Source organism: Mus musculus, chromosome 18 (genome assembly GCF_000001635.26).
Source record: "Mus musculus strain C57BL/6J chromosome 18, GRCm38.p6 C57BL/6J".
Classification (NCBI taxonomy): Eukaryota; Metazoa; Chordata; class Mammalia; order Rodentia; family Muridae; genus Mus; species Mus musculus.
The window spans coordinates 17478079-17622257 of record NC_000084.6 but is presented as its reverse complement, the minus strand read 5'-3'; the positions used below and the strand labels follow the sequence as shown (position 1 = coordinate 17622257).

General features: G+C 37.4%; 2 long non-coding RNA genes across 3 annotated transcripts; both read left to right on the top strand.

Moving 5' to 3' along the window:
* Positions 1-41267: 41267 nt before the first annotated feature.
* Positions 41268-53512, top strand: 4930545E07Rik (RIKEN cDNA 4930545E07 gene). Its single transcript, NR_045374.1, has 3 exons — positions 41268-41408; positions 51457-51757; positions 53093-53512. It is a non-coding gene; the product is annotated as an RIKEN cDNA 4930545E07 gene (long non-coding RNA).
* Positions 53513-88328: 34816 nt separating this feature from the next.
* Gm31018 lies at positions 88329-143291 on the top strand. 2 transcript variants are annotated; one of them, XR_386094.2, is made up of 3 exons: positions 88329-88654; positions 128310-128530; positions 143077-143291. It is a non-coding gene; the product is annotated as a predicted gene, 31018 (long non-coding RNA). The 2 variants fall into 2 exon arrangements; XR_877204.1 differs by lacking the exons at positions 128310-128530; positions 143077-143291 and adding exons at positions 91494-91696; positions 101571-101673.
* The last annotated feature ends 888 nt before the right edge of the window (positions 143292-144179 follow it).

Genomic DNA, 144179 nt, shown 5'->3' with positions numbered 1-144179 from the left:
TTGGAAGAAATTAGAGTACATTAGAATGATTTTGTGTGATGTCTTTTATGAGGTATGCAATGAGCTACCTTTCTCTACTCACTATTAGACACTGGTAATCTAACATTTGTCTCTTGAAAGACCCATTTCATTGACTACACATGAAACTCTTCTTTTTGAGTCTAAAGTTCCATTGTTAGCTGTGTCAGTTGTTTCCTATCTATTTGCCACTTTTGAAGAACTGCAAGACCCCTGAAAGTGAGCTCTGTGACAGCTTCACATACGAATCTATTTTACTGTTGAGCATATCTGTGGCTGTGAAAATTCTTCTTAACATTGTCCATCTTAGGAGTCATCAGTCTTCCTCACATGAGAAAGAACCGGAAACATCTTTGGGCTAATAGGTTTTTGTTTCTGTCTAAAGCATCTGTGTGTTAAACATAGAAATAACTCATGAGTAACACGAATGCATCTCCAACAGCTGACGAACCCAAAGTCCTTCTTCACTCTGGGAATAACAAATCATAAAATTCTAGGTCATAGATATTTTTCTTATCCTTTGACTTTTCAACAAATTCTATGTATGTTAATTTTTTACACATAGAAAATTAAACTCAATAGTCCAATGGCTTTGTCACACTGACACAGAAACACATCTCTAAAGAAAATCATTATTTCTGTATTGTAGGATAATACATTTTTAATAAAGTAGTATAGACGATTTTCAAATCTGGTATCTATTCTTGATATCCGTCCCTCAAAGGAAATTGCATTAAAGCAGTGAATTTTGGGGTTAGGCTTTCTCTGCCACTGTGGATGCTGACTCATGTATTGCTGCAGAGTGAAGCATATGAAAATTAGGATTAGAAAGAATGGCTTTTCTATTTCTCACTTTACCACTAGAAATAATCAATTCCTTCTAATTGCTACCATTCTTTCTACGTAATAGTACATCTCCAGACATCTCACCTGCTTTATAGAAGAATATTTGGAACCAATCCTTCGTAATGGTGCCATTCAGATTCCTGAAGGACTTTAGTTACTCTTTGGAATATCCCAAAATATTCATGTTTACCCCTAATTAGAAATTGTGTAGTTAAAAAATGCTCTTCTAATTTCTTGGGAAGAATGAGGGTTTTTTTTTAACATAAATTAGTAAATCTCAGTGATATGTAATATAGATACATTGTGTGTGTGTGTGTGTGTGTATGGTTTTGTATATGTATATATTATACAGTATATATTGTATAATAAGAAACCAAGAAGTACAGAGTCAGGATCTTATTCTAAACATATTGCTTAAAGATTAAGACATACTTAATGTTCTATTATACACTCCTTATTACTTATCTTCATAGTTTGTGTTCAACCTGTATCATATTAGTGCACAAATAAGAAAGAAGAAAAAGAAATATTTGTACTAAGTATATCTATTCTTTTTAATCTGAAGGATAATAGTTTGTGTGGAAGTATCACTGACATATTTTTCTTATGTCTTTTGAGTCACGTATGACCCTTAAGGTTGGTTCCATTCACAAATGAATATTGTAAGGTCTTAATACAGAAAATGAAACTTTGTACTTGACTAATGTTTACTTCAATAAAGACATAAAAAGTAGATATTTATACGCAAATGATACTATATTCCATATTGTGAAAATAAAAATATAAATCATAGGACTTAACTTTTAGCTTTCAGATATAAATAATTGCCAGGTAAAAAATTTTAACTATGCTTATAATATCTGTGTGATAGAAATATTTCATGAACTGTGATAGAGAAATTGGAGCACTCTCTAACCAACAGACCTTGAACATAAACTGCATAACTATTGTCTTCTAAGGATTAGTCATTCATAATTATATTAGTAGCGAGAACTTTAATCTTTTATTGTGTTTGCTTCTCAACCTAATTATTTGAGTAACATGAAAAATATACAGAGAGGAGAGCCTATAAGCCATTATAAGATAAATGAAAGAACATTTGGACAATGTTTTAAATTTAAGCATATTTAGTGAAATTATAACCCACAAATTTTACTATTGTTCCATTTAAGACAAAGGATAGTCATTAAAATGATATTTTGTCATTGGACTCTTTTCAGGAAAACAAAATAATATTCATTAATTCTTGTCAATTCTTGAAACAAGTTTTTGTCTTGAGAAGAAAGCAGTGAAGCTGAGTTTGTAGTATAATGTTCAGTTTTGCAGAGATCAGACGTCATTCCAACACTAGACTGCTGAAAAGAGCAACCCCCAGGAAAACAGGAATAAATCATCCTAGCAGCATAAGTACAATTTTTGACTTATGTTACATTCAATCATCTTATGTTCCTTCCTAATGTTTTGTTTTAATTTTGTAGAAAAGAATGGTAATTCTTTTTTACAAAAATATGAATATAAAACATTGTATATTTTTTGCAGTAATGTGTTCTTCAAATACTATTTTTTAAGTGACAGTTAATTCACATTGAAAACACTGTTCTGTGTTCTTTTCCAAAAATTGATGCACCAAGACTTTTCCAGAGCCATTGACAATCTGTTGACTAAACTAATCCATCAAGGATTCTGGAGCCACCTCACTTGTTTCTTATTTAAAATCAGCATCTGTATCTTTCAAGCAGTATGACACAAAGCATGATATAACATAATGTTACACTAAGTGCTTACACAATGAATATAGCAAGATACTTAATAGTCACACTGTAGGAAAAAGTAGGACCCAACATCATTTCCTCCTTGTAAAATTATAACCTGCCTACTATTACATCAAACAAATGAACAATAGTATTTCAATTTGAACTAAAAAGAGTTTGATGCCCAAGTGTGTATTTAATTACTACATTTTAATCATTTGAATCCTCAGAAATTTGGATTTTTCTTATTTGAAAGTGACAGTAATTCAAAATTTTAACTGATACCACTTTATAATGTGAAGAATTTTTATATATAACTCTAGGCAAACTGTAAAGTCAAACAATTAGGCTTATAAACTTCACAGCAACCAGTTTCCCCTCTCATTTACAGAGGTATTTTCTACTACTCTGCCCCAAGACCTCAAAATCCAGTAGCTATATGCAAACATTAACTTTGTGGCCAGTTACAATACTTAAAACGCAACAAAAATCACATCAAAGTAGCTAACGGGTCATCTGATGGAGCACAAAGAATTTCTTAGTTTTGTTTCTTGTCTTTGTGATAAAACACCATGATGAATGCAACTCAGAGGAAACAGGGTTTGTTGACAGTTCAAGGGTACAGTCTATCCTGTCAGGGAAGTTAAATGTAAATACATCTTACGGAAATAGTGGTCTACTGTCTATAAATACACTTTGAGTTTAAAGCCTGTCTTCTCTTTGGGAGAGTGTTGTGACCTCTTAACTAAGGCTGTTCCGCTTTAGTCATATCACAATATGTTTTCATAAATAACAGTAAATATGTCTCAGTTGATCGTTGTGCTGAAGAGATAGCTTAGAGGTGAAGAGAACTTTCTGCTCTTCCAGAGGACCCTGTTTTTTTTCCCAGCACTTGCAGAACATCTCACAACAGTCTGTAAACTCGAGTTTCAGGGGATGCCATGTTCTTTTTTGGCCTCCATAGGCACCAGGCAAACCTATAGCATCTATGAGTAAAAATATGTGTAAATATTCATATATATATATATATATATATATATATATATATAAAATATGTCATTAAAAATGTTGAGCATGATGGTACACACCTATAACCCTAGCACTTTGTTTGGAAGGCAGTAAAATCAAGTGGTTAAGGATAATAGCTGCTTCTTTGTAGCTCTCACTTTCCTCCATCAAATGTGACATGGAATCAATCCATTCTTCACTGTGAGACAAAGAAGAGACAAGCTATCAGTGTTACAATTCAGGTTGACTTGAGTTTCTCTTCATATATATGGCTGGACTGGAATTCATGCTTATTTTCCTGCTTCAGATCCAAGAGTACTAGGAACACAGTATGAGCAACCAAACCAAGGACACTTGATATGTCCATCACTTATTCCTAATCCAGTCATCCTGTGGTATCTAAGAGGAATCATGATTTCATGAATTCCATGGTTGTGAAAGGTATAGATGTTCAAGTCACTTGTGTACACGGTAACCCAATTTGTATCTAATCTATGTTCATCTCTCCACAGACTTTAGTTTTTATTTCATTTGTTCCTTTGTAGGCTTGTTTGTTTGTTAACTTTTGAGTGGTTTTTCAATCTTTACCACAGGCTGGACTGGAACTCACTTCAGTCCTCCTGCCTCAGCTGTCCACATACTGGCAAAGACCACCTTTTACAGCTATATATATACTTTAAATCACCTCTAGTTTATTTATAATACATAACAGTGTGCATATGCTCTGTACTCATCTTGTACAGCCTAGGAAATGATAAGTACAGAAGTTTGCATACATTTGCAACAGGTATAATTGCTTCCAAATATTTAAATTCACTTTTCTGAATATGAAGCTGTAAAACCACCAATTAAAAAGTGCATTCTATATCAAAGCCTAGTTGAGAATACACTCCCTAAAATAAATAATGACATAATGACATAAGAGTATGTTGAGGTTTTCGGAGGGGAAACCAGGAAAGGGGATGACATTGGAAATGTAAATGAAGAAAATATCTAATAAAAAAGAAAAAAAGAGTATATTGAGATGATCAGGATAGAGAGAAAGGGCAGGTATATTTAATTTCTGTCTGTGGTCTTTGTAAAAGGCAATTGCAGGAGAAAACACAGGAGAAACTTTTCATATAATTATGTGTTGTTGCGAACACTAATGCACTGATAGGAAAAGAAAAAACTATGTATTTATTACATATTACTTATTGCTAAACAATAAGTATTTTGTATCATGAATATTACCTCAATTTCAGACTCAGTGGATAAAACTCCCAATGAAATGTATCAAGATATCAAATCTCATAAAAAAGTACTTTGGATATTTAAATTGTATTTTCCTTTTTTACTATTTCTAGTGTGTGTGTGTGTCTGTGTGCATGTGTGTGTGTGTCTGTGTGTGTGTGTGTGTGTCTGTGTTGACAGAAAGAGAGAGAGAGAGTATGCACACCACTCAAAGTGTGGAAATTGCTGGAGTTGGTCCTCTCATGACATCATGAAAATTCCATGTTTCATATCATCAGGTTTGGTGGCAAGGACCTTTACCTAATGAACGAGCTCACTGACCTCACCATTATTTTTTCCTACATGAAGTATTCATGCAATTCTTGGGGGAAACAAAGCTATTTTCCTTATGTTCTTGGGAAAGCTTCTAGCAATCTTGGTCCTGTGTTTTCATATTTATAAAGAAAACATTATGACTTTCAACCCAAACACTGGAGAAAATATGCATTTAAAAAGTTTATCTTCTGATGAGCATTATGCAAAAATATCTGATCTTGACCTGCTGTACCCACCTTAATGAACTAGCTTGTAAACACAAAATATTCATAAGCACCTTTCCCTGAATTTATGATATAAGTCATTTCTGGCATTCCCAGTCTTTCAAATAATCAGGATTTCTTGATGTCGATTTTTTTTTTTTAGTGTTCTAAATGACAGTGGCAGTTTCTAAGCTTCCTTCTTCATAACATTTAAACAACATCATCTTTGAAAGTGACCTTTCTTGCACAATTGCCACATTTTTCAATCTGTTAGTAGAGAATTCAAAGATACAGCAAAATCACACAGAACCCCTCTATACTCCAGGCACTCTGCTATGAGTTGAATTTAAAAAATGAGGCAAGGTCATTGCCACCTCACTGAATTCATATCAGTATATAATTGCAATGAACTGTGATAAATGTCATGATCAAAGCACTAGTGCTCAGAAAGGGATGTCAGAAGTCTGATGGGAGAAGTGCTGTCTTCATAAACAGCATTGTTAGTTGCTACTAGGAGGACTCTTAAATGTGAAATATTTATCTTATTTCTTTTCCATTCTTGCTGCCTTCCCATTTATCCATTTCTCATGCCAATTAGGGTCCTACTTTCACCTAACAGCTTTTTCTTTACTTCTCGTCCTTTTTCTCCCTGTCTTTATTGTGATCAAATGAGTTTTTTTTTTTTTTCAGAGCTGATTAAAGGAACATGAATGAGATGCTATTTACATAAACGTGGGCACCATATCAGGGACTATATCACTGAAGAAAATACCTTTTCCACTTTCAGAAGCTACCGCCTATTGCCTCAGTGAAGGGCAGAGACTAGTACACCTACTCTCTCTAAACACAGCTGTGCTGAGTTCTGTGCAACAGCCTCGTTATGCCAGAGAACAGAATTTTATGATTCTCCACCCTGTCTTCCAGCTCTTACATTCTTTCTGCCTTTTTATTTTCAATGATATTTTCTGAGCCTTGGAGGGGTGAAAAAAATGTGATTAGTTCGTTTTTATGGAAAAAGTAGCTTTATTTTTTTATATGGTGTTGACCTTATTAAGAAAATTAAATTTCAATTTAAAGAATTGATAATTATCCTATTTATCAGTCAAGAACTTGGAGTTTTAAATACAACTGAGAAATCTCAGTAAGTTCCCTGTGTTGGCTGTGTTCTCAACCCCTTCACAGCTTCTGGGAAGTGGATATGAGATGAAGCAGATCTCTTCACTTGGTGGCCTGACCCATACCAGGCTGCTGTTAGAGCTGTTCTATTTTGCTCCTATTTTTGTGGGTTGAAGATAACCTATAAAAAAAACAGGAGCTGTTCCTTTCAGCAGATTCCTTTCAAATCTCTCCTACATGTGTTGTTCCCTTTCTTTGAATACTGACTAGGTACCATGACCTCTCAAGTCCTTTATCATGATGACTAATCTGGTCATCTGCCCTCAGTTCTGATGTGTAATTTCTGCAAGACATTAACCTTCTGAGTCCTGCCCAAATTCCTTGGATCACAACTGACAGGGAGTAAGAAAACAGGAAACGTGTTCCCAGCTTCAGGAGGGAGCACATCTGTACTCAGAAGCCTAGAAAGTAGGTATTAGACTGTGGAAACAGAAGAAAGTTTGGTAATGGTGAGGAAATGAAGCTGCAGTGCTCACAAAATTAAACAACAGATATCTGTACAAAATAATTTAATTTGCATAAGGATGCAGGTCTTCTGACATGTACAACAGCAATGTAATTAAGGTCACTGAAGTTTGAATAAGATGATTTGGAAAGTGTCACAATATAGATATTATTTTCTCTCATTTGCACATAGAAAAAACCATTCCCAGGTTAGTAACATATTATTAAAACCTTTTTCATTTTATTTATTTATTTTTATTTTACCTTCCTCTGTGACACATAATCCCCTTAGCTACTTAAAGGTTTAATGCTTAGAGACAGGTGTTACTATGCCTCTACTTGCATTTATAATATAATATCACAGTGAACAACTTTACTTTGCTATTTGTATGGGCACTTAGCTCTGAGGATAAGCACTCTGTGTATTACTTTTCTCTAAATATTTATGGCTTATTGTCCTTGTACAGTAACAGATGTCTCTGCACACACACGCCCTACCCTATTCACCATGGTTATTTTGATCTTTCATTACCCATCATATATTTTCTCAACAGCTAGATCAATCCACTCAGTTTCTATTCCTTGTGTTCAATGTATAATTTATCTACTAAATCTGCAATTGCTTATTTGATTGCTAGTATAGGTGAGATATTCTACTAGTGTTGAGGACTCATAGAAGCCCAGTACCTCTGGAACATTTATTTAACAGACAAGGAAGACAGTGACCAGATGAACGTCATTAAATAACAGCATGTGTGAAGAGTGCTCTAACGTCTCTCACTGCTGGCTAAAAAGAGAAGTGACCGTGTACTTACATTTTATGTAAAGGTTCCTAATTAGGGAATAAAATTTTAACTTCCCATTTAATAGCAACCAACTTTTGGATTTATTGAGTGCATCTGCATAACCTGAGCTACATTCTGATTGTAAAGTCCAGCTTACTAGCCTGAGCCTTTGTAAAGGCAAGTTCATGTTTTACACTCATTTAAATGTCTCATTATTAGTACAAGATGGACATGAATGAACTATTAAATTAAAATGGAGCAATTATTTCATGGCTTCAAAAAAACTTAGATTCTTATAAAATTATATTTTCTAGTACTTAACAAAATTCTGAGCTACTTTAGTTTTGTTTTAACTGGAATAAGATAGTAGAAAATACCACTTCAACATATGATGCTCAAAATTAAGTATTTTTAAGAAGTTGAAATGTGTTAAATGCCCATAAAGAATCAAAGTTCTTAGTTATAACAGTGTCCTCTAACATCTTCAGGCAGCTTTACAGGACATGGAAGCTAAGTTCTACCATTGAGAATTAATTTAAGAATTTCCACTTAACTGGTTTATTTCCTTGTTTGCTAGTTGATTTATTTCTCAGGTACTGCCACAGATTCCATATCCCATTTAGAAGAGATTTGTCCTCTGAATTTGTCAATCATCTATGTTTTCATTGCTAATTAAATGGAGCAATGTTTAAGGAGAGATCCTTAGACAAAATGGAAACCAATTTAGAGTGAAACCTAATCAAAGCCTTTCCACGAGAAGTTGCTTTATTGCTATTACAATTACTTTCTATTTCAGAGTCTCTTATTTTAAAAGAATCGTAGGGACTTTATTATGTTTAGTCAATTTTCTAAATAGTTGTGCTGAAATTTAAAACTAAAACAGCCAATGAGTAATAAGAATAGGAAGCCTCCTAGTTTCAGTCAACCTTATTCACATATGTAGTAGAAAACTGACACTGGAAAATTTTTCTAAAACTTTCCCAGACCCCCTTCAACTACTATACCCATTCTTTGTCTCTTAGACTCTCTCTCTCTTTCTCTCTCTCTCTGTCTCTCTCTGTCTCTCTCTCTCCACCCTCTCTCTCTGACTCTCTCTCTGTCTCTCCCTCTCCTCCCCCCTTCTCCCCTCCCTCTCCCTGTCTCTGTTTGTCTATCCTCACACTATCTCAGTAATATTCCTACTCCCGTCTCCTCTTATTCCTGTGAGTTCATAAGTATCTTCAGTTGTCATCTACATACAGTTAAGTCCTATCTCTTTATTGCTCTTCTGTTTGCTTCTTGGAAGTTTAATCTTCTAGGATCTCTTTTCTGTTCTTCCAAAGTAGACTTATAGTCTAATTTTACTTTTATCCTCAAATCAGCATTTTGTCACTGTGATTAATATCAACTCTGTCTCTCTCTTTTCTTCATCAACACAGTCTATGCTATACTACAGTCTAGGAATGGGACTTTTGCCAGATCCCTGTTCATCACATTCTCCACCCATAGGCCAGATAATAGTATCCTTCACTCCTAATTGAAAATGGTCAACAGTTTTCCAGTCTTCTCAGATAAATTACCTCTTACTCTTTTACCATTCCCTTACTGCTATTTAAATTTGCTCTTCAACTTTCCAGCCAAATTTGCATAATCTCCAATTCTTTGTCCATGTGCATCTTGTGCTCCTAACCTTGTAAACGGGGGACGTAACTCTGGGTTCTCCAAATACTCTGTAACTTCCTTTGATGAAATTTACACAAAATCTATGAGATATACCCAATTATTTCATTAACTTCCTTAAATTATAGATTCTGCACTTCAAAGGAATGGAGAAAAAAGGCTGTTTCTAATCACTGTTGTGTCTTCACACACCACAGGGTGCTCAGCACTTGGTATTCACTCAATAACTACCTACTGAGTAAATGAATGATTGAATGATCCTTCTCTTTCTTCTGAGCAGTTAACTTAATTTGCATGAACATTAGAATACAGCCCAAAGTGAGAAGTGATTCAAAACAGGCAAGGTACCGGACAAAGAGGCTGTGGCTGGGGGGCATTGAGCCACTCTGAACTGAAAAGCACTGAACTTCCTTTCTCCAAAGACAATGGACCCAAGGCTCTCCCTTTGCAATTAGAGTAGTCTGGTAAGTGGAGTAAGTGGAATCAAAGTGAAATTTGTCATCAGAAAACCTTTAGTAATATATATACATTTACAGGCATGATGCTAAGTGTTTATATGTATAACATATTCAGATTTTGCAATCAATTTTTAATGTTGACAGTTCATAGATGGGGAATGGCAACTCATGGAATCAGCAACTAGTAAGTGTTCTATTGCTACCTTCCTGATTATTCAGTCAGCCCAGCTCTCTCTCTCTCTCTCTCTCTCTCTCTCTCTCTCTCTCTCTCTCTCTCTCTTTCTCTCTCTCTTTCTCTCTCTCTCTCTCTCTCTCTCTCTCTCTCTCTGTGTGTGTGTGTGTCAAGCACACGCATGCTTGATACCTTAGTCTCTTCACAGGACTCCCTCCAGGGAACAAAAACTGAGTGGCTTGGCTGACTTTCTTATTGTCTGTATTCCTTAAGATAGAGTTGTCCCTTTCCCTGCACTGAAAGGAGAAAGTAAGACAAACTGGAATCAAGATCTATTTCTTATTAAAAATTTTAATATTAGGCTGAGATATTCTCTCTTCAGTTAAGCTCAAATGTATGGAAAGAAGAGAAAAGAAGGTGGGAGGGTTATAGGATTTATTTCATCAGCTCTTTAATTTCTCATGAAAATAACTGAAGTACAAAAATATTCAATCCCAGCCGGGCGTGGTGGCGCACGCCTTTAATCCCAGCACTCAGGAGGCAGAAGCAGGTGGATTTCTGAGTTCGAGGCCAGCCTGGTCTACAAAGTGAGTTCAAGGACAGCCAGGGCTATAGAGAAACCCTGTCTCGAAAAAAAAAAAAAAAGTTCAATCCCTCACAACTATAAGTAAGAAATCCATGGCAGCAATGAGCCTGAAACCTGTATGTGATAACTAAAAAAGGGTTAAAGTCATTGAGATTTTAAAAGTAAATTTAGATGAAGAAATGTAATGATTGACACCCAGCCTAGTTTGTTTCTCATCATGAATTGCTTTCATATACATTGAAAACTTTAAAATAAATACATCAGATTAGCCAAGTATTATAGCATTGGTTTTTCCCAATCTGAGGCTCCTGTTAGAATTTTTTTTAATGCTGAGAGAAACCAGAATGAATCTTACTGTGAATAATCTCAATGTTAAATTAGAGTCTCAGAATATTGAAGAGAATGCCCTGTTGTCTTTTTTTATATTTACTAATATCTAATCTATATTTGTTTCTGGGTTTAGAAATATTCATGCTTATATATGAAAGTAAAATAAAGCACCCTTAAATACTTTAAGGTTGCTCCATGACATTCTATGAAAAAATTAGTAGACTGTTCTTACCTTTATATTTGATAACAACACTGATTCACATGATTGTCATTATAATCTTATTAGTAAAAAATTTTTCTTACCTCATCTCTGGTTGCCATGAATTTTCTAAGTATTGTCATTCCCCATGCAATTACTCTAGACACAACCACTGTGACAGATGAAGGAAAGCTGAGGAAGAAAATGGACCAGATATTAAACACATAAATTTGTTTCCCATCTGTATCAATTCTAGTAAAATTATTTAACCATAGCTTGAAGGAATTTAAAGCTACGAGCTTCTATTGTGAAGAGGTCCTTTCATTTCCAAATACAGACTGTTCTTAATCTTGTCTAGCGAGAAGGTGCAGCTTGACATTTTGCAGAAAGCCCAGCATTATTCATTCTAAACACATTCATGGTGTCCTTCCTGAAATTTGTTTAGAATTTCAAATGCCAAGGAGATAAAGAAAAGAGACCCAAGATCTGCTTCCCAGTTCATATTGGAGACACAAAACACAGCTCTCTCCTCAAAAAAGAACAAGAGATAGTTCTCTCTGATGTAAATATGAACAACCATAACACAGAAGAATAGGTTTAGGCTGTGCTCAATAACACTTCCCAATGCTAAAGTAATTAGATGGACTTTTACAACCACAGAACAATAATGTGATGAATGGAGACATTTACCAAAATACTGGAGGAAGCATCAGATAGATGGATTAGAGCCAATGAAGGAAATCTCATAGGTCTCAGACACTATCTGATGACATTTGTTACCTTCAGGGTTGTCTGAAGTTGGTGCTCTGATAAGTTAATTTTCTCTAAAGGTTTGACCTGAGAGTTGAAAGGATGTTAGGTCATATAATCAGGTGAGTATGTGGCTATCAAGAGGATTAACAGCAACCTAAACTAATTTGTCTTTGTTTCTGGAACACTCCAGATTCTGTCATCATTAAGTTCTATCAGTCAATCAAGCTTCTGAATATTTAGCAGAGGTGTGTTGTGGTGTGTGTGTGTGTGTGTGTGTGTGTGTGTGTGTGTGTGTGTGTGTGTGTATGTGAGAGACAGAGAGACAGAGTATGTGTATGAGAGAGTATGTGTGAGAGAGCATGAATGTGTGTGAGAAACCATGTGAATCAGTGTGTGAGAGAGAATATATTTGTGCAGGTGTGTGTTTTTGAGAGAGAGAAACAGAGAGACAGAGACAGAGTTTTCCTGGGAACATCAGTTTCCACACTCTGAATGTCCAACTATAATGTTGACAAGGGCATTGTAGGGTGTCATATGATATCCTACTTTACTCTTGAAGTAAACATCAGAAGACACTGGAGGAAACAAGAGAAGCTGTGTTCAATGTATAGGAAAGTAAGTTGGTGAAAAGACAGGATGTTAGGAAGGAAAGCAGATACTAAACAATATGAATCTGTGTGAAGCTTCCTGCTAGAACGGATATAGTGCCATTTGTCTGACAAATCCAGGGGCATAATAAATAGTGACTCTCTTGAGAAGTACATTTCAGACAACTCAAATGGAACTTCTTTTGACTCTTTCTTGATAGCAATGGGTGGAACTACATCAAAGAATGTATGGTAAGAAAGGGCTCCAGATTGGGGTCTCTGAGGTTTGTTTACAAAATCTTGGACTGAGCATTGCATTGTTTTAGTTCCTAGTAATTAGCAAGAAACCTAGGAAGTGTTAGATATTCAATAAATTTTTACATTAAAATATTACTTCAAGAAAGGATATATTTTTCCCCTTTAACCAGCCTTAACTGAACACATAGACATAGGTGACTATCTTCTCTTTCAATGGCATTTGAAAGGAGTACAGTGAACAGATTTGAACATGGTATGACAATTTCTCTGGGGCAGCAGACTGTATTTTGCTTTCTGATTATTCCTAAATTCCCAGTTAATTCAAAATACAGGATTCAGGTGTTAATGGCATTTTTAGAAGAAAAGCATTCTGTGTACTGTCTCTATTTCATCACAAGCTAAATTTAGACCTTGACTTCTTTCTCCCGTCTTCCAAATACTTTGATATTTCCCTAGGGCCAAGTATAAATTAACATTCATAAAAGTAGCTTTGTACAAAATCAGAGAGGAATAAAATATTAATTTTGGTAGAAAAGAGACAACTTTCATCTAAAATGAAAAATAATCATTGCTTCTTTAAATCCTTTTGAGAAGTTGTTTATACATTTATTAGTAGTTAGATTTGTTATGGAATTATCAGAAAGGGACAATGACACTATGCGAACAATCAGATTCTTGACCTGTGAGGAAATTATATCAAGAGAAATGGAAAAATGAGTACCAACTCCTATCATTAGTGTGGCTCTAAGGCTGTGTCAATTTACACACTGTGTTTCTGCATCTGTCACTGTCCCTATTTAGCATCAGCCAGCTTTAATTCCCTGTACTTAAGACGTGTGTCATCAGTTCTGATCTAGTGGCTGTTTTCAAAATACAATTATTCCAACATAGGTGGAATTTTGAAACAATTTGAACAGAAGACAAGTTTCATGTTGGCTTATGTATGACTCCATGAGAAGTATTGGTTGGCCTAGAAATCAGTGTGCAACTAAACAGAGCCACATACAAAATGCAGATACATCCCAAACATCTGCCAGGAAGCTTGGTCCTCTATGTCTTAAGAACCACACTCATCGTGGTATATAGAAAATGTCCTAAAAGGTGCCTATGTCTACATCCTTGAAATCTTTGAATACACTATGCCATATGATGAGAGGATTTGTAGCTGTAATTGAGGTTACTAATTACTGACCTAAGCAAGATTGATCCTTAATTATCCAAGCAGACCAATATAATCACATGACCCTATTAAGGCAGAGAACTTGGTCTATTAATAGTAAGAGAGAAATGTGTGTCAGAAGACAGAATTAAAAATAATTTCAAGTGTTTAGAGGGTTTGATGCATAGTTTGTTCCCAAGATAAAGGAGTTATATGCAAAGACTAGAGCAAAGTCTATAGAGCTATGATCAGACTTTCTTTGAAAGCCTGCAAAAGCACAAGAGGTTCTACCTGTGTTTCTCAAGTACTGAATTATCTACTAATTCAATGAGCTTAGGAGTGGGTTCATTCTTTCCTAGAAATGGATAGCCACACCTTCACATTTACTAGGGTAGAAAGCCAGCTAAGCCACCAGTGACCAGGAATCTGGTTCAGGCTAACTGTCAAGCCTATTATAATTTTTTTTAGCACAGCAAAATTAAAATAGTTGAATATGACTCATCTGAAATAAATTTGAACAAGAACTATTTCATATATTTTTTGTTTGGGCAGTTTTTCATGTGCTTAATAATGTATTTCGGGAATGTACTCTAAATTGAAGCACAAAATTCATTTGCTTCATATACAAGTTTCCACTCATAGCCTGGGATAATCATATACAATATGATAAAGTGCCTTTAGTTCCATTATAATTTATCTTATAAGGTGAAGGGCAGAATTTATTATTTGCAATATAATGTCTGAACTTGAATTTTTATCGTTTCAAGCATTCAAAATCTTAAATTTTAGATTGTGGATATGTGATGGTATATCCTCTTACCTTTGGTGTTGAAAGTCACCTTGTCTTATTTCACAGTAACTCAAGTGCTTTTATCCTATCTACTGTCACAGTTCCACTCTAAAATGCCAAGTTGTCACTTATTTAAATTTACTTATATATCCCTTAAAATTTCAACACATAAACTTTTCCCTCCATTAAAAATATTTTTATTTTACATTTTATGTATGCAGCAGTAGTATATTAAAGCCACTCTATGCTCCTGGCAGGTGCACACACCTCCTCTGCACCTGCCCAAGAGCTCTAGATCCATAAATGGAAGATACACACATGCAAGCTTATTTTTAATATGCCCAAAGAAGCTCAATGGCTGGACGCTTCCAAACCTCTCCAAAGCTAACACACTCTCCCCTCCAATATTACTTACTAAAGCTATATTTTATCTTTCCTGTGCATGGACCTTCTGGGCAGCTCTTCATTTTAGTTTTTTCTCCCTCATGCACTTTCTGGGCATCGTCTGTCCTAAGCGCTTCTCATGGTGGACCCTACTCTTTCTCCTCTGCATTTCTTGACCGGGAATTCTAAAAGTCCTGCCTCTGTCTCCTTACTCAACCATTGGCTGCTGGCTACTTTATTTCCAATCATAGACAACTGGGGCAGGCTTTCTTTAGCCTAGATGCAGGACACGGCAAACAGGTTTTTGGGTAACATAATTAGCATGAGAACACAAGCCACTACACATGTATTAGTATTTTATTTGATATATTATGTATATTAGTTAATGTGCACCATGGGTGAGTAGTGCCCACAGAGACCAGAAGAGGGAATTAGAGATAAAGAGAGATGAACTGCCAGGTGAGTAAAGGGAATTAAACCCATAAGCTCTGCAAGAGGAATAAATGCATTTAACCACTGATTCATCTCCCAAGACTTCTTCCAAGTTTCCAAGTGTCATTCTTTATTGTGTTTGTTATTGATGCCATTTTAAACTTGATGCTTAAATTAATTTTCTAGAAACCTCATGGCTTACCATCACATCTCTTCAAAACATGTTTTAGCTCTCTTTCTCTTCCTACCTTCTGCTCTCTCGCTCTCTCTCTCTCTCTCTCTCTCTCTCTCTCTCTCTCTCTGTCCCTTCTTTTTACTCTACCCATTCTTTCTTTATCTTTCTCACACAGATATATAGATGTATGCATTGTTACATTTCTTGTCACTCTGACAAAAGCAACTTAAGAGAGGAAGGGTTTATTTTACTCACAGATTGAAAATATAGTCCATTATGGAAAAGAATTATGGCTTCATGATGACAAAATTCTGCAGCTGGAAGAAGGAAACAGATAGGAAATGATGTGGTCGTTAAGGTTCACCCGCAGTAACTGACTTCACTCAGTAAAGCATTATCTTGTAAAGTTGCAATAATCTTCCAAGACAACAGTACTAGGGAGGGATCAAGAGTTCACATATAAGAACTGTCTTAATTAGGATATTATTTCTGTGAAGGGACACTGTGACCAAGGCAACTCTTATAAAGAACAACATTTAAATGGGGCTGGCCTATAGTTTCAGTGGTTCAGTTTAGTATCCTCATGGCAGTATGAGGCAGACATGGTGCTAGAGAATCAGAGAGTTCAACGTCTTGATCAGATGGCAGCCAGGAGAAGACTGTTAGCAGGTATCTAGAAGGGGGTACTTTCTTCCACACTGGACAGAGCTTGAATATATATATGTGTGTGTATGTATGTATGTATGTATGTATGTATATGTATGTGTATATATATATATATATGTATAAAACCTCAAAGACCCACCTCTACAGTGACACATTTCCTTTAACAAGGCTACACCTCCTCTAATAAGACTATATATCCCCTAATAGTATCTCTTCCCATGGGTCAAGAATATTCAAACAACTATATTCTACTCCCTACCACTCATAACCTTTTTCAAACATGGTAGTCTATCAAGGCCATACCTAGCCATAATATAATGCAAAATATATTTATTCCAACTTCAAAAGTTTCCATAGTCTATTACAGTTTCAACAATGTTAAAAAAATCCAAAGTTCCAAGTCTTTTATGAGATTCATGCAATCTCTTAACTGTAATCCCCTATAAAATCAAAATTAAAAAGCAGATTACATACTCTCAACATTTCAAGATATACACCATCATTCAAAAACACCATAGGGAGGAAGCACTGGTCAAAACAAGACCAAAAATCAGCTGGGCAAACTCCAAACTCTGCATCTCCATATCTGATCTCCAACTCCTTTCAGCTTTGTTGACTACAACACACTTGTTTTTCTTGGGCTTGTTCTACTCCCTGTTAGCAGTTTTCCTTGCAAGTATCCCATACCTCTGGCATTACTAACATCTTGGGGTCTGCAATGCAACTTCAACTTTACAGTTTCTTTTCCAGTGTCTGCAATCCACACATGATCTTCTGGGCTTCTCCAAAAGGATTTGGTCACTTCTCCAGCTCTGCCCTCTGTAGCACTCTAGGCTTGGACTGACTCTACTCCATTGTTGCTGCTCTTATTGATGATTATCCCATGATACTGGCATCTCGAATTTGCGGGATATTCTTCTGCAAGGAGGCTTCACCAATAGCCTCTCATAGGCTGTCTTCATGATATCAAATGTAACCTTCTTTGCATGACCATTTCAGTCCTGGGGTCACCATCTGTAACAGGGACAAGACCTTCACCAATGACCTTTCCTGCTGTCTCACAGCATCCAGCCTCAACTGCTGTCCATGATCCCTCCATGCCTTCAAAACCAATATAACCTGAGGCATGCTTACATATATTATCAAGTCTGGCTGCCAGCAGAAATTCTACCTCTGGAACACAGCTGCTTTGTGTTCTCAAAAAAACATTTTCCAGAAGATTTCACCTCAATGATACTGGTCTCTTAATCTTAGCTCCGGCTAACCAGCATTAACTCTCCCAGTAATGCCTTCTACTCTTGACTCTAAAGCCAGAGTCATATGTACAAAGCTGTCAAGTTCTGCAGCTTTCTAGGGCTGGAACATTGCTCCCTTGTTCTATTTCATCCTTCACTGTCTAGGTTTTGCTGTCCTAGATCTTGCTCTATAAACTCACCTTAAGCTCAGAGATCTGCATACCTGTCTCTTGAATTTTGGCGTTAAAAGCATGGCCCACCATACTTTGGACCTTGGCAGATGCCATTCAGCAAAACCACAGTGGGGAAGTGTGTTCCCTGGAGATGGGCCACCATCATGGTCAGCTGCGATGGCTGAGCTGTGGTGTGGCATAACCCAATAGACCTCATTACAGGACTGCTTCTTGCTAATGACGTGCTCCCTCAAGTATATCATTGTAATATTCCTCGTTTACTAGGCTTGGTATGAGTGGACACCAAGAGACCCTTACTGCCTGTCACTTGGTATATTTACTTCCTGGGTGACAGGCAACTCTGTTGGTCAAGGTTCTTGCAGACCAATGTGAAGATGAAAAGTCTTGAGATAATGCTGTCTAGATGAATTAGTGACTTTGTGGAATTTCTGACTTGATTTAAGCAATTTTAAGAAGTAAGCTTGATTTAAATAATTTTGGTCAGTTAGGGTAGTTCTTAGAAAATATAAAATTAGAAAATCAGGAGAGTTGATTGAAAAGTTGAAAGTTATAATCAGGAATAAAGTGTGCCCCTTTCTGATAGAAAGGCAAAAGCCACTTGAGTTAAAGAAGATGGTACAAGTGAGCATTCATGATTTACAAACACAAAATTGTAGTGGCAAGAAGAATAGACTTAGCACAAGCTAATGTTCAAAGTAAGCATGCGCTCTAGGTTGAGCCTAACTTCCTTCATTTTGTGATGTACGGGTGAGGTAACAGGTTTTGGTGTACACCAGGAAATAATAAGGTTATAATAAAGAGCAAATACTTCTATTGTGATTATAAGAACAGAAAACAGATGATTAGCCTGCTTAGCTGATCAGAACGTCAAAAATAATACATAAGAAAGATGACTTGCTCATAAGTACAGGTAGTTAGTTGTCAACCAAGCATACAGAGAAACTTGCTACTATAGATGTGAGCTGTTTAAACTTTGTTAATTAATAACTAATAATTACTGTGTTGAAGTCACAATGAGTTTCTGGAAAGAAAGATATATGAGACTTCTTTAGTTAGATGTAAGGTTCATATAAGAAATATGTAATCAATATACTATTGTAGTTTTATTTAATGATTTTAATCTGTTTTTGAAGAGTATGTTTCTGTGATGATTGTCTCTGTAAAATGTGTAACTTGTGTCTATGAAGTAATTTTCTTCCTAATAGAAAAACTTTGGCCAAGGGGTTAAGAAAAGAAATAAATTGCTGGAGCTTCTCTATGCTTCAACCATTAGCTGTGTGTGAGTGTTTTATTTTGCCCATTTCTCTTCTTTAACTACTGGCTGCCATAGGCAGCAGCCCCTGTAGGTATCTGGATACACCTCTCTCTAAGTGCTGACCCCCCATTTGCTGCCTACTCCTTTGGTGTCAAAGCTAGTCTTTGGCAGGACCTAAGCTTTTCTCTTCTTAGAACTTCCTCTGTACCAGACTAGCTCTGAACTCAGAGATGTGCTTGTCTCTGTCTACTGGAATTAAAGTTGTGTAACACCATGCCTGGACCTAATTATTTTTTTATTTAACTTTTCACAAGATCTTTATGTTCTGGACTGTAGTTTACCCCAAATATAGTCAAGATGACAACCAAGAATAGCCATCACAGTCCATCCTCTGTCAATTTGACACAATTATATCTCCTTTTGTCCAAATGAAAACAAATATCTAGATATAACAATCCTTTGTTCAATTGCAAACACATAAACAATAAGCTTAACTAGGTGGGATCTTTTCCTGAGGACACCAGCTCTGTAATCTCTTTATCTCCTTAAACCCAGGATTCAGCTCCATTCTTCTTCCTAGTGCCCCTTTATTACTTGAACCATATGTTTGTGCTTTTTCCTTTCTAAGCTTGCTATGCTTGATCAAACTGCACTTCATGAGAGTAAATCAGAGGACAAGGCCTATGTGGGATTTTTGTGAGACATCCTTTGTTAATATAATTAATCTGAATCTCTTCACATTAGCCTCAAGCAGGTTCTTCAGAAAAGGGCAAAACCCAGCTTCATTCTTCACAAAAAGACTACAAGATGATCTATAAGCAGCATAATAAAATTCCTCTCCTTTGAAATCTCTTGAGCCAGGCTGCCAGAGTTCAAATCACCCTCAGAATCTATGCTTTTCAAATTCCTACTAGGATAGCACATTAAGCCAAACTTAAAGTGTTCCTTTGCATTCCAAATCTAAAGTCCCCAAATTCACATTTCTCCTAATAAAAACATGTCAGTACTATCATAGCAATATCCCAGTTCCTGGTACCAACTTCTATCTTAGGGTTTTTTGATATGAAGAGACACCAGAACCAAGGCAACTCTTAAAAAGGCAATCATTTAATTAGGACTGGCTTACAGTTTCATAGATTCAGTCCATTATCATTATACCATGAAACATGTCAGTATCCAGACGGACATGGTGTTGGAGGAGCCAAGAGTTCTACATCTTGATTGGAAGGCAGCCAGGAGAAGACAGACTTCGGCAGGTATCCAGGAGGAGGTTCACTCCTCCACACTGGGCAGAGATTGAGCCTATATATGAAGCCTCAATGTACTGCTTCCACAGTGACACACTTCTACTAATAAGGCTACACCTTCTCCAATAACACACCTCCAATATATAACTCTTAATATAGCCACTTACCATGGGGCAAACACATTCAAACCACTACATGAACCTATGGGGGCATTTTCCATTCAAACTACAGGTAATTTATCTATAATCCCTCACTCTGATGTATCTATTTCAAGTTGCAAGTATTGCTTATTATACTTGCGGGATAGGTCTGTTGGTAATCAGATGTTGCAGAATAGTAAGTTAAAAAGTAGTTTGCTCCGTATTATTGGTATTCCCTTTAAAATAGCTTTATTCTGTACTTCCCCTAAAAACAATGTTATTATCTTTCACATAGTAGACCAGTGATGTATTTCTACATATTTATAGACTTAAATACCTCTTTTCATGATTCCTTATGGTGTCTGCATACCGACTCTATTTGCTGTACTACATATTTTAATTTAATTGCATTTATATCATGCCTACCTCTCCTCCCTTCTCCAATTCTTCTCATGATTATCTCATGATTATCAATCTATCAATCTATTATCTCTCTCTCACCTATATATCTATCCATCATTTTAAAAACAGACATAAATTCAGCCTGCTGAGATTAAAAGGACTTTTGTGGATGAATCTACCAGTGGTATAAATAATAACACTAAACCTTTATTATAGTTTAAAGCTTAGGCTTTTGCTAAGACAAACTCATCTACCAGACTACGAAGTGCCACGAAGTGAGTTCTGTACGTTTTTCTGCTCTACTCTTGTTTGTGTCAATTACTTTCCATCTCTGCTCTCTGAATCTCCTGCATCTACTTTCCTCTTCCTGGGTCATTTTTCTCTACCTCAAACTTCTACCCCCTATTTTCTGCCCACCTATTAGCTGTCAGATATTTATTACTACCTATCAAAGGTGAGACAACCTCTGATACATATTTAGACTGCCTTTAGGTAGGGGAAGAAGAACAAATATTTACAAAATAGAAAACCAGGTGATGGGACATAGAAATGACAATACCAAAAGCCTGCCAATAACTAGTTTTTGGACAGTACAGAATTAATAATTGAAAATACGGGGACATACTTTCACACAGTGTGAAAAAAATGTTATCCCAACAGCTGACTCCATTTGACATAGCTGGTATGTACACGTACTTATGGCTAAAAACTTAGAATTGGATGACCTTGTAGGAGCTCATTTCTGGAAAGAATGAAGTCTCCTTTCTCAGAAGGTGTCAGTTTTCTGTTGTTCCTCATCTACAGTTGGTGACTTGTGGGATTCCTCCACCCATGTTGGGATATTATCTGCTATTGTCATGGACAGGTTTTGTTTAGGTAACCATATTTTTGAGATATCATGGATATAGTTTCACTGATATTTTAGAGATCCTTTCTTATAGAAACATAGTTGCTTTCTGGCTCTAACAAAATTTCTGCTTCCTCTTCTACAATGTTTCTGTGTTGTGGATATTAAGTTTGTATTATAAATATATGAATATGTGATTGGATATCCCATGGACAGTTTTTTATGCATTTGACAAGTATAAATTTCTGTGATGCTTCCTGTTCTCTTCAAAAGTTCCTTTGATGAAGGGTAAGCATTATATTTACCTCTGGATATAAAGATGAGTATTTACAATGTAGATGGGAGTTAAATTGGTTTAAGAAAACAGTACTAAGACTAAGTAACTCTCTAAGACATATAATCTCATCACCCACAAGTTCTTGTCTAGTTTTATAATACCAGTCACAGTTTCTCCCCTATTCATTTCATCTTCAGTACTATTAAATGTTTCTCCTAGAAATAGTAGCAACTTCTGTACCCTTTGGCATATTTTGAGATGCTGGGCATCTTTGTGGTTCATAGGCTTTATAGCTATGTAAAGCTACTGATTTCTTTTCTCCCTTGGTATCTTGTACAGTACCTTCAGATACTAGGAAAGCTGTTTTTTAGAAAGGAGGTTTCTACATCACATTTTAATTGTCCATTTGTCCACATATGTAACATTAAATCAAATATGTTTCTATACAATAAGATGTGGTTGTTTCAATATGCTTGGCCCAAGGAGAGGCAGGGAGAAGGTGTGGCCTTGTTAGAGTAGGTATGGCCTTTTTAGAAGAAGTGTGTCATTGTGGGCAAGGACTGTAAAAACCCTCATCATAGTTGCCTGCAAGTCAGTCTTCTCTTAACAGCCTTCAGATGAAGATGTTGAACTCCCAGTTCCTCCTGCAATATGCCTGCCTAGATGCTGCCATGCTCCCACTACCTTGATGATAATGAACTAAAACTCTGAACCTGTAAGCCTGACCCAATTAAAAGTTGTCCTAATAAGAGTTGGCTCGCTTCCTTCCGCTCCACTCGAGCCCGGGGGTACCTTGCCAGCGGAATCGCCTGACACCCGCAAAGGGCCCACACAGGATTCCCCACGGGATCCTAAGACCTCTGGTGAGTGGAACACAGCGCCGGCCCCAATCCAATCGCGCGGAACCTGAGACTGTGGTAAATAGGGAAGCAGACTACCCTGGCCTGACCTGGGGCACAAGTCCCTTTTACTCCACTCGAGCACCAGGGTACCTTGCCAGCGGAGTCGCCTGACACCCGCAAGGGCCCACACAGGATTCCACACAGGATCCTAAGACCTCTAGTGAGTGGAACACAACTTCTGCCAGGAGGCCGGTTAAAACACCAGATATCTGGGTACCTTCCCTGCAAAAAGAGAGCTTGCCTGCAGAGAATACTCAGCCCACTGAAACTAAGGAGAGAGCTACCCTCCCAGGTCTGCTTATAGAGGCTAACAGAGTCACCTGAAGAACAAGCTCTTAACAGAGACAACTATAACAGCTAGCTTCAGAGATTACCAGATGGCGAAAGGCAAACATAAGAATCCTACTAACAGAAATCAAGACCACTCACCATCATCACAACGCAGCACTCCCACCCCACCTAGTCCTGGGCATCCCAACACAACCGAAAATCTAGACCCAGATTTAAAAACATTTCTCATGATGATGATAGAGGACATAAAGAAGGACTTTCATAAGTCACTTAAAGAATTATAGGAGAGCACTGCTAAAGAGTTACAGGCCCTTAAAGAAAAGCAGGAAAACAAAGCCAAACAGGTAGAAGTCATTAAAGAAAAACAGGAAAACACATCCAAACAGGTGATGGAAATGAACAAAACCATACTAGAACTAAAAAGGGAAGTAGACACAATATAGAAAACCCAAAGTGAGACAACACTGGAGATAGAAAACCTAGGAAAGTGATCTGGAACCATAGATGTGAGCATCAGCAACAGAATACAAGAAATGGAAGAGAGAATCTCAGGTGCAGAAGATTCCATAGAGAACATTGACACAACAGTCAAAGAAAATAGAAAATGCAAAAGGATCCTAACTCAAAACATCCAGGAAATCCAGGACACAATGAGAAGACCAAACCTACGGATAATAGGAAATGATGAGAATGAAGATTTTCAACTTAAAGGGCCAGCAAATATCTTCAAAAAAATAATAGAAGAAAACTTCCCAAACATAAAGAGAGATGCCCATGATCATACAAGAAGCCTACAGAACTGCAAATAGACTGGACCAGAAAAGAAATTCCTCCCGACACATAATAATCAGAACAACAAATGCACTAAATAAAGATAGAATATTAAAAGCAGTAAGGGAGAAAGGTCAAGTAACATATAAAGGAAGGCCTATCAGAATTACACCAGACTTTTCACCAGAGACTATGAAAGCCAGAAGAGCCTGGACAGATGTTATACAGACACTAAGAGAACACAAATGCCAGCCCAGGGTACTATACCCGGCCAAACTCTCAATTACCATAGATGGAGAAACCAAAGTATTCCACGACAAAACCAAATTCACACATTATCTTTCCACGAATCCAGCCCTTCAAAGGATAATAACAGAAAAGAAGCAATACAAGGACGGAAATCACGTCCTAGAACAAGCAAGAAAGTAATCCCTCAACAAACCAAAAAGAAGACAGCCACAAGAACAGAATGCCAACTCTAACAACAAAAATGAAAGGAAGCAACAATTACTTTTCCTTAATATCTCTTAATATCAATGGACTCAATTCCCCAATAAAAAGACATAGACTAACAGACTGGCTACACAAACAGGACCCAACATTCTGCTGCTTACAGGAAACCCATTTCAGGGAAAAAGACAGACACTAACTCAGAGTGAAAGGCTGGAAAACAATTTTCCAAGCAAATGGTCTGAAGAAACAAGCTGGAGTAGCCATTCTAATATCGGATAAAATCGACTTCCAACCCAAAGTTATCAAAAAAGACAAGGAGGGACACTTCATACTCATCAAAGGTAAAATCCTCCAAGAGGAACTCTCAATTCTGAATATCTACGCTCCAAATGCAAGGGCAGCCACATTAATTAAAGAAACTTTAGTAAAGCTCAAAGCACACATTGCACCTCACACAATAATAGTGGGAGACTTCAACACACCACTTTCATCAATGGACAGATCGTGGAAACAGAAACTAAACAGGGACACAGTGAAACTAACAGAAGTTATGAAACAAATGGACCTGACAGATATCTACAGAACATTTTATCCTAAAACAAAAGGATATACCTTCTTCTCAGCACGTCACGGGACCTTCTCCAAAATTGACCATATAATTGGTCACAAAACAGGCCTCAACAGATACAAAAATATTGAAATTGTCCCATGTATCCTATCAGACCACCATGGCCTAAGACTGATCTTCAATAACAACATAAATAGTGGAAAGCCAACATTCACATGGAAACTGAACAACACTCTTCTCAATGATACCTTAGTCAAGGAAGGAATAAAGAAAGAAATTAAAGACTTTTTAGAATTTAATGAAAATGAAACCACAACGTACCCAAACCTATGGGACACAATGAAAGCATTTCTAAGAGGGAAACTCATACCTCTGAGTGCCTCCAAGAAGAAACGGGAGAGAGCACATACTAACAGCTTGACAACACATCTAAAAGCTCTAGAAAAAAAGGAAGCAAATTCACCCAAGAGGAGTAGACAGCAGGAAATAATCAAACTCAGGGGTGAAATCAACCAAGTGGAAACAAGAAGAACTATTCAAAAATTAACCAAAGGAGGAGTTGGTTCTTTGAGAAAATCAACAAGCTAGATAAACCCTTAGCTAGAATCACTAGAGGGCACAGGGACAAAATCCTAATTAACAAAATCAGAAATGAAAAGGGAGACATAACAACAGATCCCGAAGAAATCCAAAACACCATCAGATCCTTCTACAAAAGGCTATACTCAACAAAACTGGAAAACCTGGATGAAATGGACAAATTTCTGGACAGATACCAGGTACCAAAGTTGAATTATGATCAAGTTGACCATCTAAACAATCGCATATCCCCTAAAGAAATAGAAGCAGTTATTAATATTTTCCCAGCCAAAAATACCCCAGGACCAGATGGGTTTAGTGCAGAGTTCTATCAGACCTTCAAAGAAGATCTAATTCCAGTTCTGCACAAACTATTTCACAAAATAGAAGTAGAAGGTACTCTACCCAACTCATTTTATGAAGCCACTATTACTCTGATACCTAAACCACAGAAAGATCCAACAAAGATAGAGGACTTCAGACCAATTTCTCTTATGAATATTGATGCAAAAATCCTCAATAAAATTCTTGCTAACCGAGTCCAAGAACACATTAAAGCAATCATCCATCCTGACCAAGTAGGTTTTATTCCAGAAATGCAGGGATGGTTTAATATACGAAAATCCATCAATGTAATCCATTATATAAACAAACTCAAAGACAAAAACCACATGATCATCTCGTTAGATGCAGAAAAAGCATTTGACAAGATCCAACACCCATTCATGCTAAAAGTTTTGGAAAGATCAGGAATTCAAGGCCCATACCTAAACATGATAAAAGCAATCTACAGCAAACCAGTAGCCAACATCATAGTAAATGGAGAGAAGCTGGAAGCAATCCCACTAAAATCAGGGACTAGACAAGGCTGCCCACTTTCTCCCTACCTTTTCCACATAGTACTTGAAGTATTAGCCAGAGCAATTCGACAACAAAAGGAGATCAAGGGGATACAAATTAGAAAGAAGGAAGTAAAAAATATCACTTTTTGCAGATGATATGATAGTATATATAAGTGACCCTAAAAATTCCACCAGAGAACTCCTAAACCTGATAAACAGCTTCGGTGAAGTAGCTGGATATAAAATAAACTCAAACAAGTCAATGGCCTTTCTCTACACAAAGAATAAACAGGCTGAGAAAGAAATTAGGGAAACAACACCCTTCTCAATAGTCACAAATAATATAAAATATCTCGGCGTGACTCTAACTAAGGAAGTGAAAGATCTGTATGATAAAAACTTCAAGTCTCTGAAGAAAGAAATTAAAGATCTCAGAAGATGGAAAGATCTCCCATGCTCATGGATTGGCAGGATCAACATTGTAAAAATGGCTATCTTGCCAAAACAATCTACAGATTCAATGCAATCCCCATCAAAATTCCAACTCAATTCTTCAACGAATTAGAAGGAGAAATTTGCAAATTCATCTGGAATAACAAAAAACCTAGGACAGCAAAAACTCTTCTCAAGGATAAAAGAACCTCTGGTGGAATCACCATGCCTGACCTAAAGCTTTACTACAGAGCAATTGTGATAAAAACTGCATGGTACTTGTATAGAGACAGAAAAGTAGACCAATGGAATAGAATTGAAGACCCAGAAATGAACCCACACACCTATGGTCACTTGATCTTCGACAAGGGAGCTAAAACAATCCAGTGGAAGAAAGACAGCATTTTCAACAATTGGTGCTGGCACAACTGGTTGTTATCATGTAGAAGAATGTGAATCGATCCATACTTATCTCCTTGTACTAAGGTCAAATCTAAGTGAATCAAGGAACTTCACATAAAACCAGAGACACTGAAACTTATAGAGGAGAAAGTGGGGAAAAGCCTTGAAGATATGGGCACAGGGGAAAAATTCCTGAACAGAACAGCAATGGCTTGTGCTGTAAGATCGAGAATTGACAAATGGGACCTAATGAAACTCCAAAGTTTCTGCAAGGCAAAAGACACCGTCAATAAGACAAAAAGGCCACCAACAGATTGGGAAAGGATCTTTACCTATCCTAAATCAGATAGGGGACTAATATCCAACATATATAAAGAACTCAAGAAGGTGGACTTCAGAAAATCAAATAACCCATTAAAAAATGGGGCTCAGAACTGAACAAAGAATTCTCACCCGAGGAATACCGAATGGCAGAGAAGCACCTGAAAAAATGTTCAACATCCTTAATCATCAGGAAAATGCAAATCAAAACAACCCTGAGATTCCACCTCACACCAGTCAGAATGGCTAAGATCAAAAATTCAGGTGACAGCAGATGCTGGCGTGGATGTGGAGAAAGAGGAATACTCCTCCATTGTTGGTGGGATTGCGGGCTTGTACAACCACTCTGGAAATCAGTCTGGCGGTTCCTCAGAAAATTGGACATAGTACTACCAGAGGATCCAGCAATACCTCTCCTGGGCATATATCCAGAAGATGCCCCAACTGGTAAGAAGGACACATGCTCCACTATGTTCATAGCAGCCTTATTTATAATAGCCAGAAGCTAGAAAGAACCCAGATGCCCCTCAACAGAGGAATGGATACAGAAAATATGGTATATCTACACAATGGAGTACTACTCAGCTATTAAAAAGAATGAATTTATGAAATTCCTATCCAAATGGATGGACCTGGAGGGCATCATCCTGAGTGATGTAACACATTCACAAAGGAACTCACACAATATGTACTCACTGATAAGTGGATATTAGCCCAAAACCTAGGATACCCAAGATATAAGATACAATTTCCTAAACACATGAAACTCAAGAAAAATGAAGACTGAAGTGCGGACACTATGCCCCTCCTTAGAAGTGGGAACAAAACACCCATGGAAGGAGTTACAGAGACAAAGTTTGGAGCTGAGATGAAAGGATGGACCATGTAGAGACTGCCATATCCAGGGATCCACCCCATAATCAGCATCCAAACGCTGACATCATTGCATACACTAGCAAGATTTTATCGAAAGGACCCAGATGTAGCTGTCTCTTGTGAGACTATGCCGGGGCCTAGCAAACACAGAAGTGGATGCTCACAGTCAGCTAATGGATGGATCACAGGGATCCCAATGGAGAAGCTAGGGAGAGTACCCAAGGAGCTAAAGGGATCTGCAACCCTATAGGTGGAACAACATTATGAACTAACCAGTACCCCGGAGCTCTTAACTCTAGCTGCATATGTATCAAAAATGGCCTAGTCGGCCATCACTGGAAAGAGAGGCCCATTGTACAGGCAAACTTTATATGCCCCAGTACAGGGGAACGCCAGGGCCAAAAAGGGGGAGTGGGTGGGTAGGGGAGTGGGGGTGGGTGGGTATGGGGGACTTTTGGTATAGCATTGGAAATGTAAATGAGCTAAATACCTAATAAAAATGGAAAAAAATAAAAGAAAATATCTAAATAAAAAAAAAAAAAGAGTTGGCTCAGTGGGTAAGCACACTGACTGCTCTTCCACAGGTCCTGAGTTCAATTCCCATCAACCACATCGTGACTTACCACCACCCGCAATGAAATCTGTCTTCCTCTTCTGGTGTATCTGAACTCAGCTACAGTGTACATATTACATATAATAATAAATAAATCTTTGGGCCTGAGTGAGCAGGAAAGAAGGGAGCAGGGCGGGGGAGGGGGTAATAGGGGACATTCAGTACAGCATTTGAAATGTAAATGAATACAAGTCACTTCCAGTCTGTGCCAGCACCCAGTCACCTAGGGCATGGAGTCAGCAGACACCTCCACAGGATCACTGGTGAGTGGAACACAACATCTGTTTCTATCTAATCGTGTGGGACCTGAGACAGCAGAAGGGAAGCAGAAAAACAGCTTGACCAGGGGTACAAGTCCCTTCCGGTTGGCACCAGCACCAGGTCACCTTGGTCATGGAATTGGTGAACACCCCCACATCCCCAGAGGACTCTCCACGCGATCTTAGGATCACTGACCAGACAGCTTTATGTCCTCAGAGGAGACACCACTTCTAGGCACTGTAAAATGCTCAGGATCTTAGGACAATGGGATCCCAGGATAACAGGAGCTGGGTCACACCAGTATTTCAGGTTCTCAGAGGAAGCTTGACTGCCAAAAACTCTGACACACCCAGAATCTCAGGCTCACAGGAGTCGACAATCAAAGGATCACAGAGAAAGCTGGACTCTGAGTGGTCCTGAATCAACTGGGATTATGGGAAGGACAGGCTCGAATCAGATATATTGTGGGAAGCAAGCACTTGAAATAATCAGATGGCAGGAGGCAAGCATAAGAACAGAAGCAACAGAAAACAAGTTTACTTGGCATCATCAGAACCAACCTCTCCCACTTTAGCAAGTCCTGGATACACCATCACACCAGAAAAACAAGACATGGATCTAAAGTCACTTCTCATGATGCTGTTGGAGGAAAACACAGGATGCTGTTGGAGGAAAACACAGGTAAACAGCTAGAAGCCTTTAAGAGGGAAACACAAAAATTCCTGAGAAAGTTACAGGAAAACACAACAAAACAGGTGATGGAATTGAATAAAACCATCCAGGATCTAAAATTGGAAGTAGAAACAATAAAGAAAACCCAAAGGGAGACAACTTTGGAGCTAGAAAACCTAGGAAAGAAATCAGGAATCATAGACTCAAGCATCAGCAACAAAATACAAGAGATGGAAGAGAGAATCTCAGGTGCCGAAGATTCCATAGAGAAGATGGACACAACAATCAAAGAAAATGCAAAATTCAAAAATAACCTAACTCAAAACATCCAGGAAATCCAGGACACAATGAGAAGACAAAACCTACGAATATAGGAGTAGATGAGAATGAAGATTTTCAAATTAAGGGCCAGGAAATATCTTCAACAAAATTATAGAAGAAAACTTCCCAAACCTAAAGAAAGAGATGCCCATGAACATACAAGAAAACTACAGAACTTCAAATAGACTGGACCAGAAAAGAAATTCCTCCTGACACATAATAATCAGAACAACAAATGTACTAAATAAAGACAGAATATTAAAAGCGGTAGGGAAAAGGTCAAGTAACATATAAAGGCAAGCCTGTTAGAATTACTCCAACTTCTCACCAGAGACTATGAAAGCCAGAAGATCCTGGACAGATGTTATAGAGACACTAAGAGAACACAAATGCCAGCCCAGGCTACTATACCCAGCAAAACTCTCAATTACCATAGATGGAGTAACCAAAGTATTCCATGACAAAACCAAATTGACACAATATCTTTCCACTAATCCAGTCCTTCAATGGATAATAACGGGAAAACACCATTACAAGGACTGAAACTACGCTTTAGAAATAGCAAGAAAGTAATCCTTCAACAAACCTAAAAGAAGACAGCCACAAGAACAGAATTCTAACTCTATAACAAAAATGACAGGAAGCAACAATTACTTTTCCTTAATATCTCTTAATATCAATGGACTCAATTCCCCAATAAAAAGACATAGACAAACAGACTGGCTACACAAACAGGACCCAACATTTTGCTGCTTACAAGAAACCCATCTAAGGGAAAAAGACAGACACTACCTCAGAGTGAAAGGCTGGAAAACAATTTTCCAAGCAAAGGGTCTGAAGAAACAAGCTGGAGTAGCCATTCTAATATCTAATAAAATCGAGCTCCAAGCCAAAGTTATCCAAAAAGACAAGGAGGGGCACTTCATACTGATCAAAGGTAAAACCTTCCAAGATTATCTATCAATTCTGAATATCTATGCTCCAAATGCAAGGGCAGCCACATTCATTTAAGAAATTTAGTAAAGCTCTAAGTACAAATTGCACCTCACACAATAATAGTGGAAGACTTCAACACCCCACTATCATCAATGGACAGATCCTGGGAAGCAGAAACTAAACAAAGACACAGTGAAACTAACAAAAGTTATGAAACAAATGGATTTAACAGATATCTACAGAACATTTTATCCTAAAACAAAAGGATATACCTTCTTCTCAACACCTCTTAGTACCTTCTCCAAAATTGACCATATATTGGTCACAGAACAGGCCTTAACATATACAAAAAAATTGAAATTATCCCATGCATCCTATCAGATCACCATGGACTAAGGCTGATCTTCAACAAAAACATAAATATTACAAAGCCAACATTCATGTGGAAACTGAACAACACACTCCTCAATGGTACCTTGGTTAAGGAAGAAATAAAAAAAGAAATTAAAGACTTTTTAATTAAAGACATTTTAATGAAAATGAAGCCACAACATATCCAAACTTATGGGACACAATGAAAACAGTCCTAAGAGGAAAACTCACAGCTCTGAGTACCTCCAAAAAGAAACTAGAAAGAGCACACACTAGCAGTTTGACAACACACCTAAAGGCTCTAGAACAAAAGGAAGCACATTCAGCAGAGGAGTAGAGAACAGGAAATAATCAAACTCAGGGGCAAAATCAACCAAGCAGAAACAAAAAGAACTATTCAAAGATTCAACTAAACCAGAAGCCTGTTCTTTGAGAAAATCTACAATATAGATAAACCCTTAGCCAGACTCACTAGAGGGCACAGGGACAGCATCCTAATTAACAAAATCAGAAATGAAAAGGGAAACATAACAACAGATCCTGAGGAAATCCAAAACACCATCAGATCTTTCTACAAAAGGCTATGCTCAACAAAACTGGAAAACCTGGACGAAATAGACAAATTTCTAGACAGAAACCTGGTACCAAAGTTAAATCAGGATAAGATTAATGACATAAACAGTCCTATATCCCCTAAAGAAATAGAAGCAGTCATTAATAGTCTCCCAACCAAAAGAAGCCCAGGACCAGATGTGTTTAGTGCAGAGTTCTAATTCCAGTTCTTCTCAAACTATTCCAAAAAATAAAACCAGAAGGTACTCTGCCCAATTCATTTGTGAAGCCCCAGTTACTCTGATATCTAAACCACAGAAAGACCCAACAAAGATAGAGAACTTCAGACCAATTTCCCTTATGAATATTGATGCAAAAATACTCAATAAAATTCTTACAAACGGAATCCAAGAACATATTAAGATGATCATCCATCATGACCAAGTAGGCTTCATCCCAAGGATGCAGGCATGGTTTAGTATATGGAAATCCATCAATGTAATCCACTATATAAACAAGCTCAAAGACAAAAACAACATGATCATCTCCTTAGATGCTGAGAAAGCATTTGACAAAATCCAACACGCATTCGTGATAAAAGTCTCAGAAAGATCAGGAATTCAAGGCTCATAAGTAAACATAATAAAAAGCAATCTACAGCAAACTAGTAGCCAATATCAAAGTAAATGGAGAGAAGCTGGAAGCAATCCCACTAAAATCAGGGACTAGGTTGCCCACTTTAGTACTTGAAGTCCTAGCCAGAGCAATTCGACAACAAAAGAAAGTTAAGGGGATACAAATTAGAAAGGAAGAAGTCAAAATATCACTATTTGCAGATGATATGATAGTATATATAAGTGACCGTAAAAATTCCACCAGAGAACTCCTAAACCTGATAAACAGCTTCAGTGCAGTAGCTGGATGTAAAATTAACTCAAAACAAATCAGTGGCCTTTCTCTACACAAAGGATAAACAGGCTGAGAAAGAAATTAGGGAAACAACACCCTTCACAATAGTCACAAATAATATAAAATACCTTGGTGTGACTCTAAGGAATTGAAAGATCTCTATGATAAGAAGTTCAAGTCTCTGAAGAAAGAAATCAAAATAGATCTCAGAACATGGATTGGCAGGATCAATATAGTGAAAATGGCTGTCTTGCCAAAAGCCATCTACAGATTCAATGCAATCCCCATCAAAATTCCAACTGAATTGTTCACTGAGTTAGAAAGGGCAATTTGCAAATTCATTTGGAATAAAAAGAAAAAACCTAGGATAGCAAAATCTATTCTCCATGATAAAAGAATCTCTGGTGGAATCACCATGCCTGACCTAAAGCTTTGCTACAGAGCAATTGTGATAAAAACTGCATAGTACTGGTATAGCGACAGAGAGGTAGACCAATGGAATAGAATTGAAGGCCCAGAAACGAACCCACACACCTATGGTCACTTGATGTTTGACAAGGGAGCTAAAACCATCCAGTGGAAAACAGGCAACATTTTCAACAAATGGTGCTGGCACAACTGGTGGTTAACATGTAGAAGAATGCGAATTGATCCATTGTTATCTCCTTGTACTAAGGTCAAGTCTAAGTGGATCAAGGAACTCCACATAAAACCAGAGACACTGAAACTTATAGAGGAGAAAGTGGGGAAAGCCTCGAAGATATGGGCACAGGGAAAAAAATTCCTGAATAGAACAGCAATGTTATATAAAATCGAGAATTGACAAAAGGGACCTCATAAAATTTCAAAGCTTCTGTAAGGCAAAAGACACTGTCAATAAGACAAAAAGGCCACCAACAGATTGGGAAAGGATCTTTACCAATCCTAAATCAGATAGGGGACTAATATCATATATATATATATATATATATATATATATATATATATATATATATATATATATATATATATAACTCAAGAAGATGGACTCCAGAAAACCAAATAACCCCCCATTAAAAAATGGGACACAGAGCTAAACAAAGAATTCTCAACTGAGGAATACCGAAGGGCTGAGAAGCACCTGAAAAAATGTTCAACATCCTAAATCATCAGGGAAATGCAAATCAAAACAACCCTGAAATTCCACCTCACACCAGTCAGAATGGCTAAGATCAAAAATTCATGTGACAGTACATGCTGGCGAGGATGTGGAGAAAGAGAAACACCCCTCCATTGCTGGTTTGATTGCAAGCTGGTACAACCACTCTGGAAATCAGTCTCGTGGTTCCTCAGAAAAATGGACATAGTACTACCAGAGGATACAGCAATACCTCTCCTGGGCATAAATCCAGAAGATGCTCCAACTGGTAATAAGGACACATGCGCCACTATGTTCATAGCAGCATTATTTATAATAGCAGAAGCTGGAAAGAACCCAGATATCCCTCAAGAGAGGAATGGATACAGAAAATGTGGTACATATACACAATGGAGTACTACTCAGCTATTAAAAACAATGAATTTATGAAATTCCTAGTCAAATTGATGGACCTGGAGGGTATCATCCTGAGTGAGGTAACCCAATCACAAAGAACTCACATGATATGCACTCACTGATAAATGGATTTTAGCCCAGAAATTTAGAATACCCAAGATACAACTTCAAAACACGTGAAACTTAAGAAGAAGGAAGAGCAAAGTGTGGATAATTTGTTCCATCTTAGTATTGGGAACAAAACACCCATGAAAGAAGTTACAGAGACAAAGTTTGGAGCTGAGACTAAAGGATGGGTCATCCAGACACTGTCTCACCCGGGATTCCATCCCATAATCAGCCACCAAATGCAGACACTATTGCATACGCCAGCAAGATTTTGCTGAAAGGCCCCTGATATAGCTGTCTCTTGTGAGGCTACACCAGTGCCTGGCAAACACAGAAGTGGATGCTCACAGTCAGCTATTGGATGGAACACAGGGCCCTCAATGGAGGAGCTAGAGAAAATATTGCTGTTGTTCCACCTATAGGGGTCTGCAACCCTATAGGTGGAACAACAATATGAACTAACCAGTACCCCCAGAGCTCCTGTCTCTAGCTGCATTTTTAGCAGAAGATGGCCTAGTTGGCCATCATTGGGAAGAGAGGCCACTTGATCTTGCAAACTTTACATGCCCCAGGACAGGGGAAACACCAGGGCCAAGAAGTGGGAGTGGGGGTGGGAGGAGAGTATAGGGGACTTTCAGGATAGCATTTAAAATGTAAATGAAGTAAATACCTAATAAAAAATTAGAGGAAAAAAAGAAATGTAAATGAAGAAAATATCTAACAAAAAATGAAATGAAAAAAAAACATTAAAAAAAATGAATTCAACTCCCAACCACCACCATTTGTACACTTACAGTGTACTCACATACATAAAGTAAATAAATAAATCTTTTCTTTAAAAAAAAGAGTTGCTGTGGCTATGATGTCTGTTCATACCAATAAAACCCTAACACTTATCAGATAAAGATGTTTGCTGTGAAACCATACAACCTGAGTTTGATTGCCAGGACCTACGTTTTGGAAGGAGAAAAATGACTTCTACAATTGTTCTCTGTCTTCCTTGCATGGATTGCTGTTTATGTGTACCCACCTCTACATATGTGTGTACCACATGTAAAGAAATATGTTTTTATGTCTATTATTTGAAAAAGAGGAAAGATATCTCTTCCATTTTTATTGTATCCATCAGCAATCATACCTAGTATGCAACACACAACAGATATCTCTGTTAAAGTGCTTTGAATTAAAACACAAGGAATGACTGGAAGCAGTAAGTGATAAGCCATCATATTGTTGCCCCAATATTGTCATAACATGTATAGAAAAGCATGTAAACTTCTATATTACTAGAGATCACTAAGGTCAAAATTACACCAGTTTTCTTGCATATTTTATAATTTTGTCACTCGAATATTCTCTCCACCTAGTAACATTGATGCATGTCTTTATGCTGTAGAGGAATGCAATTATTGTGGTTCAGAAAATTTATAATTACAAACATTATTATTTCTTTAGGTCAAAACAAAGGTATAATATTTTCTAGAGCTTCGTTATGTTATTGGTGAATGTTATTTAAAGACAAAATTAGCTCCCTAATTTTGCTTAGTAGCAAAGGTGGCAGGATGCTAATGAAGTCTACTTCAGTTTATGGACAATCTAGGCAGGATAGCTTACTCAACCTGCAAATTATTTGCAAATGTATGAAATGTTTATAGCTGCAGTTGAAATACCATATTAAGATGTTTCTGGGGTCACATTAAAATGACTGAGTGGTTTTAAAACTTTGTCCTTGTAGTTTCTTGCAGGAAAGAAAAGTCAGATAAACAGTTTGGCATTTTGCAATTGTGTATGTGTGAGATGGCAAATATTTTTATTTATATTTGAGTACATTTTCATATTTGCCTGTATCTCTGTGTTTGGGGGGAGAGCTGCATGTATGTGTGAGGTGTGTGTGTGTGTGTGTGTGTGTGTGTGTGTGTGTGTGTGTGTGGTTTTGTGTGTGTGTGTACAAGTGTGTGTGTGTGCATGTGTGTGCAAGTGTATGTGTGTATGTATACATGGGGGAAGGGGGATGCACGTGTGTGTCGGTGCATGTGTGTTACAGATGACAATTTGCAGAAACTGGTTCTTGCCTTCCACTATGTGGTTGGCAAAGATAAAACCCAGGTCCTCGGCTGAGCAGCAGTTTACCTTTACCTACTGTGCCTTCTTGCCAGCTCTGCCAAAAACCTGACTAGATTTAGAATCATCTGTTGGTGAGAGTGCTTTCAGATTCTTGATTGAGGAGAGACTACTGCCGTGACTGTGGGTGCTGGGGTTTCTGAACTAACACAGAAGGTCACAGTAGTATGAGCTTTCCCCTTGCTCTGCTCCCTTACTGCAGAACGGCATAATAAACTGTCTCACACTCACGCAGCTCTCCCTTCTCTGATATGATGAACTGTATGCCCTCAAACTGTGAGTCAAAATAAACCCTTCTTTCCTTTATATTGCCTGTGTATGATTTTTAATTACAGCAATGAAAAAAGTAACGAATACAGCACCTCCGGCTTCCTATAGTATATATTAACTGAAATTTCAAAATGTTTTCCATGAGTAGAACAGATTACCTAATCATTTGGTTTTCAGACACAAATTGAGACTACTGTGAGACAAGAGTTCTCCTAAGAAGAAAGTCTTTCTATCTTCAAATAATTTGTCATTAAATTAATAGAGGATAGAACAAAAATCTAAAGCAAACATTCAGGAAAGGACAGAGCATGTTGCCAGCCACAATCCCCAAGTGAGAAAAAGGATCTTGGGCTTAAGAGACAGGAATCCTAGAGAACACTGTGTAACGAGATCTCTTTGCTCAGACAAAACCCTCAAAGCCAGTGGCAGATGATGTGGGCAATTGTTTACTGGGAACCTAAATGAGTCAGTTAGCTTACTGTGCATACACAAAAACACGACTGATAAAAATTTCAGTTATTGCAGACACTGACTAGCACTGAGTCAGAACAAAGGGGGAAAGAGAAGGCTTCTGTGTTCCTGTTCCTTGTTAAAGATGGTCTGGGCCACAGGAAATGGTTTGCTGACCTTGGAGTATAGAAAAACTTATGAAACCTTTAAGGGATATAACTGCCAGAACAATTAATATACACATGAAATAGATAGTTCAATCTTAATACCCATGCAGTATACATGTAAAATATCAAGGGATTTAAGTGTAAGTATACAAAACTCAAGACTTAATAATATTTGTACTCATTTTGGCCCATTTTCAGGGAGCCAAAAATTGAGAATTTTGTAAAGCAAGTGTTAAAACCTGAGAAGAAAGAGCCAATATTCTGAAATAGTTTATAGCCCTCTACATATCCAATCTAATCTATCAGTCTATTATATCTGTCTGCCTGTCTGTCTGTCTGTCTGTCTGTCTATATTTTGCAACAGAAATATAGACACACAGGTGGTACCAGAAAACCTTTCTATGATTCCTGAGGCAGACCCCATTATTCTGTTTCATATAATGGCCTTGTGCAGTAAATGTGGACCATCATACTGCACAGATGGAAGAGAGAGTTAGAGGGCTATTGAACATGTGAATTTTCCCAGTGTGTCACAATTACAGAAACATCTGTGCTAAATATTTTCAAGCTGATCCACTATAAAAATTGGCAATGTTCAATAGCTCTCAGTGTCTTCCCTGCCCTGTTGGGAATGCAGTCTAATGATTGCTTTTGGGACTACAGCATAAGGCCTGTACCTATGCTGATTGCTTACTGCTTAAAGTAGCCTCATTTGCATTATGTTGTTTTAAATGTTCTTTCTGTATGCCACCTCTTTTCTTTGTTGGTTGCAAATACAAACTGAAAGGAAAATCAAACCATTTACTGCACTTGTCATTGAAATGTCTTTTAGGGCTTGCATAATGGAATGGCCTGGGCCGGGGCAAGGAAAGAAGAGCAATAAGGTCTCTTGAAAGTAATTGTAGGCTGTGCTGTCTGCTAATTCTGATTATACTGAAAGCACTAGCTGGCTGCATCTACATTTGCTCATGCATGGGTTATTTCACGGTAGGCATTTACTAAGCCAAGCAAAATTCATAATATTGTTTTTATTTATATGGCTTTTACCTACAGAACCCTTGCAGTTCTACATAGCTTCTTGTACTCCTTGTAAACCTTCATATGCAGAGGAATTGACATTGGTTCTTGTAAGATGATCCTGATCTTGCAGAGTTGAGATGAGAACTAAGTTCCTGCACTACTTCCTTCTTGCAGGTGTTGCCCATGTCACTACATGAACAATCACACTTGAGTAGCAAACATCAAAGCTTGGAGAATGTAAGGTAAAAATACAAAAGTTCACACTTTTCCATGATAGAAAATTTCTATATCCTATTAAAATAGTTGAAAATACATAGGTTCCTGTGTATGCACACCAATGTTCAACTCAGCATAAACAATAAAGCTAACTTTAAGCTTATTTTATGAAATCTACTTCTTGGTTTACAGTGAAATGCATTCTACTGGAATGAACTGAATAGAGCTCTACTCCATTTTGACTACTATATTTCAATTTACTTTGCCTCAGCATTCACCGTGTGGGAGTTTTTTCCAGATGTCTCTGAGAGACTTGAACCATCTTAATTTTGAATGCAGGTGGAACCTCTAAATTCTTTGACAAAACTCTTTAAGTAACCAAGTATGGATCATCATCACCACCACCACCACTTCTATCACCGTCACCATTATCATCATCATCATTGGAAATGTCTTCAGGGTTCATTGAAGGAGGGCAAATTGAACGCACCTATTCAAGAAGAGCATGTATACAAAAAGCTAGCTTGGCCAGTTAATGAACTATGGCTGACACAAGATCAGTAACTCCTCTCAGATCCCAATAGGCCCTAGAGGCTTATGTGCTTCTCTACACATAAGCAATAAAAGCATAAAATGAATATTTCTTGTCATTCTGTCAGCAAGAAGCTTTCCCTCATTCCATTTTAACCAATTTCCTTTTATTAATGTATATTCAGAAGCAGATGTGAGCTTTCTGAATTTTTAAAATATTTTCTAGTGCCTCAGTGATACTTTCTTTTTCTTTTTTGTAAAATCTGAAGCCATGATGTACACAACAGGCTACAAGCCCTTGCTTTCAGTCCCAGTTGCTCCATGAGTGAATCCCTGTCAATTTCAATGAACTCTTTAATAATTTGCCATCTAGAGGCCCTTGGTCTTACAAAGATTATATGCCCCAGTACAGGGGAATGCCAGGGCCAGGAAGTGGGTGGGTTGGAGAGCAGGGTGGGGGGAGGATATAGGGGACCTTCGGGATAGAATTTGAAATGTAAATGAAGAAAATATTTATTAAAAATTGTTTAAAATTTAAAAAAATATTTGCCATCTATTAGTTTATTTTTTAGCAGTTGTTTGTAAATATTTTTTTTTATGCATGCCTTTAATCCCAGCACTTGGGAGGCAGAGGCAGGCGGATTTCTGAGTTCGAGGCCAGCCTGGTCTACAAAGTGAGTTCCAGGACAGCCAGGGCTATACAGAGAAACCCTGTCTAAAAAAACCAAAAAAAAAAAAAAATTCAATTTATCTCTTTTTATTTTTTTTAAATTAGGTATTTTCCTCATTTACATTTTCAATGCTATCCCAAAGGTCCCCCATACCCACCCCCCAATCCCCTACCCACCCACTCCCCCTTTTTGGCCCTGGCGTTACCCTGTACTGGGGCATATAAAGTTTGCAAGTCCAATGGGCCTCTCTTTGCAGTGATGGCCGACTAGGCCATCTTTTGATACATATGCAGCTAAAGACAAGAGCTCCCGGGTACTGGTTAGTTCATATTGTTGTTCCACCTATAGTTGTTGCAGTTCCCTTTAGCTCCTTGGGTAATTTCTCTAGCTCCTACATTAGGGGCCATGTGACCCATCCAATAGCTGACTGTGATCATCCACTTCTGTGTTTGCTAGGCCCCGGCATAGTCTCACAAGAGAGAGCTATATCTGGGTCCTTTCAGCGAAATCTTGCTAGTGTATGTAATGGTGTCAGCATTTGGAAGCTGATTATGGGATGGATCCCTGCATATGGCAATCACTAGATGGTCCATCCTTTCGTCACAGCTCCAAATTTTGTCTCTGTAACTCCTTCTATGGGTGTTTTGTTCCCATTTCTAAGAAAGGGTAAAGTGTCCACACTTTGGTCTTCATTCTTCTTGAATTTCATGCGTTTGGCAAGTTGTATCTTATATCTTGGGTTTCCTAAGTTTCTGGGCTAATATCCACTTATCAGTGAGTACATATTGTGCGAGTTCCTTTGTGATTGGGTTACTTCACTCAGGATGATACCCCCCAGGTCCATCCATTTGCCTAGGAATTTCATAAATTCATTTTTTAATGTGAAATAAAACGAAAAACTACCTGAGAAATTTAAGCTTCAGTGTCCATTTTCAATGTAGTGTGACTTTTATTTATTCAGGAAACATTATATCTATATTAGATATATAGAATTTGACTCATCACATATGAGTTGGCACATAAAGGATGCACAGGCTTGTATAGGTATTAAGGAGAACTAAGAGCATTCCTTTGGAATAGGAATGCAAAGAAGCAAATATCCCGGCAACTGTAGAACCTCTTAAGAGGAAGAAAAGCCCTGGTGAATGGCAATGGAGAGATGTTAAGATGGTGGGATGTGAGACAGAGCTTGAGAAGTGGAGATGTATTTCATGGTCATGGGATTAGTGACACTCATTAGAGTGAGAGTGTTCTACCCATATGGTAAGTTTGGCAGAATGATGTGTTATAAAGACTAGGAAGCTGAGAGTTTGAAAAGAACTTTGAAATGTGATGCTTGTATGGGTTTAAAAGTGATGAAAGGTGATTTTAACAGAATAAATATTAAAGCAACAGACAGCAAATGTGAGAGCAGGAGCAAGAGAAAATGACAGTAAGAGCGAAAGAAGAGAGAGGTATGCAGAGAATGCTAGGTAACTGACAAGACGTCTCATACTTTAGTTTCCAGGTCAGGTGACTAAAAGTAAAGTGACAGGCCTAAAAACATGGTGAAGTTAGGAGAAGAATGGGTCTCTGGTGATGGTAAATAAATGCTCACAACTGTGGAATTAGAAAAACCCATTTAGAAAAAAAAACTAAATTCAAATTAAATAAAACATGTAGGGCATTCACTTACAGAAGATAGGCATATACAAAGATATATAGGTTGGAACAAAGGTATATGGTGAAATTGGAGACAGGAGAAAACTTCACTAGTAGGAGATGTTTGCAAAGAACACATAAACTGAGAATTGAGACTGCTGTATAGACTTGAGCCTGATCCAGATTATTGGATCCATGTTCCTGTGGTTACTTTATCTAGATTTTTTTTTCACTGTCATCTCCTCCTGTCCCTTGCCATCAACCATAGGATATACTGTAGAATGTAAGGGCAGTGAGCTGTGCACAGGCAGCCTGGTCCCCTGTCAAGTGCAGGCTTTGAACCCCAGAGACCCAGTACTTTTTGCCTGAAAGAAACAGCAGGTGTTCGGCCTTACCCCTTGGGGCCCTGGCTCTTGTCACAACTACAGCCTCCGTCCCTCTGCAGAGAGGTGTGTGGCCTTGAGTCATGTAGGGTAACACCCCAAGCTCCTGGTATTCTGTCTGGACTCCACCCCCAAGTTACCTGGCAATAGCCAGGTAGGCCTGGCTCACTATAAAAGAGGCTGCTTGACCACTCCTTACTCTCTTACTCTTACGCCTGCTTCTCTCACTTGCCTCTTGCCTCCTTGTTCCCCCTTCTCTCTACATTCCCTTTCTCTTCTCTTCACATGGCCATGTCTGGCCTCTGCTTCTCTACTCTCTCCCTTGCTCTGCCTTTCTACAATAAACACCTTAAAACCATGGACTGTCTCTTCTCATTGGGATCCACTGGGCTGAAGCAATGGAGGAGGTCTTCTAACCTTCAGGAGGCCTCTCAGTGCCTCCAGCCAGGGTTTCTGTCAACCCCAGCTAGAGCTCTCTCCTATTGCCTTTTTCCCCTTGGCCCTGGGCTAGAGCCACCCTCCTTTCTCAGCTCTTTTGCGACATCCAGCAGCTTCTGGGGTGTCTGAGAGCCTGAGAATCCACCAGTCTTGGCCTCTGTGCAGGGACCTCAGACTGCACCTCCCCACCCCCAAAGCAGGGTTCTCACAGCCCAACACAAGCCCTAAGGCACATAGGGTCCGCGCAGTCAGACTTCCCACATCCCGCTTCACCAAGTTGCCTGAACCCTGGGCCGGACTCCGGACCCCGTATTTTGAACGACATAGAATGAAAAGAATTACACAATTGTGAAGTACAACGTTATGTTCCAACTTCAAAAAGTGACTAAATCATCATTTCAAAATAAAACAAATGCACTGAACTGCAATGAACTATTTCCTAAGATTTATTCACTAAAGAGAAAGCTTCATAATAAAAAGAACATCTAAATTCTTGTCGTATAAAACGTACGTCATCAACAAATTTAATCCCCTTTGATGATGCAAATTTTAGGAGACATAGGTGGTTTTATTCCCATGTTATACTCAGGAAAAATGAAGAATTTATGAAGCTTAAGTATCACAGCTCTTACATGGAAAGACCAGACTCCCAAAAACATCTTCCTTATGCCTCTAGTCTAATGTTTACTTTTTTCCCCCACACAGTGAGATTAGGGCTTTCACTTTGAAACAACCAATGGAGAATAACTCTGAGTTCTAATGTTGACTGTGCAAGAAACAGTGGTATCCATTTTTATAACTTACATGTGTGTGAGTGTTTATGCATGTGAGTGAATGAAGACACACTTGTGTCATGCATGGCATAATGTGGAGGTCAGAGGGTAGTCTGCAGGCTCAGTCCTGTGCATTCTACCTATGGTTTGCTATTTTATGCCGTAGAATAGCTGGCCCACGAGCTTCTGCAGAGTCTCCAGTCCTTGCATCCTTACTCATGTATACCACTGCATGCAGCTCTGTGGGGGTTCAGGGGATAGGACATTAGGTCTTGATATTTTTGTGGTAGATAAATTCTATTCTGTCCCAGCAGCAGCACTTTAAACAACAGAGTGTGGAAAAAAAAAAAAAAAACAAAACAAATGAGTTACATTATTGCCACAACTGGACAAGGGCAGAATGCTAATCAGATGCAAGTTTGTGATTCTTCTATTTGAAAATAAATGTAATAAGCAGTCCCTAATACAGAACAGCTTAATGGTAAATTGGGATCTAAACCCCGGGAGGTATCAATACTACCAAGCAGGCAAAAATGCCCTTGTCCAGAACACATATAACTACTATAAAGAAATACTATTCCCAATTAGAGAGAACCCCATGGAAAGGTTACTTGCTTTTTTGTTAAAGGTTTTCTTGGAAGGAGATAATATTTTGAACTAATCAGCTCTATTGAAATAATGCTAATTTTAGTCATTATTTTCACTTAAAATAGCTATACTTAGTATGTTTTATAGGTATAAGGAGAGATGAGGTATATGCATTATTTGGTACAGCATGTGATTTGAATCCTAAGTTTCTACTCTATGGACAAGTACTAAAAAGCCAAACGATCAAACAACAAAAAACAAAAAACAAAGAAAGAAGAAGAAGAAGCCAAGTGAACAAAAAAAAAAAAAAAATGTTTCTTCTATTTAAGCTATTTATCCTCATTATGCTGATCAGTAATAGAAAGCTGACTAATGTAGGGTGCCAGCATGTAACCCTTGTTTTCCACTCTGTATTCATCAGGACTTGGTAATGCATGAGTGTGAAGAACTGATTCTGTCAGCCTCAGTGACTGAGGATAGTGAATTGAAAATCATTTAAAATAAGAGACAGAGAGGAAGTAACAGAGAAAGTTCCAAGTTTGTCTTAATGAAGTTAACAATGAGTTACAGAAACAAAATGAGGGTTTTTTTCAGGATCTCCTTCTATATAAGAAGAGAGACTTCAGAATAGAAATGAGTTCTTTCCTAAAACAGCAACCACACATGAAAATTTATAGCCAAGGGGCCGGTTGTTTGATCAGTGTGTTGGAAAATTGTTAATGGATAACTTTGGATAAACAATCTGAAAGTATTCTTGCTAAGCAGACTATGGTAGTCAAATGCTTATAGAGAGGGATGGTAGGATGTGAAAAACGAAGACACTAAACAAAGGGTAAGGATTTCTGTGGCCTGACAGGGTATTTGCTAAGTTTGGGCAATGAAAAATCGATCATAGCAGCCCAAGGTCAAGATCTACTTGAGAGAAGGGCTGTGTGTGAATTCACCTTTCTCAGAGTAGAACACTCAAGAAAATTCAACACCTGTTGGTAAGAGAACATAGCAGTCTGATCAATGCAGTGAGCATGTGTCAAGGGACAGGACAGAGGAGATGTGCGGCACATGAATTTAGAAGGGTAATAGGGAGATGGACAAGTTCAGTTTCAGGAATTGAGTTTGAGGCTACAACACTGATGTAAGGAAGAGTACATAGACAATATGTTACACATTTGATTTCGAGAACACTGTAAAACCATGGACTGTTTACATATTAGGATCAGATAAATTTCTTTTGATCACTACTACACTAAGTGAATCACAAATTCTGGGCAAAAATTTTTTATTTATAAATGATTAAGTGAAATGGACACAGGTAGTTCCTAAATCATTGCATATCTCATATTCAAATTATTGTTTAAATCTAGGATAAGAATCTGGTAAGAATTCCTATATATTGTCTTTGTCAATAATATTCTAAATTAGTTTTTAATCATTCTTTTGAGGGAAATCCTATATTATGTTTATCATATTATACTATAGTATTGATATTATTAACACCATACTAATTATTATTAATAAATTAAATATTATTAATAGTATTAACATATTAATATCAGTATAGTATATATATCCTATATTATGTATATTACATATAGTATGTTACTAGTAGTAGTATCATGTCATTAAAATATGCAGTGCTAACCTATCATTAAACTTTCTGGAATTAATCAGATAAGCAAATTACAATTTTTGATTTTTGAAATTGTTTATTTTTTAAAAAAATATATAATGTTTATCCTTCTTTCATATATTACATATTAACCACATTTCCTTCTCCTCACATCTCCCTTCCAACCTCCCAATTCACTCCTCTGCTTACCTTCAGAAAAGAGCAAGCCTCCAGGCATATCAACCAAACATAGCATAACAAGTTGCCATAAAACTAGACACTTCCTCTCATATCAAGGCTAACCCAGTAGAAGAAAAAGGATCTGAAAAACAGGAAAAAGAGTCAAAGACAGCCCTTGATCCTTCTGTAGGAGTTTCACAAGACCACCAAGCAGCATCACAACCATAAAAGGATTTAGACTCCCTGATTATCAGTCTAGACTCTATTAGTGAGCCCCTATGAGCCCTGATAAATAAATATGAGCCTTATTCTTGGGGTGTCCCAGACCTGTCTGGTTTCTAAAATTCTTCTACACCTTCTACCCAGAATTCCTCAAGCTCTGTCTAATGTTTGCTTGTGGGTCTATACATCTGATGATGATTATAACAATATCATTAGGAAAATTTTTTTTGATTTTTTTTCTCCATTATTGTTTGGTTCTATCCTAGGTCTCTGGGCAATCCAGCCACTGATTTCTTGAAAACCAGGGATGAAAGCAGCTTAAAGTCAGGGATGGTGGTAGCTCTAGATGTTCTTTATTTGTACAGGGTTGGTTTAACTATCTTGAGTTTTTGTTTTTTCATATGAAGTTGAGCATTTTTCTCTTAAAGTGTATAAAAAATTGTTTTGAAATTTTGATGGAAATTTCATTGAGTCATGGTAAGATGTCCATTTTTACTATAATAAGCCTACCAATCATGAGCATAGGAGATCTTTCTATCTTCTGATATCTTCTTCAATTTCTTTTACAGGCTTGAAGTCTTTGTCATACAAGTCTTTTACTTGCTTAGATAATCTAAGATTTTTTTATATTATTTGAAGCTATGGTGAAGGTCCTTCTTTCCCTGATTTCTTTCTGAGGATGTATGCCATTTGCATATACAAGGCTTACTGATTTTTCTTGTATTAAGTCACTTTGCTGAAAGTATTTACCATTTGTAGGAGTCCCATAGGTCAAACTATCTCATATCATCTGCAATTAGTGATACTTTGACTTCTTCCTTTTCAATTTTTATGAACTTTATCTCCTTCAGTTGTCTTATTGCTGCCACAAGAACATCAATTCCTATATAGAGTAGATATGTGTGGGAAGCCGCTCCCACATTCGCCGTCACAAGATGGCGCTGACAGCTGTGTTCTAAGTGGTAAACAAATAATCTGCGCATGTGCCAAGGGTATTTCTCCACCCCATGTACTCTGCCTTCCCCGTGGCAACAACTCGGTCATGGGCTGCAGCCAATCAGGGAGTGATACGTCCTAGGTGAAGGATAACTCTCCTAAATAGGGACGGGGTTTCGCTTTCGTTTTTGGGGTTTGAGTTTTGCACTCTTGCTCCTGAAGATGTAAGCAATAAAGTTTTGCCGCAGAAGATTCTGGTTTGTTGTGTCTTTCCTGGCCGGTCGTGAGAACGCGTGTAAGAGATATGGAGAGAGTAGACAGCCTTGTCTTGTTCCTGATTTTAATGGAATTGCATTGAGATTTTCTTCATTTAATTTGATGTTTGCTATAGGATTGCTATAAATTTCCTTTATTATGTTTAGGTACATTTCTTGTATCCCTGATCTTTCCAAGACTTTATCATGAGCGTGTTGGATTTTGTCAAAGGCTTATTTTTTCTATATATTTTTTTTTCATTTTTATTGGATATTTTATTTATTTACATTTCAAATGTTATCCCCTTTCCCGGTTTCACCCCAAGAAACCCCCTAACCAATTCCCCATCCTCCTGCTTCTATAAGGGCGTTACCCCACCCACAATCCACTCCTGCCTCTCCACGCTGGCATTCCCCTATACTGGGGCATCGAGTTTTCACAGGACCAAGAGTCTCTCCTCCCATTTATGCTCATCAAGTCCTTCCTCTGCTACATATTCAGCTGGAGCCATAGAACCCTTATTGTGTTCTCTTTGGTGGGTGATTTAGTTCCTGGGAGCTCTAGGGGTTCTTGTTGGTTGATATTGTTGTTCTTCCTATAGGGTTGCAAACCTCTTCAGCTCCTTCAATCCTTTCTCTAACCCCTCCATTGGGGATACTGTGCTCATTCCAATGGTTGGCTATGAGCATACACCTCTGTATTTGTCAGGTTCTGGCAGAGCATCTCAGGAGAAAACTTTATCAGGATCATGTCAACAAGCACTTCTTGGCATCCACAGTAGTGTCTGGGTTTGGTGACTGTATAAGGGATGGATAGATCACTGATCTCTCATCCAGGGACCTTGATTTCAATTCCTAGCAATTGGTTTTTCAACTTCTAATGAGATGATTATGTGAATTTCTTTATTCAGTTTGTTTATAAAGTGGTTTATATTGATATATTTGTTGTTGTTGTTGTTGTTGTTGTTGTTGTTGTTGTTGTTGAGCCATCCATGCATGCTTGGGAAGAAGTCTACCTGATCATGGTGGATTATCTTTTTGATGTGTTCTCAAATTGAGTTTGCATATATTTTATTGAATATTTTTGCATTAATATTCATGAGGGAAATTGGTCCCTAATTCTCTTTCTTTGTTGCTTTGAGTGCTTTCTATCCTTTTGGTACCTGGCTGACCATATCGTCATGAAATTAATTTGGCAATGTTGCTTTTGTTTCCATTTTTTAGAATGATTTGAAGAGTATTGATATTAGTGCTTCTTTGAATGTCTGATAGAATTCTGCCTAAAACTGCCTGGCCCTTGGCTCAGGCAGTTCTTGCAAGCAGAGCAATACTGTGAGAAGCTGAGAGAAGCCAAATTGAATCAGTCAGTATGGAGAGGTGTCAGCCAGACTTTAGATAGAACTAGAAAGAGTGAGCTTATACAACAGTAAGCCTCTGAGACACCAATGACTTCAAGCATATAAAATTACTTGTACAGGTATGTTTAATTCCTTTTGATCTAGAACTTTAAAGTATCCTATTAGACACCTTCAATTTCTTTATGAAGGCATTTAGTACTATGAGCTTCCCTCTTAGTATTGCTTTTATTGTGTTCCATAAGTTTGGATACATTGTGCATTTTCTTTAAATTCTAGGAAGTCTCAATTTCTTTATTTCTGCCTTGACCCAGTAGTCACTATGTAGAGAGTAGTTCAGTTTCCAAATGTTTGTAGGTATTTTGCTGTTTCTGTTTTTGAAATCAACTTTATTCTGTGGTGGTCTCATGGGATAGAGGGGGTAATTTCAATTTTCTTGTGGGATCAAGTATGTGGTCAATTTTGGAGACAGTTCCATGAGGGGCTAAGATGATGGCATATTTTTTTGTTGTTGTTGTTTGGGTGAAAAGTTCTGTAGAATTCTGTTAGGTCTATTTGCTAGATAACATCTGCTAGCTCCATTATTTCTCTGTTTTTGTCTGGATGACCAGTTCATTCATGAGAGTGGGGTATTGAAGTCTCCCACCATTGATGTGTGATATTTTATTTGTGATTTAAGCCTTAATAATGTTTTACAAAATGTTTATAGTATTTATAAATATGAATTTTTAATGCTTACAATTGCTGATGCTTTTGCACTAAGAACTGACATTTCATCTTGATGGATTTTTCCTTAGATGAGAATGAAATGTCTTTTCCCATCTCTTTTGACTAATTTTCATTTCAAGTCTATTTTGTTAGATATTAGAATATATAGCAGCTAGCTCTTTGGGTTTATTAGCTTGGAAAGTCTTTTACCAACTCTATATTCTAAGGCAATGTCTGTCTTTGGTGCTGATGTGTATTTCTTGTATGCAGCAGAAGGACAGATGATGTTTCTGCATTTAATCTGCTAGCCTGTATCATTTTATTATGGAATTCAGTCCGTTTATTGCTGAGAAATATCAATGACCAATGATTGTTAATTCCTATCATTTTGATGTTGGTTCTGATGTGTGTGTGTGTGTGTGTGTGTGTGTGTGTGTGTGTGTGGTTTCACTATTTTGGTTTGGCTAGTGTGAAATTATTTATTTCCTGTGTTTTCATGGGTGTAGTTAATCTCTTTGTGTTGGAGTTTTCCTTCTACTACACACACACACACACACACACACACACACACACACACACACATACATCAGTTAATTTTTGACAAGTCGTGTCTAGTTCAAAGACTGGGCACTCTTAAACCTTACCCTGCTACCCCAGCCCAACCGGAAGTTGCCAGTGGCCAGTTACCTAAATTCGTACATGGCTGCTTGGCTTTCTGTTCTGCAGCTTTTATATCCCATCCTTCTCCCTGGAGTCGTGACAATTGTCTCTTCCCTTCTCCCAGTTCCTTGCCCAAAGAAATCTAAAGGTTCTGCCCCTCTCTTTTCCCCAAGCTATTGGCTGTTTGCTCTTTATTGATCAAAAGCCAATTGTGGACAAGGATTTGGATATGAAGATTCCCAATTAATTCAAAATATTAGAACCAATCCCCAACATTTATTTCAGGAATTTTTTAGATTTAATAACTTCTGTGACTGATGTGTATATTTCTTCTATTGTATATTCACTGCTTAAGATTGTCTAATCCATCCCTTATATTCTGTTGGTCATGCTTGCACTTGTAGTTTCCATTCACTTTCCTAGATTTTCCATTTCCAGAATTCCCTCAGTTTATGTTTTCTTTATTTCTTCTATTTCTATTCTCAGGTGTTTGAACAATTTTGTTAATTTTCTTCAACTGTTTGGGTTTTTGTTGTTGTTGTTGTTTAGTTTTTTTTTTTTTTTTTTGGCTTTTTAAAGGCATTTATTCACTTCTTCTAATGGTGTTTTTCTGGATTTTTTTAAGGGATTTATTAATTTCCTTTTTAAGGATTTCTGTGATCTTAATAAAGTTGATTTTGAGTTCATTTTCTTGTGCTTCAGCTGTGTTTGGATATTCAGTGCTTACTGTACTAAAATGGCTGAGCTCTGATGGTGACATATTGCCCTGACTGTTGTTGACCATGTTCTTACAGTTGTTCCTGGGTATCTGGATTTGGGTGATTATAGGTCTAGGTGCAGACTTCTGAGTCTTTCTCTTTTGGGTTGATTTTTTTTCTTGTTTTTGTTTCCCCTCTTGGTCTCTCTCTCTCTCTCTCTCTCTCTCTCTCTCTCTCTCTCTGTCTCTGGCCTGGATGTCTGGGAGCCTGTGAATATGGTAATATTCAAATATGGTAATATGAATATCATTTATAGTCTTTCATTGTATATGAATAATAAGACAAAATAAACAACTATGGTTGACATCGTTTCAAGAAGCAAACTAGAGAAGAAGCTTTGCCAAAGAATATTCAAATAGAGACTCAGTCTTCTCTTTCATAAGACAAACTTCAGGAGAAGTTCATCAGTAAATGTCCAAGAAATAACTTCATATTTCTTCAAATTGACTCTACAAGCTACGTTAGCAAGGGATCCTCTTTAGCAATTACACTTTGAAAACTTAGATTCTTTCATGCATTTCTAGAGTGAAAGCTAGATCTGTTTGAAGAAAAATGTAGTTACTTTCTATGCTCTTAAAGGCCAAGCACACATGTTATTAAACACAGCAGAATGATCAATATTACTTTATTATTAATTTATTATTACATGTGAAGATTTTTAAGCAGGTTCTTAAATCTAGTATATTTAAGGTATTGTCATTGGCCATTTTATATAAGTGAATGTAGATGGCTTATTCTGTACTAAGTTATAAAGTTGATATGGGGTGCTCTCCTGAATTAAAATATTAATTATTGACACAATTTTCCAGGTATATTGTGCCCTTTCTTCTTTGTTAAAAAATAAATTTCTCAAGCCTACACCATTTCTTCCTGTTCAATGAACATTTGCTTCCACGTCAGCTAATCTCAAGATCTCATCCTGAGAAGAAATGTAAAATATCCTTGATGGAAAGCACTTTAGGACAGAACATAGCCAAATTCAAAATAAAAATAAATATACAAGCTCATCTATCAGTACCCCAGTGACACTAATGGCTCAATTCATGTCAGTATTGATTCCCACAAATGTATGCTGTTAAGAGGTATAACCACTTCGAAGTCTAGGGACAGGTAGGTACAAATGCCTGTAGTCTTAGTGAATAAGAGAAATGTCTATAAAAGAGAAAGAATATAATTATTTCCAGAGCTGTTCTCCAATCCCTAGTGAGCAGCCATCTTTTAGTACCTGTCTACAAGTTTGCGTGTGTGTTTTTTTTTTTTTATTCCAACTGTTACAACTGCCAACTTGTCAAATGAGGCAGCTTTTGCTTCCTCATGGCAACAGATTTGTGCCCTAAGTGATGGGATTTCCATATTGACAACTGGAAAGTGTCCCAAATAACTGCAAGAAGCACCTGGAGTTTAATTTCACATCTTAACATCCAGAAGGAAGGTTTTTTCTTTCTTCTCCTCACATGTTAAAGCAAAGTTATTTATATACCTCACAACTGATGGTGTGATGACAGCCCAAGCTAAGCAGAGAAGATTTGAAAGATTCAATAAACTCAGCTTCCCTGGAAATGGTAAACTAATATCTTTCAGAAGATTTGAATGATTTGCCTAAAATAACTAGGAATTTTAAAGCATACTTGCATTTAAAATAATGATAAGATAATAGCCTCTCATCATCTTCACAACCAAAATGGTAAGGATGGAATAATTTTACATGAAAGACCTGAAGCTTTCCTTGTCAACGTGTAAGTAAATGCCAGAGAACAGGTGAAAAAATACATACTTTGTGAACAGAAATAGGCATTTTTGAACAAAAGAGGCAGAACTGTATCTTGCTCCCTAATGGAAATTCTTTATCACTAAAAATAGCACACTGGAAACTGACAAAGTGGTGAGTGTTTGAGTAAGCCTGAATGATAGATAGTGACCTGAGACCTAGATAGGCTGTGAGCATTATTCAAAATCATGGGCACTGGCAGTCTTTGTCAAGATAATATTAAATCTTTAGTTGCCTTATTCGTGGTGTGTGTGTGTGTGTGTGTGTGTGTGTGTGTTTGTCTGTGTGTGTGTATGCTGTGAAGTCATAATTTTGAGGAGTTTGATTTTCCTTGCTTTACTACATCATTCATAATCGTGTTTTTCTTCTAATGACACAGACTTCTCTTGGGATTCTGCATTTATTTCTTCTAAACCTAGAAATTAACAAAACTGCAATGGGCTTTCAAAACCTCGAAATTAATTCTTTCTTACCCAATTCCTATATATACCATGAACCATCATTTTCCAACTTCCTTTAAAAGAAAGTTAAATGCACATATTTGCCATGTAACAACCTTTATTCAATTTGTTTACTCACAATTTGGTTGGCTTTATGGACAACACTGTGTTTTGTTGTGTTTCTCAGTTTGAAAGATCAAAGGTTAACCTACAACTGTTTTTGATTACTTGATGCAGACTGAAGATCTCACTGGAAAGTTCAACAAACTAGATTGACCTATCCCATTTTTGCAAAATGAAAGTCAATGGCCTCCTCCTTCATTTTTGCCTGAACCTGGAGCTCCTGTGATGGAAATCCACAGGCTACATGTTGGGGCTGTATGACTGAGATGCTTTGGGCCCAGAACTCATGCTCAATGACATCTTAGTTGCTGGATGAAGAAAACAAAGAATAACAAAAAAGAATGTCAATTCTGCAAAACACAGAGGAATGACTGAAGGAAAAGAAAATCAAAATCTTATTTTCTTTTAAGTTATTTTGAAATATGGAGAGTCATGGCTTTTCATCAATCCTGTGAGTTTAACAATATTACTCCACTGTGTCAAATAGTCAATTTTGCTTCTGATTTTCTTTTATTAATAAAGGAAGGAAAGCTGAATTAAGCATGATCTCTGTTGTTCCCCTGTTCCATGCTCTATATATCAGTTCAACTTATCTGTTCACATACTGCATCATAGCGAAAGACAATTTTTAGACATTCATCATTCTTATCAGCAGCTGGGCTTTTCTTTCAGAGATTCAAGTCTACTTGATATCTGCTCCTTGAGACAAAACTATCACCTACTGCACTACTTATTATACAGCTTCAGCTCCAGATATCTAACAAGGGGTGACTGGTGCATTTGACTGGCACTTGTTGGAAGAGTTAACAAGTTAGCTACTAGATAAGTGGATAGTAGAGACCCAGCAAAGTTTCTCAACTACCTTCCATGCACTGGGAATTCCTTCATGCAAGGTATCACCCCACCACACATAACAGTGGGGCTGAGGTTTATGAGTTGTGCCTTTACCTAGATGACTTTTGATACCTAGCAAAACTGTCACATTCATGATCACTGTGCCAAACTTTACTCTGCACTATTCACTTCCCTTTTCCCCATCAAAATCACTACTTTGATTATCTCCACCACTAAACAAGAAAAGGACTATTATAAGCACGCAAGCATTCTCCAATAAGTTACAATACTAACTAGTTATAAATTTCAAACATTTGAATGTTTTAAAATAGGGATTATATAATACCTTAAGTAGGTTTAGTCAAACTGAACTCTGCTGTATCTAGAGAACTTTATTTTCTGAGTATCTTCACAATCCTGTACTAAACTATGTGTGTGTGCGCTAAAGATAGAGTGCGAGATACCTACGCACCTTGGATGAGTGAAGTTTAAGTATATACCTTAATATGTTATTTAGCTTCTTCATGCAAATAAATATGTTTCTACTAGGCACCACAGGTCAGCAAATAAAAGGCTCACAGCCAGTAACAGATTTCTTCTTTTGGATTTGTTGGCCTGTGAGATTCCATAGAACTCTAAATTTTATAGGAATGTTTTTTAGTTACTCTCTAGAACTGACATCATGTGCCTGAATAAGAGAACAGGGAGAAAGCAAACTTCTTCAGACATGAAAAGCTCCATTCTTACTGGTTATCTTCCATATGTGGTGGGAGTTGCTTTGCAAGCTACCACTGATGATAAAGTGATCATCAGTCTTTTCCAGCTGTCAAACATGAGCTACAATAATAATTGTCCAGGAAAGACATGTCCATTTGATGGAATAATGGTATGAACATCTTGAGAGTAATCAAGCACTTTCTGACTGGATTTAAGTTCAATTGCACAAGCCTAAGTTCATGTTTAGCATTACAGTTGGGCAATGAGCCTATGAACAGACAAGTGATTGGCTGTAGGGGAAAACCTATTATTTTTGCTCTGCTCACCAGACACAGTATTAAACTGACTCTTAATGGCTTTATTTTATCTGTAGATTACTGCATTTGTCAACCCTCATCATAGAAAGTTCTTTTTGGAGTACATTATGATTAACAAAGAGATCCCCTGACCCTGATACAACTGGTCAAGTTGCAGAATATTCAGTCAGTCCTAAATGGGCATCTCTAACATATCATTCACATTACAAGGCTCATGGATCATTGAGGAAAAGGGAAAGGACAGCCTTTATTGCCAGAGGTGGTGAAAGAGTACAATGAAGCATTGTCCTCTGTATACAATGGGGAGCTGTAAATGTAAACTCATAGTTGTTATGACAGCATGCACTCAACCTCTGTAAACAGAAGCTAAACAAATTTCTAACATGGACTGCTAAAGTGAGAGTGATATACTGGTGCTGACAAATGACAGCTTATGAACAAGGGCAAGTCATTTTCCTGTAAGATTGTTGCTACTGGGAAGTCAGCCAAAATACTCTAGAGGAGGACCATACATGCAAAAAATTAATGAGGACCACAAATTGTAGTTGATGATGTTATATAAAGAAAAAACATAACATATGGAAGAAAGGGGTGAATCTGGGAAGAGGATGTACATACAATCCAAACACATTGCATGACATTCTCAAAGAACTAGTAAATAAAGACTTGTCTCATTTCTTTGTGCATTTAAAAACTACTTGATGCTCTAAAACCAATACTTTTAAGACTATTTATACAACTATACAATAGAAGACATTTAAGGCTACAGTACTTATAGGACTTATATATGATATAAGTGATATTTATGGTGTGGTAGTGTTTACACAGAGTTAATGCTAATTCAACACCTTCTAAAAAGATAAGAAAAGAGGCTAATGGGTTTTTTTAAGGTATTCTTGGAATAGTTGTTTGCAACTATAGGTGGAGAGCTCTGAAGCCTGTTTTGTCCTAAAAATCATAGTTGTGGTCACAGAGCACTTTAGCTGGAAGGCAATGACAACATTAAAGTGGGTCATTCTACAAATCTAGTATTCACACCTCTGTACAACCAAAGCTTTATTAGCTGAGATAAGTTTCTGAAAATTGAATCAATATTTTTTCCAAAAATAAAGAAACCTAGACTGGACAGATGACTCAGTGATCAAGAATGCTTTGCCTTCATGCAGGGAACACAGACTCTTTTCCCATCATACACACCAGGTTGTTAGCAGCAAACAACCACTTGAACTTCAGTTCCAGAACATCTGACACCCTTTTCTGACCTAAAAAGGCACCTGTATGTTTATGGGATACATAACTTCCTCTGTGTCTTTGGATTGTAGCTTGATTACCATTTACTTAACATCTAATATTCACTTTAAAGTGAGTACATACCCTATTTATCTTTCTGGGTATGGATTACCTTGATTAGAAAGAATTTCTCTAGTTGGATCCATTTGCCTACAATTTTCATGATGTCATTATTTTTAAAAGCTGAGTAATGAGCCGGGTGTGGTGGCGCACGCCTGTAATCCCAGGACTCAGGAGGCAGAGGCAGACGGATTTCTGATTTTGAGGCCAGCCTGGTCCACAAAGTGAGTTTCAGGACAGCCATGGCTATACAGAGAAACCCTGTCTTGAAAAGCAAGCAAGCAAGCAAACAAACAAACAAACAAACAAACAAAAAAAGCTGAGTAACAATCCATTCAGAAAATATACCACATTCTCTGTTGGGGCTGGAGGGAGCCTAGGCGGGTTGAGAAATAATGGAACCAAGACAACTAGTCTGCTTAAGGTTCACATGTTTAATGAAGGACAGGCTTTATAAAGGAGCCAATTCATCTTTGGAGCCTGGAACCAGCTGCAGGTGATGGCGTGCTCAGATAGGGCGTAGTCTCCAGAATAGCTCTGGAGCCTCTCAGCAGGTAGCAGTATCTTGAAGAGGAAATAGTGGCAGTGGCTCAACAATAGAGTGATCTAGGGAGGAAGGCTCCACCCTAGGTAATCTCCTTAGTGGCAGCAAGGTCAAGTTCTGGCTGAGCCTGCTTCAGGCTTATGGGAGGCTACAATTACAATTCTCTTTATTCTTCTGTTGAAGGTTTTATAGGTTCTTTCCTGCTTCTGGCATTACTAATAAGTTTACAATTAACATAGTTTGAGTTGGTGTCATTGTGGTAGGATGGAAAGTCTCATAAGTGTATCTCTAAGAGTTGTTAACATAGTTGGGTCTTGAGGTAGTTTGTTCCCCAATTTTCTGAAGAACTGCCATGTTGCTTTCCATAATGGCTGTATGGGTTTGCACTCCCTCCAGCAGTGGGGGACTTTACCCCTTTCTCCACATCCTTGACAGCATGAGATGACATTGTGCCACTGATTGATCATGGCCATTCTGACAGATAGAAGATGGATTCTCAAAATAGTTTTAACTTACATTTCCCTGGTGGCCAAAGTTAGTAACTTTTTTTTTTTTTTTTTTGTGTTTCTTAGCCACTTGGAATGCCTCTATTGAGAACTCTCTGTTTAGATCTGTACCTTATTTCTAAATTTGATCATTTGATTTTGATATCTAGTATCTTATGTTCTTTACATATTTTGGATATTAGACCTCTATTAAATGTGGCATTTATAAAAATCTTTTTCAATTCTGTAGTGTGTCACTTTGTACAATTGATGCTGTACTTTAACTTATAGATGCTTTTTACTTTTATGGAGTCACATTTATTAATTGTCTAAAATACTGGTATTCTGTTCAGAAAATTTTCTATTGTGCCAATGGATTCAAAGCTATACCCCACTTTATCTTCTATGAAATTCAATGTACCTGGTTTTGTTTGTTTGCTGAGGTCTTTGATTCATGTGGCCCTGAATTTTGTGCAGGGAGATAGATATGGATCAGTGTGTACTTGTCTACATGCTGACATCCAGTCTGAGCAGCACCATTTGTTGAAGATGTTCTGGTTTTGCCAATGTATATTACTGTCTGCTTTATCAAAAATGAAGTGTGTATATGTTTGTAGGTAGGTCTGTGTCTTTAATTCAGTTCCATTGATCATTGTGCCTGTTTTATGACAATATCTTTTATTACTAAATATCTTTTATTATATACTCTGTAATACAACTTGAAATCAGAGATGTGATGCCTCCAGCATTTCTTTTAGTGGTTAGAATTATTTCAGCTGTCCTGGGTTGTTTGTTTTTTCCATATGAAGTTGAATATTGTCCTCTCATGGTCAGCAAAGAATTATGTTGAAATTTTGATGGTGATTTTATTGAACATGTAGATTGCTTTTGGTACGATATGAGTTTATGCTGTAATAAACCTACTGATAAAAAAAGCATAATAAATCTTTTGATATTCTGATACCTTCCTCAATTTCTTTCTTCAAAGACTTGAAATTTTTATAATAAAAGTCTTTCATTTGCTTGGTTGGTGTTACCCCAAGATATTTTGTATTATTGGTTGCTATTGTGAAAGATATTGTTTCCATGATTCCTTTCGGAGTTCATTTGCCATTTGCATACAGGAGCATTACTGATTTTCTTTTAAGTTAATCTTGTATCTAGCCACTTTTCTGAAAGGGTCATCATTTATAGGAGTTCTTGGGTTCAATTATTAGTGTCACTTATTTATATTATCATAGACTCTTAAAATAACATTATTTGTCTTCTTCATTTCCCGCTTGTGTCCCCTTGATCTTCAGTTGTCTTATTATCTAGCTAAAATTTCAAGTTCTCTATTGAATAGATATATAGAGAGTGAACAACCTTACTTTGTTTCTGATTTTAGTATAATTCATGTACTTTCTTTCTAGCTAATTTAAGGCCAGCTATAAGATTGCTGTAAATTGCCCTTATTATGTTTAGGTATGACTCTTGTATCCCCTAATCAATCCAGGAATTTTGTGATGAAGTAGGGTTAAATTTTGTCAAAGGCATTTTTTTTGACATCTAATGAGATGATCATGTGGTTTGTTTCAGTTCATTTATACGATGGATTACATTTACCAATTTTCACATGTGTAAAACAAATTTTCATTCATTAAATTGATGTCTAAAATAATTGACTACTTAGAAAATTATTTCATCTGGACAATTACTTTCTAGTTATTACTTTTTGTTTTGTTATTAATGTTTAGCGGGCATACCCCAAATTAATAAAAGAAAAACTGTTATTGGGAATATTCCTTCCTATGTTAAAATTAAAAAATGTAATTATGGTTAAAACAATGTGGCAGCTAAATGTACTGCAGAGAATTTATGTGAAAAACAGACTATAATTTTTTATTTTTATTTGTTGATTAATAAAATTCAAAGTATTTTTAATTTGTGAAAAATTGGCAAACCCATCGGGCTTTACATTTTTAGGCAATGCTTAAAGTTTTTTCAAGAGACTTCACTATTTTTGAGGAAAGCATATTACTAAAGTAAACAATTAAGCAAACTTTGCATAATGTCTTTTTTTTGACAGATCACTATGTATATGAGCATAGAAAATGGCATTCCAGTAGAAAGATTTATAGACCTCAGTCTAATTTCAAATGTAAAAATATATTTTGGTCCTTTGTGGCTTTCCTTTATACACCATATATCAGTTTGGCTAATATAGAATATGATCTTATAACACAGTTTAGAAAGCAATGCTATATAAATTCTGGACAAATAGGCAAAGTACAGACTAAGTAAAAAGATTTTTAAGTAATTATGTAGGGGGTAATGGTTTGTTATTTCTTTAACCAGTGTATTATATTAAATTGGATTACATAAGGCTATGTCTAGGCAAATATGTAATATACTTGAAGTATATCCATCACCCATTCTACATTAAGTTCCAATTTCTTACTCTTTATCCATTACTCAGCTATTTTTAGTAGACATTTTATTTTCTATTTTCTTCTCATCTGCACATATATAATTTTGTATGTTGATGTAAATTCTGAGACTCACAAATGATTGAATGAATATTATATTTATCTTCCTGTGACTAGCTTAACTCCAAATGTTCAGTTGCATACTAATAGGGACAGTAGAATCACATCATGAGAGAGTATACAGTCTGCGTTAACTAGTGCAAAAGCCAATACTTAAGGTTTAGAAGCAGCTTAAGTGGCTATTGAAAGTAGACTATGTAAAGAATGTGTGTGTGTGTGTGTGTGTGTGTGTGTGTATATATATATATATATATATATATATATATATATATATACCCACCCAATGGAGCACTTGAAGTGATCAAAGGAAATTCTCCTACTTCCAACTCACAGATAAACCAGGAGAACATGATGCAAAGTAAAATAGAGACAGAAGTCAAATTCTGTATGAGCTCATTTATTTGTGAAATCCTAAAATGTTGAACTCACATAGTGGCATAGTGGTTCCAGGAAGTGAAGAAAATTGGTAGTGTTAGTCAAAAGATACCAAGTCAACTTCTCAGGTGAGTTCTGAGGATCTATAATCAATATGGAGTGTGAGAGATATGGCCATGAATTTGACTCTCGTATCTATTATACAATCTATATACATACATATGTACATGAAATATATGTGATATGTATTATAGATATGTATTATATACTATATATAAAAACATATCATTACATTGCATCCCTTGAAAATCTACAATACTTTCACATCCATTATATATTTGGAAAATAAGATGGAGAATAATGGGGAAAGGTGACTTAGCACATCCTATTATGCCATGAATATAACCAAACATACAGCATGTCAGGACAGAGAAATCACAACACTGCGAGATAGTCAGTCACATCAATCAGATGCATTTGGCCAGGTTTAAAGCTTTTTAGAATATGAATGTCTCTATGCACACCACAACTCCGAAGTCAGGTCCATTTCCTCATAATCATTGTTTATGTAGAATGCCAGGCATACTTTGTACAGTTCACATGGTAAAGTCATTTCCATGAAAAGATCCCTTTTCTTAGTGGATAGCCGCATACATTTAAATCTCAAATTTGAACTATTTGAAATCTTCAGATGATTTCATTGTGATTGATGGTACCTTTAATCTCCTAATCACAGTTAGATGGTGCACACAGCATGACAAGGCACTCAGGACACTTGCTTATGCTGCCTTGGCTTGTTGTAAAAGTGTCCTCATAGGAGTTGAACAGTTCCTGTTCCTTTTCGCTTCCTCTACCTTGTTCAGGATAAACATACCACATCCCGCTCGAGTTTTTCTTATTCTGGTTCATTCTTAAATCAATTTTTGTCTAAAAAAAATCTTGTAGCCAATTTACTCTATTTTTTTATTCTCACCTTTATTTAACTAAACATAATAATTAAAAACTGTTGAATGACAGGGCCAGGTTTGAAAAGATGGAAAATTTTAGTTCTTATGTTTCTGGAGCTATAACTAATAAGAAATAGCATTTTATGGGTTTTAGAAACTAAAATATTATTTGGAATTACTACTTATATGGCAGATATTATATAAAACCATAATCTGCTATCTGTCCCTTAGAGATTAACTTGATATAATGGTAACTGCGAGACTAGAATGTACCCTTCTGGTTTCCATCTGCACCCTGGAGCTAACCCTGTGCCACAACTACCCACCCCAATCCTGCCTGGAGAGAGCTGGTCTCCCAGAAATACTAACACACCTAAGATCACAGGTGAGAACACCAGTGCTGTCCATATATGGAGCTCAAATGGAAACCTGCCTAGAGCCCACAGGACCCAGGAACCAAGGAGCAGCTGGGGACATGATCCTTCCAGTTTCCATCTGTGTGCTAGAGCTGACACTGTGCCACAACTATCCATACCTCAACTTCACCTGAAGAGAGATGGTCTTCCAAGAGTGCTGAAACATCTAAGACCGCAGGCTCACAGGGTTACAAGAGGGACTAGCTCCAGTCTGAGAGAGCAAAGCCAGTTAACACCAGAGATAAACAGATATTAAGAGGCAAGCACAAGAACATAAGCAATGGAAACGAAAGCTACTTGGCAATATCAGAACCCAGTTCTCCCATCAAAGCAAGCTCTGAATACCCAAATGCACCTGAAAAACAAGATTCTGATTTAAAATCATATCTCATGTGGATGACAGAGGACTTTAAGAAGGACATTAATAACTCCCTTAAAGACATACAGGAGAACACAGGTAAACAGGTAAAAAGCCCTTAAAGATGAAACATATAAGTCCCTTAAAGAAAAACAAGAAAACAGGTGAAGGAATTGAAGAAAACCAACCATGATCTAAAAATGGAAGTAGAAACAATAAAGAAATCACAAAGGGAGACAACTTTGGAGAGAGAAAACCTAGGAAAGAGGTCAGGAGTTATACATGCATGCATCACCAACAGAATAAAAGAGATAGAAGAGAGAATCTCAAGCATAGAAGATATCATAGAAAACAGTGACAGAACAGTAAAAAAAAAAAAAAAATACAAAATGTAAAAAGCTCCTAACCCAAAACATCCAGGAAATACAGGGCACAATGAAAGGAGCAAACTAAGGATAATAGGTATAATAGACAGTGAAGATTCCGAACTCAAAGGCAGTAAATATCTTCAACAAAATTATAGCAGAAAATTTCTCTAACCCAAAGAAAGAGGTGAGCATAAACATATAAGAAGCCTACAAACCTCCAAATAATTTGGACCAGAAAAGAAATTTTCCTGTCATATAATAATCAAAACACCAATTGCACAAAACAAAGAAAGAATATTAAAAGCAGTAAGGGAAAAAGGTCAAATAACATATAAAGGCAGACCTATCAGAATTATACCAGACTTCTCAACAGAGAAGCAGATATTCTCTAAAAGCAGAATATCCTGGGCAGATGTCATACAGACCCCAAAAGAACAAAAATGCCAGCCCAGGCTACTATACCCAGGAAAACTCTCAATTAACATAAATGGAGAAACCAAGGTATTACATGACAAAAACAAATTTACACAATATCTTTCCACAAATCCAGCCCTATAAAGGATAATAGAAAACTACACCCTAGAAAAAGCAAGAAAGAGACCTTTTAACAAATACAAAAGAGGGTAGCCACACAAACTTAATTCTACTTGTAACAACAAAAATAACAGGAATCAACAATCCCTGGTACTTAATATCAATTAACATCAATGAACTCAATTTGCCAATAAAAAAACCTATACTAACAGACTGGATGCATAAACAGGACTCAGGGTTTTGCTACTTACAGGAAACACACCTCAGTAAAAAAGACATAGTAAAAGGCTAGAGAAAATTCAATGGGAAACTACAACAGCCTAATCCAAGCAGGATGACAAAGGACGCAAACCCATCAGGAATGAAGGTATGGGTCAATCCTCCAGGAAAAGAGCCAAGACTTGCTGAGGTGCTGGCTGAAGGAGAAGGAAATACAGAATGGGTAGTAGAGGAAGGTAGTTATAAATACCAATTAAGGCCACGTAACCAGTTGCAGAAACGAGGATTATAAAGTAATATGAATGCCCATTGTAAATTTACTAATGCGTTTGCGATTGTACGAGGGATAGTTATATCATGTTAGGCGTATTTACAACCTTGTTATTGTTTCATGTGAACATGAGATATTATTTGTGTCAAGTTGACAAGGGGTGGATTGTAGTGGCTATCCCTGGTTGTCAACTTGACAATATTTGGAATGAACTACAATCCGGAATTGGAAGGCTCACCAGTGACCCTTATCTGGAGGCTTGGAGATCCTTATCTGGATCTTGGTTTGAAGATCTTGAGCCATAGTGGCTATGGATTCCAGAAGATTGAATCTCCGAATTTAAGGAACACACCTTTAATCTGGGCTACGCCTTTCATCTGGGATTAAAGGTGTGGTGGACCAAGGACACAGAGAAACCAGTCGGCAGCCCAATTCCCAACAATTGTTCAGTCGCAGCTGTGAATGGAAGTCCAAGGATCTAGCAGTTACTCAGTCTCACGCAGCAAGCAGGCGAAGGAGCAAGAGCTAGAGCTAGACTCCCTTCTTCCAGTGTCCTTATATTGTCTCCAGCAGAAGGTGTAGCCCAGATTAAAGGTGTGTTCCTTAAACTCGGAGATTCAATCTTCTGGAATCCATAGCCACTATGGATCAAGATCTTCAAACCAAGGTCCAGATAAGGATCTCCAAGCCTCCAGATAAGGGTCACTGGTGAGCCTTCCAATTCCGGATTGTAGTTCATTCCAAATATTGTCAAGTTGACAACCAGGAATAGCCACTACAATCCACCCCTTGTCAACTTGACACAAATAATATCTCATGTTCACATGAAACAATAACAAGGTTGTAAATATGCCTAACATGATATAACTATCCCTCGTACAATCGCAAACGCATTAGTAAATTTACAATGGGCATTCATATTACTTTATAATCCTTGTTTCTGCAACTGGTTACGTGGCCTTAATTGGTATTTATAACTACCTTCCTCTACTACCCATTCTGTATTTCCTTCTCCTTCAGCCAGCACCTCAGCAGGTCTTGGCTCTTTTCCTGGAGGATTGACCCATACCTTCAAGCAAATGTTCCCAAGAAACAAGCTGGAATTGCCATTTTAATATCAAATAAAATCAACTTTCAACCAAAAGTTATCAAAAAAGATGAGAAAGGACATTTTATACTCCTCAAAGAAAAATCCTACTCTCAATTCTGAACATCTATGCCCCAAATGCTAGGGTACACATGTTCATAAAAGAAACTTTACTAAAGCTCAAAGCACACATTGCACCTCACACAATAATAGTGGGAGACTTCAACACCCTACTCTCATCAATGGACTGATCATGGAAACTGACACTAAACAGAGACACAGTGAAACTAACAGAAGTTATGAACCAAATAGATTTAACAGATATCTGTAGAACATTTCATGCTAAAACAAAAGAACATACCTTCTTCTCAGCACCTCATGGTACCTTCTGCAAAGTTGATCATATAATAGGACACAAAACAAGCCTCAACAGATACAAGAAGATTGAAATAATCCCATGATTCCTATCAAATCACCATGGATTAAGACTGGTTTTCAGTTACAAAAGAATCAATAGAAATCCCACATACACATGGAAGTTTAACAACTCTCTACTCAGTGATAATTTGGTTAGGAAAGAAATAAAGAAAGAAATTAAAGATTTTTAGAATTTATTGAAAATGAGTGCACATCATACACAAAATTATGGAACACAATGAAAGCAGTGGTAAGAGGAAAACTCATAGCTCTGAGAGCCTCCACAAAGAAATTGGAGAAAGCATATATTAGCTGCTTAACAGCATCTGAAAGCTCTAGAACAAAAGAAGCAAATATACCCAAGAGGAGCAGACAGTAGGAAATATTCAAACTCAGGGCCGAAATCAACCAAGTGTAAATAAAGAGAACCATACAAAGAATCAACAAAACCAGGAGCTGGTTCTTTGAGAAAATCAACAAAATAGATAAATCCTTAACTAGACTAACCAGAGGGCACAAAGACAGGATCCAAATTAACAAAATCAGAAATGACAAGTGAGACATAAGCAGAGAAACTGAAGAAATTAAAAATATTATCAGGCTCTATCACAAAAGCCTATACTCAACAAAACTTGGAAATCTGGATGAAATGGATAATTTTCTGGACAGATACAAGGATCAGAGAAACCATCTAAACAGTCTCACAACTGCTAAAGAAATAGAAGCAGTCATTCAAATCTCCCAGTCAAAAAAAGCCCAGGAGCAGAGGGCTTTAGTGTAGACTTCTCTCAGACCTTCAAAGAAGACAAAATATCAATACTTTCAAAGTATCCCACAAAATGGAAACAGAAGGAGCACTGCCTAATTCCTTCTATGAAGCCACAATTGCTCTGATACTAAAACTGCACAATGACCCAAGAAAGAAAGAGAACTTTAGATCAATTTGCTTATGAATATTGATGCAAAAATACTCAATAAAAATCCCCACAAACTGAATCAGAGATCAATCAAAATGATCACCATGATCAAGAAAGCTTCATACCAGGGATGCAAGGATGTTTCAATATACAGAATTCCTTCAATGTAATCCACTATATAAACAAATTCAAAGAAAAAACACTTCGTGTTTTTCTCATTAGATGCTGAAAAATTGTTTGACAAAATTCAATAGCCCTTCATGGTATAAGTCTTGGAAAGAACAGGAATTCAAGGCCCATATATAGACATAATAAAAGTAACATATAGCAGACAAGTAGCCAACATCAAAACAAATGGAGAGAAACTTGTAGCAATGCCACTAAAGTCAGTGACTAAACAAGTCTGCCTACTCTCTCCTTATATATTCATTATAGTACTCAAAATTTTTGCCAGAGCAATTAAACAACAAAAGGAGGTCAAAGGGATACAAATTGGACAAGAAGAAATCAAAATATCACTACTTGCAGATGATATAATAGTATACTTAAATGGCCTCAAAATTCCACCAGAGAACTCCTTTCAGCTGATAAACAACTTAAGCAAAGTGGCTGGATTTAAAATTAACAAATCAGTTGCCTTTCTCTACTCAAACAATAGTAGGACTGGGAAAGAAATTAGGGAAAACAACACATTTTACAATAATCACAAATAATCTAAAATATCTTTGTGCGAGTCTAACCAAGCAGTGAAAGATCCATGACAAAAACTTCAAGTCTTTGAAGAAAGAAATTGATGAAGACTTCAGAAGATCAGAAGAATTCCCGTGCTCATGGATTGGCAGTGTAACATAGTAAAAATGGCCATTTTACCAAAAGCAATCTACATATTCAATCCAATTCCCTTCAAAATTCCAACTCAACTCTTCACAGACATAGAAAGAACAATTCTCACATTCATTTACAACAACAAAAGACCCAGGATAGCAAACACTATTCTCAACAATAACAGAACTTCTGGGGCAATCACTATCCCTGACCTCAAACTCTACTACAGAGAAATAGTTTTTAAAACACCATGGTATTCATACAGAGACAGGCATGTAGATCAATGAAATAGTATTGAAGACTCGGAAATAAACCCATACATATATGGTCACTTGATCTTTTACAAATAATATAAAACTGTCTAATAGAAAAAAAGATAGCATATTCAACAAATAGAGCTGGCTGAAGTGGTAGTTGGCATGTAGAAGAATGCAAATTTATCCATTCATATCTCCTTATACAAAACTCAAGTCCAAGTGGATCAAAGACATCCACACAAAACCAATTACACTGAATCTATCAGAAGAAAAATTGGGAAAGAACCTGGAACACATGGGCACAGGGGGAAATTTCATGAACAGAATCCCAGTGGCTTATTCTCTAAGATCAAGAATCTACAAATGGGACCTCAGAAAATTGCAAAGTTTCTGTAATGCAAAGGACACTGTCAATAGGACAAAACGGCAACCAACACTACATCTGATACAGTGCTAATATCCAAAATATATAAAGAACTCAAGAAGTTAAACTCCAGAGAACCAAATAACCCTATTAAAACATGGTAAACAGAGCTAAACAAAGACTTCTCAACTGAGAAATACCAAATGGCTGAGAAGCACCTAAGGAAATGTTCAACACCCTGATACATCAGGGAAATGCAAATCAAAACAACCCTGAGATTCCATCTCACACCAGTCAGAATGGCTAAGGTCAAAAACTCAGGTGACAGCAGATATTGGCAAGGATGTGGAGAAAGAGGAACACTCCTCCATTGTTACTAGGATTGCAAGCTAGTATAACCACTGTGGAAATCAGTCTGTCGATTCCTCAGAAAATTTGGCATATACCACTCCTGGGGGCATATACCCAAAAGATGGTCCAACACATAATCAGGACACATGTTCCACTATGTTAATAGTAGCCTTATTTAAAATAGCCAGAAGCAGGAAACAAGCCAGATGTCCTTCAACAGAGGAATGCATACAGAAAATGTGGTACATTTACACAATGGTGTACTATTCAGCTACTAAAACAATGACTTCATGAAATTCTTAGGCAAATGAATGGAACCAGAAAATATCATTCTAAGCGAGGTAACACAGTCACAAAAGAACACACCTGCTGTGTACTCACTGATAAGTGGATATTAGGAAAAAAGCTTGGAATACCCATGATATAACTCACAGACAATATGAAATTCAAGAACTTCAATATGAAATTCAAATCTGCTCAAGTACAGATCCAGAACAGTACAGAGTTGAGTTCCTAGAGCATTTGGTAAACTATTGTGGGTTTCTTTTTTTCTGTTGCCAAAACTGCTTTTCCACTAATTCATGCCTTTCAAGCATTTTAAATATGACAATATTTATAAATGTGTGGTTTGAAGGAATTGTTTAAATTCTTTTTTCTAATTTTCTTTCTTCAGGATAGATTATTTCAACAAGTAATTTGTAGTGATGTCTGTGTTCCAATTTTGGAGTGTAGTAGCTGTGTTAAAAAAGGAGTAATAAAAGCTGGGCGTAGTGGTTCACGCCTTTAATCCCAGCATTCGGGAGGCAGAGGCAGGTGGATTTCTGAGTTCGAAGACAGCCTGGTCTACAGAGTGAGTTCCAGGACAGCCAGGGCTACACAGAGAAACCCTGTCTCGAAAAACCAAAAAAAAAAAAAAAAAAAAGTAATAACCATTTGGTCTTATTGAAGACACAGGGAATTTGCTGTTGTGTTTTTTCTTTGGTGATAAATAAAATACATAATAAAAAGAAAGAAAGAAAGAAAGAAAGAAAGAAAGAAAGAAAGAAAGAAAGAAAGAAAGAAAGGAAAGGAAAGGAAAGGAAAGGAAAGGAAAGGAAAGGAAAGAAAAGAAAAGAAAAGAAAAGAAAAGAAAAGAAAAGAAAAGAAAAGAAAAGAAAAGAAACTCAAGAAGGAAGAGGAACATGTGGATGCTTCAGTCCTTAAAAGTGGGAACAAAATAATCATGGGAGGTAGAGAATGGGAGAGACTTGAGAGGAGAAGAGGAGGGTAATGGGAAAGGGGGGCAGGGTCAGGTATGGGAGGAGATACGGGAGATGTACAGAGGGTCAGGAATTTGAACAGAGGTGTGTAGCAATGGGGGATGGGAAACTAGTGGTAGCAATCAGAAAGTCCCAGATACCAGAAAAGCAAGAGCCTCCCAGGACCCAGTGATAATACATTAGCTGAAATACCCAACAAAGGGAAGAAAGAACCTGTAGAGACCATATCCAGAGGTTAGGCATGGCCTCAGTTGAAGGATGCATCTCAAAAATTTTAATCCAGAATTTCTCAGGTTGAAAGGAGATACAGGAACAAAGAGTGGAGCAGACACTGAAGGAAAGGCCATCCAGAGATGGCCCCACCTGGGGATCCATCCCATATGTAGCTCCCAAACCCAATTATGACTTCTGATGCCAAGAAATGCTTGCTTACAGGATGTCTCCTGAGAGGCTCTTCCAGAACCTTACTGACATAGATACTTGCAGAAAACATTGGACTGAACATGGGGACCCTAATGGAGGAGCTGAAGGGGTTTGCAACCCTAAAGGAAGACCTGCAATATCAACCAACCAGAATCTCACTCCCCACCCCCAGAGCTCCTAAGGATTAAACTACCAAACAAAAAATGCACATGGAGGGACCCATGACTCTAGCTGCATATGTAGCAGAGGATGGTCTTATATGGTATCAAAGGGATGGTACTGTGAAGGCTTGGTGCTCCAGCCTAAAGGAATGCCAGGGTGGTAATGCAGGAGGGATGGGTGGGGTGCACCCTTATAGAATCAGAGAGAGAGACAGTCAGAATATGGGGTTTTCAAAGGGGAAACCTTGAAGGCAGATAACATTTGAAATATAATGAAATAAAACACACACACCCAAAAAGACTCGAATATATCTGAATTTAGATCTCTATTTCCATGAGGGACAAATGATTTACATACTCAGATCTTCTAGCAGTCTATAGGTTACCATCGCAGTTACATCCCACTTTCAAATTAGACACTCCTTTACCAAACTGACGTATCAGTTCTGCAACAGGAAGTTAAAGAGAAATTCATATTAGTTTTCAATTAGCACTTATATAATCACATCTCGAAGGATGTAAAGCACTTTCCCTATGTTTTCTCATACAATTCATTTAAACGTTGAACTGTGGCACAGGAGAAACTTGAGCGCAGAGGGTGCCGCTTAAGTGGCCTTGACGCAGAAGCCCCATGTGTTCCTATCATGAACTTGTATTATCTTTTTTTTTCTTTACATGAGATTGCCGTGCTCTAACTACCACTCTAACTACCCCGTGTAATCTCCACAAAGGTGTATGGGATTTAGAGTTTCACACACAGAGTTCGAAGACAAAAATAAGGAATTGTTTATTTCTTTTTTTCAACCAAAAACTCTGTCAAAGGGACTTGGCTAATTGAAAACTATGTTTCAGGGGGAAGGGCCTTAAAAGAAATAAGTACTTAAATAATAGAGATTTGGCTTTTGTAACAGTTTTTTAAATTAGTTAGGAAAAATAATATCACTAAGTGAATCAAACTGAAAGATTCTAAATTGTACTTTTATACCAATAATCCTGGAAGAAGTTGATTTGATTATATATTTTATAATGTTTAAGTTTTCTAAATTGTAATTTTAATCCAAATTTTCAAAGTTTCTTAAGCCTTGATTTGTATACATTTAAGTAGCTATCTGTTTACACCTATTTAAGATTATAGGTCATTTTTCCAACCCTGTTCTCTATTACCCACTTTGAATAATTGTTTCCCTGGCCTCTAACTCCCTTTAGAATGTCAGTTGAATGATATTTTTGTTATAAACCATTATACGTATTGTTCCTATTAGGCAATTGACCCATTAAATTTCAAAGGTGATGCAATTCAATCCTGGATAAAATATTTGTTTTCATATAATCTCATTGAGAGGCCTCTGGAGACTTCTGAATGATAAAATCTGTGTGAGCACTGATTTAATAATCATAAGAGCTACCAAGACACAACACAGGAACTAGCAGACAATGCACCATTATAATTACAAACACATTCATAATCCTTTAGAGTTTACAAAATGCTTTCTCAAATTTGATGCATGATCTCTTTAATGTAAGAGGCAGACAGCACTGTAGACAGACAACACATTTAAGTGCCAGAAAATAAGATAATTAGAGAAATGCTTACAAATAGGAGTTAATAAAAATATACTTTGTATTTTATTAACTTCTTAGACTCGCTGTTCTTTTGTCATTTATGTCTTAAGTTTTAATTTCATATTAAGTTAAAATTACTTTTATTTTAGTACAGTTATTTATAAGGGCATAATTATAATATATTAACATATGAAGGGATAAAATAATTCAAATATTTTCTTTTACTGTTTTTGCTTTTAAATAAACAGCTTTGAATGAAAAGAAAAGTTCTCAGTTTTGCAATGTGCTGTAGCAGGTTCAATTATATCTAAGGAGAAATTGTAGCTTTAATTGTCTCTGCTCAAGGTCTCTAAGTAGTCAAATGTCCCATAAATTCAAAGGAATGCCAATATGAAGGAAAGAAGGAATGAATGAACAATCAAAGACATCTATAGGAACACTGATAGCTATCTTCTCTCTAAAATGGAAAATTCATTAATGGCTGCCCCTCTTCGATTTCCCTCATTTTATTACCTACCCCACCCATTACACTCCTACCATACCAACCACTCCAGAATTGTTTCTGCCACCATAAGGTGATACTGATGATTGGAATTAGGAAATAAATATCATATGCTAGGTGATATGTCCATTCAGTTGGCCTATGGAATGTTTCAAAGTGAAAAAAAGAAGTAATTTCTGTGCCAAGATAGTTTGTACTTATCAGTAAAATTGACTCTTATTCAGAGTACTTAGAGGAAAAGGTACTTCCTGAAAGATTTGGCTTACTCACTACAAATTTCTTTTATTGTTGTTGTTTTGGGTTTTGTTTCTTTTATTGTTGTTGTTTTGGGTTTTGTTTCTCTGCTTGGTGTTTAGTGTTTGTTTTTTGTCTATTTGGTTTGGTTTGGTTTGGTTTCGTTTGGTTGTCTGGGCCTCATCCATGTTTTATTTCATCATAAGGTTGCTTTTCTATATTGTACATAGTTACTGAGTGGTCAGTGTTTAATTTTACATACTAGCTTGTATTGTATTGTTTTGTTTCTGTATGTATGCAATCATGTGAGTATCCTAAAGGCATGCTGTGAATAGTTGTTGTTTTTCTGAATAATTTAAAGTCTCTATTATCTCTATCATTTTTATAAACAGGAAGGAAGGAAAAAGTAAAAGAAAGAAAGAAAGAAAGAAAGAAAGAAAGAAAGAAAGAAAGAAAGAAAGAAAGAACAGAGGGAGGAAGGGATGGAGGCAGGGAGGCAGGGAAGGAAGGAAGGAGGGAGGGAGGGAGGGAGGGAGGGAGGGAGGGAGAAACTTCCACATACTTCAGGCTTTAGATCACAAAAATATTATCACCTCTCAAGTTCATGTGTCAGCAATACAAGGTGGGTTGGTTTCTCAAGTCCAGTTGTCACTGGGTTGACATCAACACAATAGCAGGGAACATTCTTTATTGGGGGCTCTAGCAAAGAAGCTATTTCATTGTTATTCAAGGTGCTTATGAGTCATGACCCAGGTTTCTATGATTGAGTCTGCAGGCTCTTCCTGAAGGCAAGTAATGAGGCCATCCTCTGTCCTAGAGAATTCCTCCTAGTTTCCATATAAAGTTGCTCAGAAATATAGCAAGCTCTTTCAAATCCCTTCCACCCTTAGAGTTTCCTTGACTTCAACTTTAGTGTCTTTGTACTGGTGTATCTCCTCTACTTTTGTTGGACCAAATAACAAGTGATTAAGTGGAGTCTACCCAGATAACCCAAGACACCTATGTTAAAGTATGTGACCTAATTTGAATATGTGAAACTCCTTTAAATGTTGTATACCATAACCTTAAGATTCCATTGATTATTATGTGGGTATATTTAGAGGGGGGTTATACCACCAGAATATATTCCACATTACAAGTCCATCATTTTGAGATACCACAAAATTAAGGAATGTATTTTTAAAATAGAGATTTTTTATTTTTACTTCGCAATTACTGGTGGTATTATCTTCTGATATGATGCTATTTACTTCAATCTAGTTTCCAGAAATTAGATCATTAGGCCGTTGAAGGGAACTTAGTCTCCTCTGTTTTATATAATAATTTACAACAAATTTATAGCAACTGATTATTGTACAACAGTTTTCTCCTTGATGAAAATATTCTGTATTCCAGAAGCTCCTTATGACAGAAGGTTAACAGCTCAAAACTGATTCAGGAAGTCATCAAATTGAGCAGATTCACTAGGCTCCTCCCACTTAAGAGTAAACAATAAAGACTGCTAACCTACAAAAAGGAATCTCAGACTTTCGAATGTGCAAAGAAGACTCATAGATAATATCTGCTGTCTGGAAGGGGCAGAAACTATGAGCTTCTTACAAAATATTGGAGTCACTTGGAAAGGACACTTTTCAGCCTGTTGAACTCTCTCCTGCAGGCTATACAATGTGCCCCCGGTTCCCAAATTTTGTGCGCCGTCATGTATGCTGAAGTAGGCTTCAGTAATCCAGCTGCCTTTGTGTGGTTCCACGTTCCTGCACACTGGGCAGGGAAGGATGGAGTGGAACCATGTTCTGAGTTCTACTCCTTCTCATGGAGGGGGTGTAAGCAGTCTCTTTCTGCGGTAAGGCTCTCTTAGAGAATATCCAGTGAAAAAGTTCTCTTAGACGATTTTCAGTGAACCAGCATGTGTGCTTTGAAGCGAACAAGGTCTATATAAACATTGGAGAGTAGAAAGGAGTTTCATGATAAATGTAAATCATTGGCTGAAGCTTAGCATCCTGGGAATGTCTCATCTGCATGGAGAGGTACCCAGGAATTCCAGGTGCTTGCTGAGCAGTTTCTTGGCTGGAGAGATGAAGTTGAGTTTATAATTTTGCAAAGGACTGTATTGTATTCCTCAGGTAGAAGACGTGTTGGATAGGTTCCCCAAATCAGGCAGAGAAATAGAAGCCTTGCTAAGAAAAGGGGGTCCTCCATTTTGCCTCAAGCTCAGGAAAGTGGTCCAGATGTGATAAAATACAATCTAAGTAGCAGAGTCCAACATCTTTGTGTAATTTCTACTACTTTAGATAATCCCTCACTCATATTCCTGAATGTAATGCCAATAAAACTCATTGGCTATTCAAGTTGTACATTGGTAGTGTCTATCCATTGGTCTATCATGAGCTCTCAATCTGGGAACGGCCTGTCTCTCCTAAGTTATTAAACAGGCCTTTGGCAATGCACTTGATTTTGTGGCCATGGTAGGCCATGTGATATTTCCTCTTCAAACAAATGAGGTTTAACCAGGTACTCAGTTATCTTTTACTACACAAATGTAGTCTTCTGAATTTTACCCCCTAAACCTGTCATCACAAGAGTATTTAACATGAGTGCGAATGTAAAATAAAAATATTAATTGTTGGTTGCATAGGTATTATAAACTAATGACATGATGGTAGCTAAAATCCAGAAGAAAACTTAGCTTGAGTAATAAAATTTCTACTTCTTCTTCAAGTGCTGTTTTCTTGAATGCAGACTGTTTTATTCATCAGTTATAACTTTTTATCCCTTATACTAGTTCATCCCTTCACTAGAGCCCTGGAGGAGTTTAGAGGCATCCTAAACTCTTGACTACCCAAAAGTCCATCATGGCCTCAAAACAAAGATAAATTTTTTTAAAAAAATAACAAATCATGTTGTTTTTATCACTTTCAGTATTCTTGTTTATTAATTGTTATGAGAAAAAGAAGTTATAAATCTGTTTATTCTACCTGATATCAGAACCTGAATCACTTGAAAACAAAAAGAGGATTTTTTAAAAATCATATTCCCCAAAGGCATGTGTAGCTTTGCACATATAAAAATGACCAAGAGAACCTGACAGCTTCTGGAACAGGCGGAAGCACAGAGGCGCTGAGGCAGCACCCTTTGTGGGCCGGGGACAGCCAGCCACCGTCCGGACCGGAGGACAGGTGCCCGCCCGGCTGGGGAGGTGGCCTAAGCCACAGCAGCAGCGGTCACCATCTTGGTCCGAGACCCGCCGAACTTAGGAAATTAGTCTGAACAGGTGAGAGGGTGCGCCAGAGAACCTGACAGCTTCTGGAACAGGCAGAAGCACAGAGGCGCTGAGGCAGCACCCTGTGTGGGCCGGGGACAGCCGGCCACCTTCCGGACCGGAGGACAGGTGCCCACCCGGCTGGGGAGGCGGCCTAAGCCACAGCAGCAGCGGTCGCCATCTTGGTCCCGGGACTCCAAGGAACTTAGGAATTTAGTCTGCTTAGGTGAGAGTCTGTACCACCTGGGAACTGCCAAAGCAACACAGTGTCTGAGAAAGGTCCTGTTTTGGGCCTTCTTCTTCGGCCAGGAGGAGGTCCAAATACAAGATATCTGCGCACCTTCCCTGTAAGAGAGCTTGCCAGCAGAGAGTGCTCTGAGCTCTGAAACTCAGAGGAGAGAATCTGTCTCCCAGGTCTGCTGATAGACGGTAACAGAATCACCAGAAGAACAATCTCTAAACAGAGTCAACTATAACTACTAACTCCAGAGATTACCAGATGGCGAAAGGTAAACGGAGGAATCTTACTAACAGGAACCAAGACCACTCACCATCACCAGAACCCAGCACACCCACTTCGCCCAGTCCAGGGAACCCCAACACACCTGAGAACCTAGACCTAGATTTAAAAGCATATCTCATGATGATAGTAGAGGACATCAAGAAGGACTTTAATAAATCACTTAAAGAAATACAGGAGAACACTGCTAAAGAGTTACAAGTCCTTAAAGAAAAACAGGAAAACACAATCAAACAGGTAGAAGTCCTTACAGAAAAAGAGGAAAAAACATACAAACAGGTGATGGAAATGAACAAAACCATACTAGACCTAAAAAGGGAAGTAGACACAATAAAGAAAACTCAAAGCGAGGCAACACTAGAGATAGAAACCCTAGGAAAGAAATCTGGAACCATAGATTTGAGCATCAGCAACAGAATACAAGAGATGGAAGAGAGAATCTCAGGTGCAGAAGATTCCATAGAGAACATCGGCACAACAATCAAAGAAAATGGAAAATGCAAAAAGATCCTAACTCAAAATATCCAGGAAATCCAGGACACAATAAGAAGACCAAACGTACGGATAATAGGAGTGGATGAGAATGAAGATTTTCAACTCAAAGGTCCAGCAAACATCTTCAACAAAATTATTGAAGAAAACTTCCCAAATCTAAAGAATGAGATGCATATGAACATACAAGACGCCTACAGAACTCCAAATAGACTGGACCAGAAAAGAAATTCCTCCCGACACATAATAATCAGAACATCAAATGCACTAAATAAAGATAGAATACTAAAAGCAGTAAGGGAAAAAGGTCAAGTAACATATAAAGGCAAGCCTATCAGAATTACACCAGATTTTTCACCAGAGACTATGAAAGCCAGAAGAGCCTGGACAGATGTTATACAGACACTAAGAGAACACAAACTGCAGCCCAGGCTACTATACCCAGCCAAACTCTCAATTATCATAGAGGGAGAAACCAAAGTATTCCACGACAAAACCAAATTCACGCATTATCTCTCCACGAATCCAGCCCTTCAAAGGATAATAACAGAAAAAAACCAATACAAGAACGGGAACAACGCCCTAGAAAAAACAAGAAGGTAATCCCTCAACAAACCTAAAAGAAGACAGCCACAAGAACAGAATGCCACCTTTAACAACTAAAATAACAGGAAGCAACAATTACTTTTCCTTAATATCTCTTAACATCAATGGTCTCAACTCGCCAATAAAAAGACATAGACTAACAAACTGGCTACACAAACAAGACCCAACATTTTGCTGCTTACAGGAAACTCATCTCAGAGAAAAAGATAGACACTACCTCAGAATGAAAGGCTGGAAAACAATTTTCCAAGCAAATGGTATGAAGAAACAAGCAGGAGTAGCCATCCTAATATCTGATAAGATTGACTTCCAACCCAAAGTCATCAAAAAAGACAAGGAGGGACACTTCATTCTCATCAAAGGTAAAATCCTCCAAGAGGAACTCTCAATTCTGAATATCTATGCTCCAAATACAAGAGCAGCCACATTCACTAAAGAAACTTTAGTAAAGCTCAAAGCACACATTGCACCTCACACAATAATAGTGGGAGACTTCAACACACCACTTTCACCAATGGACAGATCATGGAAACAGAAACTAAACAGGGACACACTGAAACTAACAGAAGTGATGAAACAAATGGATCTGACAGATATCTACAGAACATTTTATCCTAAAACAAAAGGATATACCTTCTTCTCAGCACCTCATGGTACCTTCTCCAAAATTGACCACATAATAGGTCACAAATCAGGCCTCAACAGATTCAAAAATATTGAAATTGTCCCATGTATCCTATCAGATCACCATGCACTAAGGCTGATCTTCAATAATAAAATAAATAACAGAAAGCCAACATTCACATGGAAACTGAACAACACTCTTCTCAATGATACCTTGGTCAAGGAAGGAATAAAGAAAGAAATTAAAGACTTTTTAGAGTTTAATGAAAATGAAGCCACAACGTACCCAAACCTTTGGGACACAATGAAAGCATTTCTAAGAGGGAAACTCATAGCTATGAGTGCCTTCAAGAAAAAACGGGAGAGAGCACATACTAGCAGCTTGACAACACATCTAAAAGCTCTAGAAAAAAAGGAAGCAAATTCACCCAAGAGGAGTAGACGGCAGGAAATAATCAAACTCAGGGGTGAAATCAACCAAGTGGAAACAAGAAGAACTATTCAAAGAATTAACCAAACGAGGAGTTGGTTCTTTGAGAAAATCAACAAGATAGATAAACCCTTAGCTAGACTCACTAAAGGGCACAGGGACAAAATCCTAATTAACAAAATCAGAAATGAAAAGGGAGACATAACAACAGATCCTGAAGAAATCCAAAACACCATCAGATCCTTCTACAAAAGGCTATACTCAACAAAACTGGAAAACCTGGACGAAATGGACAAATTTCTGGACAGATACCAGGTACCAAAGTTGAATCAGGATCAAGTTGACGTTCTAAACAGTCCCATATCCCCTAAAGAAATAGAAGCAGTTATTAATAGTCTCCCAGCCAAAAAAAGCCCAGGACCAGACGGGTTTAGTGCAGAGTTCTATCAGACCTTCAAAGAAGATCTAACTCCAGTTCTGCACAAACTTTTTCACAAGATAGAAGTAGAAGGTATTCTACCCAACTCATTTTATGAAGCCACTATTACTCTGATACCTAAACCACAGAAAGATCCAACAAAGATAGATTACTTCAGACCAATTTCTCTTATGAACATCGATGCAAAAATTCTTAATAAAATTCTCGCTAACCGAATCCAAGAACACATTAAAGCAATCATCCATCCTGACCAAGTAGGTTTTATTCCAGGGATGCAGGGATGGTTTAATATACGAAAATCCATCAATGTAATCCATTATATAAACAAACTCAAAGACAAAAACCACATGATCATCTCGTTAGATGCAGAAAAAGCATTTGACAAGATCCAACACCCATTCATGATAAAAGTTCTGGAAAGATCAGGAATTCAAGGCCAATACCTAAACATGATAAAAGCAATCTACAGAAAACCAGTAGCCAACATCAAAGTAAATGGACAGAAGCTGGAAGCAATCCCACTAAAATCAGGGACTAGACAAGGCTGCCCACTTTCTCCCTACCTTTTCAACATAGTACTTGAAGTATTAGCCAGAGCAATTCGACAACAAAAGGAGATCAAGGGGATACAAATTGGAAAAGAGGAAGTCAAAATATCACTTTTTGCAGATGATATGATAGTATATATAAGTGACCCTATAAATTCCAACAGAGAACTCCTAAACCTGATAAACAGCTTCGGTGAAGTAGCTGGATATAAAATTAACTCAAACAAGTCAATGGCCTTTCTCTACACAAAGAATAAACAGGCTGAGAAAGAAATTAGGGAAACAACACCCTTCTCAATAGCCACAAATAATATAAAATATCTCGGCGTGACTCTAACGAAGGAAGTGAAAGATCTGTATGATAAAAACTTCAAGTCCCTGAAGAAAGAAATTAAAGAAGATCTCAGAAGATGGAAAGATCTCCCATGCTCATGGATTGGCAGGACCAACATTGTAAAAATGGCTATCTTGCCAAAAGCAATCTACAGATTCAATGCAATCCCCATTAAAATTCCAACTCAATTCTTCAACGAATTAGAAGGAGCAATTTGCAAATTCATCTGGAATAACAAAAAACCGAGGATAGCAAAAACTCTTCTCAAGGATAAAAGAACCTCTGGTGGAATCACCATGCCTGACCTAAAGCTTTACTACAGAGCAATTGTGATAAAAACTGCATGGTACTGGTATAGAGACAGACAAGTGGACCAATGGAATAGAATTGAAGACCCAGAAATGAACCCACACACCTATGGTCACTTGATCTTCGACAAGGGAGCCAAAACCATCCAGTGGAAGAAAGACAGCATTTTCAACAATTGGTGCTGGCACAACTGGTTGTTATCATGTAGAAGAATGCGAATCGATCCATACTTATCTCCTTGTACTAAGGTCAAATCTAAGTGGATCAAGGAACTTCACATAAAACCAGAGACACTGAAACTTATAGAGGAGAAAGTGGGGAAAAGCCTTGAAGATATGGGCACAGGGGAAAAATTCCTGAACAGAACAGCAATGGCTTGTGCTGTAAGATCGAGAATTGACAAATGGGACCTAATGAAACTCCAAAGTTTCTGCAAGGCAAAAGACACTGTCTATAAGACAAAAAGACCACCAACAGACTAGGAAAGGATCTTTACCTATCCTAAATCAGATAGGGGACTAATATCCAACATATATAAAGAACTCAAGAAGGTGGACCTCAGAAAATCAAATAACCCCCTTAAAAAATGGGGCTCAGAACTGAACAAAGAATTCTCACCTGAGGAATACCGAATGGCAGAGAAGCACCTGAAAAAATGTTCAACATCCTTAATCATCAGGGAAATGCAAATCAAAACAACCCTGAGATTCCACCTCACACCAGTGAGAATGGCTAAGATCAAAAATTCAGGTGACAGCAGATGCTGGCGAGGATGTGGAGAAAGAGGAACACTCCTCCATTGTTGGTGGGATTGCAGGCTTGTACAACCACTCTGGAAATCAGTCTGGCGGTTCCTCAGAAAATTGGACATAGTACTACCGGAGGATCCAGCAATACCTCTCCTGGGCATATATCCAGAAGAAGCCCCAACTGGTAAGAAGGACACATGCTCCACTATGTTCATAGCAGCCTTATTTATAATAGCCAGAAACTGGAAAGAACCCAGATGCCCCTCAACAGAGGAATGGATACAGAAAATGTGGTACATCTACACAATGGAGTACTACTCAGCTATTAAAAAGAATGAATTTATGAAATTCCTAGCCAAATGGATGGACCTGGAGAGCATCATCCTGAGTGAGGTAACACAATCACAAAGGAACTCACCCAATATGTACTCACTGATAAGTGGATACTAGCCCAAAACCTAGGATACCCACGATATAAGATACAATTTCCTAAACACATGAAACTCAAGAAAAATGAAGACTGAAGTGTGGACACTATGCCCCTCCTTAGAAGTGGGAACAAAACACCCATGGAAGGAGTTACAGAAACAAAGTATGGAGCTGAGATGAAAGGATGGACCATGTAGAGACTGCCATATCCAGGGATCCACCCCATAATCAGCTTCCAAATGCTGACACCATTGCATACACTAGCAAGATTTTACTGAAAGGACCCAGATGTAGCTGTCTCTTGTGAGACTATGCCGGGGCCTAGCAAACACAGAAGTGGATGCTCACAGTCAGCTAATGGATGGATCACAGGGCTCCCAATGGAGGAGCTAGAGAAAGTACCCAAGGAGCTAAAGGGATCTTCAACCCTATAGGTGGAACAACATTATGAACTAACCAGTACCCCTGAGCTCTTGACTCTAGCTGCATATGTATCAAAAGATGGCCTAGTCGGCCATCACTGGAAAGAGAGGCCCATTGGACACGCAGACTTTGTGTGCCCCGGTACAGGGGAACGCCAGGGCCAAAGGGGGGGAGTGGGTGGGTAGGGGAGTGGGGGTGGGTGGGTAAGGGGGACTTTTGGTATAGCATTGGAAATGTAAATGAGCTAAATACCTAATAAAAAATGGAAAAATAAAATAAAAAAATAAAAATGACCATGTATGCTTGGAGACTTGGAAGCAAGAGGATACCTAATATTTTGTTCAGCTTTAGACCAAAGAAGGAATAAAAGAAATAGGCTACACCCAGTGGATTGAATTTCAATAATCTCTTTCAATTTCCTCTCCTCACAGTACCCAAGTATATGCATCCAGGATACCTTTATACCTTCTTCTAAGGTAGGAACAGATCAAGAAGGGCTATGATGGCCAAGATGAAGGCCTACCTAGGAACCACAGGGCTGGGGGTAGTGAAAACTTTCAGGAAGTATTTGCCTTATGGTTTGCTAACTATTACTTTTAGAATTGGTCATTATATTTAATGTTAATCTCAATAAAACATTGTGTATACCCACTGTTTCTATCCTCCCAAGAGACCAAGTATTTCACTCTTGTAGAGGAATTTTAATCCATTAACATGGCTGCTCTGGCAATGGATCCAAAGACCTTCTAGGTCTATGTAATCTGCCTAGAATGCAGACATGAACTCAATAACCTAACAATGAAGGTAATTTTAGGTTATTGGAGGAAGGAGCCATGTTTAAAAGTAATGTCTCATTGCAAGGAAGATAAACTTATGGATCAGGGAAAAAATTGACAAATTGAGTCAGAGATAGGGTACAAACAACTCTCTTAAGAACAGAGAGAAAGTTTGCTAGACCAAGGGGCCTTGCTTCCCAATGATGGCCGAATAGGCCTTCTTCTGCTACATATGCAGCTAGAGACACAAGCTCTGGAGGTACTGATTAGTTCATATTGTTTTTCCACCTATAGGGTTGCAGACCCCTTCAGCTCTTGGGTACTTTCTCTAGCTCTTACATTGGGGGCCCTGTGTTCCATCCTATAGATGACTGTGATCATCCACTTCTGTATTTGTCAGACACTGGCAAAGCCTCACACGAGAAAGCTATATCAGAGGCCTTTCAGCAAAATCTTGCTGGCATATACAATAGTGTCTGCGTTTGGTGGCTGATTATGGAATGGACCCCAGGGTGGGGCAGTATCTGGATGGTCCATCCTTTCGTCTTAGCTCCAAACTTTGTCTCTGCAACTCCTCCCATGGATATTTTGTTCCCTATTCTAGGGAGGAATGAAGTATCCACTTGTTTCTCTTCCTTCTTGATTTTCTTGTGTTTTGGAAGTTGTATCTTGAGTATTCTAGGCTTCTGGGCTAATATCCACTTATCAGTGAGTGCATATCAAGTGACTTCTTTTGTGATTGGGTTACCTCACTCAGGATGTGAGTGGGTAGGGGAGCAGGGTTGGGGGAGGGTATAGGGGATTTTGGGATAGCATTTGAAATGTAAAGGAAGAAAATATCTAATAAAAACATTAAAAAAAAAGAACAGAGAGGAAGGAGAAGCTACTTGAGAGCAGCAAATAGGAGAAAAGGGGTATGACAGTTTCAGCAGGACAGTTTTACAAAGACAGGTGGCAAAGAAAAGAAATGATGACACACAGGTGAAGATAGACAGAATCAGAGAATGAGCAGGAGCCAGAAGATTCTAACATATTGCCAAAGTTAGTATAAGGCCAGGCAGATCAATTCAGTGAGAAGCTGAGAGAAGCCAAACAACCTTGAATCAAACAACCTTGAGGATTAGATTATATGGAGACTAGCAGCTTCCAGCCTTAGGGCTAGAGATATTTAGAACAGAGAAAGAAATGCTCTGGGCTCAGCCCAAGCTACATGTTTACACAGCTTGGGTATAGCTATCATTTTATTCCTACACCTGAGGATATAAAGATGAAATTTACAGATTTATATCTGAACCTACCTGTAGTACTAAGACTCCTATGCCTTCGCCTATATCTCCAGAAACTCTTTTCATTTCCTTCAACAATTCTTGTAACTTATTTTTTTGTTTTGTTTTGTTACTTTGAATTCAGGCTGGATTTTATATGTGGCAAAGACCTTATGGTGTTTTATGATATTATTTTAAATTTAGTATATTGAAGATACAAATTTATAACACCTTTTAAGACACTTAAGGCCATTGGAAAGTACTACTCAATTTATAAAATTCATCTTAAACCAAAATTCCATTTTCTTCCTGTCCTGTATTTGTACATGATATTCTAAAACTGATCTATGGTTCAAATCGAAAAGACAATGTTCCTTTTGGGTATAATTAGAAAGATAATTAAACAATTCAAATATTCCAAGCAGAATTAAACAAAATATTTCAGATTCACCATCATATTTTGATTTTATAATAAAATATTCTTATTTTTTAAATTTTTTATAAATCTCAAAAATTACCTTTGTATGTGGTTCAGTTTAAACCCATGTAAATCTTCATATACTAATGTTCATGAATTTAGCAAGATTTTAATTATGTCAAATTACTCTATTTTAACTTGTCTCTTACTTGAACATGCCAATTCTACTTAACTGTACATTTACAAAAACAAAATTATGATCAGATTCCATCACAAAGAAAGCAATTATCATAATTTAATTGTTTCTTTAAATTCTGTCTGTATTTTATTGAAATAAGACTTTTAGAATACATAAAAGCGCACCCAAGAAGAGTATGTATATCTACAATAATTAAGCATGCAAATAAAATTTCTTCTGGTCACGATCCAGCATCATGACTTAACAAATCTCGTTCAATTATCACCACTCAAAATTAAGTCAGATATCTTCCCTAGGATTTTTGGAGTGTTGTCTGTCATCATCATCTTCCTGAGTGGATTCCTGCTAAGAACCTTGATTAGACAGACATGTCTCTATTTAGAAATGGTGTGTCAGGATTCTATAGTGCTACTGTGATGCCAGAAATACACACTCCATTTGACTAAAAATTTCATAAATTCATTGTTTTTAATAACTGAGTAGTACTCTGTTGTGTAAATGTACCATATTTTATGTATCCATTCCTCTATTGAGGGACATCTGGGTTCTTTACAGCTCCTGGCTATTATTAATAAGGCTGCAATGAACATAGTAGAGCATGTGTCCTTATTACATGTTGAAGCACCTTCTAAAAACTAGAAAATATCGTCCTTAGTGAGGTAACCCAATCAGAAAAGAACACACATGGTTTGCACTCACTGATAAGTGGATATTAGCCCAGAAGCTCAGAATACTCAAGATACAGTTCACAAACGACATGAAACTCAAGAAGAAGGAAGACCAAAGTGTGGATATTTTGATCCCTCTTAGAAAGGGGAACAAAATACCCATGGAAGGAGTTACAGAGACAAAGTGTAGAACAGAGACTAAAGGAATAACCATCCAGAGACTGTCCCACCTGGGGATCCATCCCATAAACAATCACCAAACCCAGACAATTTTGTGGATGCTAACAAGTGCTTGCTGACTGAAGCCTGTTATAGCTGTCTCCTGAGAGGCTCCACCAGTGCCTGACAAATACAGAAGTGGATGCTTGCAGCCTAAAATTGGACTGAGCACAGGGTCTCCAATGAAGGAGCTGGAGAAAGGACCCAAGGAGCTTAAGGGTTTTGCAGCCCCATAGAGGGAACAATATAAACTAACCAGCACCCCTAGAGCTCCCAGGGACTAAACTACCAACCAAAGAAAACACATGGTGGGACTCATGGCTCCAGCTGCATATGTAGCAAAGGATGATCTAGTTGGTCATCAATGGGAGGAGAGGCCCTTGATCCTGGGAAGGTTCTATGCCCCAGTAAATGGGAATGCCAGGGCCAGGAAGCAGGAGTGGGTGGGTTGGTGAGCAAGGGGAAGGGAGATAGAGGGTTTTTGGAGGGCAAACCAGAAAAGGTGATGATATTTGAAGTGTAAATAAAGAAGATATCTAATAAAAAATGTTGGTTAAAAAAAAAGAAAGAAAGAAATATACACTCTATATAACCCTATACTCACACATCAAATCTGTAGGAGCTTAGTGTGGAGAACAGCTAGAATTCAGTTTTATCTTTGTATCTCTTAAAATACACATATTAAAAACTAAAACAGTCAAATATCTGTGTTGGTTAGTTTTAGTCTACTTGATAAAAGTCATATGAGAAAAAAAAATAATCTCCACTGACACAAAGACTCCATCAGGTTGGCTTGTAGGCAAGTCTGTGGGGGGTCTTTCTGCAGTTGATGCCATCTCTGGGCACATGGTCATAGATGGGTCATAAAGCAGATTGGTAAGTCTTTAGGAAAAAGCTAGTAAGAGGAATCCAGCCAATGTCTCCAGGTCAGCCCCTACCTCCTTGTTCCATTTTGAGTGTTGGGTTTGGCTTCCCCTGGTGATGGGTTGTGACCTATAAGCTAAATAAATTCTTCCTTCCACAAGTTGCTTTTTTCATACTGTTTACTATATCAACAGAAAGCAAATGAAGGCAATACCTTCTGACTTATACAGAATATTTGATTTGTTGGAATCCTTTATTCTTTCCATTGGGCAGCTTTCTAGAATCACAAAATGGTTGTAGATACTACCATTTAAAGTGTCTTCTACAGAGAACATTATGGATAATTAGCAGAAGCCTCACAACTGATTTTTTTCTAAAATAATAAGATTTTAACCCTATATATGTACTATGTGGTTCATATTTCAATTTAGATGTTTTTAGTGCCTCAGATAGAACGAATCCAAAACCTAAACTCCATATCTTCCTCTGCTCCCTGCAAGGTTGACAATTCAATGAGTATCACTTGTTTTCATGATATGCTGCAGAAAGAAAACTAATAGTTTAGTATATCCCTCCAAATACTACTATATTCTCCATCTTCCATCCATATTCATACTTAAAGCATTCCTTGCCAATGATAAGTATAGTTTATATCTTTCATTATATTACACAATCATATTTCAGCTTCAACCACTGAAATTTCATTTTACAGATTAATAGTAGAAAATAGCTATTAAAGTGTATATGCAGAGGCTAGAGCAACTGCTCAGTTGTTAAAACCATATACTCTTTTGGTAGAAAACTCAAATATATTTCCCAGCATTCTTGTTATCAGCTCACAACTGCCTGTCATTTCAGGGTATCCAAGGCCCTCTTCTAGCCTCTATAGTTTTCTGCACACATATGCATACATACATACATACATACATACATACATACATACACACACACACAAACACACACACACACAAATACACACGTGGAAAGAAGATTGCCAAATAAATAAGTGTGTTTTGGAGTCTATTTTTTTCCAGGTTAGAACTTGAGTGACTCATGTTGTTCAATTTGCCTTACATGACAATAATACAATAGAAGCTTGAAAAGTTCTTAGCAATGTACACTTACTTCTCACAGCTCTTGTAACCAAATAGTATATGAAAAAAAAAAAAAACTAAGGTTGGCCTTCTGAGGGGAAGAGACATCCCTGTGTCCAAAAAAAAAAAAAAAATATATATATATATATATATATATACACATATACATACACATATACATACACATATACATACACATATACATGCACATATACATACACATACACATACACATACACATACACATACATATACATATATACACATATACACATATATACATACACACATATATATACATATATACATACATATATGTGTATATATATATATATATATATAAAACAATGGATACCATAGAAGAACTTTTCTATGGAGAACATTGTTCTAATTCACAAACTAATTAAATTCTATTTCTTTTAGAGAGTTATATTGTGGGGTAGTGTGTTTCTAAATAAGGCTAAAGGACATGAACTAATCAATTACATATATAGCCATGTTCCTACGCTGAAAACCTGCGAGAGAAGACATTCAGAAGAAAGACACGAATATCCTCCCCATCAACTATCAGAATGTCAACTTTTTACACATCCACAAATGTGTCTTTAACAGGCATGTGGTTGAAGCAAATGGCTAAAGAAGAAATACAAAACTTTCTCTATATATTGATCAAAGACTGCACCATGGCAAAAGGACTGTAGGAAGAAGGAAATAATGAATGGACCATGGGAAAAAAGAGTTTGCCAAATCAATAAAGACTGGGGACTCAACATCCTTCAAAACAAATAAAGAAACAACAAACCTGACATTATTGTTATTTTCAAACTGTAGCGAACTTTGATTCAACATTCTCCTCAGGCAGGCAAATTAAAAAAACTGTTCTATAATAAAAAGCCAATGCAACCCAAGGCCTGGGTCCTCTTTCCCAAGTAAGGGACAGATTAATCTATTACACAGATGTACAGCACTTTTATTTATGTTCCAGATTTCAAATCATCGCTTTCTATAAATGGTATGATGACCAACTGAGTTTACTGGATTAGAAATTTCATTTGGCATAACTGTCAACACATCTGCTTTCCTTTACCAGTTTCTGTTTCCCAACCTCTTTGGAATGCAAGAAACTTTTTCGATTGATTGTTAGACTCATATAACCATCAACAATACCATTACCTTAAAGCATATTTCAGACTAACAATGGGGACAAGAGAAAAAATAGAGACAAAGAAGTATTCAGAGAACAGATAATTGAAAGATCTTCAAATTTTTAAATGATCATAAATATATTTTTAGGAAGCCCCAAAATAAATTAAAAATAATCAAATAATAATGTATGATATTCTCAAAGAATTCATTAAAATATTACAATTTATTTTTATAGTGGTAAATTCCAACCAGAGATCAATACAGACAGTCATTTTCAATGTAATAATTGAAAAGCTAAAGATTAAGGAAGAGAAAGTAAATGTAAGTTAAGAAAAATAAAGGAAATCAATGAAATACAAATATCTCATATATGTGTTTCTGGTTCTGGGTTGCCTTACTCAGGTTGATCTTTTCTAGGCCCCCTCATTTGTCTGCAAATTCCATAATGTCATTTTTTAAAGAGCTTAGAAATACTCTATTAGATAAAGGCACCACATTTTCTTTAACCATTCTTCTGTTGAGGGAGAGCTAGGTTGTTTCCAGATTCTGGTTATGAATAAAACTACAGTTATTGGTAACAGGACCTCTGAAACCTGTGACATAACATAGGGGTGACCTGCACACATGTTGCCAAGGCAACAGCCACCATATTCTGAGAATCCACGTGGCTCACCTCGCACCTTTATTTGTGACTACATCACTATCCATATATAAAGAAAGGTCCCCGTGATCTATCATATCTCTCTCTCTCTCTCTCTCTCTCTCTCTCTCTCTCTCTCTCTCTCTCTCTCTCCTCTCTCTCTCCCTCTCTCCCTCCCTCCCTCCCTCCCTCTCTCCCTCCCTCCCTCCCTCTCTCTCTCTCTCTCTCTCTCTCCTCTCTTCTCCTTCTTCTCTCTCTCTCCTCCCTCCCCTCGCTCCTCTCTCCCTCCCTGCCCCCCCTCCCCTTCTCTCTCTAAATAAACCTCACATGGAACTTTTTGGCCTGGTGTGGTCCTTCTGAAGCCGTGTGACAATCAAGATCACAACATTGATGCTGAAGAGAGCTATGAAGTCCAGGCGGCCGTCGCCACTCTGCTCAACAATGAAGTCATTGCTGCCACCAGAGAATGACACCATCACCACCTGCAATCACTGCTACACCATCTGGACTCCATCCGCTGGCACCTGCTGTCATCCATCACATGGATTTCCCTGCTGCCGCAGATCATTTCTGCTGCTTCGACACTCACAGACTTCTACCACGTGAGCTGTGCCACCTGACCTACCACTACCTATGGCCACACCAATTACATGGTTCCACACTTCCTGCTACCCAACTGCAGAAGCCTGCAAACACACACAGTTGGTGGGAGGAACCCTATATGCCTACATGTTAGGACATAGACCCTTGGGTGACTTCCCTTCTCTAAAACAGTTCATAAATCCTTTGAGCTTTTGCAGCTGGCTGAAAACTCCTGGTACCAAGTTGAATTGCACTCTGGCAATTTCTAGGAAACTGTAACCACAGCCTCTAGTTATTCACCTGAGGACCTGAATTTCAGTTTGGCATACTGACTCATTGCTGAGCCCTTCTCAGGATGCTGGTATGAAAAGTTCAGTGACAACCCTATCACCCAATGGGTGCTAAATTGTCTTCGAATGTACCTCCAGGCACCCCACTGGGATGTCTCTTGGAAAATCTCAAATCTCTGAAATTAACACCTGATTTGAGGTCCTCAAAACTGATACACCTCTGCAATAAAGTCTGGATTCAATACCCTTTAGATAATAATTCCAAATGTCCAGCCAATGACACCCTAGATCCAATAGTTTTAAGAGATCTCCATACATACTGCCAGCAGTCATGTAAATGGAAAGAGGTTCCATATATTTAAGCATTCATCTATCTTCACTCTCAACCTTCTATCTGTTCCTTCTGTTTCCCAACCCAACTTCTCTTAGCCATGAAACTTACACACTCTCCACTAGATGATGCTACAACACATGATCCTGCCAATGAGCCACCTCCCCTCCACCACAGACATGCCTCCATGCTGCAGAAAACCCAAACTGCCTCAGTTTCTCCTTCTCAGGCCTGCATTGGTGCTGACCTTTACCTTTCCCACCATTCATTCTAAAGCCACAGCCAGACCCCCAAGTTCTTCTGCAGGAAAACCTGACTCAGCATCAGTCCTTCCTCTAAGCGAAGTGGCTGCTGTTGATGGTCTGGTCAGTGTACATGTTTCTTTTTCACTGAGTGAACTTTCTCAAATAGAAAACAGGCTTGGTTCCTATACTTCTAACTCCTCCAGCTTTATCAAGAAATTCTACTACGTCACTCAGTCTTATAGCTTGACTTTCCATGATGTTCTTATGATTCTACTAATAATTGAATTCCTGATGAATGCAGGTGAGTTTACAAGAGGCAAAAATGTATGCAGACAAAATTCACCAAACAGATGGAACACATCCAATCGTATCTGAGGCAGTGCCTGACCAGGAACTCTGGTGGAATTCCACAGGTGCTATCTTAGCCAGAGACAGGTTTATTACATGCCTTCTGGCCAGCCTAAGAAAGGCAGCCTTAAAGCCAGTAAATTTTGAAAAACTTTAAGAGGTTGTCCAGGACAAACAGGAGAACACATCTAATTTTCAGAACACCTCACAAAGGCTTTATTGTAATACACTAATCTGGACTCTGAAAACCCAGAAGGTAAGCAACTTCTGATGATCTACTTTTTACCCAGAGCTACCCTGACATAAAAGATAAACTTAGGAATTTGGAGAGGGGGTCCCTAACTCCACAGGCTGAAGTCTTGGTGCGGGTCTGTGGTGATTGGTTGAGGCGTGGTTGTGGCTTGAGTGGATAAAAATGCTTGTACCCCGAGAGGTGGTGGATTTGAAGAGAGAAGCTGCCTGAGTAAACTGCTTTAAGGAGAACCGGTGGTTGCGTTTTCCTTGCTGGTCGAGTTGGACGCAACAACTAATATCAATGATAATCATTTTACCATGTACAAAATACAGGAAGTTATTCCCTTTACCTGACTATATTCCTTTCTGTTCACCAACTCTGCCTTGGCACTCTTCTCATCCTCAGACTGATGAGAAGACTGATAACTGTATTTCCATGAAATCCACATGAATAGACTTTTAATAAGAGGAGATCATCAGGTATCTAACTAATTTTATTTAACATAATTTGTCATTCAGCTTTGTCTACATTGTCAAACAAAGAGGACTTCAGCATCTCTGTGTTCCAACGTACTCTCTGCATGGGTGCTTATCTCATTTTCACTTATCCATCATGAATACTTCTGCAATAAACATAGAAGGGCAAATATCTTTTCAATATGATCTCATTCCCTTTGAGTACATACCCATGAGTAGGATTGCTAGATATCAATCATGGTATTTCTATTTGTAATTTTCTGAGGAGGTGCAATTTTGTTTTCAATAAGAGCCATGCTAATTTACATTATCGCAATAGTGTGTAAGTGTTCTCTTTGCTTCATACCCTGGACTATATAATTTTGTGTTCTTGGTAATAGCTATTCTCGTTGGAATGAGGTAATACCTCGTTATGGTATTTATTTTGCATTTCCCTGGTGATTAGTAATGTTGAGCATTAATTCTTATGCCCATGGGCATGCCTTACTTGAAAAATGTCTATGCTGGGTTTTGGCTTAATTCAATTAGATTATTATCATTTGCTACTGAGTAATATGTCTTCATTATAGATTATGCATATTAGCTCATATTAGATCTACATTTTGCATATATTTTTAAATGCTCTAGTTTTTCTTATTCCTTTATTGGTATGTTTCTCTGCTGTATAGAGAATTTTCAGTTTAATGTTATCTCATTTGTTTATTTTTTTTTTATTTATTTTTTATGCTGCTATGATCTAATCTAAATTATCCAGGCATGTCTTCCAGAATTTTCTCCATGTTTTTTTCTTGTATTTTCACATCCTCACATCTTAGTCAATTTTAGCTCATCATTACAGCTATTGAGATAAGGCTTTTGGTTACTATTGTGTCAACATATACAAAGGGAAGTTACTTGTAAGAGGAATGACTTGCTTTTCCTTGTGGCTTCAAAGGGAATGACTTCATCAAGGAAAAGAAGGCATGCCAGAGTTAGCAACAGCAGGATCCTGTGTTGTAAGAGACAGGAAGCAGAGAGTGTCTGCTGGAATTGAAGCTGAATCAAACCCTCAGAGAAGCCCATCCATCTTCTAGTGCCTTACTGGCACCAGCCATGTTTTAGAGTGAGCTGGGTACTAAATGGTGATGTTATGACCCTGTGAGTACATTTCATATTCAAATCACGATTTATTTGGCCCCAAATGCCCATGACTATGACATAATATAAAATAAATTTAGTCCATCTTAATAAATTCCCACATTTATGGTCTTAAGAGATTTTAAAAGTGTTAAGTCACTCTTGAGAATAAAAACATACTCTTAGTTGTGGGTTATTATAAAAAATCAAGAAAATGTTATATTTCTAATATGTAATAATACAAAGTAAATATTAGGAATGGGGGGATAACAATAAATACTGTTTACCAGAATGACAAAATACAGTTTCTAGAATGGCACCTCTTCAGCATTCCCTTTTTAAAGAAATAGATTTCAAATAAGTTAGTAGTTTTTATTGCCTCAGATCCGTATTTGACCAAAATATGACCAAAACCCAGCAGAGAACTTCAATAATAATGAATAACTCTTTCCTACAGTGTTTCCATTTGAATGCTTGTGACCTTTCTCTTAGCCAGCTCCACTCTGTCCCTGAAGCTTTCCTCACAGACATTCAAAGTTCCTGCCATGTCCATTATCCTATAGACTCTGATACAGCTGGGGAAACATAGCTTGCTTAAGGGGCCCCTACATGTACATAAAGCCTGCTACATCACATTGTTTTACTGGCTTTTTACTGGTACCAAAGAACAGGCCTCCAGTGCTACATTATGTGCGCACCTTGCAGGCAAGCAAAACTGGCATGAAGTAAATAATATGAAAGTTCCCGTGCCTTCTTAAGAAATAGCTGAGTTCACTAAGCCACTGAGTAATTGCTCTTCATGATTGTCAACTTGACTATATCTAGAATTAACTAAAACCCAAGCAACTGGGTATACCTGTGAGAAATTTTATTAATTGAAGTGAGAAAACACATCTTTTATGTGGCTATTTTGAAGTGGGGAGAACTGCCTTTAATCTGGGCCACACCTTTTGGTGGTAGCCTATATGAAGGACACGGAAGAAGGAATCTTTTGTTCTTTGTCTGCTTGCCCGAGTTCATTTCACCAGCTAAGGTAAACAGACTTTGAACTGATTTCCATTTGTAGAATGTCACTGTCAGCCACTCAAATAAATCATATATATTTTATTTACTTTATTGCTTTATTGAATATATATTGAACACACATACACTTATTTCATAAGTTATGATCTTTATGAAACCTTGACTAATGCACTCAGCTGACAGAGGACTTTAAGTGGATGGGGTAAACCTGGAATGATGATTTTGTGGCCTGTCTTGATCTAAAATGGAAGCCCACCAGCTTCTACTTTTTAATAGTATTTTTCAAATGTATTCATAATTTTACTTCCTGGGACACTGCCTAAGAACTATTCTTACCCTCAAGACAATTGTCTATATTCAAGTTCAGATTATGCTGTTTCTCTTTAATAGCCATAATCTCTATTATAAAGACTGACTCTATTTTTCTGCAGAAGTGATTTGCCCACAATATTAAACATGTTTATAGACCATTACTGAATAGTACCTTTTAAAAATCCTTCTGTCCTGATTATGCCTCAAATACTCACAGCACATTTGAATAAAGATGCCAATAATCAACATGCCAAAACCAAAGTGTCTTTTGCTTTCATACAATTATTTTTCCTAAATAGATTTTAAGTTATTTTTTAACTTAAATTATTCAAGTCCATATTCTGTCCTGAATATGACTTGAACTGCCAGTTCGCAGTAGAATCCTGTTTCCATCTGAGAACCAATGACCACAGTTCTCAGTGTTCACATCTTATTGGCATGCATGAATTTCATACTCCCACTTTGATTGACTTTTAAGCTGTACTTGCAACCATCAGTAGCTTATATAGGTTGCATCTCCAAACTTGTTAACATATTTATCTCAGACGCATGCTACAGGACTTTTATTCATCTGGGCAAGTTTATCACAGGAAGGACTTAACTCAAGCACTGTTTTCCAATCTGGCCCATGGTTTCAAGGCAGCTCCACTCATTTCATCAAGGCAGAAAAGTCAGAGTAGAGCAAATGGTGGAAGATAAGAATCGAATACCTTTCCTTCAGTCTTTGCTCCATACGTTGTGTCCATATTTGCTCCTATGAGTATTTTGTTCCACTTTCTAAGAAGGACCGATGCACCCACACTTTGATCTTCCTTCTTCTTGAGCTTCATGTGATCTGTGACTTGTATCTTGGGTATTTTGAACTTTTGGGCTAATATCCACTTATCAGTGAGTGAATACCAAGTATGTTCTTTTGAGATGGGGTTACCTCACTCAGAATGATATTTTCTCGTTCCATCCATTTGCCTAAGATTTCATGAAGTCCCACCTGGAAATCCATCCCATATACAGTCCGTAAAACCAGACACTACTGTGGATATCAAGAAGTGCATGTTGACAGGAACCTGATATAGCTGTCTCCCGAGAGGCTCTGCCAGAGCCTGACAAATACAAGGCAGATGCTCACAGCTTACCATTGGATTGAACACAGGGTCCCCAATGGGGTCCCCAAGGGAGGAGTTAGAGAAAGGACTTACAGAGCTGAAGGGGTTTGCAACACATATGAAGAACAATAACATCAACCAACCAGATGATCCCCATCCCCGAACTCCCAGGGACTAAACCACCAACCAATGAGTACACATGGCAGGACCCATTGCTCAAGCTGAAATATATAGCAGAGGATGGCCTAGTGGGGCATCAATGGGAGGAGAGGCCTTTGATCCAGTGAAGGCTTAATGGCCAGTGTAGGGGAATTCGAGGCCAGGGAAGCAGGAGTGGGTGGGTGGGTGCGGGGAAAACCCTCATAGAAGCAGGGGGAAGGGGCAAGGAATAGGAGGTTTTGGGGGGACTGGGAAAGGGGAAACCACTTGAAATGAAAATAAAGAAAATATGCAAGGGAAAAAAAGTAAAAAAAAAAAAAAAAAGACAGCGAGCGAGAGAGAAGCAGATTAAAGAACAGGACAGAACCAGAAGGTTAAAATCTTTAGAGCTCTTCTTATTAGTGACTTCCATTTGATGACAAGACCTCAATACTTAAAGCGCCCAGAGCCCTCAAAACAGCACCATGAGCTGAAGACTCACTGCTTGAACCAAGACTCTGCAGGAGAAACTTCAGACTGAAGTGCTCACAGGGATTTCGGTTCCTGCTTCTATGTGTATCTCATCAATTAAAGAGATTATATTGTATCCCATATACCATGTTAACTTTGGAAAGTGTCAGTAGACACTATACATGTGGATTCATTTTGTAGAACTCATCTGTGTTCTACTGCCCAGTGTGTCTGCATCTAATCTGATACCATTCTACTTTTGCTATTACATCAATTTTGAAATCAGATTCTGTGATGCTTTTACCTTGATGCCTTCTTACTACTGCTTTGACTATTTGTTGGGCTTTCATGCAAAACTTAGGAAATATTTTTTATCTCTCTGAAGAAAAATATTGGTATTGTGGTGGATCTGTAGACTTATTTAATTTAATGTAGTCATTTAAAAATTACTTTTTCTAATCAATGAACATAGGATACATCACAATTTATTTTTATTACCTTCCTATTTCTTCAGTAAATAACTTAAATTTTATCATAGAGATTATTCAACTCTTTGGTTAAATTTGTTTCTGGATATTTAATTCATTTTTACTGTTACAAATAAGATTTAGTCTAGAGTTATTGATCAAATAGATTATTATCAACATGTGGAAACATTTCTACATTGATTTTATACCTTGCACCTTTACTAAATTCATATATTAGTTCTTACCATCTTTAATGACATCTTTAGTGTTTTCTATGAAGGTCACCATGTATATATAAACACAGGAAATATTTCTCCCTCTGTAGTTTGGCTACCTTTTTTTCCCCTTTACCTTTCTCTGACCATGATTTCTAGAACTGTGTTGAAAAACATTCTGAAAGTAGACATCATCAAAGCTTTCTGCATTGTTTTGTTTGGTATGATGTTAGGTGTGAGTTTGTCATATTTGACCTGTATTAGGATAGTTATTAGGATGTTTATTTTTATCTGTTAACTTAGTACATACTGCAATGACCTTGGGAAAAAATTTTCATTGAGAGATTATCTAGATCAAGTTGGTTGTGTGTGTAGGGTAATATTAGGACCTTAGTAATTGATATGGGTAAACCAAGCCCTTTGTGGGTGGCACCATTCCCTAGACAATGGTGCCACCAGTATACCACTATACCAGTATAGAGCTAGTGCTGAACAGAAGTAGTTATGCAAACATTCATTATCTCACTTTTCTTTACTATGCATGTTAGATGACTAATTGACACAGGTTTCTAGCTATACTTCCATGAAATGATGTGTTACAAACTGAAAGTATTACCCAAATAAGCCCCTTATCTAATAAACTGTTTTCTGTCAAGGCTCTTTATCAGACAAATGGTAATACAATTTGAACATATAGCTTTATTCTATTTCTCACTGAGTTTTTAAATTATGAAAACAACTACAATTTCTACTTTTTGTTTTCAAACCTTAGTTTAATGATGTTTATTTGCTAGGAAACATTTTCTATAACTGCTTATTTACAAGTCAAACCATTTAGAATAGTAGACAATTTATTTTCATACTAATTAAATAGATATAGTTCATTCATTCAGGTTATATTGATGACCTTTTTCCAGAAATAAACCTGAGACTTGTTTTGCTGCTCAGATCATCATGGTTGAAAAGCTTAGCTAATCTGATATGGCTGTCCCTTGAGAACCTCTGCCAGAGCCTGAACAATATAGATGTGGATGCTCTCAGCCAACCATCAGACTGAGCCCAGGAACCCCAATGAAGGAGTTAGGGGAAGAACTGAAGAAACTGAAGGAATTTGCAACCCCATAGGAAGAAAAACAATATCAACTAACAAGACCACCCAGAGCTCCTAGGAACTAAACCACCAACCAAAGAGTACACATGGAGGGACCCATGTCTCCAGCTCTTTATGTAGCAGAAGATTGCCTTATCTGACATCAATGGGAGGAGAGGCCCTTGGTCTTATGGAGACTTGAGGCCCCACTGTAGGTGAATGCTAAAGTGGTGAAGCAGGAGTGGGTGGTTGAGTGGGTGGGTAGGGGAACTTCCTCATAAAAGCATCAGGGAAGGAGGATGGCATAGGGAGTTTGCAGAGGGAAAACTGGAGGGGGATAACATTTGAAATGTAAATAAATAATATAATCAATAAACAGAACAATAAAGATAAAAAAAAATCTTGTCTCATAACATCTTAGTTAAGGTTTCTATTGCTGTCATAAAAACCATGACCAAAAGCAACTTGGAGAAAATAGGGTTTATTTCACCTGAAAAGTCTACATCACAGTCCATCATTTAAGCGAGTCAGGTCAGTAACTTAAGGCAGGAACCTGGGACCAGAAACTTATGTCATTCCTTTCTCAGCCTGCTTTTGTGTACATCCAGGACCATCTGCACTGGAGTGTCAGCATCTACAAAGATCTAGGCTTTTCCACATGAACCACTAATTAAGAACTGCTCCCCACCCATAAGTTTATCAATAGATCTATCGTATGGAGACTTTGCTCAGTTGTGATTTCTTCTTCACAAATTACTCTAGCTTTTGCTAAATTGAAAGAGATTTCAACACATACACAGGATAGGCAGAGAGAGAGAGAGAAGGCAGAAAAAGACAGACAGACAGAGACAGGGACACACAGGCAGAGAGTAACATAGACAAAGAGAGACATAAACACAAAAACAGATAAAAACAGGGACAGTGAGTGACTAAATGTCCTGAATATGAAAAAACAGATAACAAACACAGTTTAAATACTTCCTGCTGACATTCGATAGACTTGTGCCTTCATGTCACTGTACATTTATTCTAATTGATCACATGCGAGCTTCTGCTTTATATCCAATCTGACGTATTTCTCTACAAATCAATCTTATTTGGATTTATTTATATGTCTGTGTATGTGCCCACCAGGCTGTATGTGTTCCATATGCATACTGGTGCACAGAAGGCATGAAAGTGGTGCTGGACCCATCCAGTGTATTTGTAGACTGGAGTTACATGTTACCCACTGTGGGTGCTGAGAACTGAACCTGGGTCCTCTGAAAAACAGCTTTTAACTCTGAGCCATCTACCTTTCCATCTCTTAGCACTTTTTTAAAAATGAAGATTTGCTAATAACCCATAGACAAATTGCATCAAATAATGGACAAGATAGGAATAAAAAATTAAAAAATAAATATATAGAATTCAGAAATATTTTTTTAGGAATCAAGCTTATGGTTTATACTTGATATGACTCAATATTCAAACAGATTCAATAACTAATGCTTTTTATCTTTTATTTAAATTTCACTCTCTGTTGTTTTCATATTGTAAAAACAGTTTAGGATCATGGATACAAAATACAAGGTCTAAGCTGTATTCTTATTTATCATGAATTAGCTGTATCAAGTATCTTAATTTTCTAGGCTTTAGTTTTTCCAGCTGAAAATATCTATAATAACATTTATGTTTATTTAAGCATTAGAAACAAATACAAGTAGCAGGAGTCTACTAAGTAGTCCATGTTATGACTCCTGATTCGTTTAAAGTGAATGTGTCATTTTGTTGTGGAATAAGACTTTTTAACACTGAATTCATTTTCCATGGTTAAACCAAAATAATATGTGGGCAATAGGCCTTCAAAACTCATTCATACTACTGCTCTGATATGCAGACTTCAAGATGTTACTCTATTTTGACTATGGCTAATATAATCCTGCTTGCTATTTCAGGAAATGTCAAAATTGATCCAGACAGTAGACAAAATATTCCCAGGTGGGGTCATCTCTTAAGCATTTGCTCTTTTGTGGAACACAAACTTTAACTTTCTCTTCTGTGCCTCACAGGATCCATCTCTTAAACTGCATTGCTAGTTTCTCCTTCCTGTTCAACTATGAAATGAAAGTTCTCCCCAATCCATGAAACTAAGTATATTTTCTTCTCATGAGAAAGACATACCTTCTTAGTGTTTCTTTCACTCAGCTTTATAACTATCTACTATGCTCCTTCTATCTGTTCCCATTACTAGACAACAGATCAGTTATATTTTACTTAAACTTCTTCCTATATATTCTGTATATGACTCAATGAAAAGTTCTAAGTAATATAACAAGAAACCTTTTCCCAAATCTTTGTCCTCTTTTCCAGTTCTTTCATTTTTGTAAATGACCCCTCACCATTACTGTTCTCTAGATTCTTTCAGGAAAAAAAAGAGACTTCTTGTTATGTCTATGTTGGAAAACCTAAAGCAAACCCACTGCCATATTTTCATTCCCAGAATTTCACTGCTGTTTTAAGACCTTTCATGTAGAGTAAGCATTGTTTTGTAAAGGACTAGCATGATCTCCAATTAAAAAAAATAAAACTCTTTTAAAAAAATGTATTCACTTTACATTTCTCTCACTGCCCTCCTCCCAGTCACCCCCTCCTACAACCCTTCTGCCATCCCCCATCCATTTCTCCTCAGAGTGGGTACCCTTCCTTGGGTATCCCCCAAACCTGGCACTTGAAGTCTATGAAAGTTTAGGCACTTCCTCTCACACTGAAACCAGATGAGGCAGTCCAGGTAGGAAAACATATCCCACATACAGGCAGCAACTTTTGGACTAGCCCCCTCTCTAGTTGTTTGGGACCTACGGGAAGACCAAAATGAACATCTGCTACATATGTACAGAGAGGTCTAGTCTAGCTGGTGTATGTTCTTTGCTTGGTGGTTCAGTCTCTGAGAGCCCCAAACAGCCAGGTTAGTTGATTCAGTTGGTTTTCTTGTAGAGTTCATATGCCCTTAGGGGCTACCCTCCTTTTTCCTATTCTATAAGAGTCCCCAAGCTTCATCAACTCTTTAGGTGTGAGAATCTGCTTCTGTCTGTGCACTTAGTGGGAGGAGCCTCTCAGATGAAAGCCATGCTAGACTCCTAATGGTGCTGGTCTAACTGGATGTCTGCATGTGCAATAATACAAATAGATCCATATTTATCACACTGCATAAAACTCAAGTCCAAGTGGATCAATGACCTCAACCAAAAACTGGATACAATAAATCTCATAGGAGAGAAAGTGAGAAATATCCTTGAAAGCATTGGTATAGGACACAGTTTCCTTAACAGAACACCAATGGCTGAGGCTCTAACATCAACAATTGATAAATGGTACCTCATGAAACTGCACAAATCTTCTGTAAAGAAAAAGACACTGTTAATAAGACAAAACTGGCACCCTATGGATTGGGAAAGGTTCTTCATCAACTCTACATCTGATAGATGGCTAATATTCAAAATTTATGAATTACTTAATAAGTTAAACACCAACCCAAGTAACCCAATTTTAAAAAGGGGGGGGGGAGTGTATATAACTAAACAGGGAATTCTCAACAGAGGAATCTCAAGTGGCCAAGAAGCACTTAAAGAAATGTCCAAAGTCCTTATTCATTAGGGAAATGCAAATGAAACAACATTAGTCATGAAATTAACCAATAGAAATCATATATGTGTTTGTGAAGAAGCACAGCTAACACATAAAACCCAATAATTCTGCTGCTTGTTTGCTTATTTTCTAAGGAAAATTTTCTTTACTTTTCAGAGCTGGGACTTTTGTATCATATTAGAAGGGTGTGAATGAGGTTTTTCTTTTGGTCCTTTTGGCAGTTGACTTATTCTGCCTAAAGTTAGTAAAACATATGCTGTTATAAATCAGGACACAGTCGGGCGTGATGGCACACGCCTTTAACCCCAGCACTCAGGAAGCAGAGGCAGGCAGATTTCTAGTTCGAGGCCAGCCTGGTCTACAAAGTGAGTTCCAGGACAGCCAGGGCTACACAGAGAAACCCTGTCTCGAAAAAACAAAAAACAAATAAACAAACAAACAAAGACCAACAACAAAATCAGGACCCTTCTTCCAGTAGTTTCTGGAATGTGAGAAATTGTTATCAGCTTTTAGAAGTAGGATATTTAACCTCTCATTTTATCTCATGAGATTTATTGTGTATATCAAGGACTGCAAGCATAAGCAGTACTAGTCCCACAGTTTCTGTGTCTTTAGTTTTACCAACATATTATTTTCAGAGTCTCCATTAGAAATGTTGGAAAGAAAATTAAATCTATACCTGCAGATGACTGATGGTTAAGTTGAACTTTATGCACTTGGTCCAGGTGAGCTGGCTAATTTCGTGTCTCACATTTGGGGTTCAATAGCTATTAATGCCTGAGCAGCATTCCTCTGTTGGTGATGTTTCTACTTACTACACAAAAACACATTATGTGCCTTACAGAAGCCCTAAGTACTATTCTTACCCTATTTTGCAGATTAGAAAAAGGAAACACCCAAATGACCAGTGACTTTCACCAGAGATAGACTCACAGTAAAAGGCTAGACTTCACTGCGACCTGTCTAGCTTAAGCGAGCAATGCCTAGACGAATCCTGTACTTACCCCACCTCAGCTTTCTGTACGTTTCACAAGGCATTTATATGTCATGATTGTCTACATTTTATCCTAAACACATGCTTCCCAAAATACAAGTGTTTCTAGTAGAAAATTGATTTGATTTGTTGATACTACAAATATCTCTCTATGGGTTCTGCATCATTGCTGACAGAGTTATCACATGATAGTTACTGTTTACTGATCTTTAGTATGCTTTAAAGATAATATGAATGTAAAATTCTACCTCTACATATCTTGAATGTTATAGTTTAAATTAAATCACAGTGCTATGAAATAAATCTTTATTTTTAAATTCCTGTACATTAAAGAATTTTATACTTTTCCATTCATTAAAATGCCAATGTTGGGAAACCTGATACTTAAGGTCACAGTCTACCTTGACTGAATAGCTCCTCTGAGCTCAGCACAAAATAACTCCCTTTTCCTGTAGGATTTTTTTTCTCTGCTTGACCTTGCCTGAGGAGCCTGACTGCCACATTCTCTACCTGAGGGAGGTCATATACTCCTTGGCAAGCAAGTTCAATGTCCTCTTTCCCCAGGTAAGAACCTGCCAAGAAAGATGCTGAGTTCCTGGATGCCTCACCATGCAAGTCAGGCATTCCTAGTCCATTAAGCTCCAGTCAATGATTTACATTCATCCTGAAAACTTCACACTCTCCCAGCTTCATGCATAGCCCTTGTTCACTCTGAAAGAGTATGTGCACAAGCTATTTTAATGATGATTGTCAAAGAGAGCTCTTTTAGTAGATGCTATCTAAAAGAGCTATAACAGTAAAATCCTCTGAGAAGCCCCCAACCTGTACCCCCACCCCAGCACTCCTAGGCATCCTGATAGGCTGCCAAGTTCTGCTTCATCTTCCAGCATGGACACCCTGAGAAAGCAACATGATACAGGAATTACTGAATCACTGTTGCTTTCAACTATTGCATACAAGATGTGCCTTTTATTTGTTTTGAATTTGTTTTAGTTAGCAGGAATTAATAACTGATTTAGGGTTATTAGAATAGCCACATGTTCAATTCAAAGTGTAAATACATTCTCTTCGGATGTATCCTATGTTCTACAATACTAGTCCCTTAAAAACTACTCAAAGAATAACCATCTTATAATCTTTATTGTAAGTTGTATTTATGAAATTAAATGGTTGTAATATCTAAACTAGTCACCATTATTTGTGTAGGAAATTAAAATTGATTAACACAAAAATTTCCTGCTGTCCAACTTAAAGTGAAGATTAAGTGAGTCTTATAGCCATAAGTTAGTTACTTGTGGTCAAGGTTACATGAGTATTCTTAGACCAGCTAAAAAGGGAACAGAATAATATTCTACACACCCAGCTTCCATCTCTTGCAATGATTGAACTGATGTTCCAGTGGGATGTTGACAAAAATCAGGTTGGATATGCAAGAAAATTTATTTACTGTATAGTCATAGTCATCAACAAGTAATATTCATATGAAATGTAACATGCCAAAAGCACCCAAATATTTCACACTTACACATGCAGAGAGAGAGAGAATAAATAAGTAAACTGGAACACAAACTGTTTTTCTATTTCATCTGCTATTTATTTGAGACAGAGAGACAGACAGACAGAGACAGAGAGAAGGGGGGAGTTATACACACATGTGGAAGTCACAAAATGACTCAAAGCAGTCAGTTCTCTAGGTCTATAACATGTCGGGGGCTAAAACTCAGGTTAACAGGTTTGTCAGCAAGTGCTCTTATCCACAAGTATTTCACTGGGCCCATTTTTCTTACTTGTCTCAAAGCATTTAATATATGTATGTATGTATATATATATAATTTAATATATAATATACTTCATACATATGAAGTATATTATTTTTATTAAAATTAACAGTGTCAGGTCCAATGGGAATTTCATTTTCCCAAAATTTATGGGTTTCACAAAAGCCAGCATTCTTCAGTAACTTGTGAAGTACATTGCCCTCTAACAAAAGAATCCATTTCTTTATCACTGAAAGAAGGGATAAATGGCTATCCATGATGCCTTTTAGCAGACCAAAGTACATGCTGGCCTAAAAGCTCAATCAATACTACAACTACCTGTTATACATTTCAGAGTCAGTGCTGACGTCATAGCTTTTCTCAGCTCTTGTCATCTACCTCCTCTCCTAACCTTCCCTAGCTAACAAGCTTTCATCACTCCACTCCCCCCCATCCCCATTTGCCTTCTCCTTATAACCCTGCTACTTCAACTATGCTCTCTTGGTTCTTTCTTTTCTCCATTCTTTTCTTCGTCTTCCCCTTTCTTCCCTACCTCCAATCTCTCTCAGTGCTCTCTTCCTGTTTCTCCCAATGTCACATTTTGTCTGCTAGCCATGTCCACTCTTCTACGTTTTTTCTCTGTTCTGGGCTATTCCAGGAGTTACTGACGGTTTTTTTCTCTTTATATTTACAGCAAAAAAAAAAACAAAAAACAAACAAACAAACAAAAAAACCTCTTTAATCATACAATGGAATGATCATGTCATCCATTTATACACATAATATATTGGTTACTTTCCTCACACTATTACCAAATATCCGGTAGAAACAACCTAAGGAGGAAAGATTTCTTTGAGTTTGAGGGATCAGAGTCTAAGATGGCCATGCTATTCTCCAATATTCTTTTCCTATGGTCATGAGTCATGGAAAGCTTGGCAAGGCATTTCTGTCCATTTAGCATGTGGCAGTTGTTTACATCCTAGGAGACTAGGATGTAGATTATGGGAATATTATTCAAAGATCTACTTATTGTCACAATGATCAATGACCACTCAATGCCACCTCTCCTTTGGCTACACAGCTTCATTAAATAGTGTTACTAGCTAGGAAGCAGATACCTAAAACATAAGGTAGTGGGGGGAGGACATTACAAATCTAATCCATAACACATCTAATCACTGCAAGTACTTTCTTTTTTTTTAATTTTATTTTATTTTTATTAGGTATTTTCCTCATTTACATTTTCAATGCTATACCAAAAGTCTGCCATACCCACCCCCCCAATCCACTAACCACCCACTGCCCCGTTTTGGCCCTGGGGTTCCCCTGTACTGGGGCATATACAGTTTGCAAGTCCAATGGCCTCTCTTTGCAGTGATGGCCGAATAGGCCATCTTTTGATACATATGCAGCTAGAGTCAAGAGCTCCGGGGTATTGGTTAGTTCATAATGTTGTTCCACCTATAGGGTTGCAGATCCCTTTAGCTCCTTGAGTAATTTCTCTAGCTCCTCCATAGGGGCCATGTGACCCATCCAATAGCTGACTGTGATCATCCACTTCTGTGTTTGCTAGGCCCCGGCATAGTCTCACAAGAGACAGCTATATCTGGGTCCTTTCAGCAAAATCTTGCTAGTGTATGCAATGGTGTCAGCGTTTGGGAGCTGATTATGGGATGGATCCCTGCATATGCAATCACTAGATGGTCCATCCTTTCGTCACAGCTCCAAATTTTGTCTCTGTAACTCCTTCAATGGGTGTTTTGTTCCCATTTCTAAGAAGGGGCAAAGTGTCCACACTTTGGTCTTCGTTCTTCTTGAATTTCATGTGTTTAGCAAATTGTATCTTATATCTTGGGTATCCTAAGTTTCTGGGCTAATATCCACTTATCAGTGAGTACATATTGTGTGAGTTCCTTTGTGATTGAGTTACCTCACTCAGGATGATGCCCTCCAGGTCCATCCATTTGCCTAGGAATTTCATAAATTCATTTTTTAATAGCTGAGTAGTATTCCATTGTGTAAATGTACCACATTTTCTGTATCCATTTCTCTGTTGAGGGGCATCTGGGTTCTTTCCAGCATCTGGCTATTATAAATAAGGCTGCTATGAACATAGTGGAGCATGTGTCCTTCTTACCAGTTGGGACATCTTCTGGATATATGCCCAGAAGAGGTATTGCGGGATCCTCCAGTAGTACTATGTCCAATTTTCTGAGGAACCGCCAGACTGATTTCCAGAGTGGTTGTATAAGCTTGCAATCCCACCAACAATGGAGGAGTGTTCCTCTTTCTCCACATCCTGGCCAGCATCTGCTGTCACCTGAATTTTTGATCTTAGCCATTCTGACTGGAGTGAAGTGGAATCTCAGGGTTGTTTTGATTTGCATTTCCCAGATGATTAAGGATGTTGAACATTTTTTCAGGTGCTTCTCAGCCATTCGGTATTCCTCAGGTGAGAATTCTTTGTTCAGCTCTGAGCCCCATTTTTTAATGGGGTTATTTGATTTTCTGGAGTCCACCTTTTTGAGTTCTTTATATATATTGGATATTAGTCCCCTATCCAATTTGGGATAGGTAAATATCCTTTCCCAATCTGTTGGTGGCCTTTTTGTCTTATTGACAGTGTCTTTTGCCTTGCAGAAGCTTTGCAATTTTATGAGGTCCCATTTATCGATTCTCGATCTTACAACACAAGCCATTGCTGTTCTATTCAGGAATTTTTCCCCTGTACCCATATCTTCAAGGCTTTTCCCTACTTTCTCCTCTATAAGTTTTACTGTCTCTGGTTTTATGTGGAGTTCCTTAATCCACTTAGATTTGACCTTAGTACAAGGAGATAGGAATGGATCAGTTCTCATTCTTTTACATGATAACCTCCAGTTGTGCCAGCACCATTTGTTGAAAATGCTGTCTTTTTTCCACTGGATGGTTTTAGCTCCCTTGTCAAAGATCAAGTGACCATAGGTGTGTGGGTTCATCTCTGGGTCTTCAATTCTGTTCCATTGGTCTACTTGTCTGTCACTATACCAATACCATGCAGTTTTTTATCACAATTGCTCTGTAGTACAGCTTTAGGTCGGGCAAGGTGATTCCACCAGAGGTTCTTTTATCCTTGAGAAGAGTTTTTGCTATCCTAGGTTCTTTGTTATTCCAGATGAATCTGCCTATTGCCCTTTCTAAATCGTTGAAGAGTTGAGTTGGAATTTTGATGGGGATTGCATTGAATCTGTAGATTGCTTTTGGCAAGATAGCCATTTTTACAATGTTGATCCTGCCAATCCATGAGTGTGAGAGATCTTTCCATCTTCTGAGATCTTTTTAATTTCTTTCTTCAGAGACTTGAAGTTCTTATCATACAGATCTTTCACTTCATTAGTTAGAGTCACGCCAAGGTATTTTATATTATTTGTGACTATTGAGAAGGGTGTTGTTTCCCTAATTTCTTTCTCAGCCTGTTTATCCTTTGTGTACAGAAAGGCCATTGACTTGTTTGAGTTAATTTTATATCCAGCTACTTCACTGAAGCTGTTTATCAGGCTTAGGAGTTCTCTGGTGGAATTTTTAGGGTCACTTATATATACTATCTTATCATCTGCAAAAAGTGATATTTTGACTTCTTCCTTTCAATTTGTATCCCCTTGATCTCCTTTTGTTGTCGAATTGCTCTGGCTAGGAATTCAAGTACAATGTTGAATAGGTAGGGCAAGAGTGGACAGCCTTGTCTAGTCCCTGATTTTAGTGGGATTGCTTCCAACTTCTCACCATTTACTTTGATGTTGGCTACTGGTTTGCTGTAGATTGCTTTTATCATGTTTAGGTATGGGCCTTGAATTCCTGATCTTTCTAAGACTTTTATCATGAATGGGTGTTGGATTTTGTCAAATGCTTTCTCAGCATCTAATGAGATGATCATGTGGTTTTTGTCTTTGAGTTTGTTTATATACTGGATTACGTTGATGGATTTCCGTATATTGAACCATCCCTGCATCCCTGGGATGAAACCTACTTGGTCAGGATGGATGATTGTTTTGATGTGTTCTTGGATTCCGTTAGCAAGAATTTTATTGAGGATTTTTGCATCGATATTCATAAGGGAAAGTGGTCTGAAGTTCTCTATCTTTGTTGGGTCTTTTTGTGGTTTAGGTATCAGGGTCTTTTTGTGGTTTAGGTATCAGAGTAATTGTGGCTTCATAGAATGAGTTGGGTAGAGTACCTTCTGTTTCTATTTTGTGGAATAGTTTGTGAAGAACTGGAATTAGGTCTTCTTTGAAGGTCTGATAGAACTCTGCACTAAACCCATCTGGTCCTGGGCTTTTTTTGGTTGGGAGACTGTTAATGGCTGCTTCTATTTCTTTGGGGGATATCGGGCTGTTTAGATCATTAACCTGATCTTGATTCAACTTTCGTACCTGGTATCTGTCTAGAAACTTCTCAGTTTCATCCAGGTTTTCCAGTTTTGTTGAGTATAACCTTTTGTAGAAGGATCTGATGGTGTTTTGGATTTCTTCAGGATCTGTTGTTATGTCTCCCTTTTCATTTCTGATTTTGTTAATTAGGATGCTTTCCCTGTGCCCTCTAGTGAGTCTGGCTAAGGGTTTATCTATCTTGTTGATTTTCTCAAAGAACCAGCTCCTTGATTGGTTGATTCTTTGAATAGTTCTTTTTGTTTCCACTTGGTTGATTTCACCCCTGAGTTTGATTATTTCCTGCCTTCTGCTCCTCTTGGGTGAATTTGCTTCCTTTTGTTCTAGAGCTTTCAGGTGTGTTGTCAAGCTGCTAATGTGTGCTGTCTCTAGTTTCTTTTTGGAGGCACTCAGAGCTATGAGTTTTCCTCTTAGGAATGCTTTCCTTGTGTCCCATAAGTTTGGGTATGTTGTGGCTTCGTTTTCATTAAACTCCAAAAAGTCCTTAATTTCTTTCTTTATTCCTTCCTTGACCAAGTTATCATTGAGAAGAGTGTTGTTTAGTTTCCACGTGAATGTTGGCTTTCTATTATTTATTTTGTTATTGAAGATCAGCCTTAGTCCATGGTGATCTGATAGGATGCATGGAATAATTTCTATATTTTTGTATCTGTTGAGGCCTGTTTTGTGACCAATTATGTGGTTGATTTTGGAGAAGGTACCATGGGGTGCTGAGAAGAAGGTATATCTTTTTGTTTTAGGATAAAATGTTCTGTAGATATCTGTCAGATCCATTTGTTTCATCACTTCTGTTAGTTTCAGTGTGTCCCTGTTTAGTTTCTGTTTCCATGATCTGTCCATTGGTGAAAGTGGTGTATTGAAGTCTCCCACTATTATTGTGTGAGGTGCAATGTGTGCTTTGAGCTTTACTAAAGTTTCTTTAATGAATGTGGCTGCCCTTGTATTTGGAGCATAGATATTCAGAATTGAGAGTTCCTCTTGGAGGATTTTACCTTTGAAGTGCCCATCCTTGTCTTTTTTGATTATTTTGGGTTGGAAGTCGATTTTGTCTGATATTAGAATGGCTACTCCAGCTTGTTTCTTCACACCATTTGCTTGGAAAATTGTTTTCCAGCCTTTCATTCTGAGGTAGTGTCTATCTTTTTCTCTGAGATGAGTTTCCTGTAAGCAGCAAAATGTTGGGTCTTGTTTGTGTAGCCAGTTTGTAAGTCTATGTCTTTTTATTGGGGAGTTGAGTCCATTGATATTAAGAGATATTAAGGAAAAGTAATTGTTGCTTCCTATTATTTTTGTTGTTAAAGTTGGCATTCTGTTCTTGTGGCTGTCTTCTTTTAGGTTTGTTGAGGGATTACCTTCTTGTTTTTTCTAGGGCATGGTTCCTGTCCTTGTATTGTTTTTTTTTTTTTTTCTGTTATTATCCTTTGAAGGGCTGGATTCGTGGAGAGATAATGGGTGAATTTGGTTTTGTCGTGGAATAATTTGGTTTCTCCGTCTATGGTAATTGAGGGTTTGGCTGGATATAGTAGCCTGGGCTGGAATTTGTGTTCTCTTAGTGTCTGTATAACATCTGTCCAGGCTCTTCTGGATTTCATAGTCTCTGGTGAAAAATCTGGTGTAATTCTGATAGGCTTGTCTTTATATGTTACTTGACCTTTTTCCCTTACTGCTTTTAGTATTCTATCTTTATTTAGTGCATTTGTTGTTCTGATTATTATGTGTCGGGAGGAATTTCTTTTCTGGTCCAGGCTATTTGGAGTTCTGTAGGCTTCTTGTATGTTCATGGGCATCTCTTTCTTTAGATTTGGGAAGTTTTCTTCAATACTCTTGTTAAAGATGTTTGCTGGTCCTTTGAGTTGAAAATCTTCATTCTCATCCACTCCTATTATCCGTAGGTTTGGTCTTCTCATTGTGTCCTGGATTTCCTGGATGTTTTGAGTTAGGATCTTTTTGCATTTTCCATTTTTTTTTTGATTGTTGTGTCGATGTTCTCTATGGAATCTTCTGCACCTGAGATTCTCTCTTCCATCTCTTGTATTCTGTTGCTGATGCTCGCATCTATGGTTCCAGATTTCTTTCCTAGTGTTTCTATCTCCAGTGTTGCCTCACTTTGGGTTTTCTTTATTGTGTCTACTTCCCTTTTTAGGTCTTGGATGGTTTTATTCAATTCCATCACCTGTTTGGTTGTGTTTTCCTGCAATTCTTTAAGGGATTTTTGTGTTTCCTCTTTAATGTCTTCTACCTGTTTGGTTATGTTTTCCTGCAATTCTTTAGGGGATTTTTGTGTTTCCTCTTTAATGTCTTCTACTTGTTTAGCAGTGTTCTCCTGTATTTCTTTAAGTGAGTTATTTAAGTCCTTCTTGATGTCCTCTACCATCATCATGAGATATGCTTTTAAATCCAGATCTAGCTTTTCAGGTGTGTTGGGGTGCCCTGGACTGGGCGAAGTGGGAGTCCTGGGTTCTGATGATTGTGAGTGGTCCTGGTTTCTGTTAGTAGGATTCTTACGTTTACCTTTCGCCATCTGGTAATCTCTGGAGTTAGTTGTTATAGCTGTCTCTGTTTAGAGATTGTTCCTCTGGTGATTTTGTTACTCTCTATCAGCAGACCAGGGAGACTAGCTCTCTTCCCTGAGTTTCAGTGGTCAGAGCAGTCTCTGCAGGCAAGGTCTCCTCTTTCAGGGAGGTGCACAGTTATCTGGTGTTTGGACCTCCTCCTGGCCGAAGATGAAGGCCCAAAACAGGATCTTTCCTAGAAGCTGTGTTGCTTTGGCCTGTCACAGAAGCCTTTGTTTCAGTAGTCCACACTCTCACCTGTGTAGACTACTTTCCGTGGAGTCCCGGAACCAAGGTGGCCCCCGAGGAAAGTGAGGCAGAAGCCTCTCGGGCCGGGTGGACACCTGTGCTCTGACCAGGAAGATGGCCGGTTGTCTGGAGCCGGAAATGACGCCGCCTCAGAGGCTCTGTGGCTCTCGCCCGTTCCAGAAGCCTCTGTGTTCCACACTCTCACTCGCAGACCGCCCGCCGCAGAGTCCAGAAACCAAGGTGGCCCCCACGGAAAGTGAGGCAGAAGCCTCTCAGGCCAGGCGGACCCCTGTGCTCTCACCAGGAATGTGGTCGGTTGTCTCGCAAGTACTTTCAATATGATTTCCAAGTAATGAATTCCACATAAATGAAGATACATTGTTCATGCAAGTATTTATCTTACAATATTCGTAACACATTTTGGAGTTGAAAGTAATATGAAATGTTACCAAAACTAATCAGACTATCTGGAGTTTTAAATGGGTCATCCAAAACCTTGAATGAATAAGAATTTTGGAAAAATAAAAGTAAACGTTGAGACAAAACAAGGGAGATTTTAAAAGCTGTGAATTTTGAAGCTGTGAAATTCTACTGTTTATTTTTGTACAGTACAAATGCAGCATTCTTGTTTCTTTTCTTTTGTGATAAAAATATGACAAAAGTAACTTGAACATAAATGTGTTTATTGGCTTACTGTCCAGGTCATCTTTATTACAGAGGCAACTCAGAGCAGAAACTTGCAGACAGGATTGGGGCAGGGCAAGGGGACAGGACACTGCTCAGTGGCTAATTCTTTGAAGCATGTTCAGTTAATATTTTTATATAACCCAGAGCCACCTACCTAGTGATGGTTCTGCCCACAGTAAACTGAGCTTTCCTACATCAGTTAGAAATGGAGACAATGTCTTATAAACTTGCTCACAGACCAACAATATCTATCTAGCAATTCCTCAACTGAGGTCCTTTTTTCCCAGGTGACTCCAGAACATGTCAAGTAAAAAAGAACAGTTAACCAAGATAGAAAGTAAGATGATGGAAAAACCATAGGAAAAGAACACTGGAGAATAGCATGGCCAAGATGGAAGAAAAGTCCTGATCACATACTCGTATTTAACCATCTAACTTCAATGAATAACTTTAAACTTCTCACCATGAATGTAAATGGAAAATTAAAATGGTTTTTAATATTATTATATAATAGATATGTAAAATGCAGTGTTATACCCATACATGTATATTACAGTATACATGGTATTTATAGCCATTTAATACTGACATGAAAAAGTTATATAAAACTTGAAAAATAGTTTAGGTTTAACTAGAGGATGCATAGTGCCATTTTCATGATTTTAGGAGTCATATATTACTGCTTCAGAATTATCTGGCCCCACTTCTGGAAATAAGTTAGGCAGAACAAATGAAGACTACATCAAAATTATGTCTTATAATGGTAAGTAACAAGCACTTTTGGAAGCAGATTGACATGGATTTAAGACCAAGTGCAAGGCCTTAGCGTTGAGAACTCCTGAGAGTTAATCTTTCTGTTTTGGTTTTCTAGTCTGTGACATGTGAATAAAACATAATTGCACCTCACATGAGGCAACAGTAAGGTTTCGGGTATATCAAAAGCATCAGACATTCTTTTTTTAACTTTAATTTCTTATTCTTAAATGTGTCCTAGCCCAACCCCTCCTTTTCATAGCCCCTGTTATTTGAATGACAGGGAAAAACAAAGAAGGGTTTATTGGTTTCACACAGAGAGGACATCCACATACTAAAGGAAGGGCCCCAAGAACATTCAGTTTGATGAGCCAATGACTTCACTGAGGTTACTTACAAGAATTTGGGTGACCAACCATCAGATGAAACACCAGGAGTCTCAAAACTGCTGGCATGAACAGGTGAACCACTGGAAAATCTCCATTTCCACCTCTTAGAATACCCCAAGAAGACATAGAAGACAGCTGGGGCAGGAGTTAGTTTTGAATGGAGACTCAGTTAAGAGTCTCCTGACATTCTACCTACTTGTTCCATGAAACATACATAGCTTTATTAACATCATCATAGACTTACCTGTCACCTGTACTGTTACTATCACTAAGAACTACAGTACTCTTGATGTCAACCATAGCCATGCTTTCTCTTGATGCTGATGGTAATGTGAGACTGAACTTCATAGTTACACACCATGTGTTATAATATTCATTTCATGTTTAGAACTAGAATTTTCATATTACACTACTTGAGAAAAGCAGAATACACTCTCCTCTTTCTGACTAATGTTCTTTTAGGTTTCTGTAATCCGGTGGACCTGAAAATCTTAAAATATGTATTTGCCCACAAGATTTAGAAAAAAATAATTGCTGATTAATTAGCATATTAATGAGGCAAAGTTTCTTAATCTCATTCTCCCTACATATGACATAGATGCCATAGATAAATATAAGACCCAGTTACATTGTTCCAATATGTTCTCAAATTCTTCAAAATACTGTCACTATATGAAAACAAATAAATATTTTTTATTTTGGCCTCAACATAAACTTTAGCTTATGGCAGTGGATAGAACCAGATACCTCAGACTTCATGAGATTGTAAACTGAATAGCTTTTCACTTTCCCATGACAGTCTACATTCCTCATAGTTAAGCTAGACTCAAGAATACACACATTATGTTGTACCCTATATTTTTAACAGCATACAAAGCAGTAGGTTTGAGTGTGACATTTTTATTGACTTACATTATTATGCTTTGTTTTCATTCACCAATATTTGCCCTCTCCTACATCCCGCCTAGCCTTCCTCCTCAATTGCCCCTCCTGTTTTCACAACACAGATTCTAACACCTTCTCTGGTTTCTCCATTACCTTACTTTGCTCCTCTTCTTTCCTTCTTTCTGTATCCTTAGTATTTTCAAATCGTGTGTGTCTGTGTGTCTGTGTGTATAAATCTAGTTTACATAGAAGAGAAAATATTTTACTTAGATTTATGAGTCTATTTTAATTCTCTTACTACCATGAGCTTTCTGATCCATTTTCTTTTAAATGACATGTTTTCATTCTATGTTTGGAGAAAATATTATGAAAAATACATATTTACATACATGAACACACATATACTATATATGAAAATATGCATATGTGTATATGATATATATAAACATGGTATATGTGTGTATGTATATGTAGAGCATGGTATCTGAGGGAGGCACACTGTAGAACATGCTATCTGAGGGAGGCACATTGTAGAACATGCTATCTGAGGGAGGCACACTGTACAGCATGGAATCTGAGGGAGGCACACTGTAGAGCATGATATCTGATGGAGCCACACTGTAGAGCATGGTATCTGAGGGAGGCACACTATAGAACATGGTATCAGAGGGAGGAAAACTGTAGAACATGGTATCTGAGGGAGGCACACTATAGAACATGGTATCTGAAGGAAGCACAATGTAGAGCATGGTATCTGATGGAGCCACACTGTAGAACATGGTATCTGAGGGAGGAAAATTGTAGAGCATGGTATCTAAGGGAGGCCCACTGTAGAGCATGGTATCTGAGGGAGGCATACTATAGAACATGGTATCAGAGGGAGGAAAACTGTAGAACATGGAATCTGGGGGAGGCACACTCTAGAGCATGGAATCTGAGGGAGGCACACTGTAGAGCATGGTATCTGAGGGAGGCACACTATAGAACATGGTATCAGAGGGAGGAAAACTGTAGAACATGGTATCTGAGGGAGGCACACTATAGAACATGGTATCTGAAGGAAGCACAATGTAGAGCATGGTATCTGATGGAGCCACACTGTAGAACATGGTATCTGAGGGAGGAAAATTGTAGAGCATGGTATCTAAGGGAGGCCCACTGTAGAGCATGGTATCTGAGGGAGGCACACTATAGAACATGGTATCAGAGGGAGGAAAACTGTAGAACATGGAATCTGGGGGAGGCACACCCTAGAGCATGGAATCTGGGGGAGGCACACTCTAGAGCATGGAATCTGAGGGATGCACACTCTAGAGTATGGAATCTGAGGGAGGCACACTGTAGAGCATGGAATCTGAGGGAGGCACACTGTAGAGCATGGTATCTGAGGGAGGCACACTCTAGAGTATGGAATCTGAGGGAGGCACATTGTAGAGTATGGAATCTGAGGGAGGCACACTGTAGAACATGATTGAAAAAGTTTATAACTCAGAGGTTCTCAAAGTTAACTTTATCTCCTTAAGTAAATAATGCTTTCCTGCAGAGGCTGCAATATATTATTCCATTTCAATATTATAATCCTAACAAGTGTATTCTTCCGTACTTTATCATTTTCTAAGGTGAAGTTACAAGCCATGTCCGAGATAGTTTTACTGTTGAAAGATTATTGCAATTGCCCAAAATAAGCTAGGTGATACTGCATGATCCTGCAGCAGCTGTATCTCCTCATATTGTCGGTGTTCAAATAACAAATATGTGGTTTATTACCAGATCACCAATAGTCAATGTTTCTGATCCCTTCCCCATAGGACACAGGCTACTGCATTCAATTCTAGCTGATATATTGCCAGTTCTGACAGGCAGAGTGGCTGGGATTATAGCTCAGTGGTAGAATACTTGCTTGTTAAGGCAGAAGGTCCTGGGTTTCATTCCAATCACAGAAAAAAAATAAAATAAAATAAAAACTTTTAAAGGAGTAAGATTTAATTTATGCTTGTCTTAGAACTTATTCTGATAATTATGCATATTACTTAAACAAATCATTTTGAAACGACGGCACATAGTAGACACATATGCATGCAGTAGATAAGAGTACATATCACACTGAATCTCCCAAACAAACTCTGATAAAATGATTCCTATATGAACAGATCAGTACCAGCGTACATGCACCAGAGTAGGGTAGCTATGCAGGAAAAGAAAGACTTCATCTTGATACAAGACGTCTTTAATGAACACATTCCAGCATTCACATTCTTTAATGCAAAGTCATTGCTTAATAATGTAGACAGGTACTTTCAATTTACTATTAAGTAGACATGGCATGTTCAGTTGCTGTGGAGAGTTTCCAAATAAATGCACAGGTACTGATTTTCTAAAGCACTTAGGAGATTGAAAGGTTTTGAAAGATAAAATTTGGTCTTTTTTTCACTTTTATTTACATGTATGTGTGTGTATCTATATATGGATATGTGTGCTTGTTTCTACAGACACCAGAAGAGGTCATCAAATCCCTTAGAATTGGAGTTACAAGCAGTTGTAAGCTGTTAGTTTGGGTGTTGAGAACATAACTTTGGTCCTCTGAAAGAGAAGCAAATGCTCTTAACTACTAAACCCCCAAAATGACACCTTAAGACCATTCAGGAAGGCTTGATGCTGTAGCGAGATAATACATTGCTTGCCCTGAAGGCGTGAGGTCTTAAATTCAATCCATGCTACTGACAAAACAACAAAAATCCAATAAAGTACAACACTTTCATTATATGTTAGAAAATAGAAAATCTTCCTCTGGAGAGATTCAGAGGTAGGAACCATATGTGAGTCAAAAGAAAACAGCTTACAGAAGTCAGCCAAGTTCTAACTATTTGAATCTCTCCCCCAGGGTGCATAAAAATGTCTCTCACTTCTAGTCCTAAATCCAAGATTTCTGAATAATGCTTGGAGAATCTATGGCATTCATGCCTCCCTGCCCCCAACATACACATACACAGAGGGGGAAGGGGAGAGAGTAAAGGAGTAAGCAAAGCATGAATTTATATATAATAAGATACCAAAGATAATTGGACAATTTAATTTCAGGCCTTTTATCCCTTCCTTTGTTTAGTGCTTAGAGAAATATTTCCAACCATGGGCACTTGTAGTCTATATGTCCTCTACAATTGAATCAAAGGTTAACCTCTCCCCAGACTGCTCATTCCTAAGCTGTCTACAAGGTTTTAGGGTATGCATTGTACTCCATTCATGGGTTTTAGGAAAGGGCAAAGGATTGTGCGGTGTCTTGGATAGATAAGAATCAATAGCAACCTTCAACCTAAAAGCTCCCACGTTCTGTACTCTGAAACATTCTCCTATCCCTGTTCCTGAACACACACATACTTTTGTCTAAGATTATTTTTTAGTTACATTACCTTTGAAAAGAAAACATTCAATATTACTAACTCATATTTCAAGCAGTATCTTTTCCAACTAATTTTTAACCTAGCTCTTTGGGGATATTATCTGCATTCTACTTTATTACAAAGAATAGTGTTTTCCTCCAAATGTTTCCCATGGTAAAACATTAATAACCATTTCTTTAGCTCCAAATAATATTGTTTTTACTCCTAATCACATAGCTTTCAAATGCAGTGCAGTATAATGTAGATTGAATTCTTGTGATTATAGCATCTTGAATCTATTAATGATTTCTGTGTTCTTCAGAACAAGGACAATATGCTAGTTACAAATGAGTCCAACTACCCATGGTTTAAAGTAAAAACTGGGAAGTGTACTTCTGTATACATTTGTTATTTGAAAACCAGATTTATGTGTTGCTCTTCAAAATTAGGAATGGGTTGTGTGGCTTACATTTGCATGGTGGTGGCTCATCCAAGCAGTACCTAAGTTCAATGGTGCACAGAGAACAAGACAGAGTGGAGAAAGTCTCAGTGGCTGCAAAGAGAATGACAGTTCACAACAGTGATTATATTTAACAGGTCCAAATCCACAAGGTACACAGTATTCACTCAACATATGTCATATAGCTCTCTGAGTATATTATTTTAATAAATAGAAAATGTTGGTATGATTTTAAATGCCAGATCCCTTCTGGTGCAAAAGTCAAAAAAAAAAAAAGGAAGGAAGGAAGAAAGAAAAAAAGAAAGAAAGAAAGAGATGAGAAAAGAAAAAAGAAAAGAAGAGAGAAGAGAAAAGAAAAGAAGAAAAGAAAAGAAAAGAAAAGAAAAGAAAAGAAAAGAAAAGAAAAGAAAAGGAAAGAAAAGAGGTGATATCTGTGGGTTCTAGTGGCCTTCATTATCCACTCTATTTGATTTGCTCTAAAGAATGCCTGCCTCTTCTATGGTAAGAACAATAGAAATATCTGTGAACTACAACACAGATTTTATAACCATGGAAACAAATAGCCTTACCTGAGTTCTGCTTTGACATGAAAGAAAATTCTGAAATATCACTATTCATTCACTTTCCTGCAAATCCATGTACCTTCTTTGTAAAATTCCTTTCCAAAAAAGCATGCTATATGCTAAAAATCTGTAGTTCTACTTGAAATACGCACTCATTATGAAGTAGATCCTGACTTCTACAGATTTCCAGATTTCTATAAAATAAGGGTAAAATGTCTATGACATAACTCTCAAATGGAAAAGGATGTGTCAGACCCCTGACTGATTTTGTCCTCCTTTTTTGGATATATTAGAGTTACAAATGGATAGTTTGAGTTTTATGGGTTAGCACCTCACAGCATCAAGGTATTAAATATCATTCTAACTCCTCAGGAAAGCTCAAAAATTAATATTTAGATTATGGAACTAAAGCAACCATTCAGAGGTACAATAATCCTCCTTATGTGTTTGATTTCTTTTCCACTCTGCTGTGCAGTGAGTGGTTCTTCTATCACCCATAGCAACTTTGTCCTTCAACCTTTTTCTGTCAAACAAATCTGGTGCTTTTAATCTCCGATCCTTTCATTGCTCTCTACCTCTTAACCTCCCTTGTCAAATGCATGAGAAATCATCCAATGTGTGAGGAAAGGATGATGTCTGAATAGCACTTGATTCTAGAAAGCAGATGTAAATAGCATGGTGCAATTGCTAGTACTAGAAAGAGGTAAGAGTCTCAGGGCATAATGCCTTTCAGAAATTGAAGTTCAAGGTTTGGCTTTAAGTTCCGAAGTGTACAGAAAGATAGGAATTGTGTTGATAACATTTTCTCCATCAAATACCACCTTAACTGGGGACAGGATGAATGAGATTTAAAGGTGGGGGCAAATCTACAGAGCTTTTAGTAATAATGGAAAACTGGTTAATAGAGATGCTCTCCTTTCCCTAAACACAAAGAAAAAGAGACTTCAAAAACAAAAATAGAGACATTTATGTCATTAGTGAAAGCAAATGCTGGACTGATACTGAAGAACATTTGCCATCCCCTGGCCAAAGGAATATGTTATCTGTATTTCATGTCCATTGTGTTAAAAGTTAACATGCCCTAAAATACAGTGAAGCATTGAAAAACAAAGGCATTCATGCCAACTACCTATACCAAAACTTGTATTCATATACTTTAACAACTGTTTCTCAATGGAATTTATCAACTCCCAAGTTTACTTTTGTGCAGAAAGTCATACTATTATTAGTATGCAGAGCTGATTTCCTGACTGTATTTGAAGTTTGTCCCTTTATTAAAGACACCATAACAGGCCAATTGTAACTGCATATTACCATGTCATTGATGTTTAATGTCATTGTGCTTCATCAAACTTCAGAGTAAACCCTTTAGTTTATTAAAATTCATGGACTTTTATTTATGAAAGAAAAGTTTAATACTGAATCAGCCTCTGAAGAATCAAGTGTTTTTTAAAATATTAAATAACAATGTTGCTCTATTTAAAAAAGATTTATAAAGAATAAAAACATTAAATTGTATCAAAATGTTAAAATCACATACTACCTAAACTAGGGTAAGGAAGTCATTTTGCAGTGACCAGGTACCAATGCCAACATTTTAAAGCTTTCTATCTCTCCCCCCTTCCCTCCTTTCCTCCCTCCCTCCCCCTGCCCTCTCTCTCCCCTCTCTGTGAAGTTGTACATGCATAGATATGTAACTGAAAACAAGTTCAGCTATTATTCTCCAAGTGACTTCTACATTTCTTTATTTATTAACTTACTTATTTAAAATGGAGTCTCTAACTGGCTTATAACTCAACATGTGGACTGAGCTACCTGGACAATGAGCCCCAAGTATCCACCTATGTCTATCTTCCTAATGCTGGTATTCATGTGTCCTGCTCCTCTTCTTGTTCTTCATTTCTCTTGATAGCTAAGATGATCACATGATGAAAGTAGGCTGCAAAAAATAATTCACTTAATACATGTGGATATTATTTGTTTGAATCCACATAAGCTAAGCTTTGGTGTAAATCAACCTTATGAGAAAACACCTGAAATAAACATTTTAAAAAGAACTAAGGCTATTTTTAGGTTGAGAGTTTCAGAGTCTAACCAATTCACTAACCTCACTGTGTTGGGAGATGAATTTAATGTAGAGCAAACATCTCATGGTGGCTGGAATCCAAGACTAAAAGAAGTGCCCAATGCATACTCCTATTGGTCTAATTCCCTTTCAGTAGCCTTTCCTCCTAAGGACTGTATCTACTTGTAGTAGTGTCAGAGTCTAGGGCGGTGGCTTTTAAACATGAGATTTGGAGGAGATTTCAAGATTCTTACAAAATCAAACCCAGACATACCCCTGGATATTCACAAAACCATAGGGATTAGAGATTCTCGTAAATTAAATCTACAACATTGTCGAAAAGTTAATGGCCATAATCAGGGAAAACTCACAGTGTGTTGTTGGATCTAATATGTTTGCTTTGAAAAAATAAATCTAAAAAGTAAGCAGTGGATCAGCCCTGGAGATCCTGCAATGTGAGCACAATCTAATCCCTTCCGCATTTCAGTCGGACTCAAAGCTGCTGCTTGTCTGTTTAGCTAGTGTTCATTGAAGAGTCTTCCTTAATCTTCTCAATGTGATCACTCATCATTAGTACCCAAAGGTTATAAAAGGAAGAAATTATGAAATGTGGAGAAATATGGAAATTTTCATTTATAAGAAAATAGCAGTAAGACAATACCCTCAGAAGTATGGAATAAACTTACATAACCAGTCAATATTAAGGAAAGAACAGGAAAGACAATATCTGAAAAAAATTGACTTATATTAGAGTATATAAGGCAGAATAAATTATTTCATAAAAGTTTTAAAATGTATACAATAAGGTTTGTTTCAAGCAAAGAAATACAGCAAAACATTTGAATATCTGTGGTACATTAACAAGAGCTATGTTTTCTTCTAGATTAGGTTCTTTTGATTAATCATTTGGTACACCATTAAATAAATTCTGAAATTATTATATAAAAATGCCTCTCAAATTGTATATAGTTGAATGGACAGGGGTACATTTTCCACTCTGAATGGTTTTACATATATCAATACTTATGGCCAGCAGCACTTTCCATTAAGTTTGCTAATATTTATTTTTAAAACAGTTCTGAACCTCACTACAAATTAGTAAGAAAAATTATGTCCTACTAGTAAGGAATATTCTCCTGATATAACAAACTAGCTCAATTATAAAGTTTCCATACTTCCAAGGTATTTGAATCATTAAATGTATTTTAAAAATATTTCATCTAAAAATAAAGCTATATCTGTCTTTCCATGGAGGAGGCGTCTCTTTCTGTGGCTGTACTTCAGGAGCTGGATCTTCATGAGGAATGGACAGGCTTGAGTAAGGCTATTTTACCACAAACTATGACATACTTAGAAATTAATGGATTCTAGAGATATTTAAAAAATAAGGTGCAATGCCAATATTTCATGAAAGATATATAAAATATTTGTCAATGCCTTGGGAGAAGACCACAATTTAGAACCCAGAGTAAAGCTGCAACTTCTGAAAGTGCCCAAGGTAAATGATGAAGAGCAGTTGAAGAGAGTCCCTCTCTGCTGTCATTCTTCTGTTTACACAAGGAAAAATCATATTGCTGTAAACAAGACTTAGCTTGCATACCTTTTTTGCATCTCCTGCAGAAGAGAAAGCCTTTGTCTCTCTGACCACTAAAGTTGGCCACTTAATAGTCTATAGACCTAAAGACATTGAAATTTATCTTAAATACATGTGCACCGAGGCACCTGCCATCTAATGGGCCACCTACCATTGGTTATACAGCCTCTCCTGGAGTGCCTGTCCATCCCTGCCACCTCTCTGTGGCTAATAGATCTCAGCCTAGCTCTGTGGGACACAAAGGTTGCCTAATAACGTATGAGGATTGAAGATTAATTTTTCTTTCGAATACTTCACACCAAGAGGCTTTATTTGGTAATGAGTCAGCTCAAGCCTAGCCAAGAAAACGGGTTAAATCCTGAAAAACTGAGGTTAAAATTTGAGTTTACCTTCCTATAATTTTTATTATTCTCCATGCATAGTATGTCACATTATTGCACGCCAAAATTAGTGTGACATTCTCAATTCCAGGAGGATTAAGTTCATGAAATATTAATGAGCTAGTTTTCACTTAATACCCAAAGGAATGCTTTATATATAGGGCATGAACATAGCCCAGAACACCGTGGGATCCTGAGCAGCAGAGGGCTCACAATAGTGACTCCATCTGTACAGTAGTGTGACGGAACAGAATGGCAACAGGATACATAAAGAACATTTCCTCCTAAAACATGAGCAAAGAAGTCAGGAAAGAGGAAGCAGTAAATTCAGTATGATTGACTCCTATAAATAGTGTGTATAGTAGAATGTACATTTGCATGCACAGCCAGAGAAACCCTGTATCCAATTTAACTTTGGCACCTCATATTGCATTTACCTGGACAAAGCAATAACACTGAGCTTCAGTTTTTCTATTAATAAATAGAATAAGAGTACAAATGCCGAGCTCTCAGAGTCATGGTATTGAACAAATAAGATTAAATGTATGATGAGCAGCTTGAACACTTTTATTATTGATAGGAACATGGTTGTACTCCACTGAATAAGGGTTTCATATTTTAAAGTTAATACCACTGTTCATTCAACCATTTAATCAATCATTCAGCAGCTATTTTTTGAGCATTTAAAATCTCTATGAGTATATTCTGAAGTCATACCTGAAGACTTTAAAATGAGATTCCAGTGATGTACATAAAATGAGTTTGTATTAAGACAAAAGATCCTGAGACCTGATAGATTTGGGATTAATCTTGCTATGGCCTTTAGGACCTTTGAAAAACCTAGTAAAATGATTTAGATACTCTGTACCTTAGTTTATCCATGTGCAGAAGAATAAGAATAGAAGTAAATGCAATATATGGCCATCAGGAGAAACAAATGAACTATCACATAAAGTACTGAAAACAATATATAAAATGTAGGAACCACTCAGGAATTTCTTGCTGACAATTTTTTTTTCCACAACAACTTTCAAATTGTACTTTTAAATGCAAGCTAGATCTTTTTTTTTTTTAAGCATTTTATTTTATTTTTTTACTTACTTTACATTTACTCACCTCCTCCCTCCTGGTCACCTCCTCCACCAAATCTTCCCCCATCTCCCCTCCCTGTCTCCTCTGAGCAGGTGGGGGCTCCCTGGATATCCACCCCCATCCTGGCACATCAAGTCTCTGCAAGGCTAGGCACATCCTCTCGCACTGAGGCCAGACAAGGCAGCCCAAGTAGAACATTTCCCACATACAGGCAACAGTTTTGAGGATAGCTCCACTCCAGTTGTTCTAGACCCATGGAAACTTTGCACTTTTATGAGGTTACATTTAATAATTGCTAATCGTAATGCCTGAGCCATTGGTGGTTTGTTCAGGAAATTGTCTTCTATATCAATGGGATCAAAGCTATTCCCTACTTTCTCTTCTATGAAACAATGCATTGTTATCTTTATCTCCTTGATCCACTTGTCCTTCAGTTTGTGCAGGGTGATAAATACTGATCTATTTGCATTCATGTACATGTAAACATACATTTAGGCCAGCGCTTGAAGAAACTTTTTGTTGAAGAAACTTTCCTTGTTTCATTACGTGGTTTTGGCTTCTTTACCAAAAATCAAGTGTCCAGTGTATGTGGGTTTATTTCTAGGTCTTCTATTCAATTTCGTTTATCAGCATTTCTGGTTCTGTACCAATACCATGCAGTTTTTATCACTATTGGTCTGTAGTATAGCTTGAGGTCAGGGATGGTGATTCCTCCTGAAGTTCCTCCTTTATTCAGGTTCCTTGACTTTAATCACAGTTAATAAACTTGGCTTTTCAATTAGCAACCTTTCCTATGTTCGCCTTTGCTAAACTAGGACAGGAGTATAAGAAGTCGTAGTTGGGTACAGTGTTCTCCCAGGTACTGAGTACATCCACTCTCCTATACTATTACAAAAGGAAAATTCTAGAATGATGGAGATTGGATAGTATGAAGGCTTTTTGTTGGTTTACTAAGAAACAGCTCCCAAGTCTTCTTAGACCAGGAAGGAAGCTTTCATTATCCGTTATGGTTTTCAGTCACTTAAAGAGAATTCAGTGACATGCTCCACTATGATGCCCCTCAACAGAGGAATGGATACAAAAAATGTGGTACATTTACACAATGGAGTACTACTCAGCTATTAAAAAGAATGAATTTATGAAATTCCTAGGCAAATGGTTGGACCTGGAGGGCATCATCCTGAGTGAGGTAACACAATCACAAAAGAACTCAAATGATATGTACTCACTGATAAGTGGATATTAACCCAGAAACTTAGTAAGTGAGATATAAGGTACAATTTGCAAAACACATGAAACTGAAGAAGAATGAAGACCAAAGTGTGGACACTTTGCCCCTTCTTAGAATTGGAAACAATCACCCATGGAAGGAGTTACAGAGACAAAGTTTGGAGCTGAGACAAAAGGATGGACCATCTAGAGACTGCCATATCCAGGGATCCATCCCATAATTAGCCTCCAAACGATGGCACCATTGCATACACTAGCAAGTGTTTGGTGCAAGGACCGTGATATAGCCGTCTCTTGTGAGACTAGGCCTGGGCCTAGCAAACACATAAGTGGATGCTCACAGTCAGCTATTGGATGGATCACAGGGCTCCCAATGGAGCTAGAGAAAGTATCCAAGGAGCTAAAGGGATCTGCAACCCTACAGGTGGAACAACATTATGAACTAACCAGTACCCTGGAGCTCTTGTCTCTAGCTGCATATGTATCAAAAGATGGCCTAGTTGGCCATCACTGGAAAGAGACGCCCACTGGACAGGCAAACTTTATATGCCCCAGTACAGGGGAACGCCAGGGCCAAAAAATGGGAATGGGTGGGTAGGGGAGTGGGGGGGGGGAGGGTGTGGGAGGCTTTTGGGATAGCATTGGAAATGTAATTGAGAAAAATACGTAATAAAAAAAAATAAAAATAAAAAAATAAAATAAAAAATAAAAAATGGAGAGAATTCAGTCACATTTGCATGGTCAGCTAACTGGTCTCTGATTATTAAGGCAAATTACACTCAATTGACAATAGTTCCCAAGGTAATTATAAGCCTTATCCCTGAATAATAATGGTCATACACACCCACATTGATGATTGATGTAACTAAAACTTAAAGAACTTAATAAGCCCATCAATCTGTGATCACCTAACAGATCCACGCTGAGTGCCTGAGATAAGAAAAGTTTCAAATGGCAGCAAAGATTATGACAATTTTTCAAACTCATTTATCTAATGTTACACATTTAAATTTTATAAAAGAAAACTAAAAAAAACTTTTTATTTGTGATTTTTTGTAATATTGTTTTAATGAAAATTGCTGTATTTGTTGTACTTCCCATGTTTACTTTTTCAGTTTTAATGCCTATCCTTTTCACAATTACTTTTGTCATCTAATAGAAAAGTTTTTCCAAACTTTCAGACTATCTTCCACACTATATTGAGAAATGCTGTAAAATTTAGTATGACCTAATTTTCAAATATGAAGAGAATGTATTGCTCTAAACCTGACAAAAATGTACTTGAAGCTCAGAGATTTAAGAATTATTTAGGACAATAAAGATTTTACTTCTGTATTCTTCACAGAAACATTGAAGCCATTGCAAATCTAAATTACTAAGCATAATAATTCTTTATTTTTTCTTTGTTTTCTCATATCTTATTTTCAGTTTTGTATACACATGGCCCATGGTAAGAAAGCAATTATCACTTTATCCTTAAAGCAGGAATAAGAGAGAATTTAAAAAACACTTAATGAGGTTTGTAGTGTTAGCTATAACAAGCCTCATGTGACACTTCTGAACCCATCTCTGGCCTTCGTAGGATCTGCTTTAGATCTTACAGGAAGATGTGAGGCACAGAAAACAACAACAACAAATCAGTAAGGCAGAGATTGATTTACCAAATTAGCAAGTGACATTCTTTTCCTAGCACCTAAAAATATTATATTTTGACTTCTGACATCTGCCTTGATACCCTGGATTGAAGCAGACTGGCTCTTATCTCCTGAACTACTGAAATGTCTCAGGTTCTGTAGTACAATATTCCCCCTCGGTTCAATGTAATTTATTTTTTACTTAGTATATGTTTGTGCATATGTGCTTATATGCTCATGCTTATGTAGGTGCAAAGCTCTGTGTGAGTTCTCATGTACGAAGGCTCATGTGGAAGCACATGATATTTATTTATTATTTTTTATTTATTATTGTTTATTTATTGAGGTTCTACTTTGCTTGCATAAAAGATGATTACCTAGAAGCCATTTAAAACTCCCAAGTGTTTAATTTTTAAAACTGTACATACTACATGAAGGACAACAGAAAAGCCCTAAAATATTCCCAGACTCATATATGTAATAGTGGTTCATGGCATCTCTACCTTTTGAACCCAGAAGTCTTATCCAAAATGGATTGTCCATACAAGATGGAGTGCAAATTACTGTTTTTAGTGATTAGAAGAAAGTGATAGATAATACGTTTCTCCATGTTATTAACTGTGGAGACAACTCTTCACTATACTTTAATTGTAATAACTGACTTTGGTGACATATCTGATGACTTCTATGTAGCTTTCACATTTCCTGTGCACCTTATAGTCCTTTAGTAGTGTCAAAGAGCATATTGCAGCTTCTAAGTGTATACTGTGTTAGCTGTCTTTCTTCATTGTAACAAATGTCTGGAAATCATCCTACAGAAAGACCAACTCATATAAAGATAATTGTTGTCCTTTGGTTCACAGTTTTAAAGGTTTCAGCTGGGAGCAGTTGGTTCTTTGGTTTGGGCCTGAGTGGGAGTCTGTTGCTGAGTGAAGCATCTCATCTCATGACATTATTCCAGAAGGTTAAAGTTCATCATTTCTTACTCTTGAACTATTGCTAAATACTCTCAGATTGAGGACTAAGCCATTATAATTACATGGAGACTTTGGAGAGAACATTCTATTAAATAAAAACAACAGATTCATTACAAAAATTTATCATCACCAACTCAAATGCTGGTATGATTTCTATCTGTAGTAAGATGATAAATGAGGTAGCATGTTTGAATAGAATAGGAAAGAGCCTGAAGAGGAGATATTTTAAAGACAAACTAATTAAGTCAGACAAACTTTTGTGAAGAAATGTCTGTCATAACCAGTTTAGAGAGAAGAACCTTTAGTTTCATTCATGGGTTTAGGGGTTTTAGTATAGTCATGCCAAGAAACCATAGTAGCTCAACCCATAACATCAACACCATGCAATGGAAGATAGTTCACAGGCACCAGAAGGACAAGACCTCAAACCAGTACCAGAGATGGGTAGCCTTCAGACACCTGCCCCCATAGAGTCCCACAATTAATAAGCCCTTATGTCCCCAAGGTTTCACACCCTCCCAAAGGTCTGTTAACATATGGGAAGCAAAGGCTCAAAACCATGAGCCTATGGGTTACATTTCCAAATCAAACGACAATGTAACTTTTCTTATGAAAGGTATATGCCTTATGATAAGAGAAAGTAGTGGTCTCTCAGAACATACCTCTGTTGTGCACATTGACAGCAGATGTTCCCAGTTATTCCCCAGCTCCTTTATTGTCTGACAAAGTTCGCCTCTGAGTGTCAGCTCCATTTGTATAAAAACAGAGGAACCAAGAAACACATTTTAAAATTTGTTTTAATCTTCCCAATGAGGAGTCTCTGTGGAGTTTTACTTCCATCTGCTAACAAATATAACCACTTAACCCCTTCCAAATTGTTTGAAAGAACAACTGACAGAAATTAGGAAGGAGGAAAATTGACAAGATGAGTGTTAACAAAATCCTCTGTGTAATTGCTCAGATAGATGAAATTTTAAAACAAACACAATGGTTTGACAAGTGTGGCTGGGAACTGTTGTAGTAAATCTCCAACCCAAATAAGCCCTGGCAATGAAAACATAACTCAATTAATATGAATACATGCTGTGCTCCTAGATTGGGCGGATCTAAGACTACACTTCCATCTTCCCATATAAGAGACTCCTTATAACTTGCAGTTTCTCCAGGCTTCTGCCCCACTTTCCTTCTTTCCCTCCTCCTCCTCCTCCATTCTCTCTCTCTCTCTCTCTCTTTCTCTCTCTCTCTCTCTCTCTCTCTCTCTCTCTCTCTCTCTCTCTCTCTCTCTCTCTCTCTCTCCCTCCTTTTTTCCCAAAATCTTCAGCTCCACCTTCCTCTTTTCTCTGCCCAATGACCGGCTCTAGCCTTTATTTATAAATTAAGGTAAGGAGAAGGTTTATAGGAAATCACCTGAATGCTGACTCATTCATTATTTGCACTCCCTCACAGGAGAACAGAATTAACAACAAATACAATTAGCCCAGGGGTTTCCGCAGCAGGGAACCTACTCTTATTGGAATTTCAGTGTCTTTACAGGGCTATATAGTTCTCAACTCTAAAATCCATGGAAATCAAATGCATTAGGTTCACTTACACACACACACACACACACAAAATCTGCCCACTTATACGGCAAAAAATTTATAATATCATTTTACCAAAAAAAAAATGGATTAGATAGTATTACTGGCACTCAGAGCTATGATTATTAATTAATTATATCCTAAGTATAAACAAACTTAACAATAATTAAGAAGTCATAGAAACATCATTGGCTGTTGAACAATACATCTTTACTTGAATTGAAATATTATATCATGGGTACATTTAGGTATATATTAGTAGAACACACCTAATACTTTTAAGTGAATATACATGCATATTTTATAATCTCAGTACATTTTACAAAGGGAGGATAATATCAGGATTGCCTGAGTATCACTTTTTCAGCTATGTAGTCATCTACACATGTAGATTTGAGAGCGTATGTTAATGCTTCAAAAATTACTCTTGATTCTAAGAAAGCAACATTGATGCATTTAAAATACATCTCTCTAACCATGTTAACATCATGTTTAGGAATTAAATAAATTCTGTGTTAATTTTCCCTCGACTTGTTCATTCAACAGATATTTGCTATGTACTTGGCATGTGCCCTGCAAAAGCAACCATAAAGCAAAGAGACTTCCAGCTACATGAAAATCTGATCATCTGGAAACTGAAGATCCAGACTTAAAAGTAGGAACTAAGTCAACAGGTCCACTTACTATGTGATGTCAACATACTTTTTGATGCTGGCACAGTCTACACAGCCACTGAAGTCCTTCCCAGTGGAAAACCATTCCCCAAGGTGCTTGTCATTTTCTTCAGGTGTTTTAAAGTCATTGTAATTTTTTTAAAAGCAATTAAAAATTTTGGGCTTAAGTGTAAATGGATTAAAAAAATTTCCATTTATCTGTCAAATCTACTCTGAATAGTGCTTTTATATTGAATGTGCAAAAAACAGTCAAGAGTGGGTATTTATAGTACTTAATCTTAGAACTCAAATTCAGAAAAGCTTTTTTTTTACGTTTTCTCATTATAAACTTTGTAGAGTTCCTTCCTTGGCACAAAAGAAAAATAATAAAAGTACCAGAGATATTTTAAATCACTCTAAAATTTATATTTACTTCCATTTATTAAATGCATTGAGTACTAGCTGTCAATCTGGGAAGGTCAAAGATCTCTAATTGCTCAGAATATACTGTAACTAGAAGACTGCAATATAAGTGGATTAAATGGGATAAAAAATGTCAAATTAAAATTTTCTCATTGTAGTGATAAGTAAGAAAAATCTTATAAATTTTGTCTTTAATTAAGGACAAAATTAATCATATTTTTCTTGGTCTTAGTTACCATTCTTTTTAGTAGATCAGTCTGGTCAACAAAACAGATGCCAATATCACTGATTGTTGCAAAACTATGTCAAACACAACATATTTACATAGTTGGTGATTAAAAGGAAAGATGATTTGTGAATGGTTAAAACCCTACTTTGCTAGTATATGCTATTGTTATGTTTTCATTATCCAAAAGAGACAGATATAATAAAACAGAAGAAGTTATAGTCTCTTATTTAGCATGAGAATCAGAAATGAAGCTAAGAAGTCACAGGCATGCAGTTTTATTGGCACTATCCACAGGAAAATCCCCTCATCTTTGATCTTTCCTTTCTCTTTTTTCCCTACTTCCAGTTTAAAAGCCTTTTTCTCTATTCTAACAGAATAGAGGGGCCATTTACCAGCTATACTGTAATACAAAACATGGGAAGGAGGGCTCGACAATTTTTGGCACATTCATCCTAGTCTTGAATATTTGCAGAATCACAAACTGCTGTCTTGCCAATCTGTCACTTTCTTCCAGTTGAGGTGTGTGTGTGTGTGTGTGTGTGTGTGTGTGTGTGTGTGTGTGTGTGTGTTTTGCTATCTCTTGGCATCTTTGTGCTTTACCTTGTCAAAATTCTATGATCCCAAGGGATTTATTTTTTTCCTGACTGGGGGAGCAAGAAAGCAAATGAAATGATTCCTATATGGTATACGGGTGCACTTTTTAGTGTTTCCCAGTAGATTACACTAATGTTCTTACCCTATAATTAAGGGGAGGGCAACTATGATATGCATATGTGGCTAGAGACAGGAGGGCAAAGCCACAGAATGTTCTATTACAAGTAAATTTGTACTGAGGTTTACATAATATCCTACACATATTCTTTAAAATAATTTCTAAATAATACCTGACCACTATCTAGAAGGTTATATAAAAAAAAAACCTCTGTGAACACTTGGATTATAAAAATTCCCTTAAAACATAAAAGAGAACAGTAAGGCTGACCACACCTGTTTCTTTAAGCAGTCAGTCTCTGTAGATTGCCAGTGTGTGTGACAGTATGGATTTTGTTTCTTCAGTTCTCTATGGTGGCATTCAGCCACTCCGCTGCAAACAGAGACAAACACAAGAAACATTGAACAAAGCAAATCAAAGCAATTACACCTTGTCTGCGCTAAGCTTGAGTCATGCTATAAGCAAGAGAAAGCTGAATCACAAATGTTCAATGACCCAGAGTTGATCTAATTACTCTGTAATCGCTGCTATTTCAAACACAAAAACTGAAAGAGAAAAATGTTAGAGTAAAATCACCACCAATTGTTATTTATTCCTCTCCATTGAAAGCAAGCAGCCATGTTATTCAAGTGCACCACAACCTGAGAATTAAGTCACAAGCATTCTACCCTGAGACTTTCTTTTGGATGCTGAGTTTCAGTTCCTAGCTCTTAAAATGATAATAATGAATTCGCATTCACAGAGCTGTCTTAAATTTTAATAAAATAATATTACAAGTAGAATATAAAGACTTGGAATATATAAACAATAGCATCACTTTTTATATATTTTAATATGGTTTTAAACCCTGTTTTTGTGCCTTACCTCTATGTATGTATATACATTCCCAAACTGCACAGAATAATTCTCCCTTTGGACCAGTATCCCAGAACTGTCACTCAAAAATCTCATATTTGTTCTTTTTCTGAGATTAGAAAAAAAATTAGAACTCTTTTTCTCCCTGCATACCCTCCATTGTACTCATTTCTTTTTCAATTCACTGCATCTTGTTTATTAGTCATAAGCAATGATTTAAAAATTATAACTTTATACTTTTTAGAAGAAATATACCAAATGAAGTATATGAAAACATTACATGATATAGATACTTACATATTTTATATGTGCTTTATAGATTTTATTTATCTATGCTAATGTATTTTATTAGTGTAAAGATTTATTTTAATATTTATAAAAAGAAAGAAAACTAATGAGTGTGGAATAGTTTTACTATAGAATGAAAAAACCTATTGTATGCTCTTTAATTGGGCATGTATTTATTTTTTCAAAGACCATATTTTCAAAATAATGTAAACATGAAATGTACAGCTTTTATTTCTCATGTATTCAGCCATGTAGATACCATTTGTTGAATTCTAGAGTATACCTGACACTCAAGATCACCCAAAATTCTCTATCTAGGAGGATTGGGGAGATAACCTGTAAGAGCTGCTCTTACTGAGATGGCTTTGCACAGGGGCATTTTGCTGATTTGATGGGCATTAGAATACTTCTTGAACATAGCAATGCCTCCTCCTGTAACCTTGACAACAGAAATGGGGAAGAAGACAGTCACGAGTATAAAAGGACGACTAGGAAAGAGAGAAATAGTTACGGCAAGGATGGAATTACAAAAAGTTTAATGAGCACAAAAGAGACATTATACACAGAAAGATTCCATGCTGGAACATATTGAATTTCACACCTTCCCTTATATTCCAGTTTACCTAAGGCTTCATATATATAGGATAACTATAGAGAGCGTATATATAAAAATTTCACATTTACATAATGGAGAAGAAAAATACAAATTGAGAGACCATGTGCTATTCTCTCATGAGGGGAGGGGAACTGTGATCGAGAACTATGAAATCTATTCCACACTATTATTAAAAGTATAAAGAACTGAAAACAGATTAAAGACATCTTATATAAATACGGCAAGAAACTGAAAGAAGGAAATCTCAGGACATGTGTTTTCTGTGAGCTGAGGATTAAAATGCTTTGATGTGACAGTAAAGCGATTAGGAAAGTCCAAGAAAAAGAGAAGTTGGCACAAGAAAATTTCTAAATCCCATTTGAATAGCAACAAAGCAAATACTCATGACAAAAATAACTATCATGCTGAAAACATTGTTTGGATGAATTTTTCAAAATGCAAAAGGTCACAACAATGATAGAAGAGGAACCAAATGTGATAATGAAATGGCAAACACCCACAATCTATTTTTCTCAGCAAAATGCACAACAAATTAAAATGAACTAATACTCAAAATAGAATAAAATAAAAGAATTCAAGGTGGATAACAGCAGCTCAGTATGTACCAGGCAAAAAATTAAATAAAAGACAACAGAAGATATCAGACATTGACTAAAGAATGATCCGGTTTCTTTCAGATGTGGTTTTTAGCAACATGCAAAATTGTGATAATGTCAATCACAAGCTGACTGTATTAACTGACTGCCACATGGTAGGTAGACAACAAAGAAGTACACTCTACAGTGCAAGTTTTTCAATCTGTGTGAGCCTGTAAGAGAATAGTATACAATGAAAACGCTGACAATGACTCTCCAAAATCATGAAGATTGAAAGAAAATTTCCTGAATTTTCTTTCTTTTCTGTGAAATACTTAAACAATATTTGAAGAGACTAAATAGTATCTTCTAAAATAGTTGAGTGCTATGAAAAATGGATATATACAGGGAGGAACTATTCCTCTGAGAACCAACAAGACTGCAGGAATAAAAAAGAAGGAGAAGCAATGGGCTAGGAAGATCATAGGTCATGGAAATATTCAAGTGGCTCTGAACAGCATCTGTAGGGTTTACACCTTTGTCTGTTTGTTTCTCCTTAAATGTTTTTGGTTTTGGTTTTTACCTTTTGCTTGAAGAACTGAAGGGAATCCTGCATGGTCCAGGCAAGGAAGCAAACCAAAAAAAGAGGTGAGAATAAAAATTCACTTCACATTGACTTTGTTATCCTGGATCAGACTTTGGGGAGTAACCTGTAGGTTGCCAGGTGGCTCACTGTCAGAATATATAAAACAAAGCACAATCTTGGAAGAGGTTTCTAGGCAATTATCATTCCAATTCCAGGTGCACAATAAAGCTTAAGGAGCAGCTACTCGAAATTCCTGTACAAAACCCATGTGACCATGAAGATGGGTTCTATAGCTAAAGGGCTTAGAATCTAGTATGGCCTCTGAATGAGATAACATAAAAGAAAGCAAACTAAAATATACATGGCATACCATACTAAGATGGGTTCTATTAACTGGGAGCTAAGGAGGAAGAGTTTGGCATAAGCATTCTGGAAGATGTGGGTGAAGTTTGCCTCTATAGCAAAAGGTGGGTGGGTGAGGTCTACTAATGCATATAGCAAAAATGTCACCAGGCTATTAACAAAATCCACTCGCAGCCTTCTGGGCAGAAAACAGGTATTTTATCTCTTCCATTAAGGAAAGGCCCTGTGCGTTTAACATTCCTGCTTTCCCTATGGGCAAAAGGCACCTTTATGCCACTAACAAAGAAGAAATAAAGGGTTTTTTGTTGTTGTTGTTAAATGAAAACAATGTTAAATCAATGATGTTAATATACATTTCAGAAGCCTTTTCTGCAATGCTAAATAATGTAAATAAAGTCCCAAAAATTGACACGTTTAATTTTTTATATTTTTATTTTTTATTCTATAGCTGTGTAGTATTCCAGCTCTAATACATTTTATTCCCCTCCCACGCACAGATTATTTTTATACCTTCTGGAGAAAATGCAGAGAATGTTGCATATCTAGGGAACCTGGTTGAATTCTGTTGGCAATGGCCTTAGATAGACCTTGCCTCTGCAGCTGGCAACCTGTGACTGCTAGAGACCACCTCCTGTCATTAGAGGATATTTAGTACTATGATTACCAAATTAGAGTCATGCTAAATTATATGCTAACACATACAAACACTCACATGCGCACACACACACAGACACACACACACACACACACACACACACACATTACCATGTCTGGAGGCGCCTTCAGTCAGACTTAAATTTCAGATACAATGTCAGAGAAAGGTTTAGGACAAATTTATTTAGGTTTCAATTGACTACTTAATATCATTTAACCAAAACAGCATAGCTCATTGATTACTTCTTCCTGCTAAATTTTGCAAACAAATGGCTTTATTTTGCAAATTTACAATGTATCTAGCAAATACTATCATAAGCACATATAGCTCAGTACATCATACATGCCTCACTATATTAAGTGGGGCAGGTCTTAACTACTTAGTGCCTGAACCAGTAAAGGAAGCTCAAATAAAGCTAAAAATGAAATACTTAAAAATTCTGAAACAACCAGAATCTGTGACTTTCAAATATACCCATGGCAACTAAAAGTTTTATAGCTCCAAAACAACTCATTTTTATAAATTGCTCTATGCTATCATAATTGTAGAAAGCCAATACCTACATAATTTAGAGTGTACTTTCAGCCCATAACAGTAAGAAGAGTGTGTAGGAAACAATCAAGTCAGATTTGAAATTTTGAAGCTAAACCTTGAGATGAAGAGAGATTAAACATCGGAAGTTCCTTATTTGCTTATTTCTGCAAGCAAATACAATTACTGAGGGCAACTGGCATGATGAACCTAGCCTGAAACGTTTTATTTAATTGGGTTATGACAATTTCAGAACAGATCTGAAATATTTCATTCCTTCCCAATATAAGACATTTAGTTTTAAATCAAGTATTTTTGATCGACAAGCTCTAAAGCATTTCTCTGAGATTTTCTCAGCTTATTCAGTAGAACAGCTAGATCTTCATTTTCTTCTTAATGTATCTTTCTCTCACTTATAAAATCATCATGGAGTTATTTAACAAAGGAGAAAAAACAATTTTCTGACTCAGATGATATGATTTTAGTTATGTTTTCTTTATGTAATTCATCTGTCATCTTGGGATGGGCAGACATTTGAGGTTTTAAGTGAACTGGGGTCTAGATATTCAGTGTACATATTTAAATTTTAGATGGGAATGTCAAAATAAGCAAAGGAAAGTCAATGTGTAATCCTTAAATTATTGAATACAAGTTCAAGCAGTTTGTGGACAATCTGGAAACACACAGAGCTAAATTGGTCTGCTTTGTAGCATGTTTGATTCTATCAGGCTTTTCTACAAGAATAAAAAAGCAGATAATTAAAGTAAATATTGACAATATTACTCAACACTTTATTTAACAATAAAGGAAAGCATTCTACTTATGGAGATGTTTTTTGCATCCTTTGGCTTCCTTTGCTTGTTGTTAAAGTGATGGATCACTTCTTATAAGTGGACTGGTAGGAAGAAAATGAAGTCATATATGTCATGAGTCTGCCAGTAATCACATATTCACAGCCATGGACGATCAAATCAGCTATGATGATAACATGAGAATATCTCGGATATTCAGAAATTATGATTAAGTTGTTAACCACTTTTTGTTGTTTTTCTTGTGATTAATACAGTACTAATAAAATGTTTAGTCCAGCATGTGGTCTATTATTATATATATCATGTTAAAACCTAGAGATAGATGTAGGCTACTATTTACATCTAACTACAACCATAATCCATCAAATAAAGAATTCAAAACATTTTAAAAATGCCACACTTTAGAAAAATATTAATTTCTCTATATACATGCTTAAAACACCAGCAGAAAAACTGACTAGAGGGCAATTAACAACCAGATGAAGAAAGGGAAAAAGAAAATATATCTAGAAACTCCACACATTGACAAGATCACATTCTTTCTTTGATTATCATGGTGGTTCAAGAGCTACATGACAGCTCCATGACCTGTTTCTTGGTAAAATCACCAATAATATGAGAGGTCAAAGTGCACAGGAATTCACAATCTTTGCTTCAGACTCGAAATAGAAAACTGAGTATGTCAAAACACCCTACAATTTATGGGTAGGTGGTTATCAATACTTGAGGCTCTGAGACTTTGAGACTCTGTTTACATAGGTCAAGATCAAATGTATGTAGCCAGTATAATATTGAATTTCTTCTGAAAGTAAATAATATATCCATAAATTAAAACTAAGAAAATATTTAATTACTCAGAATCATATAGTTTTCTTTCCTTTATTTACCAACAACTGTGCCACAGACAGGGCTTACCCTAAAAAGTCTGCATTGAAGAAGAAGAAAGCAGTTATCCTTAAAGACATTGGCTATTACTCAGGACTAGAAGCAGACAGGAAAATCAAATTGGTAATAAATTTAGAAAAATTTTTACATAGTGATTAGTACTCTGAAGAAAATGAATGAGGATAATAATAAAGTGAGTAGGAGAAGGGAAATTTTTATGGTAAGTGATTACTGATGACCTTAAAACTGAACTTGAGAAATTGGCTTAGCATATTTACTACATGTAGACTTCAAAGGCAATCCTAAATATAAGAGTCAGGATTTTCTTGCCAAAGAGATTGGGAGAGTATTCTGCCAAGGCTCCAATTTTGAACATAGCAGACAAGGAAAATGAAATGGTAATAGAAATAGAATACTGACCTACAGTAAACACATTGTAAAGTTTATAGACATAAACTTACATATGCAGAACTGTGTCTGTAGGACATTTATTACAAGGATAGTGTAATGTAGATCTTAAAATTGCCATTTATCTGTCACAAAAACAAAGAAAATCGGAAATTACACAGTGAAACTCCAGTTAAAGTGATGTCCACAGCCTAGGTGTGAATTCTGTCTGAGTCTGCATTCATCACTGTTTCCCATGAATCTTCACGCTCACGTCTTTGAAGCATGGATCCATCTTGGGCACAGAATCATCAGTCTTGTCATTCTGTTTTATTCTCTGTTCCTGGATTTATTTCTGAAAAAAAAAAACAATTAAGCAGTTAATGGAGAAAGTTTTACTTTCAGAATTTTGAGCCCCTTCCACTCCACTCAAGCCCCAGGCTACCTTGCCAGCAGAGTCGCCCGACACCCGCAAGGGCCCGCACAGGATTCCCCAAGGGATTCTAAGACCTCTGGTGAGTGGAACACAGCGCCAGCCCCAATCCAATCGCGCGGAATCTGAGACTGCAGTACATAGGGAAGCAGACTACCCAGGCCTGACCTGGGTCACAAGCCACTTCCGCTCCACTCGAGCCCCGGGCCACCTTGCCAGTGGAGTCGCCTGACACCTGCAAGGGCCCACACAGGATTCCACAAGGGATCCTAAGACCTCTAGTGAGTGGAACACAATTTCTGCCAGGAGTCTGGTTCGAACACCAGACATCTGGGTACCTTCCCTGCAAGAAGAGAGCTTTCCTGCAGAGAATACTCTGCCCACTGAAACTAAGGAGAGTGCTACCCTCCCAGGTCTGCTTATAGAGGCTAACAGAGTCACCTGAAGAACAAGCTCTTAACAGAGACAACTATAACAGCTAGCTTCAGAGATTACCAGATGGCGAAAGGCAAACGTAAGAATCCTACTAACAGAAATCAAGACCACTCACCATCATCAGAACGCAGCACTCCCACCCCACCTAGTCCTGGGCACCCCAACACAACCGAAAATCTAGACCCAGATTTAAAAACATTTCTCATGATGATGATAGAGGACATCAAGAAGGACTTTCATAAGTCACTTAAAGAATTACAGGAGATCACTGCGAAAGAGTTACAGGCCCTTAAAGAAAAGCAGGAAAACACAGCCAAAAAGGTAGAAGTCCTTCAAGAAAAACAGGAAAACACATCCAAACAGGTGATGGAAATGAAAAAAACCATACTAGAACTAAAAAGGGAAGTAGACACAATAAAGAAAACCCAAAGCGAGGCAACTCTGGAGATAGAAACCCTAGGAAAGAGATCTGGAACCATAAATGCGAGCATCAGCAACAGAATACAAGAAATGGAAGAGAGAATCTCAGGTGCAGAAGATTCCATAGAAAACATCGACACAGCAGTCAAAGAAAATACAAAATGGAAAAGGATCCTAACTCAAAACATCCAGGAAATCCAGGACACAATGAGAAGACCAAACCTACGGATAATAGGAATTGATGAGAATGAAGATTTTCAACTTAAAGGGCCAGCTAATATCTTCAACAAAATAATAGAAGAAAACTTCCCAAACATAAAGAAAGAGATGCCCATGATCATACAAGAAGCATACAGAACTCCAAATAGACTGGACCAGAAAAGAAATTCCTCCCGACACATAATAATCAGAACAACAAATGCACTAAATAAAGATAGAATATTAAAAGCAGTAAGGGAGAAAGGTCAAGTAACATATAAAGGAAGGCCTATCAGAATTACACCAGACTTTTCACCAGAGACTATGAAAGCCAGAAGAGCCTGGACAGATGTTATACAGACACTAAGAGAACACAAATGCCAGCCCAGGCTAATATACCTGGCCAAACTCTCAATTACCATAGATGGAGAAACCAAAGTATTCCATGACAAATTCAACTTCACAAAATATCTATCCACAAATCCAGCCCTTCAAAGGATAATAACAGAAAAGAAGCAATACAAGGACGGAAATCATGCCCTAGAACAAGCAAGAAAGTAATCCCTCAACAAACCAAAAAGAAGACAGCCACAAGAACAGAATGCCAACTCTAACAACAAAAATAAAAGGAAGCAACAATTACTTTTCCTTAATATCTCTTAATATCAATGGACTCAATTCCCCAATAAAAAGACATAGACTAACAGACTGGCTACACAAACAGGACCCAACATTCTGCTGCTTACAGAAAACCCATCTCAGGGAAAAAGACAGACACTACCTCAGAGTGAAAGGCTGGAAAAAAATTTTCCAAGCAAATTGTCTGAAGAAACAAGCTGGAGTAGCCATTCTAATATCAGATAAAATCGACTTCCAACCCAAAGTTATCAAAAAAGACAAGGAGGGACACATCATACTCATCAAAGGTAAAATCCTCCAAGAGGAACTCTCAATTCTGAATATCTACGCTCCAAATGCAAGGGCAGCCACATTCATTAAAGAAACTTTAGTAAAGCTCAAAGCACACATTGCACCTCTCACAATAATAGTGGGAGACTTCAACACACCACTTTCATCAATGGACAGATGGTGGAAACAGAAACTAAACAGGGACACAGTGAAACTAACAGAAGTTATGAAACAAATGGACCTGACAGATATCTACAGAACATTTTATCCTAAAACAAAAGGATATACCTTCTTCTCAGCACCTCACAGGCCCTTCTCCAAAATAGACCATATAATTGGTCACAAAACAGGCCTGAACAGATACAAAAATATTGAAATTGTCCCATGTATCCTATCAGACCACCATGGCCTAAGACTGATCTTCAATAACAACATAAATAATGGAAAGCCAACATTCACTTGGAAACTGAACAACACTCTTCTCAATGATACCTTGGTCAAGAAAGGAATAAAGAAAGAAATTAAAGACTTTTTAGAGTTTAATGAAAATGAAGCCACAACGTACCGAAACCTTTGAGACACAATGAAAGCATTTCTAAGAGGGAAACTCATAGCTCTGAGTGTCTCCAAGAATAAACTGGAGAGAGCACATACTAGCAGCCTGACAATACATCTAAAAGCTCTAGAAAAAAGTAAGCAAATTCACCCAAGAGGAGTAGACGGCAGGAAATAATCAAACTCAGGGGTGAAATCAACCAAGTGGAAACAAAAAGAACTATTCAAAGAATTAACCAAACGAGGAGTTGGTTCTTTGAGAAAATCAACAAGATAGATAAACCCTTAGCTAGACTCACTAAAGGGCACAGGGACAAAATCCTCATTAACAAAATCAAAAATGAAAAGGGAGACATAACAACAGATCCTGAAGAAATCCAAAACAACATCAGATCCTTCTACAAAAGGTTAAACTCAACAAAACTGGAAAACCTGGACGAAATGGACAAATTTCTGGACAGATACCAGGTACCAAAGTTGAATCAGGATCAAGTTGACCATCTAAACAGTCCCATATCACCTAAAGAAATAGAAGCAGTTATTAATAGTCTCCCAGCCAAAAAAAAAAAAGCCCAGGACCAGATGGGTTTAGTGCAGAGTTCTATCAGACCTTCAAAGAAGATCTAATTCCAGTTCTGCACAAACTATTTCACAAAATAGAAGTAGAAGGTACTCTACCCAACTCATTTTATGAAGCCACTATTACTATGATACCTAAACCACAGAAAGACCCAACAAAGATAGCGAACTTCAGACCAATTTCTCTTATGAATATCGATTCAAAAATCCTCAATAAAATTCTTGCTAACCAAATCCAAGAACACATTAAAGCAATCATCCATCCTGACCAAGTAGGTTTTATTCCAGGGATGCAGGGATGGTTTAATATACGAAAATCCATCAATGTAATCCATTATATAAACAAACTCAAAGACAAAAACCACATGATCATCTCGTTAGATGCAGAAAAAGCATTTGACAAGATCCAACACCCATTCATGATAAAAGTTCTGGAAAGATCAGGAATTCAAGGCCCATACCTAAACATGATAAAAGCAATCTACAGCAAACCAGTAGCCAACATCAAAGTAAATGGAGAGAAGCTGGAAGCAATCCCACTAAAATCAGGGACTAGACAAGGCTGCCCACTTTCTCCCTACCTTTTCAACATAGTACTTGAAGTATTAGCCAGAGCAATTCCACAACAAAAGGAGATCAAGGGGATACAAATTGGAAAAGAGGAAGTCAATATATCACTTTTTGCAGATGATATGATAGTATATATAAGTGACCCTAAAAATTTTACCAAAGAACTCCTAAACCTGATAAACAGCTTCAGTGAAGTAGCTGGATGTAAAATAAACTCAAACAAGTCAATGGCCTTTCTCTATACAAAGAATAAACAGGCTGAGAAAGAAATTAGGGAAACAACACCCTTCTCAATAGTCACAAATAATATAAAATATCTTGGCGTGACTCTAACTAAGGAGGTGAAAGATCTGTATGATAAAAACTTCAAATCTCTGAAGAAAGAAATTAAAGAAGATCTCAGAAGATGGAAAGATCTCCCATGCTCATGGATTGGCAGGATCAACATTGTAAAAATGGCTATCTTGCCAAAAGCAATCTACAGATTCAATGCAATCCCCATCAAAATTCCAACTCAATTCTTCAACGAATTAGAAGGAGCAATTTGCAAATTCATCTGGAATAACAAAAAAACCTAGGATAGCAAAAAGTCTTCTCAAGGATAAAAGAACCTCTGGTGGAATCACCATGCCTGACCTAAAGCTTTACTACAGAGCAATTGTGATAAAAACTGCATGGTACTGGTATAGAGACAGACAAGTAGACCAATGGAATAGAATTGAAGACCCAGAAATGAACCCACACACCTATGGTCACTTGATCTTCGACAAGGGAGCTAAAACCATCCAGTGGAAGAAAGAGCATTTTCAACAATTGGTGCTGGCACAACTGGTTGTTATCATGTAGAAGAATGCGAATCGATCCATACTTATCTCCTTGTACTAAGGTCAAATCTAAGTGGATCAAGGAACTTCACATAAAACCAGAGACACTGAAACTTATAGAGGAGAAAGTGGGGAAAAGCCTTGAAGATATGGGCACAGGGGAAAAATTCCTGAACAGAACATCAAAGGCTTGTGCTGTAAGTTCGAGAATTGACAAATGGGACCTAATGAAACTCCAAAGTTTCTGCAAGGCAAAAGACACCGTCAATAAGACAAAGAGACCACCAACAGATTGGGAAAGGATCTTTACCTATCCTATATCAGATAGGGGACTAATATCCAACATATATAAAGAACTCAAGAAGGTGGACTTCAGAAAATCAAATAACCCCATTAAAAAATGGGGCTCAGAACTGAACAAAGAATTCTCACCTGAGGAATACCGAATGGCAGAGAAGCACCTGAAAAAAATGTTCAACATCCTTAATCATCAGGGAAATGCAAATCAAAACAACCCTGAGATTCCACCTCACACCAGTCAGAATGGCTAAGATCAAAAATTCAGGTGACAGCAGATGCTGGCGTGGATGTGGAGAAAGAGGAACACTCCTCCATTGTTGGTGGGATTGCAGGCTTGTACAACCACTCTGGAAATCAGTCTGGCGGTTCCTCAGAAAATTGGACATAGTATTACCGGAGGATCCAGCAATACCTCTCCTGGGCATATATCCAGAAGATGCCCCAACCGGTAAGAAGGACACATGCTCCACTATGTTCATAGCAGCCTTATTTATAATAGCCAGAAGCTGGAAAGAACCCAGATGCCCCTCAACAGAGGAATGGATACAGAAAATGTGGTACATCTACACAATGGAGTACTACTCAGCTATTAAAAAGAATGAATTTATGAAATTCCTAGCCAAATGGATGGACCTGGAGGGCATCATCCTGAGTGAGGTAACCCATTCACAAAGGAACTCACACAATATGTACTCACTGATAAGTGGATATTAGCCCCAAACCTAGGATATCCAAGATATAAGATACAATTTGCTAAACACATGAAACTCAAGAAGAATGAAGACTGAAGTGTGGACACTATGCCCCTCCTTAGAAGTGGGAACAAAACACCCATGGAAGGAGTTACAGAGACAAAGTTTGGAGCTGAGATGAAAGGATGGACCATGTAGAGACTGCCGTATCCAGGGATCCACCCCTTAATCAGCATCCAAACGCTGACACCATTGCATACACTAGCAAGATTTTATAGAAAAGACCCAGATGTAGCTGTCTCTTGTGAGACTATGCCGGGGACTAGCAAACACAGAAGTGGATGCTCACAGTCAGCTAATGGATGGATCACAGGGCTCCCAATGGAGGAGCTAGAGAAAGAACCCAAGGAGCTAAAGGGATCTGCAACCCTATAGGTGGAACAACGTTATGAACTAACCAGTACCCCGGAGCTCTTGACTCTAGCTGCATATGTATCAAAAGATGGCCTAGTCGGCCATCACTGGAAAGAGAGGCCCATTGGACACGCAAACTTTATATGCCCCAGTACAGGGGAACGCCAGGGCCAAAAAGGGGGAGTGGGTGGGTAGGGGAGTGGGGGAGGGTGGGTATGGGGGACTTTTGGTATAGCATTGGAAATGTAAATGAGCTAAATACCTAATAAAAAATGGAAAAAAAATGAAGCAAGGAAAAAAAAAAGAATTTTGAAGATACCTTATTGTGCATTTCCACAGGAATATATTCCATGCTTATGAGAAGCATCCTAAGCCCTTTCACTGTCTTTGTATGTAATCTCTGTCTCTTCACAGCTCCCTCTCCTCAGCACCACATTCATCCCCAGGGTTCTTGAGAACAATCATGGCTTACTTCTCCAGAGTTTGTCTACGTTCTTCAGTTCTGCCAGAAGACCACAGCCATGTTCCTCAGAAATATCTGACGTTTATGTTTACCGTTTCCCCAAGATAGACCATAACCAACAGTTAAATGTGATCAGAGAACAGCGCACTTTCCTCAACAGGGGACAGCTCTGGTAGGTACCTCAAGCTCCAAAGATGGTGAATCAGGTTGACTTAGATCTCTGCTGGAGTCATGGATTTGCCTCCTTCCTGTTTCTTTTCAGGCTTCACTCTTTTCTTATAGAGCACTGACTTAACAAATCGTGGCAGAAAACTAGTAGTCTCAGGCTCTATTTAGGGGGAATATTGCATAAGATATATATTTTATTTTCAACAAATAGTCATTAAATACTTGCTTAGGGTCAGGATTTTAGCAACATTCCCAAGATTTGTATATGAATGCCTGTTTTAGTCTTTGAGTTTGTAATGGAGAAAACAACAGTAGTATATAGATGCCTAAGGAAATATGTAAGGTAAAAAGAAAAAAATCTTAAACCGGGCGGTGGCGGTGCTCGCCTTTAATCCCAGCAATTTGGGAGGCAGAGGCAGGCAGATTTCTGAGTTCCAGGCTAGCCTGGTCTACAGAGTGAGTTCCAGGACAGCCAGGGCTACACAGAGAAACCCTGTCTTTAAAAACCAAAAGTAAATAAATAAATAAATAAATAAATAAATAAATAAATAAATAAAATTAAAAAATCTCAATGTACAGGAAACATATATTACTCTGTGGGATGGGGAGAAAGGAGATCATAAAAGATTTTATAAGGAATAATGCAAGTATGAATTCATCAAGCTGCTCTATGTAGGCAAGGTATAAATGTAAGAAGTCCAGACTTGTAGAAAGAAAGAGAAACAGAAAAAAACATCACTAGATAAAAAGACCTCAAGTCTTTTGGGTCTGAAAATCACATGCTAAAATTTCTACTGTGTACAGAAAGTTATGAGAGAGGAAATGAACATTGTACAGCAATCCAATGTCATGACTATTAATCTATTTAATTTAACATCTCTCTGGA